Source organism: Ursus arctos, unplaced genomic scaffold (genome assembly GCF_023065955.2).
Source record: "Ursus arctos isolate Adak ecotype North America unplaced genomic scaffold, UrsArc2.0 scaffold_23, whole genome shotgun sequence".
Lineage (NCBI taxonomy): Eukaryota > Metazoa > Chordata > Mammalia > Carnivora > Ursidae > Ursus > Ursus arctos.
The window spans coordinates 34,923,437-35,067,615 of NW_026622908.1; the positions used below are offsets into that span (position 1 = coordinate 34,923,437).

The window sequence follows — 144,179 nt, forward strand, 5'->3', positions numbered from 1 at the left end:
GTCATACTTGAAAAACAGTTTCAGATTCTACCTTGGTGAATCTATACAAGAAGGGAAATGTGTTTTTTATTAATGGTAAAACACAAGTTCTCACCAAATTTCAAACTAGAAAACCCTTTTCGAGTCTAATATATCTCATATATTACTAGATATGTGTGTGTGTAAAACAAAACATAGCAGAAGCAAAAATTTCTGGAAAATGTATCTACTGCTTCCGGTTTCTCCCAACTTTTGTCCTTTCCAAACCAGCTTTTCCTCCACCACTGAAGCCAGTTCTTTATAGTTTGTCTGTTTATTATTCTACTGATACATACAATGAACGTTTTTCAATTCTTTGTCAGATTTCCTCTGAAACCTGGAAAAATGTATATTGTCTCACTCCTTGTCATCTGATAAACCACACTTTTTTTTTTTCAGTTTTCTCTCTTTTCTTAATCATGGTAAAAGCATTTCATGTGAGATCGAGCCCGTTGACAATTTTTTTAAGTGCACAATACAGCACTGTTAACTATAGACAAAACGTACAGCAGCGCTCTAGAACTTAGTCATCTTACGTTATGGACCTTTTCTATCCATTGACAAAGAACTCTCATTTCCTCCACCCCCCAGTCCCTGGCAACCACCCTTCTCTTTCTATGAGCCTTTGTTAGATATCTCATTATTCTAGTTAGAATAATGCATATTCATCCTGCTGTAGCTGGCTTGTTTCACTTAGTATAATGTCCTCATGTTATCACATATGGCAGAATTTCCTTTTTTTCAAGGTTGAGTGATATTTTATTGTAGGTGTATGCCACATTTCCTTTATTCATCACCTATCAATGGGCCTTTAAGTTGCTTCCACATTGTGGCTACTGGAAATAATGATGTAAGGAACATGAAGACGCAGATAGCTCTTCTAGATCCTGATTTCAATTCTTTTGGATATATATCCAGAAGTGAGATTTGTATGGTAGTTCTATTTTCATTTTCTGAGGAACCTCTATAATGTTTTCCACAGCAGCTATGCCATGTTATATTCCTACCAATTAAGTACAAGGCAATTTCTCAACAACCCTACCAACACTAACCCTTGCTTTGAATTTCTCAAGGCCTTACAACTTATTATTTGAATCATCCTCAATCTAAACATCTGAGGTCATCTAATTTAACATGATCATTTAAACAGATGAGGAAACTAAGTCTCTTGACCTTAAGTAATTCCCTCGGTTTCCCTCTATAAATAAATAAAAGAACATCACTGTCTTCACTAACAATAATACCCACAGACACTTAATTAGGGTCACTCATATTGTTCCCAGCACTTTGTGTAGGAGTGTGCATGTGCGTGTAATTTTTATGTATTTATGTATGATATATTTTATAAATGTTATATATTATACATATACTTATACATACATTTAATTTTCATAACAATCCTGTGACGTAAGTATTATTATTATTATTTTCAAAGGAGGAAACCAAAATATAGAGAGATTGGGCACCTTCCTCAAGGTCACCCACTGCGTAAGTGGAAGAACCATACTTTGATCCCAGGGACACAACCATGAATTGGCACTTCTTCCCTTCTCTGCTCTAAGCATAAATATACTGACTGCATCTCCCAGGAATGCATGAAACCTGGATCCAAATGGATCCAGCCAAAAGGAAGTTGTGACAAGAGGACCAAGAGAGGGAGATCTGAGCACTTAAGTGTCCCTGTCGTTGCTTTCTCCTCTCTTTGGTACCATGTCTCAAACAGCAGATGCAACCGTCTCTCTCTGGCTCCCTCCAGTCAGCCCCTCATCCACAGTCTTGCTCCCATTGGACTCCTACAACTCCCCATGTTCCTTCAGACTTAGAGGTGCTGATAAGATTGCACTCTTGTTAGTTTCTAGATGCCTCACTATTCTTTGCTTGTTTACATCTCTTCAATTGAATTATATAGGCTTATTCTCAGGAATCTGATCAGTAATTCTCAAATTCCATTGCAAGTCATCTCATTTTTTGTTTGTGTTTTTGAAAATCAAATGCTTTGGGAATTTGTTAGTAAGTAAGATCACTTCTATTTATTTAAGTGAGAGTGGGTGCATTCTAAGGCCTTTGGATAAATGAAGCACTCAAGACAGGATTTAAAGAATGGACAAGATTATTATTCCTAGAAATGAGGAAATGATCTGTAAGGTGCATGGATCTTTACTATCTGCTTAAAATATTAACCCTACACTTTATCCATGTGATCAAAATTATATATCTTAAGTGAGATATGTGTGGATATGAGGAAGAAAAAAAATCTCTTGACAACTGTCAGGTGAGATCTGGTCTAACGCTGAAAGCTAAGTTGTAGCATCATATCAATAATATTACTGATATATCAGTAATTTCACAGAGCACCAACATGAGAACAGTTTACTTGGTAATGTTAATGAAGCAAGACAAAAAGAGTCACTCAGTGATAATGTTGGAGATCTAGACAAAATCAAGAATGCTGTGTCTAAACCACAAAAATGGTCAAATATCCTTTTCATCTGGCTAATACAAGTGACTGTTGCTTCTTTACCAATTAAAGCTTTAGCCTGACTCCAATTTGCCCATGTTCTAAATAAGAGCCATTAGCATATCAAATCATAAAAACACAGCCGCTCGATGACAGCACTTAATTCAGAGTGCAATCATGCTGTATTGAACCCTACCCTAAATAACTTCACAGGATGAAATTCCATATCAAACTTGATACCTAAGCCCCCTTATTGAGATGGACCTGTTTCCCATGGTGTTCAACCTCCCTTGTTGAAATGAGCAACAGTAACACAACTTTGACTAGAGTTTCTTCCTGGTGGTCATTGCATGGAGAACCCTGATAGATGAAATGGTGTGAATTCTGGAATTTATTTCAAAATAACTTTTGGGGGCCAGTGGATGGGGTAAGAAGTACGGATAAAATCTATCTGACCATTAATGTAGACACCAAAGCTGGACAATTGTTGTTAGGGTAGGGATTATTCTATCAAAACTTCTCATTTTGTTTATATTTGAAAATGTCCCTACTAAAAATATTTACTAATAATAATTCATTTACTAAAAGGATAAAGATGTTTTAAAATTTGTAAGTAGTCATATTAGTTGGGGGGTTAAAATATCAATACATCTCTATTAAAAGTATTATCATAGAGGCCAGGAAACCTGTATGAAGGAAAAATAAAAGACATAGATTTTTTGAAGAAAGGAATAAAAATATATTTCACAAATAATGTGATCAGCAAAACCCAAGGAAATCAATGAATCAGAATAGTAAAATGTCACCAGAAATGTCACTCTTATTTACTAGAAATGTCAAAAACATAATGGGGTGGAGCACCTGGGTGGTGCATTGGTTGAGGGTCCAACTCTAGGTTTCAGCTCAGGTCATGATCATAGGGTTGTGAGATCGAACCCTCTTTGAGGCTCCATGTTCAATGCAGAATCTGCTTAAGACTCTCTCTCCCTCTTCCTCTGCCCCCCCAAAATAAATAAATCTTTAAAAAAACAAAATGGGAAAATCTATTAACAATATTGTGAGATCTATTATATATGCGTGTATTGAACTAAGACATACATTAAAAATATTCAAATAAAAAAGCACTAAAGAAATAATAGAAATAATAATAATCACCTATGTTGTTTTTTTCTTTTAGCTCATTTTATTCAAATTATTCCCTAATTACTAAAAATTATTTTTAAAACATTTATTTATTTTATTTATATTATTTTATTTATCAGGTAGCTCAGAGTCTAATAAGAGAGATAGACAAGGAAAACACATATTATAATATAGCATGAAAAATATAACAATGACATGGAAGACACAAAGTATCCTGAGTAATAATCAATCAGCATCCTTCCTTTTTTGAGGGATCAGGTGAAGAGAAAATTGTGTGTATTTTGTGAAAATTTTACCAAGATGTTAACTTTTGACCTTGTACTAAGAAGATGAGAGAGACAAGGCTGTGGGAAAGTATGTCAGTGACACAGAATATGCAAAGACAAGACGTACAGCCACACTCAATGAAGGAAAGGAATTTTGTGGTGGATAGGGAAGGAAAAAGCAGGAAAAATTAGAAAAGACAGTCAGGACCATGCACACAGAACATTGTAGATCATAGTAATGAGTTTTGCCTACACCCCATATGGAGAGAAATAATAGCAATGTCTCCTATAAAAGACTGATACATCAGATGTATTTCAAGAGCTCCCTCAAAGAAGATAGTGGCTTAACATTAGGGAATTGCATCCAATGAATTTGAAAGAGATTGGCATGTAGAAACATTTCAACTTGTGGAATTCAAAATGGAAAAAAGTTACATGTTGTAGCTGATGTGTATGCCTTGGAAAACGAGAGAATTTAGAGGTGTGATTAATAGTTTACTATTCCCTGGGTGTGGAATTCACTGCTAGAGTGGGATTCTTATTTTGGGGGAGAATAAGAATTGCTTTTTGATTGGTATGTATGTAGACCTTTTTAGTACCTTGCCTGGCACACAATAAATTTTAGTCCCAGTGATTATTATGATCATTAATATTCTACTCATAATCATTGCGTGATCAACTTGCAGTTTGCAAAGTGATTGGTAGCCATTATGAGTTCACTCTTCAAAATAGCCCTGTGTTATAAGTAGCATTTTCATTTCTCAGTTGAGGCTCAGCATTTATGGCCTTCCCAAGAGCACACGGGTAGATAGAAGAGTCTGCGTGCAAACCGAGATCTGGCTCCACATTCCCATCTCTTCCCACTACACTATCTTACCTCCCGAAGGATGGCAGTTGAAGGTAGAGGAAATAACCATCCCCAAGGAATCAGATGATGATCTCCGCAGCTCACACTAAAGTGTAGATTCATTAATTCTAAACTGAAACTTTATGTTTGCTGAGATTGGTCTCATCTAATACGTCCCCATGAAAATGCTGAAAAACTTGTCATTTTAATAAGGCCCCTTGAAACTGATTAGCAAGTAGCCTCCTTGAAGCAATTACAGTAGGGAATTCTGTTTGCAATGAAGAGTTTTATAATAAGACACAGAGAGACAGTTTCATCATCCACACTGGAGTAAACTCTGACTTCAGTTTTTTCTTAATGACCAGCAATTATTTAATTAAAATCACCGGATGAAGAAAGGCAGTGACAGAAGCCAACATTTTTCTTAATTTCTCAGATATTCTGAACATTTTGGAGCCAGACTAAAAATGGAAATGCTTATTGTATAGTATGGAGGGCAATAGGTACTCTGGCACTTTTAAGTTCTGTACCAAGATACCGAATATTCACCAGTACCAAATAATTTGGAAAACTAGTCAGTAATGAAAATCCTTCAAATTCAGTGTCACACTACTACGATTTTCACAATTACGATTTTGACATATGCTGATATTCTGATTTTGATCAGAAAGCCCTCCCAGAATGCAGGGCTTGTTTTGATGGCTGAGTTATATTCCGTTGAGTATACATACCACATATTTATCCATTCATCAGTCAACGAACATTTGGGCTCTTTCCATAGTTTGGCTATTGTTAATAATGCTGCTATAAACATTGGGGTGCCTGTGCCCCTTTGAATTTGTATTTTTGTAGCCCTTGGGTAAATATCTAGTAGGCAATTGCTGGATTGCAAGCTTGTTATTTTAAAATTGTGTTTCCTCTTTTATTATATTTATTTAATCATTGGTAAAATATACATTTCAAATATTTAAATGTTATTATTTAAAATATAAATGACATATTTACATTTTGCCAATGATTAAATAAATATTTGTAAAAGAGAAAACACTTTTTTAAATTTTATTTTTAAATTTTTAAATAAATTTTTTAAATAAAATATCCATAAAAAACACCTTTTTTTAAATTTTATTTTTTAAACTTTATTTAAATTCAATTAATTAGCATATAGTGTATTATTAGTTTCAGAGGTAGTTTAGTGATTCATCAGTTGCATGTAACACCCAGTGTCATTACAACACATGCCCTCCTTAATGCCCATCACCCAGTTACTCCATCCCTCCACCCACCTCCTTTCCAGCAACCCTCATTTTGTTTCCTATAGTTAAGAGTCTCTTATGATTTCTTTTCCTCTCTGATTTTGTCTTATTTTATTTTTTTCCCTCCCTTCCCCATGATCTTCTATTTTGTTTCTTAAATTTCTCATATGAGTGGAATCATATGATGATTGTCTTTCTCTGATTGGCTTATTTTGCTTGACATAATACCCGTTAGTTCCATCCAGATTGCTGCAAATGGTAAGATTTCTTTTTTTGATGGCTGAGTAATAATATTCTAATATATATATAATGGAATGAATACACACACACACACACACACACACACACACAGTTGGGAGTCAAATTTGTTGAGTCCTCAGTTAGTACCAAGAACTACAGTTAAAGAGACCCAAACCTCTGCCCACACAATAGATAACAAAGAGATGACAAACCAACCAAGTAAAAATATTGTATAGTGATAAATATTCAAAAAAAAAAGGAAATTGAGGAAATGCAGTAGTAGTGGTAGTAATCAGTGCTTATATAGCGCATATGCTAATCCAAACATGATTCTGGGTCTTTTCACACTTTTTTTTTTTTTAAGAGAAGGAGGAGGAGAGATGGCGGGGCAGGGGGAGAGAATGGGGAGGGGCAAGGGAGAGGGAGAGAGAGCATCTTTTTTTTTTTAATGATTTTTTATTATATTATGTTAGTCACCATACAGTACATCCCCGGTTTCCGATGTAAGGCTCGATGATTCATTAGTTGTGTATAACACCCAGTGCACCATGCAATACGTGCCCTCCTTACTACCCATCACCGGTCTATCCCATTCCCCCACCCCCCTCCCCTCTGAGGCCCTCAGTTTGTTTCTCATGGGAGAGAGAGAATCTTAAGCAGGCTCCACATCCAGGGCAGATCCCGATGCAGGGCTGGATCTCACAACCCTGAGATCATGACCTGAGCCAAAATCAAGAGTCAGGTGCTTAACCAACTAAGCCACCCACATGCCCCTAGATCTTTTCACACTTTAACTCATTTAATCCTCAAAGAAGCGCTTGGGGTAATCACTATTTTTGTTTTAAAGATGATGAAAACAAGACCCGGGTTGTTATGTGACCAAGTTCTGTAATGGCAGAGTCAGAGTTTAGACCCAGATAATCTGGTTCCAGTGCTCTCATACTTCACCATTGTGCAAGTATCCAGAGGTGATGGAGTAAGGTATCTACGTAAGAACAGAAACAAATACCTAAGGCAGGTATGCCCTGGAAGATTCGAAGTCAGTGTGGAAAGAGAGACGGGAGGGGATAAAGGGATAAGATAATTAAGGTCAAAAAGCCAACAACGGCCAGATCATTTGGAGTCTTTCGGGCCCTTGTAAGAATCCTGGATTTTACTCTGGGAGCAATTAGCAACCATTGCAGGATTACATGCCAGGGAGTGAAAGTACCAGGTTTACTGTTTGAAATAATTACTCTGTGTTAAAAATCAACTGTGGAGGGAAGGAATGATGGATGAGACCCCAGAGTAGCAGCATAGTTGGTAAAAGGTAGCTGGATGCTGATTACATTGAAAATAGCAGTAACCCGAATTCCTACCAGACTGGGGTAGAATATGAGCAAGAGGAGTCAGAGGTCACTCTAAGGATTTTCTTTTTTTTTTTTTTTTTTGCCTGGAGCAGTCATAGTTTCCATGTGCTGAGATAAGAAGAGCTAGAGAGGAACAGGTTTGAGATGGAAATCAGTTGTGGACAATAAATCTGAGATGCTGGGTACACATCCAAGTAAAGACGTTAATTAGGGTGTTGAATATGGGAAACTAGAATTCAGAGGAATGTACTGGGAGGAGGAGTCACATTCGGAGTCACTGACATACAGACACTATTAGATGGTGTAAGACCAAGTGAAACTAGCAAAGGAACACTTACAGATATAAATAGACAAACTGAGAAAGCACTGAGCTTGGGACTCGCCAACACTTAGAGGTGAAGGCAACAAGCAGGAACCCACAAAACTGAGAAAGAGTATCCGGAAGATGTAGGAATCCAAGTGAAGAAAGCTAATCTAGGAATCATTAATTTGGCAATATTGTTGAGGAATGTTGTTAATTAACATGATCTTATTAAAGTTATTTTCAAGAGAATGATGGCGGTGGAAGTCTACTGGAATGAATTAGAGAAGTAGGGGGATGTAAATTGCAGACAACATGTAAACACAAACAGCTTTTTAAGGAACAGTGCCAGAAAAAAAAAATATAGCAATAAGTAAAAAGTTTTAAAGTAGACACATCCTATTTTTCAACATTTCCATTTTTTAGCACTCTACCGTAAAATACTGGATCATTCAAAACAAATTTTGAATAAAAGAATTATTATTTTACTAATTTAAAAAAATCACAAAATGTCAAAATAGGAACTGTTATAGTAGAAAACATGCTTTGGAAAGACATTTAAATAGCATGTAAAATCCTGACATATTGCTGGTAAAAAAATGGTAATTATAGGTAGTAAATTTTCATATACTCTATGAACCCAATTTAATGAAATACATAAAAATATAAAGGAAAAAGAAAAACAAATCTCCCCAAACTTAAAGAACAGTTACCTCTGGTAGATGATATATATTTATATGTGACAATATTTATTTTTATATTTGCAGTTCTATCTTCCTACATATAGAGTTTTATAATCAGCATACATATGCATATATTTTGTTTATATTCTGTAAAAGATTTTTTTTACAAAAGAAAAGATATATAAAATGTTTTTGATAGGTTTCTAAAACTCCAAGGTATTTATTATAATCAGAAGCTAGTTGATTAAATAAAGAGGGTTTGTTATTATTTTCATGTCCACACTTAGCAAAGAAAAAATAAACAGAATTGCCTCAAAGAAAAAAATAAACAGAATTGCCTCCTTACGAATTTATAACTTCTAGGTATAAAACACACTCAGCTAGATGATAAGACAACTGATTAAATCAGAATCCCTCTAAGATGGTCACAGGGACAGGAAGGGACAATTATATAACAAATGATGACAACATTAGAATTGGTCATAACATCTCAATTGCTTGCCATTTGGTTTTGCTTTTCTTTGTTTTGTTTACACAAATTGGATTGGACATAGGTAACCAAAGACTAGTGATTTTATGGTGAGATCATTCTCATTTGAATAGGACCTAATGTTAATTTTGTTTTATGGACTACTCTTTTTCTAATTAGAACTTTTTAATCATAGTTGTGCCCTGGGAGCGTCACCGACCCTAAGGCAGTCATGTCTGAGGAACACTGGGAATTAACTCTGTAGGGAATAAGACTCCATGGCATAAAGCCTATATCACACATTCACATGCCCTCACTGTCTGAGAGTCAGCGGAAGAGGCTCCTGTGAAAACATTCAGGGGAAGATTTCTTCTACAACCAGGTAGGTTAAATGGGTACCGTTGGTCGTTTCCACAGACCTTCCCCAAGTCATCCAGTTTTCCCCATTAAAAAGAAAGTAGCTGACCCTGTCTAACTCTGCTCCCACTGGATGAAGCTGACATCTATCCACAAGAATGAAACAAGCCTCCTAACACTCCCAAAATAAGCTCCCCCCGCCTCCCCCACTTACACACAGCTCCCTGAGACTCAGGCTTCCTTCGGAAGAAATACGTTTCATCTGTTGATGCAACTTTAGAGTCGGTTTCTGTAGAACACAAGCATTTGTGTGGGAGTCACCTTTCTCTCAGAAGAAAAACTTTTTTTTTTTTTTAAGAATTTATTTATTTATTTGACAGAGAGAGAGACGGCCAGCGAGAGAGGGAGCACAAGCAGGGGGAGTGGGAGAAGAAGAAGCAGGCTCCCGCGGAGCAGGGGAGCCTGAGGCAGGGCTCGATCCCAGGACCCCGGGATCAGGCCCTGGGCCGAAGGCAGACGCTCAACGACTGAGCCACCCAGGCGCCCCTCAGAAGAAAATCTTGATGGGTTCCAGAGATGTGTATTAAAAAGATATTCATAAGTGAAAGTAATACATAAAAATGGGGGCTGGTCTTTTCAAAATCTGATTGATGAAAGTGTCGATTTTGCATTTTTTTCTTTTCTTTTAATGGATGTACAAGGAGAGGGAATGAGCCTGATTCCAGTGTGTGTGCAAAGAAAATTAATTGACTACCACAACTTCTCCCTCTCAAACATCCAAAGTGATCCCATCAGCACTTTCTTGTTTCCCCTTTTGTTCTACACCCAGAGTAGGGAGTTAGCAAGTACAGCTGTGGTAAGATGCCAGCTCAGGAAGACAAGCCAGTTCCAAAATTCTATCTAAGCACACCTCTCACGAGGTGAACTTTGGTTCTACCAAGGAGAAAGTAAATGAATGAGACAGAAAATTGTTTTCATGTCAGATTTTATGTGTGTGAATATGTATGTATGTGTTTATATGTATACACGTATGTATATGTATACATCCATATACATCACTTATATATGTCTGTATGAATACATGTCTGTGTTTGCGTGTATATACATGCGTGTATATGTTTTGTTTACTTTTGGAGAAGGCATTAGGTATCATTTACAGGATTAAGCTGAGTCAATAAAGGAAGAAGAGAAAATTTAAAAGACGATTTTTCGGACCATTTAGACAAAACTGTTTCCCTTTGGGTAATACCTTTGGGGAGGAAAGGAGATGATTCTTTCTATTTCGCACACGGTATGTATGTATGTGTGTATTTGATATGGTGAGAATGTCTTACCTTTCACTTTCCTCCCAAAATTAAAAGTTACCTTTCACAGTCTCAGAGGTGGAAAGAGGCCAACTTCCAATAACCACACCATATAGGTTATGATAACCGTAGGCGAGTTATATACAGAGGAATAAGATAAATTAATTCTGACTGTTGAGGTGGAGCTGAGAAGGCACTGAAGGTCAATGGTCTAAGAATACTGTGAATACGGTAGCAGTTGGAGAAAGACATGGCTTCACATGTCCTATGAATATAGAATCCAATAGGGGAAATGACTCTCACCAAACAAAGGAAGACTATTCATAATCTGGGCTATCCCATTTGTCTGCTTCCTCCTCCTACAGTTACTTAAGTTGCAGATTGACTGACATGTATCCCTAAGTTGGACCAAAAAGTACTGATATATTCACAACTGTGGACATGAGAGTCATTACTTTTTAAAAAATATTTTGTTTATTTATTTGAGAGAGAGAGAGAACATGAGAGAGAGAGCACAAGATGGGGGACGGGGAGAAGGGGAGAGAGAGGGAGAAAGGGAGAAGCAGACTCCCTGCTAAGCAGGGAGCCAGATGCGGGGCTCCATCCCAGGACCCTGGATCAGGACCTGAGCCTAAGGCAGATGCTTAACCAACTGAGCCACCCAGGTGCCCAAAGGTCATTGCTTTAACAATGAAAACTACAAACATCATATGATAGGAGTATTGCTTCCTGAAAATTATTCTTTCTTTTGACAAAGAGATTGCCACTTCTTAAAAGTAAGAATGTATGCTATTGTTTCACTGAGAATTTAGCAGAGATGGTGGAAAACATTTCTAACTATAAATGTTGGAAGTAATTAAAATAGAATGCCATAAACACTATAATCCAAATAACTATACCTTTTAAAAAATACATATTCTAACCCTACTCACAAGTGTAATGTTTTTTTACTTTTTAGAATGCAGTATTTGAAAATGAACTAACATGTACACTTCAGAATTTACCTGATCCACAAGTAGAAACATTTAATGACCCGTGTTTTCCCATTGACTATTCTGCTTACCTTTTCATTTAGTGCAATGCATATTTATTAAAATAGAAAAAAATGTTATCTATTCAAAAAGACAAATTGATACATTATGGTTTTGTTCCACCAAGAAGGAAGTAAAGGGACAGGAAATAAAAAATTGTTTTCTTCCTCTTATCCAATATAATTTAAAATAATCTAAACCTAAAATATTAAATATCTTTACAAACATATAAAGATTTTTTGTTTCTCTGTTATTTTTACTATATAGCCATCAATTGACTTCTTTTTTATTGTCCCTCAATTTTTGACCTCAGAAAATTATAAACAGCCAGCGAGAAGAGTTTGAAATGGGATGTATTTGTTTGTTCTGATATTCCACTCAATGAACTATAATTTCTGAAGCTAAAACACACAAGAGTTGGCATCTGGTGACAATTCCTTGACTAAATAATTTGTCTCTGGCTCTATCTTGTTTTTTTTCAGCAGCTAAGAGACTGGAATAAATGGCTGAAAGGAATAGCACCAAGGTGATGGAATTCATTCTTTTGGGTTTTTCAGTCCATAGAGAGTTTGAAATCATTCTCTTTCTGCTCATTTCAGTGGTATATACTCTAACTTTGGTAGGGAACCTTGGGATGATTTCATTAATCCAATTGGATTCTCGACTTCACACACCCATGTACTTTTTTCTCAGTAATCTGGCCTTTGTAGACCTCTGTTACTCCTCATCGGTAGCCCCCAAGTTCCTGGAGACCCTCCTGACCAAGCACAGGTCTATATCTTTCTATGCATGTGCAACACAGCTGGGCTTCTTCCTGAACTTCCTGATTTCGGAGATGTTCCTTCTTGCAGTAATGGCTTATGATCGTTATGTGGCCATCTGCAATCCTCTTCTCTACATGGTGATTATGTCCCGAAAGGTGTGTATGCAATTGGTAATAGGCCCCTACTTATATAGCTTCTCTGTTGCTTTGCTCCACACAGTTGTTACTTTCCAATTGATTTATTGTGGCCCCAATATCATCAATCACTTCTATTGTGACGATGTCCCTTTGATGGCCCTCGCCTGCTCAGACACCAGCCTCAAAGAAATCTTGATTTTCATCTTTGCTGGATTCAACATGATCAGCTCTTTGACCACTGTTCTTATTTCTTACTTACACATCGTGGCCGCCATCTTGAAAATCCAATCCACAGAAGGGAGGTGCAAAGCTTTCTCTACTTGTGCCTCTCACCTAACCGCTGTGACTATATTCTATGGGACTCTGATCTTCATGTATCTGCAGCCAAAATCAAACCATTCCCTTGACACAGACAAAATGGCCTCTGTGTTCTACACAATAGTAATTCCTATGCTAAACCCCATGATCTATAGCTTGAGGAACCAAGAGGTAAAAAATGCCTTAAGGAAAGCAATTGACAAAGGTTATGTCCTGCTTCTAACAAACTTTAAAAAATGATTTGGAAAAATGTCTGACTTGGAGTAATGCTATATGTAGATATACTGTTTTTATAACCTTTTATAATCATCTGATGGAGAAAATTCATTTTGACCACACTTTATATGAGTAAAATTATCTTGTACATGAATTATATTCTTCATATAGTGTATAATAAGATGAAATGTTTAAAGGAGTAGGATTTAGACTCTGAATAAATTGCTACTGTTTATGTATATGACTCTGATAGCCCTGACCTGGGTAGTTTCTATTCAACTGATAATAAGAATCAAAGGTTTCTTTCAAAAGTGTTTCTGTTTTGTAAATCAGTGGAAGACAGAGAAAGGGGCAGGAAATGTGGTGAAGTAAGTTTCTTGTCCATCCGCATGTCATTTCATAGCCTGCCCCCACCTGCACCTGGTCTGCTAGCCATCAGTCCTCACTCTGCCTCTGACCACCAGGAGATTCACTACTGGTCACTCCCTGGTGTTACACAGTTATCATGTCCTTTGAAAAGATGTCACTTTTCACTATGCAGATCTGAGAATCAGGATTACCTTTTAAAAAGCTATATCTTTTATTACCCTATCAAAGCAAAAATGTCAACCTATCCTTAAATTCCCTAAGCAAAGCTGTGTTTGCAAAGTTTCTTTGAATTTGGGGGGTTATGGGGACTTTACAAAGGGTTGGGGGATAGGCAGGGGGTAGTTTAAAAACAAGTGATAATTATGACTGCTGTCACATTCCAAGAATATAGCTATATGTTGCAAGATTATAAAACAAAATAATCCAAAATCCATTTAAACTTTCAACTGTAATGTAATCGATTTATTTTTTCACTATAAATTCAAATGCCCAATGTCCACTGTGTGCCTGATATTGTGAGCCAAAGCAAGCACATTCCTGCCCAATAGGGCTGAGCAGTCTGGTAGAGAAGGCAGATAGCAATGAAATAATTACAAAAAAAAACTTTCAATTTTGATGGGAGTTAGTAAGACTCAGAGAGAATTAAAAGGTCGGAAAAGGTTATTAAGGCAATTAATGTGCTACCAAGGCAAAAATTCCAGTAGCATGAGCTACTAGTCACAAGTGCCTCGAGAAGTCTTTCAAGTGTGGGAGCATTGCATCAGGCCCCAAGGAGAACAGGGGAACATGGGGGATAAGGCGGTACCAGTGTGGAAAACAAATATCATAAGCATATTAAAAACAAAAAAAGACAAATTCTGAGTCCTGATTCTTTTGGGTGAAGCCCACCAGCCTCCAGTGCAAATACAGTACAAATACCTATAGTACAAATACCCCTTCTGCTTTGCTCTTCTGCCAGTATGTTACGACATGCCTCGGTTTGGCTCAGACACACGGTTTAGGTTTTCAGTCTGGCAAGCTCATTCCCAGAATAGAGTTTGATGAATTTATCTTCTACAATGTGTCCCTCTCAGTGTCTAATACAACCCCTGTAACTATTCTGGATGGTGATAGAGGAGTGGAGTGAGTGGGTGAGGAAACAAAAGGCAAGAAACAACATTTGTTGGAGAGGATGTGGAGAAAGGGATCCCTCCTACATTGTTGCTGGGAATGCAACTTGGTACAGCCACTCTGGAAAACACTGTGGAAGTCCCTTAAAAAGTTAAAAATTGAGCTACCCTATGATCCAGCCATTGCACTACTGGGTGTTTACCCCAAAGATACAGACGTAGTGAAGAGAAGGGCCATATGCACCCCAATGTTCGTAGCAGCATTGTCCACAATAGCTAAATCATGGAAGGAGCCAAGATGCCCCTCAACAGATGACTGGATTAAGAAGTTGTGGTCCATATATACAATGGAATATTACTCAGCTATCAAAAAGAATGATTTCTCAACTTTTGCTGCAACATGGATGGCACTGGAGGAGACAATGCTAAGTGAAATAAGTCAAGCAGAGAAAGACAATTATCATATGATTTCTCTCATCTATGGAACATAAGAACTAGGAAGATCGGTAGGAGAAGAAAGGGATAAAGAAAGGGGGGGTAATCAGAAGGGGGAATGAAGCATGAGAGATTATGGACTATGAGAAACAAACTGAGGGCTTCAGAGGGGAGGGGGTGGGGGAATGGGATAGACTGGTGATGGGTAGTAAGGAGGGCACGTATTACATGGTACACTGGGTGTTATACGCAACTAATGAATCATCGAACTTTACATCACAAACCAGGGATGTGTTATGGTGATTAACATAATATAATAAAAAAATATTATAATAAAAAAAAGGAAACAAAAGGAACACAGTGTAGACTGCTTTCCTGTTTACAAGGACCCTGTCCCCTCTGAGAATCTCCTTCCTCACAGAGGTGGAATGTGACTTCTGTCATTGCACTAGGAGTCCTACCCCTAAAAGCACACTACATTGAGGTGATCACATAACTGAGAATAAGCCAATCAAACGTCTTTCAAGGGAATTTGCCATTGTAATCCTATAATTTCAGTGACTCTTAACTGATCACTTAATCTTAGGTTAAGTGCATACTGGAGCTGAGGTTTCCATTTAAGACTTCCCTGTACACTAAGAAACAGAAAGCTGGTCTGTAGAGAAAGAAAAATAAGAAATCCAAGCAAGAAAAATTTTTGGTCTTCAAATTCAAGGCCCAACTACTGGCTTCTTGTGAAGCCTGGTTCTGTTCTCTGCCCTTGAGTTTCATAAAATACCATTGTAATTTCATTTAAAAACAGAAACTAAAACAAAACACACTTGTCACTTATTTTTATGAAGACACTTGGAGTTGTTCCTGTGGCTTTAAAGTGAAACAACTATTTTTTTATGTGTTAATTTCTTTTTTTTTTTTTTTTTTGATGTAGTGTTCCATGATTCATTGTTAGCTTATAACACCCAGTGCTCCATGCAATACGTGTTAATTTCTAACCTTGGGAGTTTCCTTGGTAAAATCTGAAACTGGCTTCCTTACATAAGGGCATAGATAGACCAAAGGAAGAGACAGATTGATAGGTGCAGTTTCATAAGCGAGGGAACTTACATGTGAGTCCTGTCTTGGGTGGCCATAAGACAAGTAAATCTTCACAAATACCTGCCACAATCTTCGAAGTTTATATGGAGGCCTTCACAGGGTTCAGTCACATGTATGTCCAGATGGTCTTCAATGCCTTATTCTCCAAGGCTGCATCCTTAAAAATGACTCCTACTGTGGGAGAACATTCCAAAGACAGGGGAAGGAGTGAGGAGCCCCCAATTGCCCTGGTCCAGCTTGAGAGTCAACTGGCAGTCGTGTCCTCTCAGTGACCTCATGCAACAATAGGACGAGTAGAAGGTAAGTGGATTCTAAATAAATCGGTCTGCTCAACTGTAAGACTATGTTCTTATGACCTATGTACCATGGTAGGTGTTAGATGTTAATTATAAATAACAGTTAATTATAAATAATTATTTATATATTTATATAAAAATAACAGTTAATTATAAATAATTAACAGTTAACAGATGTTAATTATAAATAATAATAGTGTTAATTATAAATAATTAACAGTGAACACAATGAACAAAAAACAAACAAAACGAAGTTCATTATCAAATGAAGCCACACTAGTGATATGCGCCAGGGTTACGTATGAGGGCTTTCTTACTATCAGCTGATTCTTCTTTTTATTCTCCCTGTCATCATTGTTTTCATCTCAAGAGCCTTGTGATTCAAACCTAGGCATGACCAGAAGTCAAAATCTGTCTGCATTCAAGCCATGGCATCTTAGTTAAATGGAAGCTAGTTCTTGAATTCTTAAGGTCTTGAGTTCCAACCTAAGTTTTACCACTGTCAGCTAAGTGACATTGGCTAATATCTCTGGTTCCTCAAAACCACCTCTTAGTGGCGAGAAAAAGATGAAAAGTTAACTGCTTTAACATTTTTAAGTTCTGAGTGCATGGTGCAGAAACTCAAAGCTGGTTCCATCCTAGGGCTACCATTCATTGAACAGTGTGGAAAGCACATTGGATAACTGAGTTCTCTCCAATGCTGTTTGAATGTTACATGACTAAAATAAACCAATGGTATAACAACAGAGACTTTCACAACAGACTTACTGGATTTTGTCTCACTCTAACCATGTAATAGTCTTGGACATTGCAGATATTATTGGACTCTGAAAAAATTAAGACAGAGGGATATATATAAACCCAATGGGAAGTAGTACCTGATAGTACCTCCAAGAAGTAGCTGTATGCATTATAGTATATAATATACGCACAATAACTAAATATATGTGTGTGTGTGTGTGTGTGTGTGTGAGATTGTGGTCATTGGTTGTGTTTTCTGACTTTTAGATTATTATGCCTTATGACTTTTCCTCATTGGCATAACACATTTATTATTTATTTAACATTTTTTTTCTTAAACTAACTCATAATTTTATCTAAATAAATCTGAAAACTGAACTTTGGATGACAACCACTGCAAATGAAAAGGAGCCTCATAAATAAACAGAAAGTCACAAAAATACATAAATAAATTTCCTGACTTTAAAAGGGTGAATACTTACAACAAAGGAGTTTCCTGTCCTCATCACAATGAAAAAATGAAACTATGAATTTTCTGATACATAAAAATTTTCTGATATATAAAATCTGGCCTTTGGCTGCCAGACTTTGTCCTATTAAACCTTCGGTTGATATGGTTTGAAATTATTGTTGGATCCTAGTTTCTTCTCACTAACGTTATATTCTTTGGTTCTGTATTTAGCCCTTTATATCAAGAGTTATACCAGAATCAAGGGGCATCTGGGTGGCTCAGTCAGTTAAGCGTCTGCCTTCAGCTCAGGTCATGAAACCAGGGTCCCGGGATTGAGCCCCACATCAGGCTCCTTGCTCAGCAGGGAATCTGTTCCTCCCTCTCTCACTGCCTGCTGCTCCCCTGGCTTCTCTCTCTCTCTCTCTGTCAAATAAATAAATAAAATCTTTTTTTTTTTTTTAAAGAGTTATACCAGAATCCAAACTAAAGAATAGAGTTAGAGTAATTGAATAGCTCACTGAAGCAGGAACATTGTTCACTACTAAATAACACATACCGAGGATAGAAGTTTTAATTGTACTGAGACATAGGTTGAAGATTCTGAATACAATCCCATTTTCAGAAGTCCATGTGTATATAAACATTACAGAATACTTTTTTGGTTAAGCAGGGAGCATTGACATACTGAAGGTCATGAAAAATGCATGAATTCTTACTCTTTTTCTTATGAAATTAAAATTTTCATATGAAACCTAGGTGGAGGAGCATGCCTATGGAGAAAATACCCTAGAAAATCATGTTCAACTCTACCAAAGGTACCTTTAATTAACATTTATTTATATAGAGTTATTTATGAGTTCCTCCAATGACTACACTTACAATTTTATCTACACTGTGAATGACATTAATGTGTCTGTTTTGATGATATGGTTGTGTATCTAGAATAAAGCAGTTTTAACAATTGGAGTCCATTCCTGAGGTAAACCATCACTGTGTTAGATCGGACCTTTTATTGTACGTAAGAGTTGCCTTTAGAAAATCCTTGTTGTGTGAAGACTTTTATGCCTGGACATTTATAATAGGTAGCAACATACGCAAAAATATTTACTGCAGTTTCACTGCCCCAAGTTTGCCTTGGCAATTGCTTTGTTGACGGCCTCTTTCACATCCTTGTTCCTCAGGCTGTAGATCATGGGATTCAGCATGGGGATCACTGTGGTATAAAACACAGCCGCCATTTTCCCCTGCTCCACAGACTCTTCAGTGGGCCGCCTGAGATACATGAATATGAGAGTCCCATAAAACATGGTCACGGCTGTCAAGTGAGACCCACATGTGGAGAATGCCTTCCTCCTGCCATCAGCAGAGCGCATGCGTAGTACGGCGACTACAATGAGAGTGTAGGAGATGAGGACCACAGAGAGAGAATATGTGAAGTTAATCCCAGCAATGACAATCATCGTGTATTCTTTGATGTGGACCCCCCCACAGGCAATCTTGATGAGGGGAGGATCTGCACAATAGAAGTGGTTGATTTCGAAGTTTCCACAGAAGTATAAGCCGTATGTCCATAGTGTACATATTAGACTAACAGAGAACCCGTAGACATAAGGCACAGAGATAAGCCGAACACAGACAGCCCTGGACATTTTACTGCCATAAAGCAAAGGGTTGCAGATGGCCATGTAGCGATCAAAAGCCATCACTGCCAAGATATAGACCTCCACGTGCACGAGGGCAATGAAAAAGTAGCACTGCACCAAACACCCCACATAGGAAATGGTTTTCGTCTCTGATAATAAGTTTTCCAGCATTTTGGGGGTGACATTGGAAGAGAACCACACATCCACAAAAGACAAATGACTCAAGAAAAAGTACATGGGGCTCTGAAGCTGAGGACTGATGCGGATCAAAATGATCATACCAACGTTCCCGAACAGAGTGATCGTGTAAACTACCAGGAATACCACAAAAAAGAGGACCTGAAACTCCTGACGGCTGGTCAAGCCCAGAAGAATAAATTCCGTCACGTCCGTGAAATTTGGCATTGCCTTAACATAGAGCCAGTCTGTAGTACCTACAGAGAAATGAAAAAAAAAAAAAAAAAAAACCAGGAATGGGTCTGTTTTATTCTTGAAACTTTCAAGCTACATTTATCTTTATTCTAATTGAAATCTTTGAAAAATCAGTGCAATTTTGCACCATGTCCAAGATTAGAATATGTAGGCTCATTGTTTCCTTTAGTAGGGCTTATAGGTAGGTAGTTACCACCAATATTTATTAGTTCTTTATTGGTAAAATAGACAACTACATACACTGCTATGATGTAAAAGTGAACATTTACATTTTGCTAGATTATTACACTAAAGTTAAAAATCTCAAGGCACAAATATGATTCAAGCGAACTGAAAATTGTCAGGGAATGGCTAAATTCTCTCCAATTTGTGGACTTACACGTTGACGTTACAATCTAGTTATTGACATATTTGCCCTACCATATGCTATCATATGCCTTCAACATATGAAATTCCTAGTCATATTTTATTTAACTAAACATATTGTCTGATTGCTGCACCCACTATCAAAATTATGTCAACAAGTATATATCCTGAAGTAAAGTTTAGGTGATAGGTTATTTCCGATTCCACTGGTTTTCAGAACCAATCAATTCTACACCTTCTTATCATACTCACATTTAATATTCTCTCAAGGAACAGGTTCCCAAACAATATTTTCCCCATTTACTACACTCTTCTAGCTTACTCCTCTCAAGAAGTAAAAACTTGCCATAAGTTCTTAAGGACATATCTGTAGGATTAGCACCATCTTGGAAATTTGAACTCCCCATAATAATAGTGTTTGAAGGGACTATTACTCTCAAAAATGGGCCTTGGTTTATAATTGTTTACCTTAATTGATTTACAAACATCGAAGCCAATATTATGGCAGATATATTTGTTATATCTAGAAGTTCTTTTGTTTTGTTTTGTTTTTTAAGAGAGGGAGAGAGGGGTGGGAGAGAGAGACAGACAGAGAATCCCAAGCAGGCTCTAAGCCCAGCACAGAGCCCAACACGGAGCTCGATACCACAGCCCTGAAATCATGACCTGAGCTGAAATCAAGCATCAGACGCTTAACTGACTGAGCCACCCAGGTGCCCCTATATCTGGCAGTATTCTAAATTCTGGAAATCTGAGAGTGAACAAGATGTACAAGATTCTGGTTTGCATCATACTCTATTCTCATTGAAAAGAGTAAGCAATACACAAATGTACAAATGAGATACTTTAGGGAGTGGACCTACAGTGACAAAACTACAGCATTCTTAGAAGATAAGAAATAAGAGGAGGAAGGGTACAGACAGAATGATCAAATATTTCTCTGAGGAGGGGACTGCTGAGTTGGTGAGAAACAATAAGCTGTGTAGAAATATGAAGGATAAATGGCATGAAATGCAAAAGCTCAGAAGGAGAAATATTAGCTTGGCATGGTGAAAAAGAGTGTTGCTAGATACATCCCTTTATATAGTTAAAAAAAAAAAAAAAGTATGAGCTCTGTGATTATATCATGGCCCCCTGCACTTAGTAGCAGGATGAATTCAGGATGTGAATTAATCTTTATGAACTATTTTCTTACCCTGAAAATGTTTAATGGTAGAATTAAATATGCTATTAATTGGTCACCTAACATAATAGTCACCAAAGTTTTAATTCTGATCTAAGTGACCCATTGCTATAGATTTCTATGGTTGTAACTCATCTTTTGGCTCAAGTGTGAGCATACTGAATCAGATGATAGCTGCAGTCTGATTGGGGAAGAGAGCTAAGGTCAAGGATTTTCCTATGTAAGAACTCTTGACTCCAATGATGGATCCATGATTCTGCAGTTCACAGAGTTGACTTGGGTTAATGGCACTACTTTACTGTGTTAAGCATAAAACAATATAAACATATTTGTTAAATATAAAAAATAGAAAGCATCAAGGTATCTTAAAACATAAACTAATACTATTTCTCCAATTTTGTTTTAGTCCCTGCATGAGTGTGCGTTTCTTTTTCTCTATACATAATGCTTAGTTCTGTGGTAGCAGAGTTTGTCTCATTCATCTTGGGACCTCTTTAAGTTGCCTAGCTTAGATGTAGCGTGTAAAGTTATGATTTTTTTAAAAAAGTGTTGTGATTTCTAGTTCAGCTTTATGGAATACATTATAATATTCTAACATTAAAAAGAGACTAAGACAGATTTTTCTGGTGACAACAGTTTCAGCTTTATAACATCAATAAGAATAGCTAACCTTTACTGAGTGTTTTCTGAGCCTTTTGCTTGCAGTGTTCCTATGAAACAGATTCTATTAGCGTCATCACTTTGCAGTGAGGAAACCAAAGCACTGGGACGAAGTAGGTCTCCCTGGCCAGACAAGTGCTAATTGACCAGATTAGGATGCAAACCAATTAATTTAACTCCAGTATTGTACCCTTAATGACCTTATATTGCTGCCTCTTTGATGACCTATTCTACTATCCTATTTTTTTACATTTAAATTTTACTTTGATTATCCTCTAAGACAACATTCTCCTTTTAACAGTCCATCCCAGATGAACTAGAGAACTTGGCACAACCCTCGAGCAGGCTAAACTACAGAGGTAGTAGACCATTGCTTCTCCCTCCCCCTCAAAGTTTAGATCTGGGATCGGATGACCAAGTGAGTTCTGGGGTAGAGCTAATTTATTGCATAAGTGCAATTGAGAAGATAGAATGTATAATTTCAAAAATACATATATTTTTATTAACCTTTCAGGAATTTCCCATAAAGAAAAACAATATAGGTACAATTACTGGCCCGTTCATTACCACTGATACAATATCCTCAACTCCATTCACATCTATTTTAAAACAACAGTGTGAAAATCAATGCTATTTGCAGAGAAGAGTGTAAAGGGTAACAAACAAGGATAAAATTTTATAAATCTTCATTGTAATGAGCTCATTCTCAGGACGTTTTGAATGGATACAGAAAGAATATTTCCCAGTAATATCATATAATATAAATCACTGTGATAACAAGTAAGTCTACAAATAAAGTTTCAGTCTTATCTTCAAAATATGGGTAAAAATGAAAAGATTTGACTGCATTAATCTGTGTTGCAAAGAGTGTACAATTTGCAGACCTACCTTCAGCAGAGGAGAGCATCAGATGACAATTCTCACTATTTATAATAGAATTTGGAACACTGAGGTCATTAAGAACATCTCCCCCAAGAAACTACCCAGGTAATTATGAAAGGAATAATGATTGAAACACCAGAAATGTCTCAGGGGTAGGAGAAGTCAAGGACTGTTAATGAGGAGGGTAACCCTTATAGTAAAATTAAGAAATCAAAATTCTTGATAACATGATGTCATCTCTCCCCTCTTTACATGAGTCCTGCCTTCTTTCATTCACACTTAGCAGTTATGCATCTTGAGAAAATATTCTTGGTTTGCATCATGACAAGGAGAGAGAAATGCACTTTATGTTGGAGATGCTTAAATATAATGAATGTGACAGATGTAGAAATAAGTGTAACAGTAAGATTTATTTTTCAAAGTATTTCACAAAAATATCCCAAATTCTCAACAAATGGCAAAATTGCTTTAAGCTCTACTAAAGTTAGATTCATAGAAATTATGAGCTTGGACAGACCTTGGAGAGTAGTGACTACAAACTAGAAGTTAACTGGATGAATAATAAAAAATGATTTATCCAAGGCGACCCACAAATTAATTTGAAATTTGGAAACTCAAACCAGGAACATGATGTCCTCACTCTTCATGGAACACTGAACTAACTCTCAAAAAAGTAAATAGGGATAGCTTTTCATTTGGGGGGAGAAAGAGAGAGAGATATCAGAGACCCAAATCCACCTGCTAACAGACTGTGTAATATTTAAATGCTTTAAAACCATGCTTTGAAATGTATTAGTAATCAGCAACTAATTGGCATAGCAAGAGTTCTCCAACAAATGGGGAATAAACAGTTGTCCTGACGAAGTTACTTTAAACTAACCCCCAAAGTAACATTGAGGTAGACCTTAAAGTTTTTAGGGGGGTTTACGTTTTGAAACTATAGGCGTAGTGATACAGTATTATAATTTAATCTAAATTAGCAGTTTGTTTAAATGCAAATAGCTTTAAAATGTTGCCAGTGATATATGTGTATGTGTGTGGAAATGAGTTCATATGCATTTCTGGTTCCCCTTAAAGAAAATGAAAACTCAAAAATGGGCAAAGAATGTTTATCCTCATATCAATGTCATTTTATATTTACATCTTTGCAGACAAATTTGTAATTACTTAAATGTGTAATTTAAGTCTGTGTGTTACACTGCTGTACTTATGTATTTTCTACACCAGAACGGCGGGTTATTGATGTATGTATACATATATATTTATATAGAGACTTCAAGAAGTCCAAGTTTTAAAGTAGTTCCTTATGCTTGCATTTCATGAAATGAGGTATGAGAGTGGTGGACCATGTTATCATTAGCAACAAACAGAGCACCCTAAATATTTTGTCTTTCAAATAAAAAAAATTAAAATATGTAACTACCATATCGTAGTCACAGATGTGCAAACTATTCCACATGAATACCAATTTATCTATTAAGTGGATTCAAGAGAGCTGTGCTTTCAAAATTACATATCCATTTGCTGATTCTACACACTTTTCAGTCCAACTGAAGATACTTTGGCAAGGACAAGGGAGAAGTTCAGTGGTCAGTGGCCACCTTGGCATTTAAATATGGCAGTTACTGGAATCTGTAAGAGAGATACACATACCATGTCGAATCTCTCTTGAACAATAAAAACGTTGAAAAGGGATGACATACGAGAGGATAGCTATTTTCAATGTAGTAGTCTCTGAAAAGACCCATCCTTCATATTGAAGAAAAAGCATTTATTTCCACAAAATCTCACAACCATTAGAAAGACCACCATTTTTATATTGTCATACTAGAAAACTAAATGAAATAGTTTTTTTTCTGCTCCAGTTTACTCTCTAAATAGACAAATTGACAACTAGTTTCCATAGTCATCCATTGCATTTTTTAATAAGAAAAATAAAATCTTTCATTTCAGCTACATATTTGAACAATTTCAATTACTATACAGGCAAACTTTGGCTCAAATAAACTTTTCAATTAATTGATTTCTTAAATTTTAATTAATCCTCACTACTCACATCAATAGTGCCAATTTATATCCTTTTCCCCCTGGATTTGAGTCTTTCTCTTTTTTATTTTTAACGCACAAAGTCTTTAGGTTTTGTAAAAAGTCTTTAAGGGATACGCTGAACCACAATCTGTTGACAAACGCTTATGAAACACAGACGACAATATTCACTGAATTTTATTTTATTTTGTTACACACGTTCTGCTGATCACTTTTTTCATGGCTTCTTTCACATCCTTGTTCCTCAGACTGTAGATCATGGGATTCAGCATGGGGATCACTGTGGTATAAAACACAGCCACCATTTTCCCCTGCTCCACGGACTCCTCTGTAGGACGTCTGAGATACATGAATATGAGAGTCCCATAAAATATGACGACAGCTGTCAAGTGGGACCCACAGGTGGAAAAGGCCTTCCGCCTCCCTTCCGCTGAGTGCATCCGCAGAATGGCAATGAGAATGAACAGATAAGAAATGATGACCACAGTCAGAGAATATGTGAAATTAATGCCTGCAAGTATGATCATCGTATATTCTTTTACAAAGGTCCCAGCGCACGCCATTTTGATGAGAGGTGGGTCCGCACAATAGAAGTGGTTGATCTCAATATTCCCACAAAAGGACAAGCCATATGTCCACAGCGTTGCGGCCAGACTAGTCAGAAAACCATAGATGTAAGGGAAAGAAATCAGTCGCACACACACAGCCCGAGACATTTTGCTGCTGTACAGCAGAGGTTTCCCAATTGCCATGTACCTATCAAAGGCCATCACAGCCAGAATGAAAACTTCCACGTGGACGAGGGCGATGAAGAAGAAACACTGTACCAGACAGCCGGCATAAGAAATAGTTTTTGTCTCGGATAACAGATTTTCCAGCATTTTGGGGGTCACGTTGGAAGAAAACCACACATCCACAAATGACAAATGACTGAGAAAAAAGTACATGGGGCTGTTAAGCTGTGGACTGACCTTAATTAACACGATCATGCCAATATTGCCCACCACGGTGACAATATAGACCACGAGAAAAATGATGAAGAAGAGGACTTGCCATTCCTGATGACTGGTCAGTCCCAAAAGAATAAACTCTGTCACCTCAGTGAAATTGAGCATTTTCTCAATTCTAAGTCAACATGGGTTAGAAATGTCAGTGGTAACTAGGAGGAAATAAATTTTAAAAGGAGGTATTGTTTATTTATTCATTCATATATTTATCCATGCCTATTTAATCTTTCCTATTCCCTATCTATGACTGCATTTTGCTGTTCTTACAGCACATCTTTCCTGAGCACTTGCTGTCAGAGGCTCTCTGAGATGCCGTAGCACATAACAGTTATACCAGATACTGTGATTGAAACATGCTAGTACTAGGCTAAGTGTTGTACTTAGCCAAACTTCAAGACTGGTTATATTTTTAAGACTTTTTTACTTATTTCAGAGAGCCTGAGTGGAGGGAGGGGGAGAAGGAAAAAGAAAATCTCAAGCAGACTCACCACCAAGCATGGAGCCCAATGTGGGGCTTGATCCCAGGACCCTGAGTTCCAGACCTGAGGCACTTAACAGACTGAACTACCCACACGCCCCTCCAGGACTATTTCTTAAATGTCTCTTCTGTCCAATACTGGCATGTTTGGAGGTTTCGTATTTCAAGATATTTTGAAGGGTCATAGTTCTCTTTTCAAGCCAATGCAAAAATAATGTTTTACCTCATCATTTTTTCATTATAAGCATATTCTCCATGATTAGGGATGGAAGACACTTAATCAAATAATTTACCAGCCCTAAGTGTTAGAGAAAATATTATTATTATTATTTTTAAAGATTTTATTTATTTATTTGACAGAGACAGAGATAGCCAGCGAGAGAGGGAACACAGCAGGGGGAGTGGGAGAGGAAGAAGCAGGCTCACAGCAGAGGAGCCTGATGTGGGGCTTGATCCCATAACGCCGGGATCACGCCCTGAGCCGAAGGCAGATTCTTAACCGCTGTGCCACCCAGGCGCCCCGAGAAAATATTATTTTTAATCTACTCTCATGCTTGTACCCATTTAAATTGAAGAGGGACAAACTGATCACAATTGTCATCAAAGCCAGGTATAAAGGGGTGGACTACTTATATGCATTCATACATTTATACATATTCCCTGGATGCGGACTCTTTGGCATATAATTATAATCTAAATATTATTGACTAGTACGTTATGGAGATTCCCCTATCGTCACACTCCATATTTCAAATTATAGCAATAAATACAGACTTTCCCCCCACTAAGACCAGGCATGAGGAAATATTCAGTATTCCAGGTAAGAATCCCATCTCTGTCGTCAGACTTTGGTTGAATTCTGACTCCATGACATAAATTTGGGCTGTTTTTATATTTGCTTTGCTTTATCTTTCATTTCTCTATGCCTTAATATGATGTAACAGTAATAGTAATACTCATTTCATTGTTTAACTATGAGTATGAAAAGATTTATTACATATTCACAGATAATAAATACACAGGGCATAATTATTACTAAATGCACTCCTGGAAATTATAGCTTCCATTACTAGTTTATAATAATCAAATAATCAAATCTCTATAGAAAATATCTCTCTTTGTATCTCTCTGTCTCTTTCCTCCCTCCTTCCCATTTTTCTGTCTCCTCTACGCGCACAAATAGACTCCTTCATACACAGATATCGTGTATGGATAATTAATGGTAATTTTAAACAATAAGAGATGATAGGGGCACCTGAGTGTCTCAGCCGTTGGGCAGCTGCCTTCTGCTGGGGTCATGATCCCAGGATCCTGGGATCCAGCCCTGCTTTGGGCTCCCTGCTTCTCCTCTGCTGCTCTCCCTGCTTGTGCTAGCTAGCTCTCTCTCGATCGTGCTCTTTCTCTCTCAAATAAACAAATAAAATCTTTAAAAAAAAAAGAGAGAATATAAAATCCAAGATGCAAATTTAATCTCACAGATCCAGATAGATCTATTTTTATACCAACCTGAGAATGAAGAGAAATATTCCCAGTAAGAATGCAGAAGTGAAAACAAATGCTACATAAGAGATGTTAAGAATGTATACCAGGCAAAAGAGAGCCAGGAAATCCACAAGAGAAGTTTCCTTTAAATGTTTGCCTTCGGAAAACAAACAAAAACTAAAAAAAAAAAAAAAAAAAAAGGGAAGGAGAAGAACCAATTAAGAAGCTGTGCCTACAAAGGACCCTGGGGGCAATTACCTCTCTAGAGGAAGAGTCCACCGCTGAATTGTTTTTTGTTTTTTATAGCCGATTTGCACAATTTGCCTTTTCCCCAAACTCAAGTTATTTTGAATGTGTTCTGGGATCAGATAACACAGTTTGCTCTGGGTTTGCATCACGCTCAACTGGGTGATGGTGTCAATCTGCACGACGCAATCTCGTGTTCTGCATCCTCGCTCTGTGCTCCTGGGCTTTTCCAGTGAAAGATGAAACAAGTAGCATCATTCCCTACAACGAACACTGTGGCATATCAGAGCAGGAAAAATATATCTGCTTCAAATCTCCATTTTATAAAGAAGGAACATGACAAATTTAATAATAGCTACAATAAAACATATATTGCATTTGCACATGCTAATTTAACTTAATGCTCGTAACTACCTCCCGAGATCACTATTATTATATCTCTTTTACGGACAAGAAATTAGACCTCAGAGAGTTTCAGTGACTTGCTCAAGGTCACACTTCTAATGAATCAGGGACTATATTCCTGATTGCAGACTTTGATTCCAGAGTTTGTATGGCTTCTCATCTCATCCTATTGCCCGAAAGAGGCTATTAATCGTGCAGATCAAAATCTCAACAACTGACCCAGAACGACTCTCATTTCTACTCTATGACTGGTATATATGTTCTAAAGAGTATATTTTATCACAGTCTTTATGAACTTGAAGGAACAAAAGTATGTTCTTTGTATAGCCAGAAAATGTGGGTATTTCAGTGATACATGCATTTGATCACTTTACTTGAGTGCCTGGCAATGTATGCCCTCCAGGTTATTCCCTCTTCTGGCCGGACTGCTGCTTTATACCATATGGCCCCACTTCAGTTCCTGCAACAAGAGCCTATTTCTGCTTATTGAGATCAGTGGAGGAATTGCTGGTTTCCTCCAAATCCATTCTTCTTCTCCCATTGCAAGAAGATTGTCAGTAAAGCAGTTGCCTTGTTCATGGCCCTATGCAGGACATATAGCTATACTGGGCACATGATAGCTATGCAGGAAATATTTGTTGACCCAAGAAAATGGTGAAATGATCATATTTTCAATAGGTGAACTATACGGCTAAGAGAGGCACATATCTAACTATCACTTATATATTTCTCAGAATAGAGAAGCTCCAGGCAGACCGTGCAACCATACTGGCATTGAGGAGTGTTGAGTAACCATGTCTAAGTTACAGCTCTGTGTGGATCTTGAGAGTAACTGCTACTTGAGAGCCTAATTTTGCTACCTAGGACCAAAGGTTTTCTATCCACAGAAGTCTTGGGCCTACATCGTAAACAGTAACCTACCTCTGACCCAGAATTTCTCTCAATGGCAAGTTAATTACTTTTTTATCCCCCTAAATATTGTGTCAGGTTAAATTTTTAAGGGCAGCCTCTACAAGACACTAAAAAGCCTCATGTGATTACTCAGGGTATATGTTAAAAGGTGGGTCTCAGTATAAGAAGCCACGACAACCACTCATTTAGCACGGAGAAATCCAGATAACACAACTTGCACAGAGCAAGAGTGAGTTTTTATTATTCTCATTAGAGTCCTCTCCAGATCACAAAGATTACTTAATGCAATTATCTACTTATATGGGTCATGAAAAACTTACTTTCCTTTTAAACATTTCCTTGAGGGTCCTTATGTAAAATTAATAATCTCTTCCCCTGTATTTCATACAACTTAGTTCATATTGCTTATGCTAAGACCCTATTATGCCTCTCATCTCGTATTCTATTACTTTTCTCATTATCCTGGGCTCTAGCAGCAATGGCTTCCAACTTGTCCTTGAAATATTCCTTGAATATTTGCATTGTAAGCCCTTTTTACTAGTTGTTTCTTGTGCCTAGAGCACTACCCCCCCCACACACACACATGCCTGCATAGCTACTATCTAGACCAGCCTCATGAAGTGTTTGCTTTACTGTCACCTTCTCAATAAAATTTACACTCATTCTCACGCCTAAGTCAGGGACCCTCCCATTATCCTACAACAATTTTTTTCAGATTTTGCCATACAATCACTAATATATTATATGATTCACTTGTATTATATGATCATTGTTTATATGTTCACACCCTTGGAATATAAGCCTCATGAGACCAAGGATTTCTTTTTCTGTTTGGTTCATTGATCACAAATACCTAAAACAGTGCCTGGTATATAATAGACATTCAGCTAATACTTGTTAAAGGAATGAGTGAACTGACTGATTAAATAGCAGTTAGAATGCTAAGAAATAGAGCGAAAGAAAAAAAAGCAAATTTAGGTATAATATTACTGGTATTTATAATTAGGGGGATAGAGAGATTAGTAACTGCATAGTGGTAGTTAAAGTTTTGTGAAAATTAATGTTAGTTTCTAGATTCAGACCATCCACAGAAATAAATTCTGAGTGGTTTAAATTAAGTGTAAATATTTTAAATATGTATGCATTTTCGGCATAAATGGTGATGAAGTCTGTTCATATTGGTTAATATAATACTAGTAGTCATAACAATCTGGGACCTTGGTGGCTTAGCATACTAGAAGTTTATTTCTGATTCATGTAACAAACTAATGCAGATATTACTGGGAGATCTTCCTTTCAGTGATTGAATGAGCTGGAACTTTTTCCTATGACTCCACACCATCGCCTGGGCCTCATAGACTTTTGTTTGTATCTGATGAGTGAACAAGAACTAAAAAGTAATAGACAGTGTCTCATGGGAGACTGTTACGGAGAGGCTTGGACACATGATACACACTTCCACCCACGCACCCCGAGAGAGACCTCAGACCTCTGACCACAGAATATGCAAGGACACCTGAGAAACACATCTAGTCTTTGGGTTTTGTTTTATGTTTCAGTAAAAGAGAAGAGAAGATTGGATGTGGGGACAACATAATATACTCTACCACTCCACATTTGAAAAAGGATCTCTTTATCACAACACTGATGAAGAAACTCACAATACAGAGTTCAGTTGACTTGACTACACACTTATTGAAAATATAAGTATGTGACAACATACTTATTTAAAATGCAAGTATGTTTTAAAAACACTCTTCTAAACTAAATTAGAAGATGAACAACAAGTGTTAAACCAAAGATATGACATATAAAATAGCCAGTCCATTCATCTAATTAACAAATATTTAGTAAGTGCTTCTATGTACAGAGTTTATAATACTGCTATTACAGGGATGATCCAGACAGAAATGGTTTCTTCTCTCATGGAACTTAATGTACAGTGAGATCACATTCTTAAAACAGATAGTTATTAGAAAAATATTTGCTTCAGTGCAAAAAATATATGAATTAATTCCACAACAGAAAAATAGATAAAATGAAGCAAAAATGATTTGAAATAATTCAAATGCCTAAGCAATATGTTGTAATGTTTGGCTTCACTAGCACTGAAGTATATTTGAATTTTAGTAATGAGGAAATGTTCTAACTATTAGTAGACTAAGTTTTACAGTGTGTGCCCAGGTATAGCTATGTAGAGAATGGAGTTGTGCTGTTGGAGAGGTATGCAGTAAAAATTAAATGTAGTGAAAGTGGAAATAATGTCATAATATAAGACAGCCCATTATATTATGACATATAATATTATAAACCATATGACCATGGTGGTTATTTTATGTGACAACTAGTTGGATCCTAAAGAAAATTCCTATCTAAGAACTCCTGAAAAGTGCAATCAAGTTAACTACTCTGAAACACACATACACACAGAACACACAAATATACATAAACATGTATACTTGTGTAACACATATGCATAGATGTGCATGCATATAAAAGATAATAGATTTTGTACATTTTCAATCACGTTTAGCTCTTCATGCCTTGAAATCTTTATCTCTCAAATAAAAGCATTTTTGAAGCTGAGGCAATAGTATTCTAAAAAAAAATGATAGATCATGTGTTGTATATGAATGATGATGTGTTCACTTGGAAGTCTGATATGAAACGTATGACAAGATACATAGGCAAGTGCTAGAAACATAAAAGGTGGCAAAAATTGACAAGGCAAGAAACAACAATTGCTGGAGAGGATGTGGAGAAAGGGAAATCCCTCCTACATTGTTGGTGGGAATAAAGTTGGTACAGTCACTCTGGAAAACAGTGTGGAGGTCCCTTAAAAAGTTAAAAATTGAGCTACCCTATGACCCAGCCATTGCACTACTGGGTATTTACCCCAAAGATACAGACCTAATGAAAAGAAGGGCCATAAGCCCCCCAATGTTCATAGCAGCATTGTCCACAATAGCCAAATCGTGGAAGGAGCCGAGATGCCCTTCAACAGATGACTGGATTAAGAAGCTGTGGTCCATATATACAATGGAATATTACTCAGCCATCAGAAAGAACGAGTTCTCAACATTTGCTGCAACATGGACGGCACTGGAGGAGATAATGCTAACTGAAATAAGTCAAGCAGAGAAAGACAATTATCATATGATTTCTCTCATCTACGGAACATAAGAACTAGGAAGATCGGTAGGGGAAGAAAGGGATAAAGGTAGGGGGGTAATCAGAAGGGAGAATGAAGCATGAGAGACTATGGACTATGAGAAACAAAATGAGGGCTTCAGAGGGGACAGGGGTGGGGGAATGGGATAAACTGGTGATGGGTAGTAAGGAGGGCACGTATTGCATGGTGCACTGGGTGTTATACGCAACTAATGAATCATCGAACTTTACATCAGAAACCAGGGATGTACTGTATGGTGACTCACATAATATAATAAAAAAAAAAACATTAAAATAAAAAAAAAAGGTCCCACAAGTTTCTTACTGCAACCAAACCCAATTGTGCTATTTTAAAAAACATAAAGGAAAAAAGAAAAAACGACAGAGTAAATCTATCTCTACATCTTCCCCAAATTTTCTAAATGTAACTTGTTGCAATATATTTATGGAAACAAGTCCCAAATTCTAAAACATCACTGAGATTGTGTTAGCACCTTCTGATAGTCATTGTAACCAAAGGCATAAAATGGATCTTAAAGGGATACCATAGGATACCAAGTATGTTCACAGACAAATAAAGTTTATTGAAGTAATTATCAAATATTTAAAATGCAAACACTCATCCAGTATACAGTTACATCAATTACCATGGTTACATAGATTTTATAGCATAGTCTACTAAAACATCTGATTGTCAGGGATGTTGTCTCCAATTATAACAATGCCTCATGGTGAAATTATATTGAAATTGAAGCGTTTAAAAATAATAACCTATAATCTCAAACCAATACCCATTCTAGGTGCAAAAAGAGACCATTACAGTTCTTTTAAGACCGTACTCAAACAGTGATTTGTGAGATATTGAGAAGCCATGAACAAACATTCCCCATCACAAAAGAAACCACCAAATTGGACAGTGTGTGAAAGGGAAAGAATGGACCCTATGCCCACACATCTTCTCATCTCAGATCTCATAGACCCAGAGAGTCTGGTGGACAATATGCTTCCCTTACCCTTGCGCCCTCACTCCTGTCTCAATCATGTTTTCTTTGTCTATTTATTGAAAACATAAATGACAAATTATCTCAGAATTATTTGAAAGTCAATCTACACTGCTTCTGTTGAACTGTGGGTCTCATCCTACATTTGAAGTGTCTGTTCTACTTAATCAAAAATGTTCTACTGACTGCTTTGCTCATGGCCTCCTTTACATCTTTGTTCCTGAGACTGTAGATCATGGGATTCAACATGGGAATTACCGTGGTGTAAAACACGGCCACCATCTTGCCCTGTTCCACAGACTCTTCCGTTGGACTTCTGAGATACATGAAGAAGAGGGTTCCATAAAATATAGTGACAGCTGTCAAGTGGGAGCCACATGTGGAAAAGGCTTTCTTTCTTCCTTCTGCTGAGCGCATCCTCAGGATGGCAATGAGGATAAATACGTAGGAGACGATAATGACGAGCAAGGAATAGGAGAAGTTGAGACCTGCCAGTGTGCGCATGGTGTATTCTTTGACGAAGGTTCCTGCACAGGCCATTTTGATGAGGGCTGGGTCTGCACAGTAGAAGTGGTTGATCTCAATGTTCCCACAGAAGTACAAACCATGGGTCCACAGTGTTGAGATCAAACTAATGAAGAAGCCATACATGTAAGGAAAAGAGATCAGCCGAATACAGATGGTCCTTGACATTCGGCGGCTATAGAGCAGAGGGTTGCCGATCGCCATGTACCTGTCAAAGGCCATCACGGCAAGGATGAACACCTCCACGTGGACAAAGGCAATGAAGAAAAAGCACTGCACTATACAGCCAGGGTACGAAATGGTTTTGATCTCAGCTACCAAATTTTCTAACATCTTTGGCGTGACATTAGAGGAGAACCACACATCGGCAAAGGATAAGTGGCTCAGGAAAAAGTACATGGGGCTGTGGAGCTGGGGACTGATCCTGATTAATAGGATCATGCCAATGTTCCCAATCAGCGTGATAATGTAAACCAGTAAGAACACCACGAAGAAAAGGAGTTGTAATTCAGGACGGTTGGTTAATCCCAAGAGAATAAATTCTGTCACATCAGTAAAATTGAGCATTTTCTTAAATCTGATCCAGGTAAAGATGCATTTTATCTAACAAAATAAAGAGAAATCAGAAAACACACAGACCAAATATAGCCGTTCTTCATGGATAATGTCATTTCTTAACCCATTCTCTTTCAATTCCTCGGCTAGTTTTCCTTCGGTTTTTCCTTTTTTTCTTTCTCACACATCTTTTCTTAGCAGTATCTCTTTCTTTTATGCATGTAACTCTATGAGATATTTTTACAAAGAAAATAGGAAAGTGATATAAAATTATAGAAATATACCAACAGAACTTGTGATAGTTATTCTCGTACACAAAAATTTCAGGAGAGGTGCCTGTGTGGCTCAGTCAGTGAAGTGACTGACTCTCATTTTGGCTCAGGTCAAGAATTCAGGGTTGTGAGATCGAACCCAGCATCAGGCTGCAACTTCATAGGGGAGACTACTTTGGATTTTCTCTCCTTCTCCCACTACCCCTCCCCTCCATCTCTCTAAAATGAATAAATAAATCTTTTTTAAAAATAATACTAGGAGTCATAACAATCTCTGGAATCTTGGTGTTTTTGCACAGAAGTTGATTTCTTATTCATATAACAAGCTAATGCAGATGTTACTGGGAGGCCTTCCTTCCAGTGACTGAATGAGCCCCAGTCAGGATCCTCGCTGGGGATGAACCTCCTTAAGGTTCTCTCTCTTCCTCCCTGTCCCTTTCTCTCCCTCTCTTAAAAAAAAAAATCAGAAGGAGAATGTTTGTTCTTGCTATCTCTTGAAAAGAAAACATCTTTTAACACCAGCCCCACATTTTAAAATGTGCATACATTTTATCTCTTCACTAGATTTATAAAGTTTTGAAGGTCTATAATATAGTAGAAATTTACTCAAAGCCACAAAGAAATACTATTCATAATCAGAAAGTTCAGTGTCCATTATGAATCTTGCAAATTGAACTGTTTATCATAGAAATGACTTAATAAAACTGTAGAAAATGGTTTACTGTAAACCAATCATCCTTATCCCAAAAAAGCAAAATCTTTTAAAGCATCACATTAATTTAAGATTTTTTTTTAATTTTGAAAATTGACCTAATCGACAATTGAATCATTGCCAGACATTTGTCCACCTTGCAAACAAATCAAATAAGAATAAATTGAAGCTTCACCTCTCCTTTTAGAATGCCTTCTCCCTTGGGTCTGGAAGCATTAACAAATTCTATGGCAGCCTCTTTCTTCCTTTCTTTCTGTCTTAGAATTTGGAATAAAATAAGAGCAATGAGGGGCGCCTGGGTGGCACAGCGGTTAAGCGTCTGCCTTCGGCTCAGGGCGTGATCCCGGCGTTATGGGATCGAGCCCCACATCAGGCTCCTCCGCTATGAGCCTGCTTCTTCCTCTTCCACTCCCCCCGCTTGTGTTCCCTCTCTCGCTGGCTGTCTCTATCTCTGTCGAATAAATAAATAAAATCTTTAAAAAAAAAATAAAATAAGATAAGAGCAATGAGACACTGAGTGAGAGCCTACCATACTCTTCTATCAATATTTAAGCTTAAAATAATGACATTTCTAAAACATACCAAAAAGCTAAGGACATTTTTGAAGGGTTGGAGAGGAAATAGTTTTTAGTTTTTGACTGTATCAGATTAAAATGCCTAACTATCTGGATTCTGAATACCATTTAGGATATTCTAATTCAGTAGTTTAAATATTTTGAGCTCATTTGCCAGCAGTAATATTCTACGTATAGCTTGTTTATTTATGAAACAATAGATTGCACAATGATAATTGGTTCTTCATATAATCCTGTTGTATTTGCCAGCAAAACACAAGTTAGAAAAACATCATCCACAATACTTTTATATTTATTCATTCACTCTCTCACTCATTCATTTATGTAGTTAATACTTTCCAGAAAAATCACTGGTTCTTCTCTTACCCATAATAAGCTGTTATGTCCAACCTGTTTCTTGTGTGAAAAGACACAACTTTTCTTACCCATTATCATCTGAGATCTGTTCTGCCCTCTTTATTCTCTAGGATTTGTCTCTATGTTAGTTTTCCAGCTCTATCTGTGCCTCCCATTGCTCATTTCCGGGTTGAAATTTATGTGCTAGAAATCAGATGGTGATTAGAAAAACAGGAAATGGATTTTATCCTCCCTTAGGCTATTGGCAGTGACTGGGGCAAACGGAAAGGGATTGCATGATACATCCTCTTTGCCAAAATGGTATGTTCAGAGAGGTGTTACCTCATCTAACCGTGAATTTGAAAAAAAGAGAAATAGAAAACATTGTCAACTCTATTCCTGATCCTCTTCGCTCAGTAGGGAGATCTACATGATTCATTTACCTTCTTCCAAATAATTATCCAATTTCCACGTATTTAGGCAAGAAACCTGTTAATGTTCTCAGCCTATTCTATCCAAGCACTCTTAAGAAACATTTTTTTTACAAATGCATTGATTTCTTGATGATTAATAAACCATATGATTGCTATGTATGAGAACATCTTAATTGCTTCTTTTTCACTTATGGCAAATATGATCAAAACATAGAAGCAAAAGTTAAATGCTATTAGGAAGTGAGGAGCGTATCAGTGAGTAAGTCAAGCCATAGGAACTGAAGTCTCCACCTCAAAGAAGGTCTCAAATTTTAGTCGGCATTTAATGACAAATCTGGACAGGGGAGCAGAATGAGATTCAAGCTGTTGACACTAGGGCCATTCATCTATGTCTTCGACCAGCTCAGTCTGTGGTGGGATAGATGTAGCATGATCAAATGTCATCCAGTTTGCTCAGGAATTTCCTGGTCTAGAAATGCAAGTTTTGCATCCCAGGAAACACCTCAGTCTTAGGCAAACCAAGAAAATTGCTTCCCCTTGGAAATGTCTGGGCCCATAGAGGACCTGCCAACATCTTACAGTCATCTTCAGAGCGCTATTTTTCACAAGGCAGAGAACAATAGAAAAATCATATGCAGAGTGAGGTTGTTCTCCCAGATTGTCTCCATGTTCAAGCTCCAACAATCAAAGGATGTAGAAGAAAAGGGACAGAAAAGGACGAGTGGGTTCTAAACAGTACATGGTCATTTCTTAATGTCTTCAGGGTAAGAGGGCTTGTCAATCATTGTGCTTCAACTGATTGTTGGTTTGAGCACAGATGGTAGAACAGTGTAAAAGTTCCACTCAGTGACTCTGCACATGCATATGGGGGAGAAAGAGGAAAGAAGGAGAGGGAGAGAGAATCGGAGGGTAAAGTGAGAGAAATGGAAAATGATACTTGTACTAAAAGAGAAAATGTCTTTAATAGAGAAAACAGAAATACTATCATCTGACTATCATGTAACAACTCTTTACGTGAAGGAGTCCCATTGTTTGCTGGATGAGATGGGGCATAATTCTGCAGATCTTGGACTACGGCATCAGGCCAAAGGCCCCAACCACATGCATTGCTGCAACAAAGCTTCTCATCCCACTCCATGATAACCCTTCCCAAGAACATTCTCTCTCTACGCAGAATGACAAGGACGACCTAGAGGGCCACCACTTCAGACTGATTCCATAAAAACACATAGAATGTCCTTGTGCAGGAACCTACCTGTACATGAAGGAAAAGTGTCCTCAGAAACATCTCCTCTGTTATTGTCAGTGGATAATTCAGTAGGATTTATAAGGGTTGGATCTCCCACTAGGGGGCTTTCTCACTGGAGAGTATAGACAGAAACCGGAAGAGGTCATTACAAACCTATGCACTGCATCATCTATAACGGGAAATGCATCTCAACAGCAAAGTCACTCCCAGCAGAATTACAATTTTTAAAATAAACAAAGTAAAAGGGCTAGAAGAACCTGAGACTTTACCTCTTCCTCTTTTAAAATGTTTTGTCTGTTGCCCCGTGACTCTGTTACATTTGTTTGTGGTGGGGGGATCTTAGTGTCCCATGCGATAATAATCATGTCAGTATTACATCAGTCATGCGTTTCAAGCAATCTGTACTACATGAGTACAATTCTGTGTATTAATAAAGTCCCTTCCATGTTCAGTACGGAAGAGTTGTAAAAAGAATGAGAAAATAAAGGAAGATGCATGTCATATATCATATTCTTTTTTTTTTTAAGATTTTATTTATTTATTCGACAGAGATAGAGACAATCAGCGAGAGAGGGAACACAAGCAGGGGGAGTGGGAGAGGAAGAAGCAGGGTCATAGCAGAAGAGCCTGATGTGGGGCTCGATCCCATAACGCCAGGATCACGCCCTAAGCCGAAGGCAGACACTTAACCGCTGTGCCACCCAGGCGCCCCTATCATATTCACATGTCATTGATGAGCCTCAAACGGGCTTCTCTGCGTCTGAAAAGAATTAACACACTTCTCTAACACCTAACTGAATTCCCAGATTAGAGGTTGATAATATTTTATTGTTTAAAAGGAATTCCTTGGTAAATGCTTTTTATTACTAGAAGATGATTTCTAATAGCTACCCTCTCCCTGTACTGAATAGTTTCTACTCATTTAGAAGATAAATTAGCAGAATTTAATCTGGGAGATATAAGGTTCTAATTTTTATTGCTTTAATGCAGAGCATTGTATGCAGATGTGGTGGGTTAATTTTCAGTTCACCATCTCTTCATTGTAAGGCATGCAACTTTGTTCCTCTAAATGAGATTAATTAATATTTTGAGGCTCCATTTTTCAAAGTGAAAGCCAGTTAAGTCGATTCAGTCCTGTCCCTACTTTCCATGGGTCTGCACCTGACTTATACAAGATGAATGTACTACGAGGCATTGAAAAACACAATTCTTGACCTTGTGATCAGCATCTACAAGCATTGACATGCATTTACTTACTTACTATGGGCCTGAGGTAGAGTTAAAAAAAAAATTTAAAGCACCTGCTATCATGGAGATGATATTCTAAAGATACAATCTCATCCTTATCTGATGAGTTTTCCATATTTAGAACTCAACAACTGGGGCACCTGGGTGGTCAGTCATTTAAGCAGTCCAAGATCGGCAGAATTATGCCCCATCTCATCCAATAAACAATGGGACTCCTCTGCATAAAGAGTTGCTACATGAAAGCCAACAGTCTGGAGCTACCACACTGTACAGGTCCATAGAAATTCTTGGAAGACTGAAGCCGTACCTCCATAGACACATGTTGTAATCATTGTCAGTTGCGGAATTTGTTGCTTCCAATGGCTCAACTGGAACAAAGAATATAGGCTCTCCTACTACTTGAATTCTACAAATCTAATGAAATGGATGTTATATCCTACTCAATTCCCAAATCATATGCAGAGAAAATGGACGAAAGACATAGATTCTTCTATTTTTAGGAAACACAACCTGAAAGTTTTTATTTTATTTTTGTCTCTCTCCTTCCTCCAAATTACGATGTTTTTCTGGATGTTTTAATTAACTCCATTTTCACATTTACTATGTATTTCCGAATTCCTTCTTCCTCATCTAGTATGTACATATGTAATCGATAATTGTATAATATTAACTATCATAACCTGAATAGAATGCTTAACAGTGATAACCTAGAAAGAAAGACTGTTTGGAGCATGAATCAGTCAACAAGTTTTTAGCTAAGTCGTAAATTATATAGAGAAATGTGTGCAAGACAGTTGGAGCTGGATAGCATAAAGTCCGTTAAGTGTTCCGTAAACTGATCTTTGCTAACTCAACACAACAGTAATTAAAAAAAAAACAAAAAACAAAAAACAAAAGCTCAATGAACCAAACTATTACTTCCCGTTCTGCCTGACCTGAGGGACCACTGGCCACATATACCATGGCAGCAACCGAAGTGTGGACATGAACACAAACTGATGCAGTCTGTTTGCCTTGTCAACTGTGGCAATGCACAGTGCCTTCCAGTAAATAAGGAACCATTTTTCCGGTATCAACTCTTCCCATTGTTTCTCCCATTTATTACACTCCAGCCACATGGCTTTTCTTTCTGTGTCTTCAACATGCCAGGCTTCATCCTGAAACTTTGTACTTGCTAGTGATTCTCCAGGTTACAGTTCCCATAGGTCTGTTTGTGTTTGCCTTCTTCTGATCCAAGAGGCTTGGATTCAAAGTGTCACTTCTCTAAGAGTCCTTTCCCAGCCGCTGAAATTGACACATCAGCACAACCCTCACTTCTAATGTTGCCAAGTCACTGTCTTTCACACTGCCTTGCTTTACCTTCTGCACAGCACTGACCAACAGCTGAAACATTTTATTATCTGTTTGTGTACATGCCTTGCTATTGAAATACCCCATCTCTGAAACTTAATACAGGACGTTTCCTGCCTTGTGTATTGCTGAATCTCTAGTTTGTAGCCTCTTCCCAGTAATCGACATAGGTTGAATGAATGAAACATTTTAAACCAAGAGTAGCAATCACTATCTCCAGATAACAGCTCTGCAACAAACCTAGAGAGCAACCACGGCAAAATCCAAAATGAAGACAGAAAACTCCCAGGGAGAAAATGTGTAAATTATAGGTCACTTATTGGTTTGTCTCTGCAAGAGGTGCTTTTTAGTTCTGTGAAAGTTTGGCAAGAAATTAAAAAAAAAAAAAAAAAAAAGCAAAGTAAAACAACCAGTAACTCTGAAAAACAAATAATTGTGCAAGAAGAGAATTGCATTCATATTATTATGTAAAGTGTTGGTTATCAGTAAGTGTAATGTTCGTAGTGCTACTCATATTATTCTTTAGGTATTACTAATGATATATTTAAAGTTATTTTTTTAAAAGATTTTATTTATCTATTTGACAGAGATAGACAGCCAGCGAGAGAGGGAACACAAGCAGGGGGAGTGGGAGAGGAAGAAGCAGGCTCATAGTGGAGGAGCCTGATGTGGGGCTCGATCCCATAACGCCAGGATCACGCCCTGAGCCGAAGGCAGACGCTTAACTGCTGTGCCACCCAGGCGCCCCGTATTTAAAGTTATTTTAACCACACTTACCAATTAAAGAAAAACTTCAAATGTGACCACACTGGAAAGATGAGGAGAAAGAACTGGTGGTTCTTGGGTAGGGATGCAGGGATAGGTGGAAGCATTTTTATACTTTAACTTCAGTAAGAAGAAGCCAATCAATTGTGCACATGTTTGAAAATCAATACATAGACACATAGGCCTATAATTTAAAATGAGTTAGTGCCCAACGACAATAACAAGGTGTTAGCTACAGGGAGATGGCGGGGTGTGGGGGGAGGGGGAGAGACAGGAATGGTATAAGCCTGTAGTACTATTTGACATTTAAAACAGTATATATGCTTTACATTAGTAATTTTAAATAATTACAATAAGGTAGTTAAACTGAAAACATGCATATGTGTAGAAACAGAAAAAAACTAAAAACATAAAATCCCAAACACGATTTTTGGAGGGTCGTGGTGCTTCATTTCTCTGTTACATGCATTCACATGTTTGAATTCTGTATAGTTACTACAGTCTCAGTCAGAAGAGGCTACTCACTGCCGCGGAAATAAGCAACTCAACATACGGTAGCAGCCTGTAAGACGGAGGGCACCTCTCATCCATCCCACATTTCTAGTGTGAGTTGGTGGAGGGCGATTTCCCACATGTCCTCACTCAAGAACCCACGCTTACAACTTATATTTTTTAAATATCACTGGTCACCAGGAAAAGGGGGAAAAAAAGAAACACTGAAGGGTTTTCTCATGAGCAATGAAGTGCTCAGCTGAGAAGTGACACATATGAATTCTAATCTAACTCGTCCAGAAATAGCCACACCCTTCCACCTAAACCCCAAACAGGAGAAAGGTAAGGCTAGCATGGGCACAAAGGGCAAAGAAATTAAAATACCTAGTGAGCAAAATGAATGACGAGTACAGACATGTCCATTTTTGTAAGGAAATTTTACTTCTCATGTTTGATCTTTAAAAAAAAGTTATTAAAAGTTTTAGAAATAAAATGTTCCCCTTTGATGTACCATATTTCTCATTTCATCATCAATTCCATCCTGTAACTTAGGAAAAAGGTCTAGAAAAAATTGGGGGGCCAGACAGTTTCTTTTTGCTTAAGGTATCTAGAGTTGACTTCTATTGCTTGAAAGGAAAAAATTCAGACTTCTAATATTATCTAAAATGTCCATGTTTATTTTTCTATATTGAAGTCATCTATTTTCCTTAAGAATGTCCCGCAGGAAGCTACTCTTCGAATATGAATGCTGAGGAACGGAATGCCATAGGATTGCTTTGAGGGTGAGTTGAGTTAATATTTAGAAAGCACTTACATCACTGTGTCTTATAGGCCAAGCTCTGACTCAAGTGTTCATTTAACCATCACACAACCCTATTGCATTTGGTCCTTATCACAATGGATGATGGCAAACTTGTCAAGGTTAGTATACAGGATAATATTATACACAACCCCATGCTCTGATTACAACAACACAACAAGCACAAAACATGTGCTGTGTAGTCAACTGGTTGAGTTCCCGTTCCGGCTTTAGCACTTTCAATCCGACTCAACCGGGAATATTACTTAATATTTTGGGGTTTCAGTTTCTTCTACTGCAAACGGGGTTTCATAAATGGGCAGGACTATTTGGAAGATTACATGGAATAAAGTGTGCTCTCTGCATAGCGTTATAAACAAGCCATATCAAGCCCTCAAGAAATGTGAGCTCCCAGTCATGTGAAATGAAGAATTCTAGAGAATGCCATTCAATATGTGCTGATTCCCTTATCTTCTCGGCTCATTACTTGATCACTTTTATAAATCACAGCACCAGAAGTCCTAAATGTCTACACCTTCCAGGTAATTGGCATTCTCCCTTCCATGTAGGCATTTATAAATCATAAATCTAATTTGATAATACTTGTGATTGCCCAAATAAGTAACAGAGCGTTCATGGTTATACGCACTCCCAGAATAAAGACACCTACCAGCTACAGGGGAACAACCGTCTTTACAAGGAATATTAGTGGCTCTTCTGGTGAGTAATGCAGGCAGAATTTATAGTATTTGTTTGTTAATTCCATTTCCCTAAGAGACTGCACAAACAGGTGAAGGGGAGTCAATTACTTTGTTAGATCATTTTTCTCACTGCCGGAGTCCCCTGGAGAAATCACAGCTGGCACGGTGAAGATCGAACATGAGAGCTCACCACTGTGAAGCCTTTTCTCCTTTACGTTCAGGCTCAGCTTTTTCCTTCATACACCGGAAGTCTATCCAGTAACAGTGACGTCAGCCATGGATGCTCAGATGGCATTCTGTTTCCCATGGTGATTTTCAGCTTAACCAGGTTTTCTGAGACAGTGTCTTCCACAGCATTGTCCCAACTTTGAGTCATAATGCAATTACCATGTCACTTTGCATTATGGGCTGACTCCTGTTTCTCTGAAATCCGTAAGTCAAAGTCCTGACTCCCCCTACCTTAGAATATGACTGTATTTAGAGGTAACATCTTTGAATTGGAAATCAAAGTAAAATGAGGTCCTAGGAGTAGGTCTCAATCCAAGATGACTGGTGTCCTTATAAGAAGAAGAGAGTAGGACACAGACACACAGAGTAAAGACCATGACAAGACACAGGGAGATGACAGCTTTTGTAAACCAAAGGGAAAGTCCTCGGAAAAAAAACAGCATTTTTGGCAATTTGACCTTGGATGTCTAGCCTCCAGGACTGTGAAAAAATAAATTTCTGTTTTTGAAACCCCCCAGTCTGTAGTATTTTGCTATGGCAGCCCTAGCAAACTCCTATAGTCTGTGTACTGCAGATATACAGAATGCTTTAATAACGGAATGAAGCGAGACCACCATTTTTATGTCATCATACTAGAAAACTAAATGAAATGCATTATTTTTTATTTTTTGTTATTATGTTCAGTTAGCCACCATATATACACTACATCATTAGTTTTTGATGTGTTCAATGTTTCATTAATTGATAATAACACCCACTACTCATCACAACCCATGGCCTCCTCAAATTACTTTCCAAATAGGCAAATTGATAAGTTTTCCCAAACTCATCCATTCCATTTTTTCTAATAAGAAACGCAAAATCTTTTCATTCTAGCTAACTATTTGAACACTTTCCATTAGTGTACCTGTGAACACTCGTTCCAATAACCTTTTCAATTAATTAATTTTTTAAGTTCTAATTGATCCTCACGACTTACATCAAAAGAATTGGATCCATCTCCTTTTTTTTTTTTCCTTTCATTTTGAGTCTCTTTATTTTTATTTCTTTGGGGAGGTTGTTTTTTTTTTTAATGATATTTATTTTGTTATATTAGTCACCATACAGTACATCCCCAGTTCTTGATGCAATGTTCCATGATTCATTACTTGCATATAACACCCAGTGCACCATGCAGTATGTGCCCTCCTTAATACCCGTCACCGGCCTATCCCACTTTTTTTTTATTTTTAATGCACTAAATCTTTAGGTTCTGTAAAATGTCTTGAGCGATATGCTGAATCACAATCTATTGACATGACAGATGCTTATGAAACACAGACGACAATATTCACTGAATTTTATTTTATTTTGTTATACACGTTCTGCTGATCACTTTGCTCATGGCCTCTTTCACACCTTTATTCCTCAGGCTGTAGATCATGGGATTCAGCATGGGGATCACTGTGGTATAAAACACAGCCACCATTTTCCCCTGCTCCACGGACTCCTCTGTTGGACGTCTGAGATACATGAATATGAGAGTCCCATAAAATATGACGACAGCTGTCAAGTGGGACCCACAGGTGGAAAAGGCCTTCCGCCTCCCTTCCGCTGAGTGCATCCGCAGAATGGCAATGAGAATGAACAGATAAGAAATGGTCACCACAGTCAGAGAATATGTGAAATTAATGCCTGCAAGTATGATCATGGTATATTCTTTTACAAAGGTCCCAGCGCGCGCCATTTTGATGAGAGGTGGGTCCGCACAATAGAAGTGGTTGATCTCAATATTCCCACAGAAGGACAAGCCATATGTCCACAGCGTTGCGGCCAGACTAGTCAGAAAACCATAGATGTAAGGGAAAGAAATCAGTCGCACACACACAGCCCGAGACATTTTGCTGCTGTACAGCAGAGGTTTCCCAATTGCCATGTACCTATCAAAGGCCATCACAGCCAGAATGAAAACTTCCACGTGGACGAGGGCGATGAAGAAGAAACACTGTACCAGACAGCCGGCATAAGAAATAGTTTTTGTCTCGGATAACAGATTTTCCAGCATTTTGGGGGTCACGTTGGAAGAAAACCACACATCCACAAATGACAAATGACTGAGAAAAAAGTACATGGGGCTGTTAAGCTGTGGACTGACCTTAATTAACGCGATCATGCCAATATTGCCCACCACGGTGACAATATAGACCACGAGAAAAATGATGAAGAAGAGGACTTGCCATTCCTGACGACTGGTCAGTCCCAAAAGAATAAACTCTGTCACCTCAGTGAAATTGAGCATTTTCTCAATTCTAAGTCAACATGGGGTAGAAATCTCAGTGGTAACTAGGAGGAAATAAATTTTAAAAGGAGGTGCTGTTTATTTATTCATTTATATCTTTATCCATGCCTCTTTTTTCTTCCTTTTTTTTTTAATTTTATTTATTTATTTGTCAGGAGGAGAGAGAGAGAGCACACAAGCAGGGGGAACAGCAGGCAGAGGGAGAAGAAGGCTCCCCGCTGAGCAAGGAGCCCAAAGCAGGACTCCATCCCTGGAGCCTGGGATCATGACCTGAGCCGAAGGCAGGTGCTTAATGGACTGAGCCAGCCTGGCATCGCAATGCCTCTTTTTTCTATCTTTATTCGATCTCTGTTACTGCACTTTGCTGTTCCTTATAGCGAATCATTTCTGAAGACTTGCTATGTAGTGGGCTCTCTGAAAGTTACTGAGATGCCCTAATACATGACAGTTACACCAAATATTGTGATTGAAACATACTAGTACTAAATATTGTGCTTACCCAAACTTCCAAGACTACTTCTTTTTTTTTTTTTAAGATTTTATTTATTTATTTGACAGAGATAGAGATAGCCAGCGAGAGAGGGGACACAAGCAGGGGGAGTGGAAGAGGAAGAAGCAGGCTCCCAGCAGAGGAGCCTGATGTGGGGCTCGATCCCAGAACGCCGGGACCACCTCCTGAGCCGAAGGCAGACGCTTAACGACTGCGCCATCCAGGCGCCCTTCCAAGACTACTTCTTAAACATCTGTTTTTTCCAATAGTGACACGTGTGGTACTTTCATATTTTAAGGTATTCATGAAGGGTTATAATTCTCTTCCTAACCAAATGCAAAAATAACTTTTTACCCCATCATTTTTTCATTATAAACATATTCTTCATGATTAGGGATGGAAGCCACTTAACTAAATAATTCACCAGCCCTAAGTGTCAAAGAAAATATTATTTTTAATCTAACCTTATGCTTGTAGTCATTTAAATTGAAGAGAGACAAATTGATCACGTTGGTCATCAAAGCCAAGTATAAAGGGGTAAACTACTTACACACATTCATACATTTAGACATATTCCTTGGATGTGGAGTCTTTGGCATTTCTAACATATAATTATAATTTGCTATATATTATTGACTACTACATTCTGGAGATTCAAACATATGTAAAACAAATGCAAATAAACTTTGTACAACCACGATATATTTTTGCAGACTTCTAGGGGAGTCAGAAAATAAGGAATGATTCACTCTACTTTGGAGATCCAGTGGAGCTCTGGGAAACTTTCTTGGATATTTTTGCAAACTTATTTTCAATTTATTTAGTTTTGAATGTTTATTTTACAAATGTATGTGTTGTGTCATAGAAATCTTTTCCCAGAACAAAACCATTTATACATGTTCCCTGGATGTGGACTCCTCGGCATATGTAATGTGTAATTATAATCTACTAAATATTATTGACAGTTATGCTCTGGAGACTCAAAGATAGGTAAAACAAAGAGATCAATGTCACTACTTATAGTGGAATTTTGCAAACAAACTTTCTACAACTATGATATACTTTTACAGAGTTATAGAGGAGTCAGAAAGTAGCGAATGACTCGCTCTACTTTGCAGATCCAGTGGAGCTCTGGGAAAGCTTCTTGGATATTTTGCAAACTTATTTTCAATGTATTTAGTTTCAAATTTCTATCTAACAAATATATATGTTATATAAACATTTTCCCAGAACAATATCACACAAATTATTTTCCTGAAAACACACTACTGTCTTGTACAATGTTAATAGATATTATGGAGAAAAATCTATTGCTCATTTGTCAAATAATAATGAGAAATCTTTGTATCCTATCAGTCTCTTTGAGTTACATAATCTACCTAGTAAAGTTAAACTATGAGAAGTTCTGTTGGAAAGAATTCTGTTATACCAACCAGGCTGTCATTTACTTAGCTTGAAAATGAGAAAGATAAAGAAAGAGAGAAAATGAGAGAGAGATTCCATCAGCCAACCAGGCTGTCATTTACTTAGCTTGAAAATGAGAAAGATAGAGAGAAAATGAGAGAGAGATTCCATCAGCATCATGAACATTCATGTTCTGCAGAACTCAGAGTGTTTCTACTCAATAAGAATCCTGAGAAAGCTTTTCAACGGGATGATGAATTTGTTGGAGATGGTGTTATATTGTGTCCTCTAAAGGTTAAGTGTCATTTCTAGGGCTAGTGATTGTTTCCAAGACCCTTGTTTTAACCTCCAACATTACACTTTGTTCAAGATAGTTTGATGGACCATATCCGTTGTTATCACTGGGTAGTAACCAGAAAAGATAAGGGCAGGCAAGAAGATACATTCCTGGCCATAATGAAAACAGACTCTTATCCACAAAGGTAACTTCCACCCACCCCACTTGGAAAGAAAAATTTTCTCAGGAGAAAGAAGGAAGCTGCCAAACAGAATAGATTAGATTGAGACTATATGACTCCAGAGCCTCAGGAAAATTCATGAAAACTTGGGGAATTAACTAATCTCTTAAACATTTTAAAGAATAATAACAGTTCAAGTTTTCTCAAATTGGATAAACTGCTTTGGAATATATTTTTGGATAGGCTGAAAAATCTGTTACAGAGTTAATAAATTAATCTCTAAAATCCTTTGTTTTATGATATGCAGAATGTCTCACTTCCTGTGTAATGTCTGTATCTCCCCCTACCTACCCCTAGCCCTAGGGCCTCATGCTACCTTTATGGGACTCATTCTCTCCTAGAAGAGTATTCCAGTGGTCAATGTGACATAATATTTAGATTGAAGCATACGTAGATACACAGGGATAAATTAAAGCTTCGAGGAAGCATGTGATCACATTGAATTATAGTTGCACATCAATCCATTATGCACAAAGAAGTTTCCTTTAACTTATATTAACATCAGAAATAAAGTATATTAAAGCCTAAACCAGTAGCACTCACTGTGTGATGGTTCACTCACTATTCACAGCATGTGTATTAAGACATTGGCCAAAATTACTTACCTACCCACTTATCATTCTTATCACAAAAGTTTAATTATCATTTTAAAGGAATATATTTGTGAGTCTAAAAAATAAAAGATGATGTGAAATATCTGGGTAGAAAGTAGTAATAGGAAAATATATTTTGTTTTGGGTTTGTTATTCCAATTTTCTCAAATATGCACAATAACGGTATGTAGCACTTATACAATTTCCATAAAACTAAACAATGCAAACAAAATCATAAATCAGTCGCATTACAACTGGCAACTAAGTGACGATGATGGGCGGTGCTGATTCTCTCTGGACAGGGTGGGGTAAATGTGTTACAAACTGCTACTGTGCCTGTGTACCTATTACTCCTGCTGGCTGAGTCCCTCCTACCACTATTGTTCTCCATAGAACTTCTGTGCAGTTGTTCTGACATAAACCTAATGTTAAACTAATTTTAAGCATTGAAGTCCACTAAAATTATAAACTGCTTTTATAGCCTTGTCTTCCAGCCCTAAAAACAATTGTTTGCATTTTGGGGGAAAAATTAATATCAAGCAGGATGAGAACTTTACAAACTATTTCCCCCTTTTGTTGGACAGATGCTCTGTAGTGTGTTGCTATGTTCTCTGGTTTGGACATGCTCTTTGAGGGTCTGGGAGGGGGAGGCAATGAGTTTTGAGTATTTCTCTCAAATGTGCTGCAGTGTTACTGTGAGCTGCTTGTCCTCATCTACGGTCTGCGGGAACAGGAGCAAAAAAATAGATGGTAGAGACTAGATCACAGATACATATACTTGTTTATATATATAAAACCTTTGGAAGAGAGGAAATCCCTCAACAAGAAGAAGTTGAATCTTTAATGTTGGACAGATTCATATGTAAGGGAAATTAATACAAATATATTTCAGACACAGTTGTAGGTGACAGAGGAAACACAACGATGACGAGAGGTTCTAATCTGAGAAGTGATAACAAACACATCAACAGATCCGACTGATCTCTGCATCAACGGGATGTGCCTGTGACTACCTGTGCTTTTCATCCTTATGCATTTTACCAAAGGTTGGCAATAGAAGAATTCTTACTTGCAAAGTCAGATCTGCTCTCAGAGTAGCAGGGATGATACAGCACAATGAAAGGGTATAAAAGATGGTGGTGAATGGACTTCGCAAAAGCTACATAGGTGAACATCTGAGAGGGGGTTCCCCAGCTAATAGAGAGCAATGGTGACATCAGGAGGGGGTGGAGTGGTTGGGCCTGATCTTAAAAAGAATTAGGCCTGGGATGTGGAGAAAGGGGATCCCTCTTACACTGTTGGGGAATGCAAGTTGGTACAGCCACTTTGGAAAACAGTGTGGAGGTCCCTTTAAAAGTTAAAAATAGAGCTACCAGCCATTGCACTACTGGGTATCTACCCAAAAGATACAGACATAGTGAAGAGAAGGGCCATATGCTCCCCAGTGTTCATAGCAACATTGTCCACAATAGCTAAATTGTGGAAGGAGCTGACATTCCCTTCAACAGATGACTGGATTAAGAAGATGTGGTCCATATATACAATGGAATATTACTCAGCCATCAGAAAGAATGATTTCTCAACATTTGCAGCAACATGGATGGGACTGGAGGAGGTTATGCTAAGTGAAATAAGTCAGGCAGAGAAACACAATTATCGTATGGTTTTACTCATTTATGGAACATAAGAAATAGGAAGATCGGTAGGAGAAGGAAGGGAAGAATGAAGAGGGGGTAAACAGAAGGGGGAATGAACCATGAGAGACTATGGACTCTGGGAAACAAACTGAGGGCTTCAGAGGGGAGGGGGTGGGGGATTGGGGTAGGCCGGTGATGGGTAGTAAGGAGGGCACATATTGCAGGGAGCACTGGGTGTTATACACACGTAATGAATCATGGAACGCTACATCAAAAACTAAGGATGTACTGTATGGTGACTAACATAACATAATAAAAAAGTATTATTAAAAAAGGAAAAAATTAAAATTAAAATTAAAAAAAAAAGAATGAGATCTGGAAAATAGGGGGTTAGGGGACCTCATTAGCACTTCGAGGATTTTCCTCACCATCTAAAGGCAAAAATGCATACGCAGACTTTCCATGCTGTGTCACTCTGTCTTTCAAATTAAATTACCAATAAATACAGATTTTTCCCCCCAAGATCAGGCATGAGGAAATATTCAGTATTCCAGTTAAAGAATTCTGTTTCTGGGGCACCTGGGTGGCTCAGTCCTTAAGCGTCTGCCTTCAGCTCAGGGCGTGATCCCAGCATTCTGGGATCGAGCCCCACATCAGGCTCCTCCGTTGGGAGCCTGCTTCTTCCTCTCCCACTCCCCCTGCTTGTGTTCCCTCTCTCGCTGGCTGTCTCTGTCAAATAAATAAATAAAGTCTTTAAAAAATAATAAAAAAATAAAATAAAAAATAAAGCATTCTGTTTCAGTCGTCAGACTTCTGTTGAATTCTGGCTCCATGATGTAAGAACTTGAACTGGTTTTATACTTGTTTTCTTTGTCTTTAATTTCTCTATGCCTTAACATGATGTAACTGCAATAATAACAGTCATTTCATTGTTTAATCATAAGTATGAAAAGACCTACTACATATTCACACATAATAAATATACAGGGCACAACTATTACTAAATGCACTCCTGGAAATTATAGCTTCCACAAGTAGCTTATCATAATCAAATAATCATATCTCTCTAGAAAATCTCTCCAGGGCACCTGGGGGCTCAAACGGTTGAGCAACCGACTCTTATTTTGGCTCAGGTCATGGTCTCAGGATTGTGAGATCAAGCCTGGCGTTGGGTTCTGTGCTCAGCAGGGAGCTGTCTTGAGTTTTATCCCTCTGACCTTTCTCTCTCTCTCTCTCCCCTCAAATAAATAAATAAATCCTTTAAAAAAAAATAAAATCTGTCTCATTCTCTCTCTCTCTCTCTCTCTCTCTCTTACTTCCCTCCCTCCTATTTCTCTGTCTCTTCCACATGCACAAATACACACCTTCACACACAGATAACATGTATGGAATAATTAATGTTAATTATGAAGAATGAAAGAAGATAAAATCTAAGATGCAAATTTAATCTGACAGATCCAGATAGATCTATTTTTATACCAACCTGAGAATGAAGAGAAATATTCCCAGTAAGAATGCAGAAGTGAAAACAAATGCTACATAAGAGATGATAAACATTGTATACCAGGCAAAAGAGCACCTGGAAATCCACAAGAGAAGTTTCCTTTAAATGTTTGCCTTAGGAAAAAAAAAAAAAAAAAAAAAAGGAAGAATGAAGAAGAACCAGTTAAAAAGCTTTGCCTACAAAGGACCCTGGGGGCAATTACCTCTCTAGAGGAAGAGTCCACTGTTGAGTTTTGTTGTTGTTGTTTTAATAGCGGATTTGCACAATTTGCCTTTTCCCCAAACTCAAGTTATTTTGAATGTGTCCTGGGATCAGATAACACAGTTTGCTCTGGGTTTGCATCACTCTCAACTGGGTGATGGTGTCACTCATTCTGCGCGAGGCAATCTCGTGTTCTGCATCCTCGCTCTGTGCCCCTGGGCTTTTCCAGTGAAAGATGAAACAAGTAGCATCATTCCCTACAACGAACACTGTGGCATATCAGAGCAGGAAAAATATATCTGCTTCACATCCTTCATTTTATAAAGAAGGAACATGACAAATTTAATAATAGCTACAATAAAACATCTATTACATTTGCACGTGCTAGTTTAACTTAATGCTCATAACTACCTCCGAGATCACTATATGTGTATATATATATACATCCATATACATCCCTTACATATGTCTGTATGAATACATGTATGTGTTTGTGCGTATGTATATGCATGTATATGTTTTATCTACTTGTGGAGAATGCATTAGGTACCATTTACAGTAGTAAGCTGACTCAATAAAAGAAGAAGAGAAAATTTAAAAGACAATTTTTCTGACCCAGTGCTCATCATATCATCCAGCTACCCCATCCCCCCATCCACCTCCCTTTCTAGAACCATCAGTTCCTTTCCTGGAGTCAAGCCTCTTATGGTTTGTCTCCCTCAATGATTTCTTCCCATTTAGTTTTCCCTCCCTTCCCTTACTGTCCTCTGCACTATTCCCTATGTTCCACATGTGAGTGAAACCATATGATAATTGTGTTTCTCTGATTGACTTATTCACTTAATACCTTCCAGTTCCACCCATGTCGATGTAAATGGTGGGTATTCATCCTTTCTGATGATTGAGCAATATTTCATTGTATATATGAACCACATCTTCTTTATCTATTCATCTGACAATGGACATTTTGGCTCTTTCCACAGTTTGGCTATTGTGGACATTGGTGCTATAAGCATTGGGGTGCACATGCCCCTTTTTTTCACTACATCTGTATCTTTGGGGTAAATACCTAGTAGTGCAATTGCTGGGTCTATTTTTAACTTCTTGAGGAACTCCATACTGTTTTCCACGGTGGCTGCACCAGCTTGCATTCCCACCAACAGTGGAAGAATGTTCCCCTTTTTCCACATCCTCACCAACATTTGTTTTTCCCTGTCTGGTTAATTTTAGCCATTCTGACTGGTAGGAGGTTGTATCTCATTGTGTGAGTATGTTTTAAGAACACATTTCCAAACTAAGTTAGAAGACGAACAACAAGCTTTAAACAAAAGATGTAACCTATAAACTAACCAGTCCGTTCATATAATTAGCAAATCTTTAGTAACTGCTTCTTATATGCAGAGTTTATAATACTGGTATTACAGTCATGATGAAGACAGAAATGGTTTCTTCTCTCATGGAGTTTAATGTACAGGGAGATCACATTCTTAGACCGTTATTAGAAAAATAATTGCTTCAGTACAAAAAAAATATGAATTCTGTAAGAGAGAAATAGATAAAACAAAGCAAAAAAGAATTAAAATATTATTTCAATGCCCAAGGAATATGTTGTCACATTTGGCTTCACGAAAATTCAAGCATAATTAAATTTTAATAAAATGAGGAAATTTTCTGGCTATCAGGAGACTAGGTTTGACAGTGTGGGTCAGGATACAGCCGTGTAGAGAAAGGAGTTCTGCCGTTGGAAAGGTAGGCAGTTTGGATATATAAAATTAAATGCAGTAAAAGTGGAAATAATGTAGTACAGTAAGACAGCCCATATTATAACATATAATATTAAAAATGATTTAATCATGGCGGTTATTTTATGTGACAACAAGTTGGATTCTAAAGAAAATTCTTAACTAAGAACTCCTGGAAAGTGCAATCAAGTTGGCTACTCGGAAACACACACACACACAGAACACACAAATATACACACACATACATGTATATACGTGTGTAACACAGAGGTACACATGTGCATGCATATAAGATTATAGGTTTTGTACATCACAATCACATTTAGCAGTTCCTGCCTTGAAATCTTGATTTTTTTAAAAAAAAAAAATTTTGAAACTGAGGCAATAGTATTCTTAAAAAAAAAAAAAGGATAGATCATGTGTTATATATGGAATGATGATGTGTTCCCATGAAAGTCTGATAGGAAACATATGACAAGATACATAGGCAAGGGTTAGAAACACAAAGGGTCCCCCTAGTTTCTTACTGCCACCAAACCCGATTGTGCTATTTTAAAAAGCATAAAGGAAAAAAGAAAAAAAGACAGAGTAAATCTATCTCTACATCTTCCCCAAATTTTCTAAATGTAACTTGTTGCAATATATTTGTGGAAACAGGTCCCAAATTCTAAAACATCACTGAGATTGTGTTAGCACCTTCTGATAGTCATCGTAACCAAAGGCATAAATGGATCTTAAAGGGATACCATAGGATATCAAGTACGTTCACAGACAAATGAAGTTTATTGAAGTAATTATCAAATATTTAAAATGTAGGGGCGCCTGGGTGGCACAGCAATTAGGCGTCTGCCTTCGGCTTAGGGCGTGATCCTGGCATTGTGGGATCGAGCCCCACATCAAGCTCCTTCGCTATGAGCCTGCTTCTTCCTCTCCCACTCCCCCTGCTTGTGTTCCTTCTCTCGCTGGCTGTCTCTATCTCTGTCGAGTAAATAAATAAATTCTTTTAAAAAAATATTTAAAATGTAAACACTCATCCAGCATATAGTTACATCAATTACTATGGTTACATAGATTTATAGCATAGTCTACGTAAAATATCTGATTGTCAGGGATGTTGTCTCCAATTATAACAATGCCTCATGGTGAAATTATATTGAAATTGAAGCGTTTAAAAATAACAACTTAAATCTCAAACCAGTACCCATTCTAGGTGCAAAAAGAGACCATGTCAGTTCTTTTAAAACCATACTCAAACAGTAATTTGTGAGCTGTTGAGAAGCCATGAACAAACATTCCCAGTCACAAAAGAAACCACCAAATTGGACAGTGTGTGAAAGGGAAAGAATGGACCCTATGCCCACACATCTTCTCATCTCAGATCTCATAGACCCAGAGAGTCTGGTGGACAATATGCTTCCCTTACCCTTGCGCCCTCACTCCTGTCTCAATCGTGTTTTCTGTGTCTATTTATTGAAAACATAAATGACAAGTTATCTCAGAATTATTTGAAAGTCAATTTACACTGCTTCTATTGAACCATGGGTCTCATCCTACATTTGAAGTGTCTGTTCTACTTAATCAAAAATGTTCTACTGACTGCTTTGCTCATGGCCTCCTTTACATCTTTGTTCCTGAGACTGTAGATCATGGGATTCAACATGGGAATTACCGTGGTGTAAAACACGGCCACCATCTTGCCCTGTTCCACAGACTCTTCCGTTGGACTTCTGAGATACATGAAGAAGAGGGTTCCATAAAATATAGTGACAGCTGTCAAGTGGGAGCCACATGTGGAGAAGGCTTTCTTTCTTCCTTCTGCTGAGCGCATCCTCAGGATGGCAATGAGGATAAATACGTAGGAGACGATAATGACGAGCAAGGAATAGGAGAAGTTGAGACCTGCCAGTGTGCGCATGGTGTATTCTTTGACGAAGGTTCCTGCACAGGCCATTTTGATGAGGGCTGGGTCTGCACAGTAGAAGTGGTTGATCTCAATGTTCCCACAGAAGTACAAACCATGGGTCCACAGTGTTGAGATCAAACTAATGAAGAAGCCATACATGTAAGGAAAAGAGATCAGCCGAATACAGATGGTCCTTGACATTCGGCGGCTATAGAGCAGAGGGTTGCCGATCGCCATGTACCTGTCAAAGGCCATCACGGCAAGGATGAACACCTCCACGTGGACAAAGGCAATGAAGAAAAAGCACTGCACTCTACAGCCAGGGTACGAAATGGTTTTGATCCCAGCTACCAAATTTTCTAACATCTTTGGCGTGACATTAGAGGAGAACCACACATCGGCAAAGGATAAGTGGCTCAGGAAAAAGTACAAGGGGCTGTGGAGCTGGGGACTGATCCTGATTAATAGGATCATGCCAATGTAAACCAGTAAGAACACCACGAAGAAAAGGAGTTGTAATTCAGGACGGTTGGTTAACCCCAAGAGAATAAATTCTGTCACATCAGTAAAATTGAGCATTTTCTTAAATCTGATCCAGGTAAAGATGCATTTTATCTAATAAAATAAAGAGAAATCAGAAAACACACAGACCAAATACACCTGTTCTTCGTGTATAATGTCATTTCTTAACCCATTCTCTTTCAATTCCTCGGCTAGTTTCCTTCTACTTCTCTCTTCTTTCTCATGCATTTTCCTTAGCAGTGTCTGTTTCTCTTATACATGTATTGCTACAGGAGATTTTGTTTTAGGGAAAAGAGGAATATAATATAAAATTACAGAAATCTACGGACAGAACTTACAGTAGTTATTCTTGCCTATAAACAAAAATTTCAGAAGGATGGGCACCGGGGTGGCTCAGTCGGTTAAGTGTCCAACGCTTGATTTTGACTCAAGTCATGATCTCAGGGTCATGAGATTGAGCCCCACATTGGGCTCCACACTGGGTGTAAAGCCTGTTTAAGATTCTCTCTCTCCCTCTCCCTCTGTCCCTCCCCGACTCCCTCTCATTAAAAAAATAATAATAATGATAATAATAATCCAAATGGAGAAATTTTGTACTTGCTATCTCCTGAAAAGAAAATACCTTTTAACACCAGTCACACATTTTAAGATATGCATACATTTTATCTCTTCACTAGATTTATAGAGTTTTGAAGGTCTATAATATAGTAGAAATTTACTCAAAGCCACAAAGAAATGCTATTTCATAATCAGAAAGTTCAGTGTCCATTATGAATCTTATAAATTGAACTGTTTATCATAAAAATTATTTAATAAAATTGCATAAAATGGTTTACTATAAACCAATTATCCTTATCCAAAAAAGATAAAATCTTTTAAAATATCACATTGATTTAGAGATTTTTACAGTTTTGAAATTCAACCTATTTGAGAATTGAATCATTGCCAGCCATTTGTCCATACTACAAGCAAATCTAGTAAGAATAAATTCAAGCATCACCTCCTCTTTTTAGAATGTTCTTCTCCCTTGGGTCTGGAAGCATTAACAAATTCTATAGCAGCTTCTTTTTTCCTTTCTTTCTGTCTTAGATCTTTGAACAAAATAAGAACAATGAAATACATCAATTCCATCCCTGCAGATAGGAAAAGGTTTAGAAAAGTTTGGGGGCCAGAACACTTTCTTCTTGCTTAAGGTCTCTAGAGTTGACTTCCGTTGCTTTCAAGGAAAAAATTCAGACTCCTAATATTATCTAAAATGTCCATGTTTATTTTTCTATATTGAAGTCATCTATTTTCCTTAAGAATGTCCCGCAGGAAGCTACTCTTCGAATATGAATGCTGAGGAACGGAATGCCATAGGATGGCTTTGAGGGTGAGTTGAGTTAATATTTAAAAAGCACTTACATCACTGTGTCTTATAGGCCAAGCTCTGACTCAAGTGTTCATTTAACCATCACACAACCCTATTGCATTTGGTCCTTATCACAATGGATGATGGCAAACTTGTCAAGGTTAGTATACAGGATAATATTATACACAACCCCATGCTCTGATTACAACAACACAACAAGCACAAAACATGTGCTGTGTAGTCAACTGGTTGAGTTCCCGTTCCGGCTTTAGCACTTTCAATCCGACTCAACCGGGAATATTACTTAATATTTTGGGGTTTCAGTTTCTTCTACTGCAAACGGGGTTTCATAAATGGGCAGGACTATTTGGAAGATTACATGGAATAAAGTGTGCTCTCTGCATAGCGTTATAAACAAGCCATATCAAGCCCTCAAGAAATGTGAGCTCCCAGTCATGTGAAATGAAGAATTCTAGAGAATGCCATTCAGTATGTGCTGATTCCCTTATCTTCTCGGCTCATTACTTGATCACTTTTATAAATCACAGCACCAGAAGTCCTAAATGTCTACACCTTCCAGGTAATTGGCATTCTCCCTTCCATGTAGGCATTTATAAATCATAAATCTAATTTGATAATATTCGTGTTTGCCCAAATAAGTAACAGAGCGTTCATGGTTATACACACTCCCAGAATAAAGACACCTACCAGCTACAGGGGAACAACCGTCTTTACAAGGAATATTAGTGGCTCTTCTGGTGAGTAACGCAGGCAGAATTTGTAGTATTTGTTTGTTAACTCCATTTCCCTAAGAGACTGCACAAACAGGTGAAGGGGAGGCAATTACTTTGTTAGATCATTTTTCTCACTGCCGGAGTCCCCTGGAGAAATCACAGCTGGCACGGTGAAGATCGAACATGAGAGCTCACCACTGTGAAGCCTTTTCTCCTTTACGTTCAGGCTCAGCTTTTTCCTTCATACACCGGAAGTCTATCCAGTAACAGTGACGTCAGCCATGGATGCTCAGATGGCATTCTGTTTCCCATGGTGATTTTCAGCTTAACCAGGTTTTCTGAGACAGTGTCTTCCACAGCATTGTCCCAACTTTGAGTCATAATGCAATTACCATGTCACTTTGCATTATGGGCTGACTCCTGTTTCTCTGAAATCTGTATGTCAAAGTCCTGACTCCCCCTACTTCAGAATATGATGTGTTAGAAGGCAAGGTTTTTGAAGAGAAAATCAAGGCCAATGAGGTCCCAGGAGTAGGTCTCAATCCAGGATGACTTGTGTCCTTATAAGAAGAGGAGATTAGGACACAGACACACGCAGGGTGAGGTCCATGACAAGACACAGGAAGATGACAGCTTCTGTAAACCAAAGGAAAGTCCTTAGAAAAAAACCAGCATTGCTGGCACTTTGACCTTGGACTTCTAGCCTCCAGAACTATTAGGGTTAAATTTCTGTTGTTTATGCCTCACAGTCTGAGGTATTTTGCTATGGCAGCCCTAGTAAACGACCATAGTCTGTGTACTGCAGATAAGCAGAATGCTTTAATAATGGAATGAAGTGAGACCACCAATTTTATGTCATACTAGAAAATAAATATACTGTTATTTTTTTCTGCCCCCATTTACTCTCCAAATAGGCAAATCAATAAGTATTTCCCGAACCCACCCATTCCATTTTTTCTTTCCTTTTTTTAAAAAAAGATTTTATTTATTTACTTGAGAGAGAGAAAGAAAGAGTGAGAGCACAGAGAGAGGGAGAAACAGACTCCCTGCTGAGCAGAGAGCCTGATGGTGGACTCTATCCAAGGACCCAGGATCACTACCTGAGACGTAGGCAGACACTTAACATGACTGAGCCACCTAGGTGCCCCCATTCCATTTTTTCAAATAAGGAACACAAAATCTTTTCATTCTAGCTAAGTATTTGGACACTTTCCATTAGTGTACCTATGAACACTGGTTCCAGTAACCTTTTCAATTAATTACTTCTTTAAGTTTTAATTGATCCTTACAACCTACATCAAAAGAATTGGATTCATCTCCTTTTTTCCCCTCTCATTTTGAGTCTCTCTTTTTTTTTATTTTTAATGCACTAAATCTTTAGGTTCTGTAAAATGTCTTGAGCGATATGCTGAATCACAATCTATTGACATGACAGATGCTTATGAAACACAGACGACAATATTCACTGAATTTTATTTTATTTTGTTATACACGTTCTGCTGATCACTTTGCTCATGGCCTCTTTCACACCTTTATTCCTCAGGCTGTAGATCATGGGATTCAGCATGGGGATCACTGTGGTATAAAACACAGCCACCATTTTCCCCTGCTCCACGGACTCCTCTGTTGGACGTCTGAGATACATGAACATGAGAGTCCCATAAAATATGACGACAGCTGTCAAGTGGGACCCACAGGTGGAAAAGGCCTTCCGCCTCCCTTCCGCTGAGTGCATCCGCAGAATGGAAATGAGAATGAACAGATAAGAAATGATGACCACTGTCAAAGAATATGTCACATTAATGCCTCCAAGAATGGTCATGGTATATTCTTTTACAGAGGTCCCAGCGCACGCCATTTTGATGAGAGGTGGGTCCGCACAATAGAAGTGGTTGATCTCAATATTCCCACAGAAGGACAAGCCATATGTCCACAGCGTTGCGGCCAGACTAGTCAGAAAACCATAGATGTAAGGGAAAGAAATCAGTCGCACACACACAGCCCGAGACATTTTGCTGCTGTACAGCAGAGGTTTCCCAATTGCCATGTACCTATCAAAGGCCATCACAGCCAGAATGAAAACTTCCACGTGGACGAGGGCGATGAAGAAGAAACACTGTACCAGACAGCCGGCATAAGAAATAGTTTTTGTCTCGGATAACAGATTTTCCAGCATTTTGGGGGTCACGTTGGAAGAAAACCACACATCCACAAATGACAAATGACTGAGAAAAAAGTACATGGGGCTGTTAAGCTGTGGACTGACCTTAATTAACGCGATCATGCCAATATTGCCCACCACGGTGACAATATAGACCACGAGAAAAATGATGAAGAAGAGGACTTGCCATTCCTGACGACTGGTCAGTCCCAAAAGAATAAACTCTGTCACATCGGTGAAATTGAGCATTTTCTCAATTCCAAGTCAATATTTGTCATAAATCCTAGTGATAACTGGAAGGAAATAAGTTTACAAATCAGGTATTGTTTACTTATGAATTTATATATTTTCCATGCCTTTTTTATCTTTCTTTATTCAATGTCTATGCCTGCACTCTGCCATTCTTTACAACAAATCTTTTCTGAGCACTTGCTATGTCAGAGGCTCTCTGAAAGTTACTGAGATGCCCTAGCACATAACAGTTATACCAAATATTGTGATTGGAACATGCTAGTACAAAATATTGTGTTTAGCCAAATTTCCAAGACTACTTCTTTATTATTTTTTTAAAGATTATTTATTTGTTTATTTGTCAGAAAGAGAGAGAGCAAAAGCAAGGGGAATGGCAGGCAGAGGGAGAAACAGACCCCCCGCCTCCCTGCAGAGCAAGGAGCCCAATGTGGGACTCGATCCCAGGACCCAGGGATCAAGACCTGTGCTGAAGGCAGTCCTTTAGCAGACTGAATGACCCAGGTGTCCCTACCTTTTTCTTTTTGAGATTTATTTATTTATTTCAGAGGTGGGGAGGAAGAGAGCACAGATGAGTTGGGGATGGGCAGAGGGAGAAGGAGAGAGAGAATCCACAAGCTGATTCCCTGCTGAGCATGGAGTGAGATGCGGGCTCAATCCCAGGACCCTGAGATCATGACCTGAGCCAAAATCAAGAGTCAGAGGCTCAGTTGACTGAGCCACCCACGCACCCCTCCAAGACTATTTCTTAAACATCTGTTGTTTCCAGTATGGCATGTTTGGTACTTTCATATTTTAAGATATTTATGAAGGCTTATACTTCTCTTTTTAATCCAATGCAAACAACAAATTTTTTTAACTCATCACTTTTTCATCATAAGCATATTCTTCATGATTAGGAGAATGGAGCCCCTTAACCAAATAATTCACCAGCCCTAAGTGTCAGACAAAAAATTATTTTTAATTTAACCTCATGCTTGCACTCATTTAAACTGATGAAGGACAAACTGATCATGTTGGTCATCAAAGGCAAGTATAAAGGGGTAAACTACTTATATACATTCATACATTTAGACATATTTCCTGGATGTGGACCCTTTGGCCTATCTCACATGTAATTATAATCTACTAAATATTATGACAATTATGTTCTGGCGATTCAAAGATAGGTAAAACAAAGAGATTAATGTCACTACTTATATTGGAATTTTGCAAACAAACTTTCTACAACCATGATATATTTTTACAGAATTATAGAGGAGTCAGAAAGTAGGGGAATGATTCGCTCTACTTTGGAGATCCAGTGGAGCTCTGGGAAAGCTTCTTGGATATTTTGCAAACTTATTTTCAATGTATTTAGTTTCAAATTTCTATTTAACAAATGTGTTTGTTGTATTATATAAACATTTTCCCAGAACAATATCACACAAATTATTTTCCTGAAAACACTAGTGTCTTACATGATATTAATAAATATTAAGGAGAAAAATCTACAAGTGCTCATTTATTAAATAATGATGAGAAATCTTCATATCCTGTCCAGTCTCTTAGAGATACACAATCTGCCCAGTAAAGTTAAGCTATGAGAAGTCCTTTGGGAAAAAAATTATGTTATAATTAGCCTAGGTAGCATTTACTTAGCTTGACAATGAGAAAGATAAAGAAAGAGAGAAAATGAGAGATTCCATCAGCATCATGAACATTCATGTTCTGTAGAATACAGAGTGTACTTCTGTTCAATAGGAATTGTGAGATAGCTTTTCAACAGGACAATGAATTTGTTGGAGATGGTGTTGTATTGTGCCCTCCAAAGGTTAAATGTCATTTCTAGAGCCAGTGATTGTTTCCAAGACCCTTGTTTTAACCTCCAACATTACACTTTGTTCAAGACAGTTTGATGGACCATTGCTATCACTGGGTAGTGACCAGAAAAGATAAGAGCAGACAAGAAGATAGATTTCTGGCCGTAATGAAAACAAACAGACTCTTACCCACAAAGGTAACGTCCACCCACCCCACATGGAAAGAGTAATTTTCTCAGGAGAAAGGAGAAAGCTGCCAACCAAAGTAGATTAGAAAGTATGAGTCCAGAATCGCAGGTGAATTAATGAAAACTTGAGGCATTATGTAATAGCTTAAACAGTAATGGTATGTAGCACTTATACAATTTCCATAAAGCTAAACAATGCAAACAAAATCATAAATCAGTCGCATTACAACTGGCAACTAAGTGACTATGATGGGCGGTGCTGATTCTCTCTGGACAGGGTGGGGTAAATGTGTTACAAACTGCTACTGTGCCTGTGTACCTATTACCCCTGGTGGCTGAGTCCCTCCTACCACTATTTCTCCGTAGAACTTCTGTGCAATTGTTCTGACATAAACCTAATTTTAAACTAATCTTAAGCATTGAAGTCCACTAAAATTATAAACTACTTTTATAGCCTTGTCTTCCAGCCCTAAAAACAATTGTTTGCATTTTGGGGGGAAAATTAATATCAAGCAGGATGAGAACTTTACAAACTATTTCCCCCTTTTGTTGGACAGATGCTCTGTAATGTGTTGCTATGTTCTCTGGTTTGGACATGCTCTTTGAGGGTCTGGGAGGGGGAGGCAATGAGTTTTGAGTATTTATCTCAAATGTGCTGCAGTGTTACTGTGAGCTGCTTGTCCTCATCTACGGTCCGCGGGAACAGGAGCAGAAAAATAGATGGTAGAGACTAGATCACAGATACATATACTTGTTTATATATATAAAACCTTTGGAAGAGAGGAAATCCCTCAACAAGAAGAAGTTGAATCTTTAATGTTGGACAGATTCATATGTAAGAGAAATTAATACAAATATATTTCAGACACCCTTGTAGGTGACAGAGGAAACACAACGATGACGAGAGGTTCTAATCTGAGAAGTGATAACAAACACATCAACAGATCCGACTGATCTCTGCATCAACGGGATGTGCCTGTGACTACCTGTGCTTTTCATCCTTATGCATTTTACCAAAGGTTGGCAATAGAATTCTTACTTGCAAAGTCAGATCTGCTCTCAGAGTAGCAGGGATGATACAGCACAATGAAAGGGTATAAAAGATGGTGGTGAATGGACTTCGCAAAAGCTACATAGGTGAACATCTGAGAGGTGGTTCCCCAGCTAATAGAGAGCAATGGTGACATCAGGAGGGGGTGGAGTGGTTGGGCCTGATCTCAAAAAGAATGAGGTCTGGAAAACAGTAGGGGGTTAGGGGACCTCATTAGCACTTCGAGGATTTTCCTCACCATCTAAAGGCAAAAATGCATACACAGACTTCCCATGCTGTATCACTCGTTATTTCAAATTAAATTACCAATAAAAATGGAATTTTCCCCCCAAAACAGACATGAAAATATTAAGTGTTGCAATTAAACAATTCCATTTCTTGGGGTGCCTGGGTGGCTCAGCCGGTTAGGCATCCAACTCTTGATTTCAGCTCAGGTCATGACCTCAGGGTCCTAAGATGAAGCCCAGCATCTGGCTCCGGACATTCTTTCCCTCTCCTTCTCTCTCCCTCTGACCCCACTGGTTCTCTCTGTCTCTCTCTCTTTCTAAAATAAATTTAAAAATCTTTTTAAAAAAAATTAAAAAAGAATTCCGTTTCTGTTGTCAGACTTTGCTTGAATTTTGGCTCCATGACTCATAAACTCAGGCTGCTTTTGTACTGGTTTATTTTCTCCTTAATTTCTCTATGCCTTAATATGATGTACCAGTAATTATAATACTCATTTCATAGTTTAATTATGAGTATGAAAAAGAGATATTATATATTCACACAAAATATATACACAGGGGACAATTATTATTAAATGCACTCCTGGAAATTATAACTTCCATTAATAGTTTGTAATAATCAAATAATCAAATCTCCACAGAAAATCTGTCTTTCTCTCTCTCTTTTTTTGTCTCTTCCCTCCTATTTTTCTGTCTCTTCCACATGCACAAATACACACCTTCACACACAGATAACATGTATGGAATAATTAAGGGCAATAATAAAGAATAAGAGAAGATAAAATTTAAGATGTAAATATAATCCGACAGATCCAGATACATTTTTATACCAACCTGAGAATGAAGAGAAATATTCCCAGTAAGAATATAGAAGTGAAAAGCAAATGCTACGTAAGAGATAATAAACATTGTATACCAGGCAAAAGAGAACCTGGAAATCCACAAGAGAAGTTTCCTTTAAATGTTTGCCTTAGGGAAAAAAAAAAAAAAAAGGAAGAATGTAGAAGAACCAGTTAAAAAGCTTTGCCTACAAAGGACCCTGGGGGCAATTACCTCTCTAGAGGAAGAGTCCACTGTTGAGTTTTGTTGTTGTTGTTTTTTTTAATAGCCGATTTGCACAATTTGCCTTTTCCCCAAACTCAAGTTATTTTGAATGTGTCCTGGGATCAAATAACAGTTTGCTCTGGGTTTACATCACTCTCAACTGAGCGATGGTATCACTCATTCTGCACGACGCAATCTCGTGTTCTGCATCCTTGCTCTGTGCTCCTGGGCTTTTCCAGTGAAAGATGAAACAAGTACCAGCATTCCCTGCAATGAACACTGTGACATATCAGAGCATGAAAAATATATCTGCTTCACATCCTTCATAAAGAAGGAACATGACAAATTTAATAATAGCTACAATAAAACATATATTACATTTACTCATGCTAATTTAACTTAATGCTCATAACTACCTCCTGAGATCACTATTATTATATTTATTTTACAGACAAGAAATTAGACCTCAGAGAGTTTCAGTGACTTGCTCAAGGTCACACTTCTAATGAATCAGGGACGAGATTCCTGATTGCAGACTTTGATTCCAGAATTTACACTGTTACTCTTCTCACCCTATTGCCCAAAAGCAACTACTAATTGGGCAAATCAAAATCTCCATTTCTGATTCAAAATGACTCTCATTTCCACTATACGACTGGTATATATAATACATTCTATAGAGTATATTCTTTCATGGTCTTTATGAAATATGTGTTCATAAAGATGTTCTTTGCATAGCCAAAAAATGTGGGTATTTCAGTGATACATGCATTTGATCACTTTACTTGAGTGCCTGGCAGTGTAGGCCTTCCAGGTTATTCCCTCTTCCAGCCTGACTGCTGCACTATAGTCTTAGGGCCCCACTTCAGTTCCTGCAACAAGAGCCTACTTCTGCTGACCGAGATCAGTGGAGGGAATTGCTGCTTTCCCCCCATATCCATCTTCCTCCCCCACTGCAAGAAGATTGTCAGTAGAGCAGTTGCCTTATTCATGGCCCTACCCAGGACCTATGTATTGTGCTCTACAAGACACTAAATAACCTCATGTGATTCCTCTGGCCTTTATTTTAAGAAGTGGTTCTCAGTGTAAGAAGCCATGACAACCACTCCTTTACCACAGAGAAATCCAGATAGGACAACTGACACAGAGCAAGAAAGTGAGTTTTTATTATTCTAATTAGAATTCTCTCCAGACCACGAAGATTTTTTAATGCAATTATCTACCTATATGGGTCATGAAAAACTTACTTTCCTTTTAAACATTTCCTTGAGGGTCCCTATGTAAAACTAATAATCTCCTCCCCTGTATTTTCATACACCTTCGTACCTACTGCAGTAATTATCACATTGTGTCTCAGACAGCTTTAAGCGCTTGTTTCATAAGGCTGGGCAGTGAACAATTTGATACAAGACACACTGTCTTACTCATCATTTCATCCCTGATAATTACGTAACACTAAGTATTTTGTTAGGTGAATTTGCCACGTGCGGTAAAATATTCACAGATTTCTGGGGTTGGGAGCCATGGTTCTGCCAATGCCGAGCACTAGCGTTTTCTCCTCTTCTGCCTTCCAGACTCCTCACAAACTCCTCTTTGTGTCGATCTAATTTGGATTCAAATGAGGAAAAGACTCTGCAGCCCATCGTTCTCTGCTCTCATGGAGTAGCACGTGCAATCTAAAACAAATTCCTTTTTTCTTCATGCCGTGAAATGATTACAGAACAATAGCGCTTCGTTGGACTGTGTCATTGAGGCACTTGGAATGTTTCCTTTTAAAGTATGAGCGAAAGAACAAGCACAGAAGGGAAAGAGCACTGCCGTCTTCAACTTACCGGTGTTTGCTTCGCAAGCCCGAGCTACAAAATAGCAAAAATGACGGAGTTAACATACCGAAGATTCACTGAAATCTAAATCAACACATGATTTCTGTAGGCAAAATAAGTAGGTTGCAGCCTCATTTCAGTGCATGTTCAAGGGGCATCGTGAGACAAACTGAGGATAAGGGATCCTTAGCTGTGAGAAATTCATATGGGTGTTTCCTCAATATTCGACACCAAAATAAATGCAGATGCTTGAGGATAATAACCAAAGCGTAGCAAAACCTGGGATATGCTTGCTCTTCTTCCTGAAAGGTCCCTGCCCCAAATGAGACAACCGCAACGTAAATCAACTGATTAAAGTGTTTCCACTTTGTACAATGGGAGACAACAACAACAACAGCAACAACAACAGCAAAACCCTATTTTTGCCTACAGTTGATGCACATAAAACTGAGCAAGACTAAAAGGCACAGGACAAGTGAATTCAAAATTATGAGAAGTAGAGTCTGTAGTATTAATATGCAGCAAAGTAGAATTAAGGTATATTTAATTATAAATCATTAAATAAGAGGGAAAATGTCACTTAACTGATGAATGGTATCATCCATAGTGAAGATACAATAATAGATATGATGGATGAATGATATAGCACCAACTATTTAAAAAGATATTACTGCAAATTAAGATTGAATTTGAATCTTTAATATATTTTTTAGCTTTTTCAAAGGCAAACAGAAAAAAATAAGTATATAGAGATATGAAAAATTATATAGATTTTAAATGCAGAAATCTAAACTTTTCAGAAGGCATATAATATGCCAGGCTTCATCCTGAAACTTTGTACTTGCTAGTGATTCTCCAGGTTACAGTTTCCAAAGATCTGTTTGTATTTGCCCTCTTCTGATCCAAGAGGCTTGGATTCAAAGTGTCACTTCTCTAAGAGTCCTTTCCCAGCCGCTGATATTGACACATCAGCACAACCCTCACTTCTGACGCTGCCAAGTCACTGTCTTTCACACTGCCTTGCTTTACCTTCTGCACAGTACTGACCAACAGCTGAAACATTTTATTATGTTTGTGTGCATGCCTTGCTATTGAAATACCCCATCTCTGAAACTTAATACAGGACGTTTCCTGCCTTGTGTATTGCTGAATCTTTAGTTTGTAGCCTCTTCCCAGTAACTGACATAGGTTGAATGAATGAAACATTTTAAACCAGGAGTAGCAATCACTATCTCCAGATAACAGCTCTGCAACAAACCTAGAGAGCAATCACTGCAGAATCCAAAGCAAGGACAGAAAGCTCCCAGGAAGAAAATGTGTAAATTATAGATCACCCACGGTTTTTCTCTGTAACAGGTATTTTCTAGTTCAGCGTGAATTTGGAAAAGAATGGTAAATTAAAAAAAAAAAAAAAGTATAACAACTAGTAACGTTGAAAACCAAATAATTGTGCAAAAAGAGAATTACATTCATAATATTACTTGCAGTGTTGGTAACAGTATTAGTAATGTTCATAGTGTTATTTATATTATTCTTCAGGTAATACTAATGATATACTTAGAGTTATTTTAACCACACATATCAATCAAAGAAAAACTTCAAATGTGACCATACTGGAAAGATGAGGAGAAAGAACTGGTGGTTCGTGGGTAGGGATGCAGGGTTTGGTGGGAAAATTTTTATACTTTAACTTTAGTAAAAAGATGCAAATCAATCGTGCACATGTTTGCAAATCAATACATAGACATATAACCTATAATTTAAAATGAGTTAATGCCCAAAGACAGTAACAACAAGGTGTTATCTATGGGGAGATAGAGTGGAGAGAAGTGAGAAAGGAGTGTATATAAGCCTATACTACTATTTGGCATTTAAAACAATATATATGCTTTACATTAGCAAGTTTAAATAATTACAATAAGGGTATTTTAACTGAAAACATGCATATATGTAGAAATAGAAAAAACTAAAAACATAAAATCTCAAATATGATTTTTTGAGGGTCATGGTGCTTAATTTCTTTCATATGCATTCACATGTTTGAGTTTTGTATAATTAATATCATTTCATCTGGAAGAGGCTACTCACTGCCACGGAAATAAGCAACTCAACATACGGTAGCAGCCTGTAAGACGGAGGGCACTTCTCATCCATCCCACATTTCTAGTGTGAGTTGGTGGAGGGCACTTTTCCACATGTCCTCACTCAAGAACCCACGCGTACAACTTAAATTCTAAATATTGCTGGTCACCAGGGCAAGGAAAACAAAAACAAAAACAAAACAAAAAACAAAACCACCGAGGGTTTTTCTCACAAACAATGAAGTGCTCAGCTGAGAAGTGTCACATATGAATTCTAATCTAACTCATTGTCCAGAAATAGCCACACCCTTCCACCTAAACCCAAAACGGGAGAAAGGTAAGGCTAGCATGGGCACAAAAGGCAAAGAAATTAAAATAACTAGTGAGCAAAAAAAATGACAAGTACAGACATGTCCATTTTCATAATGGAATTTTACTTCTCATGTTTGGATCTTTAAAAAATTACTAAAAGTTTTAAAAATGCAATGTTCCCCTCAATGTACCATATTTCTCATTCCACTATCAATTCCATCCTATAATGTTGGGAAAAGCTTTAGAAAAATTGAGGGGCCAAAAGAATAGTGATCGCTTTTAAGAACATCTTTGTTTTCTTAACCACTCTTTGGGGAATGCTTCTTTCACATCTTTATTCCTAAGGCTGTAAATCATGGGGTTCAACATGGGGATGACTGTTGTATAAAATACAGCTACCATTTTTCCCTGTTCCACAGATTCCTTAGAGGGGTGTCTGAGATACATAAAGAAAAGGGTAGCATAGAATATGGTGACAGCTGTGAGATGGGAGCCACAGGTGGAGAAAGCTTTGTGCCTGCCTTCTGTGGAATGAATCCTCAGGATAGCAGGAAAAATATAAAGGTAGGAAACCAGGATGATGAGCAGAGAAACGGAAAGGTTACAACCAGCCACCACAAACATTGACAACTCCTTGTTGTAAGTGTCTGAACAGGCCAGCTTCATCAGGGGTGGGTCCGCACAGTAGAAGTGGTTAATTTCATTGGGGCCACAGAAGGCTAGGTTGTAGGTCCACATGGTCTCCATGAGGCCCGTGAGCGCTCCATACACGTAAGGCCCCGTGATGAGGGATGTGCACACGCTCCTGGACATCTTGCTGCCATAAAGCAGAGGGTTGCAGATGGCCATGTACCGATCAAAGGCCATCACAGCCAGGATGTAGATCTCCACGTGGACCAAGGCGATGAAGAAGTAGCACTGCACCAGACAAGCAGGATAGGAGATGGTTTTCTTCTCTGATAAGAAAATCTCCAGCATCTTGGGAGTCACGTTGGAAGAGAAGCACAGATCTACAAAGGACAGGTGGCTCAGGAAAAAGTACATGGGTTTGTGGAGCCGGGCATTGGCCTGGATGAGGACGATCATGCCAAGATTCCCTGCGACCGTGACCACGTAAATCACCAGAAACAGCAGGAAGAGGACAATCTGCAATTCCAGGCGACTGGCCAGTCCGAGGAGAATGAACTCAGTCACTGAGGTGGAGTTTTTTCTCATAATTTCCTTCAATGGGAAACGAGAATGTTGGATCAGGATAGAAACGTTTTAAAAGGTGAAAAAAAAAAGTCATATTTTCTTAGAATACCATTTTGGGTTTTTTTCTCTACAGTTTTCTTTCCTTTTCTATGATTTTTTGTACTGGGAGACGCTAGAAATAGTGGCTTAATTGAAACAGTATCCACTTAAACTTAGGGAATGCAAACCTCTGCATTCCAGTCACTAGTGGGCTTTAAGTCTTTTTCTTTGCTAATTATCCCCCTTATTTCTCTTTGTCTATTTACCTTTTTGGTTTCTGTCAGGACATTTCTTACCCATCTGCATTTCTACTTTGTCTATTTTCAATATTTTACTTAACCTCACATCGGTTTTTTTCATCCCAGATTTTGCCAATCAGTGCCAATAAATAAATACTCAGCACTGAAAATGAATTTACTGGATAACCTAATCAGAAGTTGAGAACCTTGTACCCAAGTTTCTTTTCCTGACAACAGTGATTTCTTCCAGCCCATGCCACATTAAGCCCTTAGGTTCTTTGTAAAGGGTACTAAGTGATACATTAAAAGATGCATCTTAATTCATTCTTTGTGGGATATAAGGAATCAGTACTTCCTACTTGAGAATGACTAGATGTTATTGGGGGGGGGGAAATGGAAGAAGAGAAATCTGTGAAAAGTTGAGTGATTGCAAATGTTTTACCATGTATGGTTACTGATGTAATGCACAGCAAAGTTCTCCAAAAGTCTTTTAACATTTTTCCAGCCAATTCAATACGTTTAGTGAAGCTAATTTTTCAGTCCATCAGACCTGAATCAGACAATAGAAATGACTTGGCCTAGTATGTTTGCCTACGTTTGAGAAAACAGATGGAAAAGCAAAGTGACAGCCCAGAGCCATAGATGGATTTGACAGAGCCTGGACTAGAAGCAATACCTACCCTCTATCCATGTCAGTGTTTGCTCCTCGGAGCCAGAGTGGGTCTTTATGGAACAGCACTTAGAAAAACAAAGCAAAACTAAAGAAAACAAAACAGCACAACCACAAAGCTTCCCTTCTCTTCGTTTATTCTCAAACTAGGTTTTCTGCAACCAAAGAATAGGTTCTAGGCAAGAGAATGTGGGGAAAGAGAAGGGTGCAATTTTTATGGCATAGGCTTGCCCTTCCCTTCCTCCTTTCTGCCTCCTACTGGCAGTTCACGTGCACGTAGCACAGAGCTATCCCAGAACACACGGATGAGATGGCAGCAAAATGAGTCACAACTACTAAAGTCATGGCAGAGCTGAACCGACATACCAGCCAGAGTCTGATAGGAATGAGAGGTGGACTTCTAACTTCACTATTATTTTGCTTTGTTGTTGCAGGAATTGAAATCATTTTCCAAGGAATGCAAACCTCTAGGATCAGTGCCCAAGATTGCTCTGCGTCTCTATAGAGCTCGCCCTGGTCTTCAGATTTGCATTCACCACTGCTTTTTTCTTATAGGTTTTAAGATCCAGTCAGTCTAGAATCTGTACTCTTGGTGGACCAAACTCAGTTAAAATCTGTGACAAACGTAAACCCCTTAGGGGTTAGAAACATCAGTCATTACTAGTTTAATCCAAATTCATTCAAAAAACTTCCCCCTCCACCAATTAAAAAAAAAAAAAGAAAAAAAAAAAAGAAAACCTAGTCTTAAGCTATAACCAGAAGAGAAATATAGGTCCCCAGGGAAAGGTCTAGGTAATCTTGAATTTTATTTCCCACTCAATCAACAAGATTCCTCTTGAAAAAAGAAAGTTTTAGCTATATAAGGTAACACTATATCAGGTGACAATTATTAGTTAGAATTTAATCAGTTCCTCAGAAGTTATGCCCAAAGACCATTTTATGACTTAAAAATTGTGATGACAGTGTTTAAATAATCACAAGCCTCTTGAGACCTTTTAAAATTGCCGTAAACCTCCTTCGCATCCATTCCACGTTCACACACGCACGCACACACACACACACATTGCAACTTTATCAAAGGCAGATGAAAGCTACTTAATACAAAATAATTTAAAAATAAAATTTAAGCATTAGTCACATTTATTCTTTAAAGTCTCCTGCACCCTAAGCACAGAGGATTTTTTCCAGGGACTATTTTACAACACTTAATCCCCAACTTCATAACATTTCTGGTTTCTCTAATATCTTCCCCACTGATATTTCTCAGCTCTACCTCTTCTCTCCTGGAATGACCTCAAGAACTCCATATTATCCTGACCAGTTCCCCTTTTGCTGGCTCCTGTCCTTTAGCTCAGCTCCAGACTGATGGTTGTTTAGTGAGCACATCAAGATGTTTTGCAAAATTAAAAGGCTTGTCGTATAATAGGAATCATCATCTTTAGAAAAATGGTTATTTGGGGGCACCTGGGTGGCGTGGTCAGTTGAGCGTCGGACTCTTGATTTCAGCTCAGGTTGCACTCTCAGGCTCGTGGGATCAAGTCCCCTGTTGGGCGCTGTGCTCAGCGTGGAGTCTGCTTGAGATCCTTTCTCCCTCTCCCTCTGCCCCGCACTTTCAAAAATGGTTATTTGTTGTACATATATGGGGTGTCTCACTATCTTTTTCTCCTCTTACCAGGGGACACTGAAACGTCATGCTGTACCTTTCTATGTGTCCATACCCTTTCCTTCCCTCCTGCCTTCCTTAAAAAATGATCTACTGAGGTATCTTCGTGCTTTCCGAAACTTTAAAAACTATTTTGTGCTAAAATGTTCCCAGTATCCTTAATACTGATGTTCATCTCACCGGTTTTGCAGCTGGGCAGATTCGATTTGAAAAAGTGCAACTATGCTCCCTATTAGTTCTATGAGGACAGATGTCTTAGTCTCTACGAGCCTGAGTCTTCTCATTTAAAACGTTGTTGCAGGATAGTTCTCTGAGGATTTTAAAACTTAGAATGCATGTAAATATCTGGCCATGTGTGAGGCATATAAGGCTATCACAAGAAAATTTTGGTGTCTATCTACCCTTTGTTTAATATTGAGAAAAATAAAAAAATTCCCAATTATGAACATTGGTATTTGTCATATGACCCGCTCTAGTTTCTGTCTAGGTAGCCATTTAGCTATTTCTAACCATGCACTTATCCCTACAGATAAGAAATTGGCTTCCAAGTATAACTAGTAACACTTTGGCTCATTCCTCACACACAAAATAAACAGCCCTACCTGTAAAGAAGTTGAAAAACCAATACACCTTCAAAAACAAGGGAGGGAAAGTGTTGCTTGTGTTTATAAGGGTGATTATTTTTCCCTATGGTATTTTCAAAATATCAAGATGAAGCAATCAGTTCTGCCAATTAAAAGTTTCCTGAAGACAATTCAAGGATTAGTAACGTGGGAGCTAGGAATGGTGTAAGAGTCTCTTCTGTGTCTTCTCCATCTCTCTCAGTAACAGCCTTACTGACTGCTTACCTGCATTGCCGGGCCCATTGTCAGGCCCATTCCCCCTCACCGACTCCAAGACTCAGCAGAATAAGCTGCAGTTAGTGACTCATTAATTGCCCCTTTCCACCAGTGAGGCAAAGCATATCCTACCATATGGTTTTATTGCAGCAATCATACATTCATTTGATTAAAAGAGGTACTTTAGACCCCTTTTTTGGTTGTTTTATTGTGTGTGTGTGTGTGTGTGTGTGTGTGTGTTTAGGAAAGTCCAAGAGGAAATGAAAGTAACTGGAGACACCTACGTTATGCACGTGATTGATAGTGCTTCCGATTCCTTACTTTTCTAGGCTGTGATGTGCTTTGTGTAGCTGCCGAATTTCATAGTGGTTACGTGTTTTTCATATATTTGATTAATAAAGTAACTAAATTTCATTAAAGTTGACATACTGAACTTTGTTCATGTAAGATTTTATCAAAAACTCATTTAAAAATATCAGGTTAATATTATTAAACCCATTTGACAGTTGAAGAAGCTGAGCCTTAGAAAAGACAATTACTTTTCTCAAAATCAAAGAGCTACTAAGTGACCTGGATGAGATGAGAAAGAAGATCTGAGTACAGCTCTCCTGTGTTTAGCCGCTAACATTCATGGCTTTCCTCACAGTCAGCTCATCTCATTTCATGAGGTGCATTAAACATCATCTCATTTCATGAAGGGATTATACATCTACAACAATGCATCAAAAATGCCCAGGCCTTCTAGGTTCGTGGAAGCAATTTCTAATAAATCTATTACAACATTCAGTTAGAGAGAGAACTAAGTAAACTGGGTGTAGTTCCACTGAAGAATTCTGTTTACACAGGTTAGTCCTTTAGTACTAGCCAAGTTATGACTTCTTCATCTTTATAATCCATGAAGGTCAGGGTCCTGGGATTGAGCCCTGCATCAGGCTCTGCACTCAATGGGGAGTCTGCTTGTCCCTCTCCCTCTGCCCCTCCCATGTTCATTCTCTCTCTCTCTCTCTCAAATAAATAAATAAAATCTTTTAATAAAATAAAATAAAATAAAATAAAATGCATGAGTGTATACTGCAGTATATCCTAGGTCACTTTCAATTCAAATGCTCCACACTTTAAAGATCTTAATATCAATAAAATTGAGAAAATCAAATACAAATGACTCCCCTTATTGGAAGTTTAGGATAAACAACTTTCTTTTTTTCCTGAGAGCTTAGTGGAACTTAGCTTTTGTTCAACAATTTGGGGGACGAGGAGAGATTTACCACCACCTATTTTGGGACCTTGGTAGCAGGGAATTGGGCAGTGCAACACTAAATGTGTAAGGACATGGGGTGCTAGAAAGATAGCAAGGACATAGGAATAAATAAATTCATGACCAACCCAAATATTTCTCCTAAAGTCAATCCCAAAATGGAAGAAAAGAACTATAAATTTTGGCTTGGAAAGAAAACTCTCATTTGCTGGATTAATAATGATTATGGCCAGTCATGCAGTCTCTGTCTACCTTGGTTAAAACAAGATTACTGCTTTTCACAGAATTCTTGACTCCCCGTCACATGACTAGAAGTCATTTTCCCTTTATATCATTACTCGGGTTAAGAAATGTTCATGGTTCCTCATCTATACCAGATTAAATCTGAGTATGTTAACAAAGCATTCCTTCTCTGCTCATCTAATCCAGTTTGCTCTTCAACCTCATCTTTTCTCTCTTTCTCATCCATGGTTTGTATCCCAGGTGCAACCAAGTTATTCTCCGTGGACCAGTTGGTTCCTTCTTCAGGAAACGCCTTTCCCCTACCCTCTGCCCTTTGAAGTTCTACTCAGCTTCCAAAGCTCAGCTCAATGGTTACCTCCTCTGGGAGAAAACCTTGAAAGCCTTAAGAAAAATGAATACTTTTCTTCCTCTGTGCTCAGAAAACAATTTAAACAAATACTTCAACTATTTCCTTTATCCAAGCAAGTCTTATGGTAAAATATTTGTGGAAGTTTCTCCGTAAATAAGTGTTACTCTTCATAAGCAGTGGGTTTATATTTTAAAATCTGCCATGCCTTGCCTTTGATAGCCCTCAATAACTTTATGTTGAGCTGAGTTAAATTAACATGTGACCACAAAGATACAAAGATATTTCTATCAGTTGAAGTGTAAAGCACGAGGTAACTTGTCCTCAACATTTTCTTGCTTGTGTGAAAAGGCTACCAATAAGGTCATTAAATGGAGCAAGTCTTCTAGGAAAAAAATCCATTTCATTAAAACAAATCTTCCAACCCAAGATCATCAGAATAAGTAATGATTTCAAATGTATTATAACCCCAGGGCACCTCGGTGGCTCAGTCAGTTGAGCATCCAACTCTTGATTTCATCTCTGGTCATAAGCTCAGGGTCCTGGGACAAAATACCGAGTTACCAGGAAAGTGATCATGTTATACCGTTCGAATAAATTGATCAAGGAAATGGCCTTTTTAAATAAAAAGTTAACCAGAATATGTGGGATTGACAGATCGGTGAAGAGATAGTATGAGGATGTGATCCACAGAGTTAGGCTCAAGATTTCCACAAGAAAGAGAATACAAATAACTAGAGACAGGACAAAAAAGAAAAGCTGCCACAGTGGACAACTGGTCAACTCCAGGAAGCTAAATTCTGGTCTGATTTATCCTGAGCATTGCCAGATGAAGTCTTTTGTTGAAGAAAATAAAAATAGATCCACTAATTGTGCATGAGTAAATCTCACACAATTAAGATTCCATCAGTGTGTCTCATGTTTTCTGATTGCCATCAACTTTCACAACTAATATAATTTCCAATTTGTAAGGATTATCTAGTTTCTATCATCTATCTATCTATCTATCTATCTATCTATCACCCCTCTGGTTTTTGAGGGAGCACAGACTATGTACCAAGCTAAGCAATAGGGAAATAATTGCTTTCAAATTTTACATCTGACCTTGTGGCATTTACAAGATGGGGAACACAGGCATTCATTAATTAACCAAAACTATAACTTTATATCTAAAGAATGATAAATGTAATAACAGAAAAATACAGAAAGCTATGAGAGGAAACCAAGTCTCAAATAGGTGAAGTAACATTCTAGTTAACAATAAAAATCAGTTCACTTTTATTAAGTGAACACTATGTATCAGGCATTGGGCTAAGTACTTTATAGATATTTCTTAAATGTTTTTATTTGCGTATAGTTGACGCACAATGTTACCTTGGTTTCAGGTGTACAACATATGTATTAAGCCATTTTTCTACCCAGCTTCCTTATGAGAAAGTACTATATATATTTATCTTACAAAGGAAAAAACTGAGGCAGAGAGAGGTTAAGTAACTTGACCAATAAATCTGTTCCCAGAGTTTATGTTCATAACTATTAATTTAGCTGTTAAATGATGGAGTCAGGATCTGACTACAAAGCTCACTTTACTGAACAAATTGAATTTGTCTCTACATTATAAAATAGGATCTTTTCTCATAGTAGCTTATATTAGTCAGTGTGCATTTGGCTGTCAAATACCTGATCAACAGTATTTTTGGAATGCAGAAAATGATAGTTATACTCATTCCATGGCTTTTCCCTTCATAAAAGTATAGTGAAAAAAAGTATGTCAAAGTAGGTAAAAATAAAATCTTTAAAAGGGGGGTTTTTGGCTCCTGGCTGGCTTAGTCAGTAGAGAATGTGACTCTTGATCTCAGGGTTGTAAGTTTGAGCCCCATGTTGGGTGTAGGGATTACTTAAAAATATTTTTTTTAACGTATATCATAGTAGAAAAAAGAAACAATAAATGTTGAAGACAGAGACATTTGGACTTCTCTTCACAGCTATGTGATTTTAAGTAAGCAGTTAATCAGTGAGTCTCTGCTCATCTTTAAAATGAGATGACATTCTGTAATCATAATATTGCTGGGCAAATTAAGTGAAACAATATATATTAAAATAGTGCCCGAACGTTGGTGAGCATTGTCATTCCCTTCTTTCCCCTTCATGTGTGCATGTGTGAGTGTGAGAATCTAAACATTCTTCAGATATCCAGTGCTTCAAGGAAATACATGATACATGAAGAAAAATGTTAGATTTACAACATTATCATTCCCTAGAACATTTGTTTATTTTTTTTAAGTACGCATGGATCAGATTTCCTTAGGAAATGACCAATTGGATTCATGATCTTTTAAATAGGTGGGAAGAAAAGTATAAAATATCTTCTAATTACTGTTCTTTAAGGAAGTGTGGAAAATATTCTCTATTTTCTTATAGATTCTTCCAACATCACATTGCTTAATTTGTTCAATAAACCTAGAATCCAGCAAAATTAACTTTAAAAGAAGAGCAAGAATTTAGGAGTTTGTTCTTAAAATTCCTCATGGAAGTTTTTTTTTCATTAATAAGGGAATTCTGTGATTTTTAGAGAAAAATCCAGGGTTTACCGAGATAAATCATTAATGCAAAAAGCCTTGCATGAGCACATGTCCAGCACAGTGCAAAATGAACTAAAAAATAGACTGTCTGATGGTGTAATTTCAGCCAGCCAACCAATTCATGAAAGCACTTGGTGAAATCCCTCTTTATCTTAAACTTTCATGCATGTGGGCATAACTACGGCTTCATATTGCTAATACCAGTCATAAATGTCAATGCCATTATGGGTCACAGGTATTTCTGAGCAATACTGTTAGCTTGTAACTTATATGTACCCATGGAGCCATTTGTTGTTTCATTCAAAGACATTCTCTTACACTTGCAAAACTGGAAGCACTTTGTTCACATTCAAAATGGAGGTTCACTTAATTTTGTTTTTCTATCCTGCGATCATTAATGAAGCTTCATTTAATGCCAAGCTAGTCTGTAAAGATAGAGACATGGACCCTGAAATCAGAAAATTGGAAAAATAAGGGAGCTGGTTTTGTGTAACTGCATATGCGTATGTGCTTAAACAGTAATAGATCCTTGGGTATTTGTTTAAGTAGAACCCAACACGGTATTAATTGAAAGTTAAAATTTACAAAAATAGTGATTTGTTTAGAAGTGTGTTTTACCAGCATTCACCGACAACTTGACTTCTAAAATAAAGATATTTAAGGAATAACATCTAATAATAGAAAGGTTGAAGTAATTATATGGGATAATAGAGAATTAATAAATGTGAAAATGTTACCTGTAGAATACATTGCACAGAAACAAGCTTTCAGGGAGAAAAGAAGCTTTGAAATACAACTGAGAAAATTGTGTCCATTGGAGGAGTGACTAATAATAGTTCTATGACTTTTCCTTTTTCATTGAAAGTAACATGTACATATGAATCAGTTCTAACACGGATTTCGTTAAGACCCTGCCTTCTCTGACATCACATCGTACTAGTAGCTATGAGCATGCTGGGGCAGGTACACAGAGGATGAAGAAGTTCTCGTCTGGTACGATCATATAAGACCAGCATCAGCTTAGAATACATTCTTTCTTTGCTGTATTAGCAATTCTGTTTTCTTATGTTATAGCAAATTGTATTGATTATATTAACAAATATATCATATTTTATATATTAACAAATTGTACTGATTCTCCTCTTTACAGTTCCATGAATTCTACAAAACCGTACAACCCTAGAGCTCCTTGAACGCTCCTTGGTACTGGAGTGGTACTTGGCTTATTATAGATCCCCAGTAAACATCCGTCAACTCTGGTTATACTTTATAGCTTGCAAAGCCACCTGAAATGTTAACATCTTAAAAATCAACTTGTCTTTTGCATTCTTTAGCCTCACAATATTTATAAACAAGTCTGCATGTCTAATTCTAAAATCAGATATATAATGCCTAATTGTGGCAAAGGACAGTTTTTGCGGATAAAATGTGAATTATGGTACAAATAGAAAATATCTGCCCCATCCTGAAAAATAGATTAACAGGCAAAGATGAAGGAGACACGAAAACCGCAGAACCCAGGAGGCTGGGATGTCATGGATAAATTCTACAGAGTCACAATTTCTTTTGAGGCAAGCCATATGTTTTTGTAAGAGACATTCATTGCCTCCTTCGAATCTGAAGTTCTTGTGTACTTTATGGCAGTAGGAGAAAAGTTCTTATTGAAAGTGATTCTCACAAGTAGAGAGGAAGAAATGGACGTTAGGCATGGATGTGGAGCTGTTATCATGACTTCTTTCTCCCAGAGCAGACAGCAAGTCTCAATCAGCACTTCCGATCACATTCTTCAAGACGATGGCATGGAAACCCCTGCATAGCAAATGCTACAGAATTACAAACTTCTAAAAGTGAGCTCATGACAGTCAACATGTGTATGGACAAATCTGTGTGTGTGTGTACATAAATAGCCATGCATTGGTTTGTAGATATAGAGAAATTTTCCAAAAACATAAGAAACTGTTAATAATGGTAACTCTGAAGGGAGACAGTGGAAGATCAGGGTGAGGAAAAGAAAAAGAGAAAAATATCTTTTACTTTGTACTCTTCTATAGAGATTGAATGGTTTACTATAACAATGTATAATTTTTACAGTGTGAAAGTAACACATGATGTTATAAATATAAAAGTCTGTAAGAGAAATCATTCATTATACCTACATATCTGACCTCCATCCATTTACACACTCAATGCACACCACCTGTAAAACCACAAATCTCCTATACCTATGTCTTCAATGTTTAGTTTTAGCTTTTCGTTATAGATTTAAAATTGACATTTACTGTGAATGCAAAGTTGGATCCAGTTCTTATGAAGATAGCTTTTATTTAATTTATAAAGAAAGATACATTGCAATTTTACTTCAAAAGTACACTTCTTCTGATCAGTTTCCAAAAAGCTTGTTTCACATTCTTGTTCCTCAGACTATAAATGATGGGGTTCAACATAGGGCTTACAAAAGTATAGAAAACAGCAATAATTTTAGACTGCTCCACTGGCTTGTTCGTGGGAGGTCTAACATACATGCAGAACAGCGTCCCATAAAATACAGTCACTGCCACCAGGTGGGACCCACAGGTGGAAAAAGCTTTGTACCTGCCTTCGGCAGAATGCATCCTCAGGATGGCAATGAGTATGAAGATGTAGGAGATGAGGATTATGAGGAGGGAGTTGGAGAGGTTAAATCCTGCTACCACAAACATGGATGTCTCTTTAATGAAAGTGTCAGAGCAGGAGAGCTGGATGAGGGGAGGGTCAGCACAATAGAAGTGATTAATAATATTGGAGTCACAGAAGGTCAAGTGGTAGGTCCACATGGTTTCCATCAGACCACTAAGGAACCCATAAACATATGGACCAACAATCAGGCGAATACAGAGCCCTCTGGACATCTTGCTGCTGTAAAGCAAAGGGTTACAGATGGCCATGTACCTATCATAAGCCATTACAGCCAGCATGTAATATTCAGTAATCACCATGGCAATGAAAAAATAACACTGGACTAAACAAGCAGCATAGGAGATGGTTTTCTTCTCTGATAAGAAGTTCACCAACATCTTGGGAGTCACATTAGTGGAATAGCACAAATCCAAGCAGGACAAACTGGCAAGAAAGTAGTACATGGGGGTGTGGAGGCGTGAATCTATCGTGATCAGTACCAACATCCCGAGGTTCCCCCCCACAGTGAGCAGATAGATCAGGAGGAACAGTACAAAGAGGATGGGCTGAAGCTCTGGACGATCTGTTAACCCCATGAGAACAAATTCGGTCACCAGGGTGGAATTTCCTCTGGCCATTTTCTTAGCTGCCAGCATTGTTCACTTAGATGAATTAAAATAAAGTAGGAAGTGAGTGAGAAGTCCATCATAGATTTCTTCTTTCTCTCATTCTCCATTCTCACGCTCTCCGTCATTCTCACACGTAACTATTATCAGTGTCTGCAATTGGAGGAGCCGAGACTTTTAAGAAGGTCGGAGCCCCTGTTGGCTCGGTGTATCATGTGCAGATGATTCCCAAGACAATGGCTCCTGTGACACCAGCTGGTTTTGGAATGGGGGGACTATGACCCAAAGTTTGTCTAGAAATGGATCGAACCTCCAACTGGCGCTTACAGTTCACTATAAAACCATGGGCTTCATCATTGAGCCCAGGAATGGAGTCAGACCAAATGGGGACATGTTAATATTAGATTTGCCCCAAAAGTTTCTCTCCCAAATAATTTTTAAAAAGAGATTTATAAAGTTCTATAAGAGTTTTATTTTTTTCTAGAATGAATGAATGAATAATAATAATAATAATTCCTGCTTCTGTCTCTTTTCAATTATTTGATAAAGTTTGGGGGGGAGCTATTCTTTCAACAGGTATTATTCTTAAAAATTATGAGATTATCAGGTGCTTCCTCTGATATGGTTATTCAATGTGTATTAAATTATGAGTGACTGGAGAGAATGCTATTTGTAAAGTAAAATAATTAGTGTAAACACATAATTCCAATGAGACTTTTATGTTTTTTAGTGACCAATTTCAATAAACATGCATACCAACTTGTTTTAACTGTCCAAGAAATTAAGCTAACATTCAAAGTTGCTTTTGTCGTCACCTCTTACTGGTGAAGATCCAAAACTGAAACAGGAAGAGAAAGTACAAGTATAGAAGTAGAATTGTCATTCCTACCTGACCCAGGAAAGATTCAGAGACACTAGTGGTCCAAGTGATGAGTTCCTGGGACTCATTTATACCCAAATTGTAATTTGAAGCTCTTATTCCTAAAATATTTTTACCTACCCTGAAGAAATAATTACAATATTACTAAAAGAGAAAACTCCAGGGAAATAGCAATTTATGTAGACTTATACTAATTAGAGTCTTGGGATTTCCATAATGTGACTGCACAAGTTTGTAATCATTTTTTAAGGTTTATTTATTTATTCTGAGAGAGAGAGAGAGAGAGCTCCTGTCATGGGGGAGGGGCAATAGAAGAGGGGGAGAGAGAGAATCTGGAGCATGTGCTTATAATCCTTAGTCTAATTGTGAAGGCTTCAGTTGTGGCACATTCTGCAAATGATGTATTGAAATCAAAGTTCCTAATATCGTCTACCTCTGTATTCTCTGTCATTCTGTCCCTCATCCACTGGTCTAGACATACTGGTCTTGTGACCCCCTTCTTTCAAATTCAGAAATTTCTTATAAGCCTTGTAACTGCTTTGAATACTACTTCTCCCAAACTTCCTTGGGTTATTGCCTGCCCATCCTTTCGGTATTAGCTTTGATGTCAATTCCTGAGAAAGGTATTCCTCTACCTAAATTAAACCTGCTCAACACAGTAACTGTTCTTGCTTATGTGACCTTTTTCAGTGCCTTTATGACATTCATTACAATACTAATTGTAAATGTAATGTTTGTTTGCTTAAGATTTGTCTTGCCTTCCAGACCATGAATTCCAAGAAGATAAGAAACCAAAATTTTATATCCTCTATATACACAACACTCAGTACAGTGACTAGAACATACTAAGTGCTCTATAAATATATATTGAAAGAATTTACTGAAAAAAATGGAGCAGGATTTCACCTACCAATGTCTTCAGGTTGGCGTGGTGTTTTTAAATTGACAAATTTTGCACTAATTGCAATATCATGAAATTCTTCTAAAAATCAATATAATCTGACTTCTCAGGGTTTGCATTCTAGCATGGAAGCAAATGATGAGAGCTGAGTAGCAGCTTCCTCTATTAAAGGGCAAGTGCTCTACGGTTTGCTTAAGACCCCTAAACTTCTTATGTATCTTCTAATCCCCCATCCCAACTTCACAACTTTATTTAATATTTTGGCCCTATTATCGAATATACTGTGAAATGTACACAAAAAATCACAAAGTGGACTAGGAACATAGTACAGAAAATGATCACTTCTGCCTATTAAGGTCTAGCAAGGTAACTCATAGGTGATGACTTTATATCCATGGTGCCTTGATCAGGTGAGGAAGAAAGAAAAAGGCATCTTTCACATAGGAAGGTATGAAGTCATAATTTTTATTGTAACCACATCTGTTCCATGTGAGTGTATATCAGGTTGGTGGGAGAATATTCTTGTGCACTTGAAATCACTCCTTCATTAAGACTGATACTTAAGACAGTCTGATACTTAATGAAACAACCCCGATTCTAATAACAGATGGGTGGATAAACACGTAGTGGTAAATTTTTAAAATGTAATCCTATTCAATAATAGAAAATATATCAAATTATGAATTCATAGAACAACTAGATGATTCTCAAAAATATTTTGCTAAGTCAAAGAATATACACACAAAACACCGTATATGCTTTAATTCCATTTATATGAAATATAGTTAGGAAAGCACATTATGATTACCAAAGACTGGGAATACAGGAAAGTAACCATTAGCAAAGGGATAAAAAGGAAATTTTGGAAGTGATGAAATGTTCTATATCTCAGTTGTGGTGGCAGGTATATGGATGTACACATTTGTCAAAACACATTGAATTATACTTAAAGTGGACATTTTTTGCATGTGAATTACACAGTAATAAAGTAACACTTTTAAAAACCTATAATATTTTATTACTATTATTACCAAATAAGAGTAAGTTAATAAAAGAAGTTAAAGGGCTTGCTCAAAGGACACATATCAAACTTTAAAAGCAAAACTCAAATTCATTTATACCCATTATCTATTATATAGTACAGGGTATCCACAGGGATTTGTTATTTGTGAAGAAAAAGATATATTCATTAATAGAATAAAAGATTAAAATTATAAGATCATCTCAACAGATGCATAAAAAGCATTTTGACAATACTCAACATCCTATCATAAAAACTCTCAACAAATTGAGTCTAGAAAGAGCATACATGAATATAATAAAGACTATATATGACAAGCCCACAGCTAATATCATATTCAATGGTGAAAATTTGAAAGTTTTCTCCTATGGTCAGAAACAAGACAAAGGTGACCACTATCACCACTCTTATTCAGCATAATACTGGAAGTCCAAGCTAGAACAACTAGGCAAGGAAAAAAGCATCCAATATCAGAAAGAAAGAAGGAAAATTGTCGCAGCAGATGAAATGATCTTATACATAGAAAACCCTAAAGACACTATCAAACAACTGTTAGAATAAATGAACTCAGTAAGCTTATGCAGAATACAAAATCAACATGCAAAAATAAGTTGCGATTTTATATACTAACAATGAAATATTTGAGGAAGAAATAAAGAAAAAAATCCTGTTTAAAATAGCACCAAGAAAAATAAAATACCTAGGAATAAATTTAACCTAAATATTAAAGATCTGTACACTAAAACAACAAGTCTTTGATGAAAGAAATTGAAGAAGACATAAATTAAAAAGATATCAAATGTTTATGGATTCAGAGAGTTAAAATTGTTAAAATGTCCATACTCTCCAAAGCCATCTGTGGATTCAATGTCATTCCAGTTAAAAGAAAAAAAAAAATCCAATGACATTTTCACAGAAACAAAGTAAATAATTCTAAAATTCATATGAAATCACAAAAGACCTCAAATAACCAAAGCAAACATGAGAAAGGACAAAGCCAGAGGCATCACACTTCCTGATTTCAAATTATTTTACAAAGCTATAGTAATGAAAACAGTATGGTACTGGTATTAAAAGAAACAAAACAAAATGAAAATTAAAAACCAGACACATAGACTGACGAAACAGAATTGTGAGCCTAGCCATGCATATAAGGTCAACTAATATTTGACAAGGGAATCGAAAATACACACCGTGGAAAGGATAGTCTCTTCAGAGTGGTGATGGGAAAACTGGATAACCATAAGCAGAACAATTAAATTGGACCTCTATCTTATACCACACACACACAAATTAATTTAAAATGAATTAAGGGCTTAAGTATGAGAGCTTCCATAAGAAAAAAGTTCTTTGACATTGGTCTTGGCCATGATTCTTTGTATATGACACCAAAAGCACAAGTAACAAAAGGAAAATTAGACTACTTCAAACTTAAAAGCTTCTGCACAGCAAAAGAAACAATCAACAACGTGAAAAGACAACCTATGGATTGGGAGAAAATATTTGCAAACCACACATCCAGGAAGAGGTTAACATCCAAAATACATAAAGAACTTATACAACTCAATACAAAAAGCAAAGAACCAATTAAGAAGTGGGCAAAGGACGTGAATAATTTTTTCCTAAGAAAACATGCAAATAGCCAACAGGTAATTAAAAGGTGCTCCACATCACCAAACATCAGAGAAATGCAAATGAAAGCCACAGTAAGATATAAATTCACAGCTATTAGAATGGCTATTATCAAAAACCAAGAGATAACAAGCGCTGGAGAGGATGTGGAGAAAAAGGAACCCATGTGCATTTGTTCATGCAAATTTAAATCAGTACAGTCAATATGGAAACAGTGGGGAATTTCCTCAAAAAATCAAAAATAGAACTATCATGTGATCCAGCAAGCCCCCTTTCTGGGGATATATCCAGAGGAAATGAAATCATGATCTCGAAGAGATATCCGCACCCCCACATGAATTGCAGCATTAATCACCATAATCAAGACATGAAAACAAGTGTCCATTTGCAGATGAAGGAATAACGATGATGTACAATGGAAGATTATCCCAGCATTAAAAAAATGGAATTTGCCATTTGTGTCACCATGGATGAGCCTTGAGGGTATTAGGCTAAGTGAAATAAGTCAGAGAGACTAAGACTGATCTAACTTTTATGTGGAATCTGGAAAAGTCGGACTCACAGAAACAGAGTACAGTCTTGGTTGGCAGGGCTGGAGATGTGAGAAATGGGGAGATGCTGATCAAGGGAACAAGCCTTCAGTTGTAAGATGAGTAAGTTCTGGGGAATCTAATGTACAGCATGGTGACTACAGTTAACAATACTGACCTGTATCCTGGAAAGGGCTAAGAGAGTAGATCGTCAACGTTTTCACAACTACCACCACTACACACACAAAAAAGATCATGCTTATGTGACACAATAGATGTGTTAACTAATCATCTTTTGATAATCATTTCACAACATAGACATGTGTCAAGTCATTAAACTGTACACCTTAAGCAGACACAATGTTATATGGCAATTTTATCTCAATAAAGCTGGAAAAAACACTAGGCTTAGCAAATTTCCAAGATTAAAATCATAAGGCATATGTTCTCTGACAACAGAACTAAATTACAAATGAATAACAATGAAATATGTTTTAAAGTTCCAAATATATGGTAATTAAGCATGGTATTCTACATAGCCCATTGGTTAAAGAAGGAGGCACAGGGGAAATAATTTTGCAAACTGAATGTAAAAAGTACCAAATTTAGTGATTTTCAGCTAAAGTAGTGTTTAGGTAAACTATATAAACATTTATATAAGAAAAGAAGTAAAACTCAAATCAATAATCCAAACTTGCACTTAAAAAGGTAGAAGAGAAGATAAAAGATAATGCCAAGAAGATCAGTAGGGGAAGAAAGGGATAAAGAAAGGGGGGGGGGTAATCAGAAGGGGGAATGAAACATGAGAGACTATGGACTCTGAGAAACAAACTGAGGGCGTCAGAGGGGAGGGGGGTGGGGGAATGGGATAGGTTGGTGATGGGTAGTAAGGAGGGCACGTATTGCATGGTGCACTGGGTGTTATATGCAACTAATGAATCATCGAACTTTACATCGGAAACTGGGGATGTACTGTATGGTGACTAACATAATATAATAAAAAAACATTAAAAAAATAAAAATAATAAAAATAAAAATGTAGAAAAGAAGATAAAAGATAATGCCAAGTAATTCTTGAATTTTAAAATCCAAGTGACACCGAAAGTATTTTTTCTTTTCCTAGACCTGAGTGTGTAGATTCAGGCTTGCAGGTCAGAAGGAAGAAGTCGGTCCCTATAGTTCAGAGGCCTCAGACAGGATCCACGAGCTCAGAGCTAGGAGGAAAAAGAGATCACTCTATGCCTCTCTTCCCACTCCCATACTGACCACTATAAAAGCACATTCACAAGAAACAGGAACCATTCTCATGACCCATGGGTTTTGGTTTTATTTAGTAGCTCAGAGAAGTACAGAAGGATGTGTTTTCATAAAGACTCCTAGTCCCAAAAGATAGATGGTAATAAGAATAGAATAAATCCAAGGAACTGAGCTGAGAGCATCTTTATCCCATTAATCGTTGTAAACAATAAGCACACAGGAATGTTCCATGCCATATCAAGTGGGGATTTTCACTTAGAACAGACAGTGCTCCTCAAAATGTGCTTGCGAGTCACCTGTGATGTAATTAAAACCCAGATTTGGATATAGTGGATCTAAGTGAAAAATATGGTGCTAAATTTCTAACAAACCCCAAGATGATCCCGTTGCTGCTGGCCTGTGGACCACATGTTAAGGGACAAGAGCCTAGATGAAGAAGTGAAACTCATTTTTTCCCCAGACCTGAGATTTTTAGCTGAGATATTTGAGACATATTCATAGAGAATATCAAAATACGTCATCAGAATACAAGGATATTTTAGCCAAAAGTTTAGTTATGATTTATTGGAAACTGGAGGCAGTCCCATCTTAGTGACCACATTTCTTCTGAGGCCATTCTTCAAGGCTTGCTTTACATCTTTGTTCCGCAGACTATATATCAATGGATTAAGCACCGGACTTACAAAGGTGTAGAAGATAGCTATGATTTTGGATTCCTCAACAGTCTTATCCGTGGGTGGTCTTACATACATGCAGAAGAGTGTCCCATAAAACAGGGTCACAGCCATCATGTGGGAACCACAGGTGGAAAATGCCTTGCGCCTTCCCTCCGCTGATCTGATCCGGAGGATGGCAGCAATAATGAAGGCATAGGACACCAGAATGATGCTGAGGGAGTTGGAGAGGTTGAAGCCAGCTGATATGAGCATGGCGTGCTCTTTGACATAAGTATCAGAGCAAGAAAGCTTAATCAGCGGCGGGTCAGCACAGTAGAAGTGGTTGATGACGTTGGATCTACAGAAGCTCAAGCGGAAGGTCAGGACGGCCTGCAAGAGCCCATCTGAGAAGCCGTAGACATAAGGAAACGTGGCCAAGCAGATGCAGACTCTCCTGGACATTTTCATACTATAGCGCAGGGGGTTACATATGGCCACATAACGGTCATAGGCCATTGCTGCCAGCATGTAAAACTCAGTGAGGAGAAGCGCGATGAAAACATAACACTGTGTAAAGCAGCCAGCAAAGGTGATGGTCTTCTTCTCTGATAAGAAATTAGTCAACATCTGCGGGGTGGCATTTGAGGCATAGCACAAGTCTACAAAGGCCAAATTAGTGAGGAAGAAGTACATGGGTGTGTGAAGGCGAGAGTCCAGCCTGATCAATAGTATCATGCCCAGGTTGCCCAAGAGGGTGGCGAGGTACACACCCAGAAACAGCACAAAGAGGAGAGGCTGGAGCTCGGGGCGATCTGTAAACCCCAGGAGAATGAATTCCCTTATTGCACTGTCATTCGTGATGGACATTTTCTGAGCGTCCAGACCTGCGCTGGAAACAATAGAAATAAAGCAGACAGGAAGGTACAAATCATATTACTGACTATTGAAGTGATTTTTTTCTCAGTACCTCCATGTGTCATTCAAAATGAATACTACCCTAAACAGATTCTGTACTTCTACTAACCCGTTATTTCATTTGTCTTTGTATTGAATTACTACTGTATTTCTCTAGACACCGATGGTTATACCTACAGCTATACTTAGAGATAACTATACTTATATCTGTTCCTATATCCATATATACAACTGAGCTACATATCCTCTTTCTCTCTGCAATATTTTTTGCCTCTCAAACTCTACTTATCCTATAAGGCCCCGTATGTTTGATGCTTCCAGCCCACCCTACATACTTCTCATTCATTCTGTAGCACATTATATCACCATAATATGTCTATTTTCCATTCTTCATATTGTTCTTCCTCAGGGGCAGGGACAAAGTCTAGCTCATTATTGCACTGTGACTTCTTTTTCTTTTTTTTTAAGATTTTATTTATTTATTTAGAAAGAGAGAGCATGGGGGGGTGGCGGGGGAGGGGCACAGGAGGATAAAGAATCTCAAGCAGACTCAGCCGGTTGGGAGGCTTAATCCCACAACACTGAGACCATGACATGAGCTGAAATCAAGAGTCGGACGCTCCAGGAACTGAGCCACCCAGATGCCCTGCACACTCTGACTTTCTATGTACTGAATTTTAAAAAGAAAAGAGAAAGAAACAGTGTAAGCATGAAAAATGGATTACTTACAAGTGTTTTTACTCCTCTCTCTATCCCCACGGAGCTTGACATGACCTCACGTCCTTACGAGAATGAAGAGCTTTGTGAATGTTAGCGTACAGAAAAATTTCTTAGAAAGCTTTTTAATCAAGAAAAGTCACAGAAAGTTTGTTTAAGAACCCCTTATATGGAATATGGGGATCTTCACATGTAGCAATTATCCAGGAAATTATGAAGCAGATGTTCCCAGATTCACAATTTTAAAAGGCGCAATCACAGCAGTCTCGTAAACTTACAGCAAATAAATGAACAAAGAATCATCAAATCCTATTAATTCTCACTCCGTATTTTGCAAACAGTCTACAGTGATGACATAATGTGTTGATAAGTTTTGCAGTTGGTATTTAAGTTGTTAATCACAACTTTTTTTTTTTTTTTTTTACAGTTTTACTTATTTTTTGAGATAGAGTAAGAGGCAGAGGGAGAGAGAAGCAGACTTTCCACTGAGCAGGAAGCCAATGCAGAGCTTGATCCCAGGGCTCTGGGATCGTGACCTGAGCTGAAGGCAGACTATTAACTGGTGTCCCAATCACAAATTCTATCTCTCTAGGGGTATGACAATCCCCATGGTTTTTAGCTGTCCTTTACATCATTACTAGTGTTGAATTTCCTCTTCCTTGCTCTCAAATGCCTTTTTTTGCCCTTTTTCTCATATTCAATTTTTTAAAACTTGCCCAATTCTTATCTCATTTCAAAATGAGTCACTGAAAGTTTTAGAGAGCCAATGACAATGCCTTTTGCACTTTATCTCCTTTATCCAGAAGGGTAAGTACTTAACATTTGCTGAATACATAACAGTTACTGATAATGAGCAATGATCCTTAGTCGTGAGTTTTCATTTCCTCATTTGTACGTGGGAATGATAACATCTGTTCTGCCTGCCTCTAAAGTCATTGTGGACATCAAACTAGATGTTCATAAAATAAGTGTTTATTGATACTCAACATATCATGTAATCACATGGCCCTGCGGATGCCAAAGCGAACAGAACCTTCAAAAATTCCTGCCCTTCCAGCTTTCGCATCTAGTGGACAGAGGCGCAGAGTACCGCACGTGAGTGAACGGTGATTCAGACGGCAGTGTTACAGAGAGAAATGAACAAAACGGAGTTTTGTGGAGCGGGTGTTCAACTTTTAAATAGTAACATCGCTGAAGTTCTCATGAAAAGGTGACTTTTTTTAGCAGCAAACTGAGGGAGGATGAGCACAAGCAGTAGGCTTATTTTAAGAAGGGTGTTCTAGGAAGAATAAAGAACAGAGGCAAAGGTACCATATGTGATCTTTCTTTGGAACTGCTAAGGATGTGTGTATGTATGTGTGTATGGAACTGCTAAGGATTTGCAGAGGAGTGCAAAAGTCCCAGCTTAGACGTTCCCTAAAATGTAAATGATTCACTTCTTTGAAAGCCTGATTCATCTCCACTTACGAGTTTCCTACCAAGAATAGCAATGACCTTCACTGCAGAACAGGAGTCAGTGGAGACTTGTAGCTACTCTTCCAGAAGTGTCTAGCAGGAAATTACCCTTTAAACAGCATATTTCTTTAAATGACATCAACAAGGTGACTTAGGGGATAATTTCATATTCGTCTGCACCCAGGAAACCCTAGGAAGAGTGTAGATGGTGATCCCAGGACAGAGAAAAGTGGAAAAAAAAAAAAGATCAGGATGTGGACATCTCAGATTTATAAAAGGCACAGAAGGAAATTGGACTTCAGAGGCTCATTTGCAGAAAAACTCATTTGTTGCATGTCACTTAATGACTGCCTATGGGATCTGAAATGGTCTTGACCCATGAGCTGGGTGAGATCCAGAAATAATCCACTGGAAAGTAGAGCAGAAGTTCTGATAAGTTGAGACAGACACAAAAAAGATAATAAATAACATGTGTTTTCAGAGAAAGAACATCACAGGTGATCCAGCTGCTTGTGTCAGGCCAGAGTGAAAGGTGAGCATCTTCTTAACAATGAGTTATGGGTTTAGTAGCGTACAACCAGGAAAAGTCCCTAACTAATGAGGAAAGAACCAGCAAAGGAGTTGCAGAAGGACAGTACAAAACTGCAAGTGGTAAAACCTGGAACTAAGATTAGCTACATAATAAACAGGGTCCACTACAAAATAAGAAAGTCAGTTATTCATGTTCAAAACTTATCAAGCATTTCAAGATGGTGACAGGGCATGAAACCTAGCTTAACACGCTTCTGAAATCAGGGTAAGGTCAACCGCACAAGTTGCTTGCCCATGAAGCCAGGTGTTCTTAGAACACAGAGACTACCAGAGCTGGGGATATACAAGGAGGAGAGCACTCCAGTGAAAAGAAGAACTAAAAAGAAGAAAAATTATTTAAAAAAAAAAAAAAAAACAACCTCAGGCAAGGATTCAGCCCTGTGAGAATGTGCTAGAGAGCAACACAGCTCAACAGGCTAACTGTCTAGACAAATTCTGTAGCCCGTTCAATTACAAGAGAATGAGAAAAGACTTTGTTCCTTAAAAAAGGGAAGTAAAGTTAAGGAAGAACCCTTAGCAAGAATGCAGTGAAAGAATGGTCCTGAGGCTTCTTCCTTTTCTTTAAAATAGGATGCTTATAAAAAATGTAATGAAACCATTGAAACTATGGATCCACAAACAGGATAAATGCACAAACTCAAAATCTTGCCAAAAAGTAAATAAATAGATAGATGATAGATAGATAGATGATGATGATGATAGATAGATAGATAGATAGATAATAGATATAGATGATAGATATAGATGATAGATAGATGATAGATAGATAGATAATGATAGATAGATAGATAGATAGATAGATATAGATATAGATAGATGATAGATAGATAGATAGACAGATGATAGATAGATGATGATAGATAGATAGATAGATATAGATATAGATAGATGATAGATAGATGATAGATAGATAGATAGATGATAGATAGATAGATAGATAGATAGATAGATAGATAGATAGATAGATGATAGATGATAGATAGATGATAGATGATAGATAGATGATAGATAGATAGATAGATAGATAGATAGATGATAGATATAGATGATAGATAGATAGATAGATAGATAGATAGATAGATAGATGATAGATAGATAGATAGATAGATAGATAGATAGATAGATAGATAGATAAAAAGAAAGGGACTCATAAATCACCTGGCTCCAACTCTAACAACCTTCTGTTAGAGTAAGCTCTAACCCATGCCGGAAAGGGTCCTTGTTTTTTTCTAAAACAAGCAGAACTTCTGCTTTTTTTGATTCTTCTGTACCACTGACAGATCTGTAAAATATTATCCAGGAAGATCAATGGAAATTTCAAAAGCCAGTTTTCAGGGAAATTAGTTGTGTTTCAACTCAGGAACTGAGAACATAAGACATTACCTGGACATATTTCACACAAACGAGGTGCAAATTGCTGTGGCTCAGTTTGAGAAGTTTTGCAATCTCCTCTTGACTAAAAATAAAGAACATAAAAACACAAACACTTACTTCCAGTTGTGATATGCACCTCTTTTCTCACCTCTGATTAGGAAGTTCACTGAGGCCTTTCTAAGCTATGAAATGTAGTTGCATTTATACCAGGATGTGGGACGTACAGATAGGTCATCAAGCAAGTCTCAGAAGAGCTGGAGAATAGCTTCAATGAGCCTTATGTGGGGAATCAGGCCTCTGGGGATTAATTAGGACACTCTGGGATCAGAAAGCTAAATCATATGCCTCAGTCTTATTTTCCATAATTTCAAATTGCATATTTGTCCTAAGATCTCTGGGGAAGGCACTCCAAAAAATGTTCATATTCAAATGTTGACGATCATCTGATTTTTCCATTTCTTTCTTTCACACTAAAACTGTTTCTTCACCTAAAATGCAGAGCGTTCAGAATGTCTCCTCTGGTAAATATCAAAGTCCTGAAGAGGGTCAGGCACAGGTAGAATTGTGAAACACACAGGGCATCGGCAAATGCCTTGGTGAGCACTTCCTACGTGTGGACAGCTTTCACGTAGGTAATCGAATGTCCTCAAAGTAACCCTAAGAGGCAGGGTCTCCATCCTGAATGTTCAGCTGAAGAGACACAGTCTCCACTAAACCAGCAGTGATGGACTAAGTCCCCCAGTGCCACAGAACTACTAAGTAGCAGGGTAGAATTCGATGCCTGTCTTCACAGGCCCACTGGACTTCATTGTCAATTGTAGGTAGCTGCCATGCCTCAACCTGCAGTCACACGTTGTCCTGCTGCCCATCTCTGGATTTAAATATTCCCTGAGCTTCCCGTCCATCTAGCACTTTCCTCATTCCCACCAGATTCAAGCTGCTTCTAGCAGTAGGAAAGGCTCAAACAGATGGCTTTCAAAGATGCTTTCTCTGCCTCCACAGATCCGACATCAGAGCACTGTGCCATGTGCTCTTAGCTCTGCCACCATCCCTGTCTAACACATTCTGTTTAATTACCTGCCAGTATCTCTCTTGCCACCACGACATTGCAAACCCTTCCAGGCAAGGACTATGCTCTCAGCATCTAGCCCAGGCCCTGGGAGATAATAGTTCAACAGACACTTGCTGAATAATATAAGGAATGTGTAATGTGTACTTAATTCTGTGAACACACAACAAATCTTGGTTCTTCCTTCCCCAAGTGACTTTGTGTTTTATGGAGCGTACTTCTTTCTCCCTCACACATGAAATCTCTAGAGAGATGAAATGCAATCAGTGACTAATTTGTTTAAGAAACCACAGGAAAGAAATCAAAATAGGGGTAATTAATTATAGGGGACAGACACTGAACCCTCAATATGTTTCGGGTATCAGGCTTAGCACCTTGCAAGCATTAGTTCAGCTATGTCTCACACCACTCCACAGGGCATGAGTACTCTTATCTTAATTTACAGATGGGAAACTGAGGCTAAGAGAGATTAAGTAACTTTCTCTGGTAGAGGCAAATTGTAAATTGTGATCCTGGGATTCAAACAGGCCAATTGATAGTCCTTGATATCACATTGTTGATAGTTGAGCAAAGAAATGTGACAAGCTCACACCATGCTAAACATCCTCCAGGTTTACTGGCATTCATTCATTCATTCATTCACCCACAGGGTTAAGAACATTCAGGGAAAGCCTTGTGTTTACCACTGTACTGCCAATGTAGAGAGGATCAGAAAAAGTGAAAACATTTGTGTCCTTAAACAGTTTCTGCTTCATGGTGGGAGGGATGAGGTACGCATATTAAAGTTTCACAGCAGGGTTTTCAATTGGTAGGAATTCATGAAGATCATGGTGGAAAGTAGTGCAGAGTAGAGTTTGCCATCAAATAATTATAATGCAAAGGGCATAAAGATAATTTATTCGTCAATACAGATTTATTGAACCACCTATATTCTATGTTTGGGGAATATGCTGGCTTTAAAATAATGAGCAAGGGGTGCCTGGATGGCTCAGTCAGGTAAGCATCCAATTCTGGGTTTCAGCTCAGGTCATGATCTCAAGGTCTTGGGATTGAGCCCCACATAAGTCTCCACGCTCAGTGGGGAGTCTGCTTGAGGATTCTTTCCATCTCCCTCTACGCCTCCCTCTGCTCATGTACTCTCTTTCTCTCTAAAATAAATAACCTTGAAAAAATAAAAATAAAATAAAATAATAAAATAATGAACAAAAACTTGCCTTCTGGAGCTCACAATCTGGAGATGATAAAATTATGAATCAAAGTTGTTTAGAAAACAACTTTAATTCAGGTTAGCAAAAGGGAAAAAAGACGAAAAATTTTTTAAAAAAATACAAAATAAGTTGTTAGAAAATGTATCTAAGTATGTATATTCACAGTAAATTATGAAACTCAGTAATTAAAGGACTCAGGACCTGAAAGCAAAAAGGTACAAATATATATAATAGGAATCAACTAACAAAAACAACGAAAACTGCTGGTGACCTATGACTATCGGCAAAAACACTTCAAATTCTAATCACCCAAAATGGGATAGAAAATACAAAATGATAAAAGGAGTAATACAAGTTTGTTATTGGACGTGAGATAATAAAATGGAAAAAAATTACAAAGAGAAATAAACAAGTTCATAAGCATCTCTCTCAGTTTTTTTATATGAAGCAATAAAACATTTGTAAGGATACTGAGATATTAAAGAACATTAGCTACATTGACCTGGACTTCATAGAACTCTGCTCTGCTCAGCCAATCTCTTCTGAGAGTGTTTTTTGTTTTTTTTTCAACATTATTGACTTACAGAACTTGTAGTCTCACGAGAAAAAGCCAAAGATGAGAAGTAGGGTGCTACGACATGGATGGGTGTGCAAACTGTCCATTGGGAAACGGACGACCTGTAACACCTGAAGAGGGAAAAACCTAACACCCCACTTTTGTTGCTGTTTTCTCTGTGAGATGTGGCAGTTTCAAGTTTGGGGGTTGGACCAGTTTGCAAAAGAAAGAGAAGAAAGAGAAAGAGGGAGAGAGAGGGAAAGAGAGAGAGAAAGAGAAAGAGGGAGGGAGGGAGGAAGGCAGGGCAAGAGGGAGAGAGGGAAGGAGGAAGGAAGGAAAGAAGGAAGGAAGAAAAAAAAGGGAAAGATGAGCGAGGCATGAAGAACTGATGACGAACTGTAATATACGCGAACCCCCATGTCAGGAAGACTTGTGATGGCAAATGCCAAACAGAAGGGCGGACACAGACCTCACTGTAGACTAGGAATAGCTTTTTCTCTTCTTGTCATTCTCACTGCCACCACCATTGGTTCATTGAAGTGGGTATCGCGTGCCTTCAGAGAAAATAACAGACATGAACTCTGGAGAATAAAGTATTTCTATACATCTTAATTGTATTTTCTGCCACTGATCCTTCAAGAAAATTCTCCAATGTTCAAAATTCCAGAAAAGGGGTGGTAAAGCTATTTTTATAAAAATGATTCACATCCATGAAGTAATTGACAGATTGGTCCCACAAGAGAGAACCAGACTGATAAACAACCCCCCCCCAAAAAAAACTTGATACATGACTGAATTTTCGCTAAAATCTTAATGAGAAACATATGGAATATTTAAGAAACAGAAAATGTGTTACTTTCTTTAAAAACCAGGATTAAAGACTGTTTTGCAACATTTATAATATCAGCAAAAATAAAGACTTAAATATGCAAAACTTTAAAGCATTGAAAGAAAATATAAGAGAATATCTCTATATTAAGAAAGAATTGTTTAGACAAGACATACAAAGCACAACCATAAAGAGAAGATTAAAATTTGAACTGTTAGAATGAAAAATGTCCATCCCACCAAGTGTATGAGGCACAAAACTGAAGTACAAGCTAAAAACAGGTTCAAGTGTTGACATCGTATATACCATTAAAAGGTGAGCACCTCGTACAGAATACACAAGGAGCTATCACAAATGTACAAAAGAAAGATAAAATAACCCATCTGAACAATAAACAAAGAATCTAGACATACAACTGAAAGAAAAGAAAACCCTGCAATTAGCATCAAAGGGCTTAAAAACACTTCACCACACTTCTAATGACAACACAAAAGCTTCAACAAGAAAGGAGAATCCATTTTACACCCATCAGATTGGAAAGCATTTTGCAAGTCTGGTAATATATAGTATTGACAAGGGTATGGAGTAAAGACCAATCTCACTGTTTGCATGAGAGCAATTTGGTAGAGCAATTTGTCAATATCCTCTAAATTTAAAGATGTTCTTTACTTATGACCCAGAAATTACCCTCCAAGGAATACATGAGAGGATCTCTTAAACTGGTACACACCCAGAATTTCAGAGGAAAATGCATTGTTAGATTTTCATATTACCCAGGAACAGGAAAAATGTATTCATCTATCAATAACAGAATGGATAGACAGTCTGTGGTATCTTCATATACTGACATAGACTATCTCAGTGATAATTGACGCTACGTGAACCAGCAGGGAAGAATCTAACAATATTTAGTGAAAATAGAATAACTTGCAGAAGGGAGCATAATTCATTTATAACAAATTCTGAATCTAGCAAAGTAACATTATTTAATCCTGTGAATACATAAACACCAGCAAATATTAGAACTCTATATAGGGATAAGAAATATTAAATTCAATGAGAACTGAGTGCAGGCAGAGGAGAGAGGAACAGAGTCAGGCAGGGAGGGCTCAATTTGAGAATATTTTAGTATGTGAAATGTCTGAAGCAAATTGGCAAGGGTGAAGACTTAATAATGATCAGTTATGCTTGTACAGTCTTTACGCTATTTTCTATTTTTCCACGTATGTTGGAAATAGTTCTTAGCTAAAAATTAACAAGTGAAACCACAAAGCCAGTTTTATGATGAAGGTGAATATTGATTAAAAAGAAAAAAAACTTCTAAGTAAAATATACCATTCCATCAAAACCCTTATGAATGAGGATTCCATCCAATTAATATTATGACTGTAAAGATATTTCTTAGAGTAATCTGAGATACCTAAAGATCTTCATTACTACATCATCTGTATAAAGGCCAAAAAAAAAAAAAAAAAAACCCGAAGAAAAACATGCTTATGGTTGAGAAGTTTCTGGATATTAGTTTGAAAATTATTAAGCACTATAAAAATCGAACCAATGATCATTGACGTAGCATCATTCGGGAACTCTGTCTTTTGTAGATTTGTACCAGTACAAATGTATTGATAGAACACGTTGTAGTTTGTTGATAAGTAGAGCAATAGCAATGACCTCAGTCGTCTTTCAATTTCTATGCAACGTTCATTATTATTAATTATTATTATTATTATTATTCACTGAGATGGCACTTTAAATGCTAGCAAATATTTTGATATCTTCTAAGTCTCATAGACAAATTATGAAAGACAAAAAACACGTGATGACAGAAAGTGACTTGCTAATTTTAAATGCTCATTAATTGCTCAGATAATAAGATATGCTACATACCCATGACCGAAGTGTCTACTTAATTTAACAACTTCTTTTGGAGAACTTTCCTGATTGCTCTTTTAACATCTTTGTTCCGCAGGCTATAGATCACAGGGTTTAACATAGGACTCACAAAGATATAAAACACTGCTACAATTTTCCCCTGTTCTACAGATGTCGCAGAAGGGGGTCTTAGGTACATGCAGAACAATGTCCCATAGAAGATGGTGACAGCCATCAAATGGGACCCGCAGGTGGAGAAGGCTTTCCGCCTGCCCTCAGCAGAGCGGATGCGCAGAATGGCCGAGAAAATGAAAATGTAGGAGATGAGAATGATGGCCAGAGAACAGGTGAGATTGAAACCAGCCACCACAAACATGGCAGTTTCTTTGACGTAAGTATCTGAGCAGGCAAGGACTATGAGAGGTGGGTCCGCACAGTAAAAGTGGTTGATTTCATTGGGTCCACAGAAGGAGAGGCGAAGCATCAGGATGGTCTGTGCCAGACTGTTTGCAAAGCCATAAATATAAGGGGTGGCAACGAGAGAGAGGCAGACACATCGGGACATCTTGCTGCTATACAGCAAGGGTTTGCAGATGGCCATGTAGCGGTCATAGGCCATCACTGTGAGCATATAATAATCAGTGATCACCAGGGCAATGAAGAAGTGGAATTGTATAAGGCAACCCAGGAAGGAAATGGATTTTCTCTTGGATAAGAAATGAACCAGCATCTGTGGAGCGACATTGGTGGCATAACAGAGATCCACAAAGGAGAGGTGACTGAGGAAGAAGTACATTGGAGTGTGAAGTTTTGAGTCACTTCTGATTAACAAAATCATGCCCACGTTGCCGACCACTGTGATAAGATAGATCCCTAGGAAGACCACAAAAAGGACAGGCTGCACCTCAGCTCGATCCGTCAGTCCCAGGAGAATGAACTCACTCACCGCTGTGTAGTTTTTCTTTAACATTGTGTGTCCTTGGCTTCAAATGAGGGCTAAAAGAAAGGAAAGCAACACATGTGTCTTTTGTCACGTGTCCCCCACCCCCATCATGTCATCTGATCAGTCTTCTCTAAAACTTTTAAACACTTGTGACATAAAGAAATAGCTTAGTAAGCATGCAATGGATATTTTAAACCTCTAAATTAGTAGAGAGCTCCTTGTATAAAGGCAGTCATATTTTAAATGCTTTTCTGCAAGTCTCTTCGTGTTGAAAAGACTTTATCTTCTCTGCAAGATTTATTGCATTAGTTCACTTACAATTTCCTTAAACACTATAGTTTTTTGAACATTGCAATCCTTTGTTTCTCAGTATATATATATATATTTTTTTTTTTAAGATTTTATTTATTCATTTGACAGAGATAGAGACAGCCAGCGAGAGAGGGAACACAAGCAGGGGGAGTGGGAGAGGAAGAAGCAGGCTCACAGCAGAGGAGCCTGATGTGGGGCTCGATCCCGTAACGCCGGGATCACGCCCTGAGCCGAAGGCAGACGCTTAACCGCTGTGCCACCCGGGCGCCCCTCTCAGTATATTTTTGATGTTGTATATAAATCTCATCTGTTTTGTGCAGCTGAATGGATTGATGCCTATCCCTGTAGAACTTGTCCTCCTGCCCCTCTGAACTCAAGATAATTTCAAGCCATTTGTTTCCTAACTCTGCCATGCATGTCCTTCCCCTTAGTGTCTCCTCTACTCAGGTGGCCCTCATATCACCCAATCTTACTTAACTTTTAAGACTCGGCCTAGGATCTCCTTTGTTTTGTGTATTAATGCCTTATACCAGGGCCAAAAATTTGTTCAGGACACCTAAAAATCAATTATGTATTTGGTATAAGAAAAGATACATGTACCGTATATAAACTATCTATATGTATAAGATATACACTTACATATATATTGTTGACACCAAGTATTCATTGGAGGAGAGATTAGGGAAAACATGTATTAAAATGTTCCCTAGTGTAGGGGAGGAGACAATAGTGAAGAAAAGATTAACAAACATATCCATGCATTGTAATAACTTTATTGTAACTCTGCCTCCTTTTAACTCTACAAAAATTAAGAAAAATTCTATAACATAAATTCTACTTACGTTTCCAATACATGGAAATGTTCTTACTGGAATAATAATCATATTAATTATACAACTGAAATAAGACATAAGATACCCTCAAGCGCATCTCCTCACATTTCTGCAGGGTAAAAGTACCATAAAGACCATCATGGAAAGCCTGTACCATCCTTCAGTAGCATACACCTGGGTATGGCAATGTTAAACTGCCTCTTCCTAATAGCTACAAGGCCAAGAATAGACAGGGATCACTTTGTAAGGCACTTTGTAAATGCCTCCGACATTCTTGTCCATTGCATTATCTCACTGCACATGTGGACTTTGGACTTATTGATCAGGATAATAAAATGCAAGACAAATCACCTAAATCAATGTAATCACAATTATTTTGTGTGTTTCTAAGTTCTTAAGATTGGAGTAATTGCCATAATAGCCAAGTGCTCTTTGATGCTGGGATGGTATTTTTAATAAATATCTACTTATTGACTCACAAATCAAATGTCAAAATAATTAATGTCTCTATTTGTTACTGTGGGTAATGCCAGCTTGAACCCTTCAGATAATTTAGCTGAGTACTTTATGAAAATAACTTTTCTTTAAAGAAACAAAACACAACATCCTACATGATTTGAACAAAGAGAACTCAGAGAGAAGCATTTGTAGGGAGACGGAAGTGGCCCTGGAGACACGTGAGGCTCGACACTCTTGACATTCACCCCCACCCTGAGACTTTCTCAAGTAGATGCTTGCTGGCACTTACACAAGCACCCACAGAGTCTAGAAGGTTGGTCTTTATTTTAAGAAGGCTGATGGCTCCTGATAGGTGGTCATCACGCAATTTGGAGTGAAAAAGGTTTAGTGAAGGCATCTGCATGAAATGCATTTTAATTAACTTTATTTTTTCTTTAAATTCAATTGAAATAATTAATGTAGATCATTAACCTAAGAGTGGCTGATTCTCTGTGAAGGGGTACAGAACGTTATACAATAGGATGCTTATAATCATTAAGAGTAACATTATTAACTTGGAAGGAACTAGAAAGGTATTCAACACCACTCCCTAATTTTCTTCATGATGAGAGACGGTATACATGGCTAGGTTTTGAGGCATCAACGTGAACAGATATTGGAAGTCTTCACCAAGGCGTCCTTTCCAGAAAGCCCCCGTGTCCGATTCCTAGCTATGGGACTTAACCAAGTTGTTCATCTCTCTGTATCTAATTTTCCTCATGCATAAAATTTGGTTCTTATAACAGCTCCCTCATATGAGAGATTTAATTCAGGTAAAACTTCAAGTGTGTCTGACATGTAGGAAGCACTTATTAAGTTGTAGCTCCTATGATATTGGGTGAAAAATCCAGGTCTAGTCTAAAAGAACACTCAACATCGAAGTGTGAGTCTCAGGGACTAGAGTTTATCTAATCATTAGTTGTAGCCTCAGTGGCACTTAGAACAGTGCTTCCCAAATGGAGCCAATCATTATATACGGAATGAATGTTCTTTCTAGCCTAGTTCTGTTTCCAGTTGAACTACTTCTCTATTGAACACTTATAAATAATTCTATTTTTAGCAGATCATTAGGATTTAAATCAAGACATCTGCGAATTCATCAGTCCATAATTTTATTTTTGTTGATTAAAATATTTATTTCTACATTCCAAAATATGTTTTTACAATACCAAATCCTACCTTTGAAAATAGCATGATTTCCCAATAACAGTATGGATAGAAAAACCTGAAGTGTTTATAACAGAATTGTCATATAGAGACCAAATCCCTACGGTTTAATTATTTCTAGCAACAAATCGTTCAGACTATGCATAGCCACTAGCTTATTCTCTTGCGAATCCTACCTAAGCTCCTCGAGGACGTGGTTTTGGCCCATTCCCCAATACCAACAGGGACTCAAATCTCCCGAGAATCATGAAGTTTCATCATCATGGGATTCATCATTTATTTTAACTTATGCTTGAATGTCTTAATATTTTTTGATTGGGGGAATGATAGATTCTCTTGGTTACAACATGTGGAGTAGGATGGTGCCTGGTACACAGAGAAAGTTTTGGAGTTCGGCATGCATGCCACTGGAAGATCAATTAACTTCTCTTGAACTTGGGCTAGTTATTTACTAATTCTGAGCTTTGTGCTTTGTCTTTTTAATAGGACTAATTTTGCATAGCTATGTATGTACTGTGGGAACATTACAGATATACAGGTAATATAGATGTGCCGGTGATTCTCCCTTTGTTCCCTCACTGCCCGCCCCCCCCCCAAACCTTTTGCCTGTTCTTTCTTCTCTACCTTTCTTTGTCTCCCTGGAGTTTATCCCGTGTGGATCACATCAATAAAGCTCCTTTGGTGTCCAGTTTCAGCTGAGCTTGGCCAATGGGAGAAACCAGCAGGATAGCAGAGGTGGGAGAAAGAGAAAAGTAGCTCCATTTGGTTCTCATTCTCGCCCAGATTCACAATGAAGGTGCTAGAGTGGCTGCAGCCTTCCAAGCAAAACTCCTGCTGAGCTGTGTGCTGGGGAAGAAGGTGGCCAGGGACTTGCTTCCTGCTTCTAACTCTCCTTGGGTCCGGGGACTATATTCACTGCCTGGTCATTTCAGAACATGGGGTGGACACTACTTTCTACAGCTAACCTCCAGATGCTTCAACTTCTTTGACCATTTTCTGTAGCTTTGCCTGTATTCTGTATATCCTCTCACTAAGTTCTCTTCATGCGAACAGTCTGAGTGAAATGTTTTATGCCGTGTCCCTAACACAGGCCAGAGCAGCACACTGTAGTTATTCAATAATGTTGCAGTGGGAGTAGGAACAGCAAGAACAGTATGGTAAGAACGATTAGTCATTTTGTTAAAGTTTTGGGATATATCTGGGTTTTGAATGTTCTAGGCCTGGAGCTCAAAAGGACCATTGAGTTACCCTGCTTCTGGATCCTGGATCAACTGAGGACCATACATATGAGTCAGATATTGTCATTACCAGCATTATTGCAGGTAGACTTGGATATGACAGTGTTTTCCGTTCCTTTCTGCTAAATTGAAGGCACCCAGACTCAGCTGACCACTGGCATAACTCTTGGTCTCTTTCCCTTTCCAGAGCCACGGCCAGTCAGCACACCTGATGGGGACGAGACATGTTCATTAATCACATAGAGAATTGGATGACTTGTGTTGTTGGACAGACAGCAAGCAGCAAGGATCCTTTCCATAATCTCACCAATCTCCACTCACCCTACTTAGATAAGCATGTGAAGAATGTTATGAATGGAATCCAAAGTATCTTTCAAAGATTTTCCCTCAAAGTCACTTAGAAACCCCTGCCTCAATCCTCATTCTCACAGTTGGCACCCCCTTTCATCTATTTACGCTTTCCAGAAACCTCTGGTTATGTTTGACTTCCTGCTTTCATTCCCATTCCCTCCAAATAGTATCTCCTTGGCTTTTAAATACCTTGAGTCAAATTTCCCTAAATTGAGAAGAAGGAGCAGGAGGAAGAGGAAAAAAAGAAGAGAAAAGGAACTGTAGAAATTCAAAGAAACTTCAGAGAGGCTTTCAATGTTGCTTTAAAAGTATTGGGAGATCGTTTTAAAAAAGTATTACCCAATTTTTATAAAATTCATTTCTTTAATAAAAAGTTCAACTTTGGCGAAATGCTATGAAGAAAATTCATGACACAAGAACAGTAACTCATGGCTCTGAGCACTTTTTATTCTCAACTACTATCAGTCTAGTACCAGACCCAACCCTTGTGCCTGGAATCTATAATAGTTTTCAGCACTCCTCACGCCTTTAGTCTTCATAAGAAATGTGTGTGTGTGCGTGTGTGTGTGTGTGTGTGTGTGTGTGTGTGTGTGTGCTTATAATTTTTCAAGGATGTCTGAAACCTAATTATCCATAAAATCCATTATTAGCCTTTAAACATCTTAACAAACCCATATGGTTTGAAATGTTTTCAAAGCCAGCCTCAGAATATCTCAAAGAACATGCAGTTTGAATCACCTCTCTATGTTCTTAGAGAAAAGACACTCAATTTCTCCAAGTGTCAGGCTTTTCATCTGTAAGAAATAAATTATAGCTATATTACAGGGATATTGTAAGTGTTAAATGCACCTGACTTTTGTCTTGTAATGAAGATGGATGTTCATTTTTAAATGCTTAGCATACTAGTGGCTGGTATCTCAGAAATACGCGGGGATGGGAGTAGCTGCCATACTGAGTTGCAAAGGTGTGTGCTCTGCCAGCAGATAGGGTAAAGTAAATGTGAAAAACGCAACTTTGAAAATTGTCTGTAATTGTTTATCCCCTCCTGTGGAGACAGTTCTGCTGTGCAGAGATGTGGCAAAACAAGTTTCAAAGTATGTTTTTTATAGTGAATCTGCTATAAAACCAATTAACCACATTTGTCTGGACTGAATTTATGAAAATCCAGAGAAAATTTCAACTATCAAAGCATGTATACAGAAGTGTATAATGTTGAAGTTTATTGTAAAAACATTTGCAAGGTCATCAACCATAGGTCAATTATCATAAAATTGGTGAGCAATTCAAATTTCTATAATGAATACGACATATCATCTTAAATGAAGAAACAATTTTTAAACTAAACATTAAAATGTAATTTCTTTTGGGGCACTTGGGTGGCTCAGTCGGTTGTGTCTGCCTTCAGCTCAGGTCATGATCTCAGGGTCCTGGGATGGAGCCCCATGTTGGGCTCCCTGCTTAGCAAGGAGTCTGCTTCTCCCTCTCCCTCTGCCCCTCCTCACTCCCCACTTGTGCTTTCTCTCTCTCTCTCAAATAAATAAATAAAATCTTTAAAAAAACAAAAAAAGATTTTTTTTACCAGCATATTTCATGAAAGATTTGATGGTAGCATGGATTTAGGACTAAGTGTTATAAAATATAAGGGATAATTATAATATTTTCCCAGAGTTTCTACCCATCTCAACAAACCAAGTAAACAGAAAAGCATTTTCAGAATGACAAAGAGTCTATATACAGTTTTCTTTTGTTTGCTTGCTTGTTTGTTTAACTAGGGCAATTTTAGTCTACCTGAAAAGTAAAGATTTTTTTATTTACTTTTTACATGTTCATGGCAACTGATATATAAATATTTTGCACATTTCTCTCTTATATTTTCAGAAGAAAATTTAATGACAAAATATCTTTCATGGTCACATTACCTGAGTCCTTACATTGAGACATAATTACATATCACATAGACTCGTGAAGTATGACTTTACTTAAAGAACACCTTTGGACTTAGAGCCATCAATTTTAAATAAACTCTTTGCTTGATCTTTCTCTTTAGGTAAATGCCCCGTCCTTCACCTTTCAATCATTTTTTTGCTTTTATGGCTTCTGAGGCCCCCTATCACTGGGGGAAGAGAGGCTTAGATCTGGGTCCCTTATGCTTGTGCTTCTCTTTGACATTTTTTGGCCTCGGATCTGCATGGTTGCTCTGCTGCCCCCCACCAGGACAAGTGCATCTTGCAGTCATTCATCTCTCTTGGCCTAACACTGCCCGCTAAGGCTTCCCGGCTGACCCAGCTGCACCTAGGCTCTTGAGGAAACTCTAGGCCCCCACCTTAGATCTGCTCCTTAGATTCTTTCAGACATGTCCTGGGAATGCTGCTGTGCAGTGCTCAGCCTCACAGATGCAACACATCTCAGGTTCACATCGTAGGTATTTTCATACTCCCCTACTAGGGGAGGCAGAAAATTTTGAAATTTGGGTGCTGCCCATGTCCCATGGAAACCAAAGAAACTGTGAGAGCATTAAGTCAAGTGCAAGGAGCAAGTGTTTCAGTAAGCTGAGCCCCAAGTCTGCTTTGCCTTGGCTACCTGACATGTTAATTCAGGGCCAAAGCCCACAGCAAGGAGATTGGGAGAGCCAGTCTCAGAGTGATCTCTTAAGGCCTTAAATCTTCTTTTCTATGTCAAGCATTAATGGTAGACTTCAGAGGAGGAAGACCAGTTCAATCATAGGAAAGATATAATACTTTTTTTTTTTTTTTTTTTTTTTGCTATTCGTAATGGTATTATTATGAACCTGGTCCAGAAGTACTAAGACTTCACTCCGATTTCCAATTCTAATATAGATAAGATCCAAAGAGGAAATACTTTATGAGTTAATGTGTATCAGGAATCATAAACTAAACATATTGTATAAGTGGTCCATGCTAACAAGTTTACTTGAACTAGTTTCATTCAAACTAACCTTTCAATGAGATCTGAGAGTCTAAAAACCTATTCCCTGCAACTTGCAATTTAATTCACAGGAAGAAACGATCGTAGGTTATTAATGAAAATGAGAGAAGCTTCTGTTTACATGGAAGACCACTAAGTCACAACCCTCTGCCTAACATTACTGTTTGGGTATTCATCAGTAACTCTTCACGAAACATCAGCTGTGCACCCAAAATGTTGTACAGATCTCTTCAGGAGAAGTCAAGTGAAATTGACATTAATTCTGTCCTCAGAGCACTGACTGTCTTGTAAAAGAAATATAAGAAAGGAGGCAAGTACCACAGTAGAGACAGAGAAAACCACCAGTGCTATTCACAAGGGGAAAACTATTCCAGCTGAGGATTTGATGAGCAGTCATGGCAAAGACCTCTTCGTTATAAGGAATGCAGTACCTTTTTTGTACCCTAGACTGAATCTCAGTATCAAAATCGGTACTCCATGTTTTTGCATTTAATGAAAGATACTGCATGCATCTAAAGATTAACCCATAAATTAGGATCCCATCCATTAAGAACTGACTTTTGTCTTTTGTAAGCATCCCTGGAGGGAGTTCCAAGGATGTCCCTGTAGGTGATGTCCTGATGAATGTTTCAGGGATGAATCACCCAGAGTTAATCATTCAGGTATAAATCCTTCTACTTTGGGGACCTTCCAGAAGCCTAGGAAATCACTATCCCTCCACAGGTAAGTCTGGCAGTTCTGAAAATCAAGAACTTCTAATAAAAATTGATTTCTTACTATCTTCTCTTTTGAACATAAAATGGAATTAGTAGTGATTATAAGAATTGCCACATTAAGACAAAACCATAGGCAGACAGACAAAGACAGCAGGTGACTGGTAGTGTGTTAGAAGGTCAGACCTTGCAACCATCCCGAACTTAGTTACAGATCCATTTCACAACACCGCTAAGATTTAGAATAAGCTTATGTGTTGAGCTTTAGCCAGTCCTCGGATTTCAAAAAGTCCGTGCATCTAACTTCCCTTTTAACTTTTCCACCTCTAAGCCTAGAGCCTTAGAATTTGGCACAAGAAAATATACTCCCATTCCATATGCTTTTATTGATTTCAAACACTTTTTATTAAGAGAAACATTTAAAGGGATTTGGGTAAATGAGTGTAAGGTTAAAGGTGAGAAAGAAAAAAATAAACGTGAACACCTCCCCTTCCTCATTTGAAGGAGCTTCTCGTAGACTTTCCCAATTCAAGTTTGCCTTAAATATGATGACATTGCTAGAACCAGGACGATCAAAACAGGTTTACATTGTTTTATTCAAGGGGAATACACTTTTCTTTACTGATTCTTTTTTTTTAATATACATATATTTTTATTAAGTAAACTCTATTCCCAGTGTGGGACTAGAACTCACAACCCTGAGACCAAGAGTGACATGCTCTACCCACTGAGCCAGCCAAGTGCTCCTTCTATACTGTGTCCCTTCCCAACATTGCAATAGATTTTATTGACTTTTCAACTGAAGCATCCCATTTAGATAAAGTTCTCAGAAAAGATTCCTTAAGGCTTGATTTCTTTTGTTTTTGGTTTTGTTTTTGGTTTTCTTCCCCCTGCATTGCTCAAGGACCTTTGATTCTTACCTACACTAAGCATAGTTGTGATTCTTTTCAGTAATTCTGTCTTTTGAACTGTAATGATTTATACATTTAACCATTATCTTCTTTTGGATTATCCTCATTCCTCTCATTTTCTCACTAATCTTTCTCTTGGAATAAAAGAAACACTGAATGACTAGGAGGGAGGGTCTCTTAACTGCTTGGATGCACCCAGCTGGTGGAGGCCCATGGCATGGTGGGCTATGCTGTGCAATGTATGATTGAAACAAATTTTGATGCCATTCAACGTGACCTGTGCTGGCATTTCCAAAATACTGAACACTTTAGTGAAAGTAAGAACACATGAGTTCTTCTCTCCCACTCCTTCACTTCAGCTCATAATCTGAAATATAAAACTATAGCAAATTTACTTCTGCAAGAAGTGTTTCTCCATGTGTCACCCAGAAAGAAAACCCTGGCCTGTGTGTAGGAAATAATAAAATGGTGTGATCATTAATAAGAAAGTTTCTTTCTTTTTCCTTCTATTTCTGAATGCAAGAAAACGTCAGTTAGGGTCACGGAGACTCTCAGAAAGATTCTCTTTTTTCAAACTTCCAAAACCCAACAGAATGCTATCAAGGTTAAAGTCAGAGGATGGGGTCTTTCCTTCTTCACACTGATGGGGAAATATTTTGTGTGTGAATTGATGACGGCAAGTTCTATGCTTAAGCAAACTCTGTGGTAATACCTCAGGATCCTCTGTAAGGGGAAGGTGGAAGCTCAGAGGGTAAAACCCTGTGATAAACCTCTTTTATTTACTTTAGACAGATCGTATCAACTGTCTCTTTCAGGACTTCAACCCTGACTGTGCGTTAAAGTCATGTGGAAAACTTGTTCAAAAATACACCACCTGAGCTGAGCTGTGACCCAAGTATTGGTGTTCTCAAAACCTCCACATTGGAAGCCAGTGTCAAGCCAGAGTTGAGAACCACTGATCCAAGTGTTATATTTGTGACTATTATTTTAACAAGCAATAGTTATTCTTTAAAAGGTCTGAACTTTTAATATCCTCCTGGCCTTACAAAATTAAAGGTAACTCACTTTTTCGGTCCTGAGTCAACTTCCATCTGTTTCCAGTAGTCCAACCTGCAAATTTTCATTGCCAATTTTCAAGGTTTTAGGTCAGTACCATTATCACTAGCTCATGTTATCAAGACAAACCTGTACTTGTGCTTGGTCCTGTACATTGTTTCCATGGCAGCTCTAATTTTTGTAGTAACTCAGTCTCCACTGGTACATCAGGGAAGTAAGACATCTAGACATCATGAAAAATCACCTGATATGAGTTGGCAAAGTTACCTCTTTGATTCAGCCATTTGTTCAACTAATGGTTATACTGTCTCCACTGGTTCAGGCACTGGCCCAGGTTCTAGGGATAGGGCACACATAAAGTTCTTTTCCTCCTGGGGTTAACACTTTAATGGAGTATAGACAAGAATATATGTAAACAAAAACGATTTATCTAAATAAACAATAATTTCAAAAGTGATAAATGAGCAAAAATAGATCATGGGCCATGATTAAAGAGCTATTTGGAATGGAGCTTAACTTGAGACATCTAAATGAAGTGATGAATTGTGTCACTCAAAGGCCTGGTAGAAGAACTTTCAAGGCAGAGGGATCAATATATGCAAAGGCCCTGAGGTAGGATTGTGTTCAACATGTTCAAAAAAAATGCTAGAAGGACAATGTGGAATGAGAAAAAGGACTGGAGGGAGACTTTTGTCTTAGACCTAAGTGGTAGCAGAGGAACTGCTGACAAGCTGTTCTAAGATTCAATGTGTAATCTTTTGAAGGTAGAGCAGACAAGACTTCCTGATTAGATATCCGGTGTGAAGTCAAGGCTATGAGATAAAACGAAATATGAATATGACATATATAATATGAAATAAATTGGATACTGTGAGAGAAAAAGAGACCATGAGATTGAAGGGGATATTACATGAAAAACAACCGAGACCATCAGCAACTGGTTTGGAACATAGGAGATAAGATGGACAGATCACCAAAGAGCGAGGAGAGGTACATTGCTATTGGAGGACTAGGAAGGAATTAGGAAGAAACTGAACACCAACAAAGACAACAGGCTCTCAAGAGTATATGTTACTCCAATTGTTGGCCCTTGCAGACAACAACACAACCAGTCTGTAGAGAGTCACTCCTTCTCCCCATTCCCTGATGAAGCATATAGGTCATGACCAGACTACGGCAGTAGTCATGTTTGCGTGCCAAAGGTTCTGATCCTAAAGCCTAATTAGGGACACCGATGAGCTAAGTCAAATTCCATATGTGCTAGGTGAGAGAAGGGAGAGCGGCAAACAGCCAGCATAGCAGGTGCACGGGCCAAATATATTGTCCCCTTCAGCAGCACCAACCACCTGTCGGCAACTACTGACACTCTTCATCTGGGGGAAGTAACAACCTATTTAAACCTCTCTTTTCAAAGCCGGTTTGTGTTAGTGCCCATTTACTTTGTTCTTGAAATGCCTGCAATTTATTTCTGTTTTCATATCTGAAAAATTGTTCCCTTATTAGAGAATATGAAGATGGCCGTACTTCCCCCACACAATGACACTGAGGCAACTGAGTTCGTCCTGCTGGGACTGACCAGCCAACGAGAGCTGCAGCCCCTCCTTTTTGTGCTGTTTCTCCTGATTTACCTCCTCACCCTGACAGGGAACTTTGGATCGATTGCATTAATCAGACTCACTCCCCGGCTGCAAACACCCATGTACTTTTTCCTCACCCACTTAGCATGCGTGGATATTTTTTATTCTACTAACGTCTCTCCGCAGATGCTTGTTAATCTCCTCTCTGAGAAGAAAACCATTTCCTACACGGGGTGTCTGGCCCAGTGTTTTGTTTTCGTAACTCTGCTCCTTACTGAGTATTACATGCTCGGTGCCATGGCCTATGACAGGTACGTGGCTATCTGCCATCCCCTGCATTATAACAGCAGAATGTCCAGGCCACTTTGCACCTGCCTTGTCACTTTTCCCTACTTCTGGGGTTCTGTGGTGGGCACAATGCAGGTAATATTGACCTCTCGCTTGTCCTTTTGCGGACCCAACGTCATCAACCATTTCTACTGTGCTGACCCACCCCTCCTCATGCTGACATGTTCTGACACTTACATAAAGCAGACTGCCCTGTTTGTGTCTGCAGGGATTAACCTCACTGGTTCCCTACTCATCATCCTCATCTCCTATGTTTTCATTTTTATCACCATTATGAGGATCCGTTCCAGTGAAGGACAGTGCAAAGCCTTCTCCACCTGTGGCTCTCACCTGACCGCTGTCACCATGTTCTATGGGTCCCTATTCTGCATGTATCTGAGACCAGCAAATGAGCAGTCTGTTGAACAAGGGAAAATCGTTGCCGTGGTTTGTATCTTTGTGAATCCCATGTTGAATCCATTTATCTACAGTCTCAGGAACAAAGATGTGAAACAGGCTTTGAGAACAGTGTTTATGAGAAACCTTGGTACAATGGAGAAAAGATCTATTTTGACAGTCTCTCAATGAAAAAAATCTCAAAAGCAATTTAAAAGAAACCCGTGTTGGTTGTATCTGAAGGCAATTTTCCGGAGTAACAGTAATATTTTTGTATGTATGCATAGCCTGGGACCAAGTGATAATCTGAATGGAAATAATAAATGGACCATTGTATGGAAGTAATGACTGTTGGGAAACACATCACCAGAAGTCAGCTGTTTACAATTAAGCAGGGCCTGTGTTCAGTCTCACTCAAGAACTCACTTCCACTTGGTTAGTAGGCAGAGAAGTTCTTCCTTTCAGTTCATCGGTCAACAATATTGACCATCACTGAGTTATTCTTACCAGCAAAGTGAGGTGCTTTGCATTGTGCCTCCTGAATATGAAAATGATTTACATCCAAATGACATATTGCATAATTTCCTGTAATGAAAGCTGATTATCTTCTCAAAAAACCTCGAAGTTCTAATTTCAGATGTTTGTTCTCAATACACTTTTGGTGCATTGTTATGTTGACTAAGCCTGAATTGAAAACTATCTGTGTTTTATTATTTTCACAAATAACCAATTTTTTTACATTTTAATTACCCAAATGATTTGTTTCCCCTAATCAGAACAGATACCTATATGAGTGGGAGATACCCATTCTTACATAAGAGGTTTTTATGATTTTGTTCCTACAATATTGACAGTTACTTGCTCTATAACTCTACTTTTTACCCTTCAGTTCTTGTCTACCCACAAACTATTTTAAAGAACAGCTGCTCTAGGGATACCTGGGTGACTCAGTCAGTTAAGTGTCTGACCCTTCATTTCAGCTTATGTCATGATCTCAGGGACGTGAGATCAAGTCCTGCATTGGGTTCTGTGTTCAGCATGGAGTCTGCTTAAAATTCTCTCTCTCCCTCTGCTCCCCCCCACCGCTCAGACTCTCTCTCTCGAATAAATAAATCAAAAAATAAAATAAAATATATTTCTTTCCTAAGAGTCTCAGCTGATACAACAAATAAGCAAACAATCTTAAATGATATGTCCTAATATTAATAAAGGTGCAGTGAAATGGAACGGTTACTCTCAAACACAACCAGCCCTAAGTGTAAATGGTTGATACTTCCTGCAGAAAATTTACCCGGAGAAAAATTTAACCAAAGCTTTAAAATTGTTCAGAGCATTTAATTCAACAATTCCCCATCCTAAAGAAATAATTAGGTATGTTCACAGAAGTATGAGTCAATCATAACAATAATAGGATACAGCAATATGATGGAAGAATGGTTTGTAATACAAAGTATGTAAAAATACAGTGCACCAAATGCATTTTTAATAAGAGATTACAAGTAACTTTTGCTTTTATTCCAAAACTGAAACATCTTTTAGCATATTGCAATTTGCTTTTCTATAATTGATATGCAATATTTTTGTAACTAAGTACAAGTATGATTTAATTTTGTGTATAATACTACTTTAAAAGTGATGTTCACTAAAAATAGTCTGCGTGAAAATACAAACACTATACTATCAAGAGAAAACCAATGTTTATTTTTTTTTAAGATTTTATTTATTTATTTGACAGAGAGAGAGACAGCCAGCGAGAGAGGGAACACAAGCAGGGGGAGTGGGAGAGGAAGAAGCAGGCTCCTAGCGGAGAAGCCTGATGTGGGGCTCGATCCCATAACGCCAGGATCACGCCCTGAGCCGAAGGCAGACGCTTAATGACTGTGCCACCCAGGCACCCCGAAAACCAATGTTTAAACTTGTAAATGGCAAATGATTCCAATTTTGTTTCATGAATTATAAGAATATGCATACATATCAATTCATTGAGAAACATATAACAAAATATAGACAGAAGTTTCCCATTGGTTTAGGACATATCACCAAAAATGTCACTCCCTCACATCTGTTTGTATTTTTATGTATGTATAGTAAACATGTTTGACAGAATCAGCCTTATTCAATCGAGTAAGACATAAGAATGGAGCCTAATTGCAGGTCCTTTAGGGGATGTTCTAGAAAATCATATGAATACATTACAGTACATATAGGAATTGATTTCATATAAGTGTTTAGTGCTGTGGTCTTAGTTAAAATACGAGCATACAGTATTAGGGGTGGCTGGGTGGCTCAGCTGGTTAAGCATCTGCCTTCCTCTCAGGTCATGATCCCAGGGTCCTGGGATTGACCCCCGCACTGGGCACCCTGCTCAGTGGGAAGCCTGCTTCTCCATCTCCTCCCTGCTCCTGTTCTCTCTTGCTCTCTCTCTCTCTCTCTCCAATAAATAAATTTAAAAAATTTAAAAAAAAAGAGCACACAGTATTAGAATACCAAACCTTTAAGTCAATTTAAACAAAGTTTAATATATATTTCAATATGCAGCTATCCCCTTGACTGATAATGCATAGCTTAATGTGTTAATGTGGATGAATTATGCATCTCTTCATATGATCTTGTTTACTATAATTTGCACAATAGAAATTTGAGAACTACCGTAAAAACCTTATCTACAAAATAATGAGTCATAGACACTTTCATGAACCAAAGTAAACATTGGATGTTCTCCTCCAGAAAGATACGGATGCACCTCTCATTTGCATACTGTTTCAGGGCATTCAGTCTACAGAGCCAACTGATAGACTCTATTGACTCTGAATAAATTAGATCTGAGTCAGAACTACTACCTGAAAAATATACCCAGATTGCTATTATACTAAACTGATAAGCAGGTGTTAACAGTTTATTTTCAAAATTGAGGAGCATAAATAGTATTTATAATAAGACAAAAACTTTCTGAGGATGTCTATAATATTGGTAGGGAAAAATTTATAGAATGCTTAAACCTAGGCAGGATTCATATATTTAAATTTCCCTAAGGTGATTCCAATGATTACTCAGGGCCCAGAACCATTATTATTTATCATTCATTGAAGAATAGATTACATAATTTTTTTAATTTTTAAATTTTTTAAAGTATAAAATTAATCACTCCATTTTGAAACTATAGACCACATAATTCAGAAAGATGGAATTCCAATGTTCTTATCAGACTGAATTAATTCTAATACTTACTCCAAAGTAAGTAAAGACACTGAATATTTTATGGAGTTATTGGATACCACCCAATTCATATTCTGAGATTTTTTGCTACGGCAAATATTGTTTAACTTCAATGATACAGTTTTTATTAAAACAATTTGTCTTGAAGCTATTAATTTTGAGAGGAATTTGCTAATGTCATTATGAGTCTATGAAGAGACTATAGACTGACTATAGACTGGTAGGTTTGTGAAGGGATTCACAAACACATAGTAATTGCAGCGAACAGATGCCTACAATGCAGTTTTATAAAAAGAGATTTCCCTGAATGATTTGCTTCATAGCATGGATCACATCCTTGTTCCTTAGACTATAAATCAATGGGTTCAACATGGGGCTCAAAAAAGTATAAAAGACTGCAAATACTTTGGACTCCTCTACAGACTTCTCAGATGGACTTCTTAAGTACATGCAGAAGAGGGTCCCGTAGAATAGGGTGACTGTTGTCAAGTGCGAACCACAAGTAGAAAAGGCTTTGCTCCTGCCTTCAGCGGAACGGATCCTCAAGATGGCTGCAATAATGAAAAGGTAGGATAGCACAATGATGAAGAGAGAGCTTGACAGAGTCAAACCAGCAACTACCAGCATCGCCATCTTCTTGACGGAGGTGTCGGAGCAGGCCAACAGTAGAAGAGGTGGGTCTGCACAGTAGAAATGGTTGATTTCAAGGGAGCCACAGAAGGACAAGTGGAAAGTCAGCAGTGTCTGGGAGAGTCCATTAAGGTAACCACAGGTATAAGACACCGTGACTAGAGAGAGGCAAATGTTCTTGGACATCCTGGTACTGTAATGTAAAGGGCTACAGATGGCTACGTAGCGATCCAATGCCATTGAAGCAAGGATATAAAACTCAGTGATCACCAGGGCAATGAAGACAAGACACTGTGTGAAGCATCCAGCATAGGAGATGGTCTTCTGGCCTGAGAGGAAATTGTGCAGCATATTGGGAGTGGTATTGGAGGAATAGCAGATGTCTACAAGGGAGAGGTGGCTCAGGAAGAAGTACATGGGCGTTTGGAGGTGGGAGTTGGTCCTGATCAGCACAATCATGCACACATTCCCTGCCAACGTGACCAGGTAGATCACCAGAAACACCCCACACAGGATCTTCTCTAGTACTGGGTCATCGGTGAGTCCCAAGAGAATGAATTCTGTCACTGTGGTGTGGTTTGGGGAAGTCATTTTCTTATACCTTGAAAACTGAGAGTGGCGGAGAAAGTGAGGAATCCTGTCTGATCCAGATTCTGCATTTCTTCCACCCATTTTATCATTTACTCATTGATATACTCAGCTAATGGGACATTTCCCTATTCAGAAAACATATCAGAATATCTACATAAATATTTGTATTCTGTGTCTCTGCATTGTTTCTTTCTTTATATCTCAAACACACGCATACACAAACATACTCTCTCACACTTGTGTGTGTGTATATATATTCATATATATGCATATGGTATATTAAGTATAATAATGTAATAATATTACATATTTTATGTATATACATATTCATACATTTCTACCTTTCTTCTTGAGGAAATCCATATTTAATATTTTAGTCACACTTTAAGGGAAAAAAAAAGCCAAAGGAACAGAATCCAGATATAAAAGCCACTAGTAATTGGCATCATTCAAGTGGACAAAAAAGGAAATTGGTTATCTAGGGTCCCACCAACTATGATATGCTGTTGTTTCAGATGTTTTATAATAGATAAATCTTCACTATAGCCATTTTACTCGAAAGCCATAGCTATCTGGCTTAATTTCAGAAACATTTACTTAGTGAAATTTATCTCTTGATATTTAACTAAGAGGTTAGTTAGAATAAAGAATTCTTTCTGTTTTGTAGATTCACACATTCATTTATTCATTTACACTGTAAAGACTGATTTTTTTCTACTCTAGGTTCTGTGGTTACAGCAGTGAAAAAACTACCAATCTCGTGGAACATGTCTAGTAGGAGAAGGAACAGATTTAAACACGTAGACAAAGAAATATATCATTATGTAAGTTACACTTGCAAGTGCTGTGAAGAGGGGATGCATGTAGATGCATTTTTTTCCACATTGTTGGGATACTAATGTCCACACAAAAGTACAGAACATAAAAAGAGAGAGAGAGAGAGAGAGAACATAACATATTTTTGGTGAACAAATGTAGAAAGTGACCTACCTGTAAAAAGCTGATTTACCATGTTTTGTAAAGACAAAGTGGGCAGATTTATAATGTATTTCTTAAGCATATTCCATAGAGTATTTTAAAAATAATTGTAAAAAAAAAAACCAATTAAAATGTCTTTGTTCCTTGCAGGCATAACCTTAATTTGATGCTCTGGGAACTGGATTCTCCTGTGAGTCCAATATCCCTACCTATCCTATACTTACAGTACTTAATTCTGTCTGTGAAATCTTTAGCATGATTAAAAAATTGAGCCATCAGCTTTAGTACTATGGAAGGAGGAAAATAAGGGTACATAAGTTTTGCTTTTTTAATATAGTAAGGTGGGAACTCCGATTAGAAAGCCTGTTTTTTCCCTGTGAACACCGAGGCGGCATGATGTAATGAGAGCGCAGAAGAGAAAGGTACAGCAGGTGACAAACTTGAGGAGCACAAAGACCAGGCAAACCACAGACTAGGAAAAATATTCACATCAAGTAATTCTGACAAAGGAACTCCATTCAGAATACGTGCACATCCTCCACAACTCAGGGATGAAAATATAACAAGCCCAATTAAAGGAACAAATCCAAAGCGATCAGACACTTCATAAAAGACGTATGAGCAGTCAATAATGACAGGAAAAGAATGTCAACATCTGTAATTGTCAAGGAAATGCAAATTACGACTACAGCTGGATTCCACTTCACACCACCTCAGTGGTAGGAATTAAAAAGACCAGCAGTGAGGGGGCGCCTGGGTGGCACAGCGGTTAAGCATCTGCCTTCGGCTCAGGGCATGATCCCGGCGTTATGGGATCGAGCCCCACATCGGGCTCCTCTGCTATGAGCCTGCTTCTTCCTCTCCCACTCCCCCTGCTTGTGTTCCTTCTCTCGCTGGCTGTCTCTATCTCTGTCAAATAAATAAATAAAATCTTTAAAAAAAAAAAAAAAAAACAGCAGTGGGGCGCCTGGGTGGCACAGCGGTTAAGCGTCTGCCTTCGGCTCAGGGCGTGATCCCGGTGTTATGGGATCAAGTCCCACATCGGGCTCCTCCACTGTGAGCCTGCTTCTTCCTCTCCCACTCCCCCTGCTTGTGTTCCCTCTCCCACTCCACCTGCTTGTGTTCCCTCTCACTCTGGCTGTCTCTCTGTCAAATAAATAAATAAATAAAATCTTTAAAAAAAAAAAAAAAACAGCAGTGACTTCCTGGGAAAACGGTGCATAGGAGGACCCTAGGCTCTCCTCAACCCGGGGATACACCTAGACTACAGCCTCATCAGTGTCAGTAACTCAGAAAATGACCTGAAGACTGGCAGAATAGACTCTCCACACCTAAATTTAGAGAAGAGGCCACAATGAGGTGAAAAATGCAGTCGAGAGCCAAACGGGCCTGTTGAACTGGCCACAGGACAGGCATCATTTGCCCTGTCCTTCACTGGTAACGTCTTCATTTTAAAATATGCAGAACATGCTAATTTAAGAATCAGTCATATGATATTCAAACTTTCCTTTTTGACCTCAGCCAACACCCCCTTATAGGCTCTGTTAAGGTCAGCTCCTGCTCAGGGAGGAGCACCTGCTCATTCCTAACTGTTAACAAAACACAGGCAGCGGTGATAACTGAGATCCAAGCAAAGCCGGACACATTTGAATTCAGCGCAACTTTCGGTGAACACAGTACCGTGCAAAGTGAGGGCAGCCCATATTTCATAGACCACTCATTTCTTTTTTCTCAATTATAAAACAAACACTGCAATGAAAATCTTCACCCAAGTGTTTTATTATGCCTTTGGCACATTCTTAAAATTGGACTAGCTGACTAAAATTATACAAACATTTTTTAAGGCTCCTGAAAACATAATGTTAAGTTGATTTCCAGAAAAACTATATATTATTGTCTTCTTGACGTCCATGATGTAGAATGTGCCAGTCTTTTTGAACTATTACTAATAGTCTTACTCATCAATTTTAACATTTTTGTACTTTCATCAATTTTCTACACATAGCCTTCAACATTTATGTGCATGATGGTGTTTAGTACTTTGAATCATATCTTCATGAGTTTACCACTTTATCTTATCTGGGGCAAATACTTCTCAAAATACAATATGCCTCTTAATTTTAGATAGTTTTATGGTCACATTCAAGTAACTCTACCGTTGTTAATTTCTCTACTCCACTCGACCACAGAAATATTTCTTCTGATTATTTAAAAGCTTAATATTTATTTTAATTCAAATAGACATAGGCTTGGGTTTTTTTTTTCTTTCAGTGTTTGAAAGGATGCACAATTGAGGAGTATCTGTGGGCACATCAGTCTTTTGGGGGACAGTTTCTGGCAAAGGACAGCTCAGTTGGAAATAAGATTCTGTACTTTGATATCACTGCTGAAAAATAATGCTGCATTATGGACACTGGTATGGTGCAAAAATAAATGTTTGTGTAAAAATATTAACCAATATACAACATTAATATGAGTTCAATGTTTCACTCTTGATTTATAAGCTGCAGCATCTCTGTGCTTTTCTGACAAAAAAACCTTGACTCACGCATAGCCTTTCATCCGGGAAACAGGCCTCTCTATGGCCAAGATTCCATACACCTCCCCATCAGATGTGGGGACCGAGCTATAACAATACTAAAACTAAAGTATTTTTCCATATTTTTCAAATAATTTCCAAGGAGTATGTATTATAAATACAGCCACATGACAGAATTTATCTACCAGAAATTAGCACTTTTGAAAGTCTATATTTATTATGTGACTTTGGTTTATATTGGTCAAAGGAATAGAATCGGCCAGAAATAGATTTACTTAGTGTACAATAAAGATGATGTCATAAACCAATAGATAAACAAAGAGTTGCTTATTAACTAGTAGGAAAAAATGGTTTAAAAATGTGAGGAAAAGAGTTACATACAATATTACAAAATATGACAGACTTGTATCTAAAATAATTCAAGATACTCCTATAAAATATGGTAATGAAAAACATAATATAGATACCTCCTTATTTAAATTTAAGGTGGAGAACAGCTACAAAACCAAAAAAATAAATAAAATTTTTCCAAATAAAAATATAAATATTCTTCATGAGAGGAATCATCAGAAATGAAAGACAATCAGCAAATTGTTATATTCTCTTTACTTGTTAAGTATATATTTCAAATATTCCTCTGTCAAAATAAAACAGACTCCTTTCCAAAGAATTTCCATTGAGAGACAAAGAAGCACATACCCTTAAAGGATATTTCCTACTCTTAATAACAATATAGTGACATATTTACTCTCAAACATGACTAGTCATAAATGTAAACAGCTGATGCTTTCTGGAGAAAAATTATCCATAGAAAAATTTAGCGAGAGCTTTAAAAGTGTTCAAAACATGTAATTCAACAATTACACTTCTAAGACTGATGCTAAAGAAACAGAGAAATATGTACATAGAGATATGAATCAATCTTAAAAATAATAGGATGAATAGATATGATGAAATAATGGTTTGCAACATAAACCAAATGAAAGAAAATACACCAAAATGTTGAAAGCAGCTGTCTTTAGATAAAAGATCATAGGGAAATTTTGCTTTTTTTCCATAGGTATTTCAGCATTTCTCTTTTACTTATTAATTTATTTTAGAGAAAGGGGGGGGAGAAAGAGGAGCACAAGCAGGAGGAGCAGAAGGAGAGGGAGAGAGGGAGAATCTCAAGCAGACTCCCCACTGAGCGCAGAGCCTAACACAGGGCTCAAGGTCAGGACCCTGAGATCGTGACCTGAGCCTAAACCATGAGTTGTACGCTTAAGTGACTGTGCCACCCAGGCGCCCCAGATATTTCAGTATTTTTCAATTTGCTTTTCTATACTCAACATGTTACTTTTATAATTAAGTTCAAGGATAATTTAATTATAAAGTATTAAACTACATAAAAACAGTGTTCACTAAAAGTATTTAGTCTGTATTAAACATAAACATTACATTATCAAGTGAAAATCAACATTCAGATTTGTATTTGGATATGATCCCAATTTTGTTTAATGAATTATCATAATATACATGCATGTAAAATCACTGAGAAGAAATATGGAAAAACATAAACATAAATTGTCCATTGGTTAAGACATCCCTGATTCAAGCTATTTCTTCACATCTGTCTGCATTTTCTAGTTATTCATAATGAATATGTGTGCTTTTTACAATAAGGAGAATGGATTCATAAAACACGGTCTAAATAGATCTACCATATATCAAAATCGTCTGCTTTACATGAAACAGTGAGAAATTCTACTTTGATCGCATACAAACTATCATGTTTACCTGAAATGTCAGAGGAATTCCACAGTAGCTATTACACCTTCATCACAATCACCAAGATTTCATGTGGAGCAGTAACCTCATCCCTTCATTATCCCCCACACTACCTCCCAGCACAGCAGCATGCTGAGTTTCACCACTGTGAGATGGAAAAGGAGAATTTGGAATCAAGAGATTTGCCTTCTTGCTACTTAGTAGCTGAATGACTGTAAAGTCATTTGATCTCTCTGTGCCTAAGACTCCAAATGTGATAAATGAAGATAATAATTTTCACACAAATTCATTTATGAGGATTAAAGTAAATAGTGATAGGGTACCTGCGTGGCTCAGTCGGTTAAGTGCCCGACTCTTGATTTTGGTTCAAGTCATGATGATCTCAGGGTCGTGGGACAGAGCCCCACATCAGGCTCCATGGTGAGCGTGGAGCCTAATTCTCTCTCTCCTTCTCTGTCTGCTCCTCCCCCCACTAATGCTCTCTCTCTCTAAAAAAAAAAAAATTAAATAAATAAACAAATAATGATATAAAAGTGAGCATTCACTATAATTGAGTGACACTTATGGTTATTTTTGCGCATGTCAATTTTTGTTGTATCCCATACCTAAAGAATTTCTGAGGTGGCCTTCACCTGAAGAGTTATACAATGGAAAAAATTAAATCACAAATAGAAGCAAATAAAAAGAATATAAAGAAAGACTACAAAGAGGTGAGCCCTTTGGTTTAAGAGACTTGCCAAATTAAGTTTAAAGACTGGTTCCTGAAAACCACAGTGGTTCTCAGAGCTAGAAAGTAAAAGGATGCATACAATTATTTAGACAAAATATACAGTACTTTTCTAATGATTCGCAAATACATTTTTCAATTAGGATTCTAAATCTTGATATGAGCACATTTTGATTGCTAGAAATGGGAACACAACTCCTCGCTTCACAAAAATGAAAGTTTATTATAAGTTAAGGGAATGACCCCCAGACTAGATGATGACGATCCTCAAAAAGAAATTGGAACAGGGACTCGACCACTGGTAGCACCTCTCTGTTATTTATTTCTAATCACCATGTTACCATTGACAATTGGTCACTTCAAATGAACAGAAATCCAAATTTCAATTTTATGAAAGAGATTTCCCTTAATCATTTGCTTCAAAGCATGGATCACATCCTTGTTCCTTAGACTATAAATCAATGGGTTCAACATGGGGCTCAAAAACGTATAAAAGACTGCAAATACTTTGGACTCCTCTACAGACTTCTCAGATGGACTCCTTAGGTACATACAGAAGAGGGTTCCATAAAATAGGGTGACTATTGTCAAGTGGGAACCACAAGTAGAAAAGGCTTTGCTCCTGCCTTCAGCGGAACGGATCCTCAAGATGGCTGCAATAATGAAAAGGTAGGATAGCACAATGATGAAGAGAGAGCTTGACAGAGTCAAACCAGCAACTACCAGCATCGCCATCTTCTTGACGGAGGTGTCGGAGCAGGCCAACAGTAGAAGAGGTGGGTCTGCACAGTAGAAATGGTTGATTTCAAGGGAGCCACAGAAGGACAAGTGGAAAGTCAGCAGTGTCTGGGAGAGTCCATTAAGGTAACCACAGGTATAAGACACCGTGACTAGAGAGAAGCAAATGTTCTTGGACATCCTGGTACTGTAATGTAAAGGGCTACAGATGGCTACATAGCGATCCAATGCCATTGAAGCAAGGATATAAAACTCAGTGATCACCAGGGCAATGAAGACAAGACACTGTGTGAAGCATCCAGCATAGGAGATGGTCTTCTGGCCTGAGAGGAAATTGTGCAGCATATTGGGAGTGGTATTGGAGGAATAGCAGATGTCTACAAGGGAGAGGTGGCTCAGGAAGAAGTACATGGGCGTTTGGAGGTGGGAGTTGGTCCTGATCAGCACAATCATGCACACATTCCCTGCCAACGTGACCAGGTAGATCACCAGAAACACCCCACACAGGATCTTCTCTAGTACTGGGTCATCGGTGAGTCCCAAGAGAATGAATTCTGTCACTGTGGTGTGGTTTGGGGAAGTCATTTTCTTATACCTTGAAAACTGAGAGTGGCGGAGAAAGTGAGGAATCCTGTCTGATCCAGATTCTGCATTTCTTCCACCCATTTTATCATTTACTCATTGATATATTATTAGGAAATTTCTCTTCTCTCTTAACAAATACTTCAGAACATCTACATATTTTTGTCCTGCATCTCTCCGTAACCTCTTTCTCTTTATCTCTCTCTCCTTCTTGCTCTTGCTTTCACGTGTGTGTGTGTGTGTGTGTGTGTGTGTGTGTGTGTGTGTGTGTGGTGTATAAAATCACATTGATACTTGACTTCTTGGAGAACTCCCTATTCAGTACTTTTTTTTCAAATTTTGTAAAAAGGAAAGTATAGGAATTAAAAGCAGGGGGTCATTGGTATCATTCAAATGGAAAAATAAAGGACGTTGTATTTCTAGAGTCCCTCCAGATCTGATACCCTATACTGCAGATACAAAATAGAAGAAATAATTATTACAGAATTTTCACCTGAAACCCACAGTAGTATGTCTTAGTGTTAGTCAGAAGACATTGAATTAGTGAATTTATCTCTTGATATATGACTAAGAAGGTACTGAATGGAGCGTCAATCTCTCTGCTTTGTGAATTTATCACTCATTTATACACACATGTACATGGACACTGAAAATATTTTTTTTCTGTTGTAAGTTCTGGGTTTATAGCATCAAACAAATTCCCCATCCTCAGGAATCATATGTTGTAGGAGAAGTAACAGATATTACCACACAGACAAAGCTATAGAATGTGGTGTCAGAAGCAAGTAATATGAAGAAAAGTGAAGGTAGGATGCTTTTAGATAAACATTCAGAGAAGGCTCTTCTAAGAAAGAATAATTTAAACAGTAAATAAATAAAGAATCCAACTCTCTGGAGAAGAATGTGGAGATTTTTGTTTCCATTTTTTGAACAACTAACACATATATGAACATATTTGTTTTGAAAAGCACAGATGATGTTTAAATGTGGTCTTAGCTTTCAGCTGGAGCCACTCTCTCAATGCTTTATGAAAATAAAGCATGACTGGAAAACAATGTGCCTCAAAAGCTGTGCCTAAAGCTATTTTTACTTAGTTTTCACATATACATCAGAAGGGCTTGCATATAATAATTGGTTTTTCAGAGATGCTATAAAATATTAACATATGAATAGAAAAATCAAGTACAATTGATGAAATTAATTTTGTCCATATTGGAGGGATATTCACCTTCATACAGAAGAACAAACATAGTCTTAGTGAAGAAATGTAGAAAATGACCTACCTGTAAAAGTTGACTTACTGTATTTTATAAAAACATGGTGGAAACATTTATAATGTATTTCTCAGGTGCATTCTCTAGAGTATTTTAGAAATCATTCTGAAAAACTAATCAAAACAGTCTTTGTTCCTCAAGGACACAACCTTAATTTGGTGCCTTGAGATCCTAGATTCTCCTTTGAGCCCCAAATTTCAACCTATTATCTATGTACCCTGCTTGGTACTGAGTGCATGAGATCTTTAGCACACGTAGTGAAACTAGCCAACACCTTTAATCACCATGGAAGAAGGAAAATATGAATATATAAGTTTTGTATTTTTTGTGTAGTAAAGATGAGAGAATTCTCATCAGGAGATGTCAGTGTTTCTCTTTAGGTACTGAGTTTAGGTCATCTAATGAGAGTGAGGGGAAGAGAGGTGGAGTCAGTGAGAGATTTGAGGAGCAGAAGGAATGTATGAAGGAGAAAAGTAACATCACCAAAACTCCAGTATTAATGTGTGTGGATCACAGGACTAAATGTAACACTAAATCTACAAGTCCTCTAGGGACAAAAATAAAAGAATGTCTTCATAATTTTAAGGTAACCAAAGTAGGAAGGACAGAAAAATCATTCATCGTGAAACAAATACATAAATTTTATGACACCAAATTTCAAAACACGCCCTCTTCAAAAATAATGTGATGAAAATAGAAAGGTGAGCCACAGACTTGAGAAAATAATCATATGGAGTAATTCTGACAAAGACTTTATCCAGAATACATAAAGATCCTCCATAACTCACTGATGAAAATGAAACAACAACAAAATGTAACAGACAATTCATAAAAGAAGACACGTGAATGGTCAAAAACTACATGAAAATAATTTCAATATCTATAATTGTCAAAGACATGTAAATTATAGCTACAACGAGATAACACTTCACACCCAACCTCCACGGCAAGAATTGAATCGACTGTAACAAAAGGAAGCAACTCGAACTCTCATAAAGTTGCAGGATTGCAGAATTCTTCTCTCACAGTTTTGAAGAATGAATCTCAGGGACACAAAAGGGTGAAGTAAAGTGAAAGTTTATTAAGTGAAGATGAGAGCAGAAAGGAAAGAAAAAGCACTGTGTAGAATGAGAGGGGTCCCAATGGGTTACCATTGAGGGTTTCTAGGGCTGGTCTTGTATTGAGAGCTTGACCAGGGAGCTCATGGCCTTGAGATTCTTGTGCCATCTTGGTTTGAGCAAGGACTATTGACAGCACCCTTAAGGACTTACTTCTCCGAGGGCTGGTCATTTTCTGTGATTACACCGTAGTGTAACCCCTAACAGCTGGGGCCAGGTGGTCTGGTCCGTTTCCTTATCTCTTGTTCACTCTTAGGGCTTTTGTCTTCCAGGAATAGTTTCAGAACCTAGTCAGGGGGCCCCCTACCTCTCCCTGCCTTACCTTAATCTTTTCCTTACTCAGTAATATACCACTTGATGGAATGTAAAATAATTTTTAACTACTTTAGAAAACTGGTTATTTCTTATAAAATTTCTTAGAAAGTTACACCTTCTTACAAAACTATGACCCAGCAATTCTACTCTTAAGTATGTATCCAAGACAAAAGAAGATACATGCCCTCAAAGAAACTCAAATGTATACTGGCAGATGCATGGATAAACAGACTGTGGTATGTCCATATAACGGAACACTGCGCAGAAATAAAAATGAACATACTACTCATGCACCTGAACGAATCTCAGAAACATTAGTGAGAGGGGGTCAACTTCCTAAATGGTAAAGTAATAACCTCCCCAAACCTGCTCTGGCATAAAAGAAACAAGAACACTGGCAAAAAGTATCTGAGGCAACTTTTTCGGAACTCTGGGAATTAATCAAAGCCTTGCAGCGATCCTAGGAGTGTTTATTCCAGAAACATGGCAGGGAATCCTGCTAAGAAGGGTGAGCTTTGCGGCAGTTCCTCTTTGCTCTATTCCCACACCCTCTCCCCAGTTACATAGGAGCCTTGAAAACAGGAATTAGGATTACCTGGCTGTACACACTGGTCAGACTGCATTGAGCTTTACATTTAAAACTTCTACATTTTATGGGGAGTAAATTTACCTTCATAAATATGACTTAATGATAAATTTTGCTTTCTTCAGAGTCCAGCAGATCTAATTATTTACTGTTAATTCTGGGGTACAATGTTATAAGGGCTCTTTTATACTATGGATTATATGCTATAGATTAACACACAGAGCAAAAAGTTTAAGCACTGAGAGAGGTTTTCCTCAAACCCATTCTTTACTAGAAAATTCTTAAACAGTTACATCAAGGGTGGAACCCAGAATGCTATCTGGCTTATCCATTAGTTCTTCTCTTGTCTTTATTTCTATTGTCACTGAAGCCTGGAAGGAAAAGGGGTGTGGGGGATGAAAAGGAGAGAAGGGGGAGGAGTAGTTAAATGAAGAATTCTCAGTAGTGAATAGGGGTTGTCAAGGCAACTACTTCTGGGCTTTCTTTGTGTGATAGGGGCCCAAAGAGTTTTTGCCCAGCCTGCAGGACCATTTACATTTCGAAATCCTATCATCACAAATTGCATATTCTTAGAGAATCAAGTACACTGAATGATCAGTATAATAAAACATGATATTTACATGTTAAACAATCTGACAAACGGAGAAAAGGGAAAACACATGAAACCCTGAAATCTAGGAACTATAGAAAAACCAAAGGAGCAAGAGCTGCATATGACAAGTTTTAGCCTAAAGGTCATGCTTCTGTGCTGCCTTGTGGCCTGATTTTTTTCCTGATCCTGTCCCCATGAGGAGAGCCTGACTGCTAGTCTAATCCCAACATTTGTGTGTAACTATCACTAACATACTAAGAAGTTTCTGACTTCCGGGGTTTGTTTTTAAATATATTAGAATAAGTAGGCAGTCAGTAGGCTAAATAAGCCAAAATATAGTGACTTTAATACTGTTAGTTGAGGGGACCCTGATCACTTCCTCATGTGAAAAGTAAGCTCAAATCAATCACTTTCAATATAATAATATTGTTCATTATTGCAACCCAGCGCTTTTAAAAACACTGCACATACATGTATTTTTCTATAGGCAGAATTCCATGCGCTGTGATAGGCAGGGTTGAAAATATGTAAGAATCCACAAATTGCATCACGTGGGAAAACATCTAAACCCTCTCCTAATAAAGTTAACACTGGTTTTAACATTCCTGTTGAGGTGAAAACAGCATAAAGTGCAAATCCTAAACTAGGAGTCTGTAAATGAGCAGTGAATAGGCAAAGAATTTAATTTTGTGGCGTAAATGTACAGTGGACTGCAGTAGCTATTATAAAGCAAGATTTCTTCTGATATTTCATGACTCCACCCTTACCGCCAACATACACACACGTATGCAAATACATACATACCCTGCCTGCATACACATGATGAATATCTGAGCCATTTCAGGCAACGCTGTCCTTTCTGCAGAGATGCAGTCTTGCTCGTAATGCAATTGTCCTAAAAGTATGGAAAATTGAGGCCACGATGTGAGAAGTCTACGAAAGACAATAAGTGAATTCAGAGTATGAGAGAGGAAACAAGAGACAGACAGAGGGAGAAAAAGAAAAAGAGAGAGAGACCTCATGGCACTAAGAACTCCAGGCTGTGTTAGTTCAAAGTAGCTTTGTGTTCCTTCATTGAAAAAAGTCCTGAATACTCAATTGCTGTATTGAAATCACATCTACTTTATGTAATATGAAATATGTAGGATACTGAAATATCATGTTTATTAAAATGTTTAATTTCAAAGAAGACAAGACAAGTTGTTTCAAAAAGAAATAAGACATTATCCAGCAGACCATCCAACCAGCTACCAGAGGACTTTTCTTTTCTTTTTTTAAAGATTTTATTTATTTATTTATTTGACAGAGATAGAGACAGCCAGCGAGAGAGGGAACACAAGCAGGGGGAGTGGGAGAGGAAGAAGCAGGCTCATAGTGGAGGAGCCTGATGTGGGGCTCGATCCCATAACGCCGGGATCACTCCCTGAGCCGAAGGCAGACGTTTAACCACTGTGCCACCCAGGCGCCCCAGAACTTTTCTTTTCTAACACTGACTTTCTGAAATAGTGCTTCTTGATGACTTTTAGTTCCAGATGCCAGAAGCAACATTTTGTCTTCCATCGCCCAGTGTCTTCAGTCGGACTGATTTCTTTCTTAATTTTAAAGCTTTTACTGATAGCCTGTTTATAAAGGCAGGGAGATGTTGATATAAGGAGGTTTCGCTTCTTAAGGACCTCTTAGTCTATGTATTTTTTTTTTTTTAAGATTTATTTGTTTATTGGAGAGTGAGAGCAAGCGGAAGGAGGGGCAAAGGGAGAGAGAGAGAGAGAGAATCCTAAGGCAGATTCCCCACTGAGCACGCAGCCTGATGCGGGGCTCCACCCCAGACCCCGAGATCATGACCTGAGCCCAAACCAAGAGTCAGCCACTTAACCTACTGAGCCACCCAGGTGCCCCTAGTCTATATGTATATTACACTGTATTTTTACAATTTGTTTCTCTAACCAAGAGCTTGATTAGAGCTGCAAAATCTACAAAATCACAGGAATGGGCTTGTGTAAGTGTCTACCTTAGGAAGGATGATGGAGGGTCAAGGCAATTATAAAGGAGGTAATATTTGAGCTGTGTCTTGAAAGAAGAAGAGCTCTCCAGGAAAAGAATGATGAGATAGGAAGAGACCATTGAATAAGCAAGAAAAATGTGTTTTTGATATGCAATGCCTGAAATGAAGAATAAAGGAAGATAAAATGATAATATTTGGATTCAATGTCTTATCAAAAACTCTAAGCTATAATGAAAGCAAAATTATTTCTTAGTCTCCTTTAAGTGGCTACTTTTTTATTACGATGATAGTCTTTCCATGGCAAAATAATATACTAGAGTCACACTTAGTATATTTTACCCAGTTCCAACCAGTTTAAAACACTTTTTGCTTACATGTCAGTGGTCATTATAAAGAAAATCCAGTTCTACTGGGGAGATGTCCCAATTAAGAAAATACCAGTCAAACCAACTCAAAGTTTTAAACTTGTCCCAATGAGGGGCGCCTGGGTGGCTCAGTCGTTAAGCGTCTGCCTTCGGCTCAAGCCGTGATCCCAGAGTCCTGGGATCGAGCCCCACCTCGGGCTCCTCCGCTGGGAGCCTGCTTCTTCCTCTCCCACTCCCCCTGCTTGTGTTCCCTCTCTCACTGGCTGTCTCTCTCTCTGTTAATAAATAAATAAAATCTTTAATAAATAAATAAATAAATAAATAAATAAATAAATAAATAAACTTGTCCCAATGTAATTGCAGTCAGTGGTAAAATAGATATCTACAGTTATTTGCTAAGGCATTAGGCAAAGCCTATGTATCCTGCCCTAGCTCTTTAAGCTTGAACTGCTTACCCATTCAGAGATCAAACGACATGACACTTTCCCTACAGGAATTATAAAGAATACTTCTTTCCTAAGTTCAGAAACCTCTGCTCTACAGATCCTTGGTGTTCTTGTTCTGTGATTCCCGCTTATATTTACCTTATGATTTGTTCCCATCATTCCCTCAGTGATCCAGTTTACTTTTCCAGGTCAGAAATGCTTGACTTTTGGGGGCTCCTGGGTGGCTCAGTCGGTTAAGTGTCCAACTCTTGGTTTCAACTCAGGTCATGATCTCAGTGTCATGAGATCCACCCCCATGTCGGCTCCATGCTCAATGTGGAGTCTGCCTGAGGTTCTCTCTCCCTCTCCCCCTGGCCCTCTAGCTCATGCTGTCTCTCTCTCTCACTTTCTAAAAATAAATAAATAAATCTTTAAAAAGAAGAAATGCTTAACTTCAGCACCTCTGTCAGGATTAAGTTCTAATATTTTTTTCTGGTTCACTGGGGATAAGAAGCAGTCTCTACGCCCTATTTGGGTCCTCTAGACAAGTCTGGATCAGCCTAGTCCTTATTACCTGTCCTTTGCATTTTACATACACCACCTTTCAATCATGGAGCCATCAACTGGGGAAAAAGATGGTGTTATCCCTCCTGCTATTTCAGTCTTTCTCTATCTCACCAATTTTTCTACTGTGTTTTATGCCTCTGAACAGGGAGTCGTAATGTGATATTTGATTATTTTCAAGCACATAGGTTTCTGTGGAATTAGTGGGATTTATACAGAGTCGCCATATTCCCCAGGATGCCAGGACATTTGGTCCATCTCCACTATCAAAAATGACAACAGTAAAACTCATGACACAATAAAATGGAGCAAGGGTGAATAGAAGTGGATTTTGTCATTTCTATGCTCCTAAAATCCCATACTTTGCTGATTCTAAATACAGAAGTAAAAAGAGGTTGTTTTAAAAATTTTACCTAAGGAAGTTTTGACCTCCTTGTTTCTCAGACTGTAGATGAGAGGATTTAACATGGGGATAACCACTGTATAAAACACAGATACCACTTTGTCTTGGTCCATTGAGTAGCTGGAGCTGGGGCGCAGATACATGAACAGAATTGTGCCAAAGAAGATAGTGACCACCATCCAGTGGGAAGCGCAGGTGGAGAAGGCTTTGTGCCTCCCTTGGGCAGAATGGATCCTCAAGATGGCAACAAGGATGTACAGATATGAAATGAGAATAATCAGGAGGCAGCTCAGTTCATTGAAACTGGCAAAAGCAAAAATGACAACTTCATTGACACGTGTATCAGAACAAGAGAGTTTCAGGAGGGGCGGAGTGTCACAGAAAAAGTGGTTGATGACATTTGAGTGGCAGAAAGACAGCTGAAAGGTGAAGCCAGTGTGAATGGCAGCATTCAGAAAACCTGCAAGATACGTGGCCAACACCAGAAGGACATTAAGATGCGGGGACATAGTAACTGTGTAAAGAAGAGGCTTGCAGATGGCCACATAACGGTCATAGGCCATCACGGCCAACAAGAAACCCTCAATGCCAGCAAAGCAACCAAAAAAGAAAAATTGAGTGGCACATCCATGAAATGAAATGACTGGGTTCTGCACCCAGAAATTCACTAGCATATTAGGGGCAATGACAGAAGAATAACAGAAGTCAACAAGGGACAAGTTACTGAGGAAAAAGTACATTGGAGTGTGGAGACGTGGGTCAGTCTTGATTAACAGGATCATGCCGAGATTTCCAAACACAGTGATCGTATAGATGACTAGAAACACCATAAAAAGAAGGCACTGTAGTTCTGGATGATTCCTGAATCCCATGAGAATAAATTCAGTCACTGTCGTATGGTTGCTCATATCTTTGTCTCAGAATGATGTTTCATTTGCTGTACAACCAGAAAGAAGCCAAGGGAATAAATTGTACAAAGAAAAAAAATACCAAGAAAATAAAATAGTTCATTCTCTGCTGTATGTATGATTAACTCTAAGAATGCCCTGAGAACTTGTGTATTAAAGCTCTTTATTTTCTTATAGCAGTGAAAAGAAATTCCTTAAGTAAATTCAGTAACCCATCTTATTTAAAATTAATATGTGTGTGTGTGTGTGTGTGTGTGTGTATATGTATATGGGTGTGAAGTCTTTGACAATCGACCCTGTTTGTCCATATCCTACCTTATCTCCCAACTTTTCTCTCCTCCTCCTTTGGTCCTACTGCCTTCACTTCCTATGATCCAATTCCTTGCATTTATCTTGGCAATTAAACATACAATATAGTTGAATATCCTTGCTGTATGCAATTCTGCTCTTCCTCTTTCCTCTCAAGCCTACTCTTACCAGGCTTGTGCCCTATTATTCCATGAAATATCTCTTGTCTAAGGCATCAGGAGTCTTTATGTTGCCAAATCCCGTGGTCAATTCTCATTCCTCATCTTTTTGATCTATCAATAACATTTGACAGAGTTGATTTCTTACTACTCCTTGAAAGACTTTCTTCTCTTATGTTCCAGAATACCAGACCCTGAATTTTCCTCCTACCATGTGGGTTGCTCCTTTTCAGTCTCTGCTTACTCCTCCTCTTCTCTCTGACCCCTAAGGTTGAGGTAGCTCAGTCCTTAACCTTTCTCCCTTTCCTATTTAGACTCGACCTTGGTGATGATTTGATTTTGTAAATTTAATTACCACCTATATACCTTAAACTCCTGCATTTATATCTCCAGCCCTGACTTTTTTCCAAATTTCAGACTTATAATTCAACTGCTTACTCACATCTCCACATTAATATCAAATAACAACTCAGCTTGACCCAAAGCTGAAGTCCTCATGCCCAACCCTAATTTGCACCAAACATAGCATTCTTTATCTCAAGTCAATAACAACTTTGTACTTTCATTTGCCCAGATGAAATTAAATAAATAGATAAGTATTGAAGAAATTGATCTCTTCTCTTTCTCACACACTATAATACCAGTCTATCAGATAATTATGTTGGCTCTACCTTCAAAACATCTGTATCAACTACCTCCTACCACCTCCATTCCTACCAAGTCCGGAGCCAACATTATCTTTCACCTAGATTACTGCAACAGTCTTTTAACTGATCTATCTTCAAAGTCAGCAAAAACCTTACCCTGTAAAATAACCAATTTAAAATTCTGTAGAGCTCTACTTTATGCATATACAAACATACTTGCATTATATATGGCATTCTTGCTACAAAAAGTTAACTAAATTTCTGTTTTGTACACAGACACATATGTATATATACACATGGATATACATATATATATATATATATATATATATATATTCATGTATGTATGTGTCTGTATATGCTGAATATTCTATAAAATTCTCATTTGTTTTTAGTGATCTTAAATCTCTGTCGTCTAAAGACAAAATCCGAATTCTTTTAGTTGGGAACACTAAATTTAGTGTTTCAGACATATCTTAATTGAGATCTTTAATTACTTGATGCTTTTTGAGTTCTCTTGGAAACTTTCTATAGCTGAACACTTTGAGAGCAATCATATTATCTTACCTTTGTCCTTAATATTCACCAGTAGTGGTTATTAGTTTAGCTGTGTTTTATTGCTTTTGGGAGGAATACACGTTTTCTGTCTTACAATGCGAAATTTATAGCTTTGATGAAAATGGAAGTGGTATAAGAGATCTAGCTATGACAGAATTAAGACATGGTTAATTAATTCAACAAAGAGTAGAAAATGCTGCTTCTGGATCAAAGCAGACAGTCAGCCTTATTAAGTCTGTGATGATCCTCTTGAGATTTAGTCTCTGAAAAACACTAAAAATCGAACTGTGCTAATCCAAAATTAAAACATGCATTTGTTTTCCACTGAGATAATGGGACTACTTTCTCCCCAGTGAACCACTTTATACCCCAGAGAGTAAGTTAGGCATTGAGAGAGGTACAAAAATTATTTCATCTTGAGACTCCATTGAGCATAACATTGAATTAAATGGTATGAGATTGATGAGATCCTGCCTCCAAACTTCAGAATTTCACTTAAAATATGGTTGCTATTCATTTCTACTAGAATACGGCTCTTGGTGCATTAATTAATTGATTAGTTCAACAAATATTTAGTAGACTTGTGTTATGGAGCATACAAGATTCCTTGGTACTGGTAGAGAAGCCAAAAAATCCATCTTGTTCATTCCTTCATGGAGCTTGCATTCTGGAATTGGGGTTGGATGGCTACTGCAGGATGATGGGAAAAAGTGAAGTCCAAAGCCTATTCATGAACTACCAGACTTATTTGATCAGTCACTCCTTCCCAAACACCTTCCTGATTGAAATTATTTTCCTTCTTTCATTTGTTCACATCGGTCAACGTATATGTTGTCTCCTTACTATTCCTTTAACAAACCAGGGAGGATCTTGCCTCAGGGCCTTTATATTTACTGTAAGTATACCTGGAATGTTCTTCCACAGACATTCAGATGACATTATTTTTATTCAATCCTTCTCAAATGTTATTTCCACAGAAAGCTCCTCTCTGATGCCACCATTCCCTATTTTATTGCCTGCTTCACTATTCTTCAAAACACCACTCATACCCATGTCAAACACACACACACACACACACACACACATCCCTAACACCTCTATGCACACACACATGCAAATTTGGTATAGACAATAAAGTCTTCCTCACTCAAATATAAGGAGATCAGAAGAAGTATCAGGAGATCAGAAATTTAATTTTTTTACCTATTAAAGCTCCAGTACAGGTTACATGCTAGTTTTTCCATTAATAGTTTACCAGTTTTATTGAAGTGTGTGTATGCCCAAATACAACAAATTATATACATTAAATGTATGCAGAGTTTTGTATATCTATGAATAATCTTTGGATGGATTATGGGTAAAGTTTTAAAGGGTGTCTATTTTCTTATTCCAAGCACAAACTGAGGTATATAGCAGAAGATACAACTTATAAGATACCATGGAGAAGGATATTTTAAACTCAATGACACATAGGTGTGATGTTAAGGTACAGACCCTCCTCATAGTACAAAAGATGTGATCAGTCTACAGGTGTTTGAGTATGATAACTAAGTGCAGAAAGCTTATTTTGTAATCCTTTCATGTGTCCAGAGTCCCCAGATGCCAGGTTGTCAATTCAATATATGAATCTGGAACTCAAGTGAGAAATCATGGCTAGACATGTGGATTCTGGAATCACTGCAGACTTCTGAGATCACCTAAAAAGTGGGAACGGGATGGAGAACTAATGTACCATGAACTAATGTAAAGGATTAAGTCTTTGGCTCCAATTTGGAAGTTAACATGAGGAGGAGGAGGAAAAGCTATCACAGTTACCTAGGAAAAAGTGGCAGTGGAAGGAGAAGGAAAATCAGAAGACTGAAGTGGCATAGAAATCTAAAAATGTGTGTTTTTTTGGGTAGTTGAAAAAATTAATGATGGCAAATTCTCTTGAGATACCAAGTACAAGTATGATAGAAGAGCAATATTTAGAGGCAATAATGTTAAGCTCTCATGTGTCCATGACAAGGTTGGATTTAATGGAGAAGTGGTACAGAAATACAATTGGAACATGTAATGGAATTTGAGGAAATAAGGACAAGGACCAGAGGTAGTTCTTTTGAAAGATTCATTGTAAAGAGAGAGAGAGAAATAAGTTGATGACTGGACAGGACTTTCAGCCAAAGAAATTATTTAGAAGGGTGATACTAGATGATGTTTATAAAGAAATGAGAACACTCCAGTAGAGTTTGAGAAACCAGTGGTTGGGGAGAGTAGAAATACAATTTCTGAAGTTAAGTTCATGGAAAGCTCCAAAAATGTGAAAGAAGCAAGGGACACATTATCCATATGATAAGTGGGAATAAAAGTATGTGTAGAAAGATTAGTGATGGTAAGATGGGTATGACCTTATCTAATTGTTTTTATTTTGGAGGAAGAAGCATGACACAAGATCAGCAACAGACAATGGGGTACTGAAAGTTTATCTCTAATTGCAATAAGCAGCTTCAGTGGAGGACAGAACAAAGAAACAAGTTTCACTAAGTTCAAATTTAATCAGATGAGCAGAATGGAGAGACAGTAGAATCATGGAAATGAGGGTGATTGAGAATGAGTCATTACCTAATGGACCACGGAATTTCAGTTGGGCAATGAGTAGTGATGAATATTGATCAAGTGCCACTTTTCTTACGTTGGTGAATAAGAAGCAGCTGAAGGATAGATATTATACTTTATGAGTTAGAGCAAAAGGGGACATGAAGGAGGATATCAAGCATGATACAGTTTTGAATGTCGTTGAGAGAAATTTTGATTAACACTTGAAAATGGAAGTTATAGGAGGATGGAACTACTCAGAGTGGACAGGATGAGTTAATACATCCTTTGTGGTCTCTAACCAATTTGCGGGGCAGGGGGTGGTTGTGGTAAAGTGGTCTTACTTGGATCATGAGGAGCCCTGGTGTTCTCCCTCAAGGTCTGCAGAGGATAGCGGGATGGAAAGAAATAGCGAGCAGACATTTACCCTATTCCAAATCATCAGGCCTCCTTTGACACGTCATCTCATTGGAGAAGGCAGTTTCCCCATTGCTCCTACATTGACAGCCCCCTCCCCCACTACAGTGAACAATAGATAAATAATTTACTTTCAGTAAATGTTTATTGAAAATTATGCAAAACTCTGGGAGGGTTGACGATTAAGAGTGAAATTACATCGTTCACTACCCTCATGATATTCCAGTTACTTTACAAAATCAGTAAAACGCTACCCCATTATTGCTGTGGTACCCATATTATAACCTCTGATAAGACTCCTCCTCATATCTTGTTTGGTATTCTTGACATCCCTGTGAGTAGAGTAGTGTTATTATTTATGACGGATGCTGTGGCATACCACCCAGATTTGCCTTTCAGGATTGAAGCACTTATTTTCTCAGCTTCCAAGTGCAATGGCAACTGACACTTCACAGCCGAGTTCCACTCTGGGAATCGCCCCTGCTGAAAGGAATGCCCATGCCCAAGTGGATGAGCCATTTCCAAAACTGGTCATTTTGAAGGTACAAACACCTGGTCTTTTTTTTTCCCCCCCACAATTTGGGCTATCTCTGAAGAATCATCTTGGCCACAGAGCTGCAAGTGGAATTGGATGACTACTCTATGCAGCTCCATCACTGTTCAACTCCTATGGACTCAGCCCTGCTTCCCTCATTCCCTTCTAGCCTTCTAGGTATTGCTCCTGGGAATGTTCTCCACTGCACCTCCTGCATGCATACAAATATCTGTCTCAGAATCTGTTTGCCCAGATCCCAAAGACATACATAGATCAGGAAAAGCTAAATATTGGAATTGGAACTTAAACCCAGGTCAGTGAAAACCGAGTATTTTGGTACTTTACCAAGCACCAACCTCCCCCACTATGTTTATTCATCATATAGGCCCATGAATACACATTTAAGACACCGGAAGATTTAGAAGTATACCTCATTTTAAGCAATCTACTTTAACACACACACACACACACAAAGAGCTTAAGCAACCAGACAATAAAATTAATATGAAAACATATTTTCTTCTGCATAACAGGATGATATGTAACATGGCTTTACAGTCTGTGTTTCTGTAAGATCTTCTTTAAGGCCCCTTTCACATCCTTATTTTTCAAACTGTAAATGAGGGGGTTTAGCATAGGGATTACTACTGTATAAAATACAGAGACAATCTTGTCCTGTTCCATCGAATAGCTAGATGTAGGGCGCAAATACATGAAGAGAATTGTCCCAAAGAATATGGTGACAGCCATGAGGTGGGAGGCACAGGTGGAGAAGGCTTTGTGCCTGCCTTCTAAAGAGGGCATCCTCAAGATGGCAATGAGGATACAGAGGTAGGAAATGAGAACAATCATAACACAACTGATGACATTAAAACTGGAGAAAGCCATGATCACAATGCCATTGATGCGAGTGTCAGAGCAAGAGAGTTTGAGCAGGGGTGGGGTGTCACAGTAGAAATGGTTGATCCTATTAGAGCCGCAAAAGGACAATCTGAAAGTCATTCCTGTGTGTATGGCTGCATTCCCAAAACCTGCAAGGAAAGACGTAGCTACTAGCAAGAAGCAGATTTTCCCAGACATGAGAACTGAGTATAGCAGAGGGTTCCAAATGGCTGCATAGCGGTCATATGCCATCATGGCCAACAGAAAGCATTCAGTCCCCAAGAAGGAGCCAAAGAAGTAGAACTGGGCAGCACATCCATTAAAAGAAATGGCTTTATTCTCAGCCACAAGGTTCACCAGCATCTTAGGAGTGACGGAAGAAGAGTAAGAGGCATCAACAAAAGAGAGGCTGCTGAGAAAGAAGTACATGGGGGTGTGGAGACAGGGATCAATCTTAATTAACACAATCATCCCCAAATTACCCACCATGGTTGCCATATAGATTAATAGAAACAATCCAAAGAGGACAATTTGTAGATCTGAATTGTCCGAGAGGCCTAAGAGGATAAATTCTGTCACTTCTGTTTGATTTCTGCCTTGGACCTTGTTCATGTATCTGGTCATTTCAGCTGCAATAAGAGAGAAGATGGAACATGGCATTTGGTCAGATGAAAACATGGCAGAGACATAAGCATCTTTTTATTAACATATATACATAGAAATTCTAGAAGTGTTTTGTCAAAGTGTCAAGTCAAAAGACATCAAAAGACTGTGTTAAGTTCTAGGTGTATGGCCTATTAACTAATGACCATGCGATGAGTAACTTAATAGATCCATTAACTAAAAGCACTTTTAGCATTAACTATTTATTAGATAATTATAGGAACTTATCCTTAAGATGTATCTCTCTTCATTATTTATGGTAAATAAATTAATTGATATATTAATATATTCCCTCTAGGCACAACTTCTAGAGAAAGACGGCAAATGAGTTCAGGCCACTGCCTATTCCTCTACAGTTTTAATGGAATGAGTAAAAAATAATGAAAGTAATTAAATTCATCAGAAGTACCAAACAAGAAGGAAAGAGTTGAATATTCTGGGGATGGGGGAACTTTAAAAATTGATATTCCAAGGAAAGAAACAGAGAAACTTCGCATGTGACTAGCATGGTTGCTACCCTGCTGGAATTTCCCAGTATTACCATCTACAGGGCGAGTGGGGGAAACTGTCTATTAAGTATTGAGAACTTTGAATAATTCCCTCCAATATTTAGAGAATTTGATTGCAAGAATGAGGTGAAAGGAATAGAATAAGCCACAGCAGCGAGAACCTCTACTTAACACTCAGATCCCCAGGATCATACCAGAACCAGAAAACAGCAGCAGGAGCATGTGGAATGTTCCAGTCCCAATGCTGACTTGGGAGAATAATACACTGCCAGGTCATCTAAATGCAAATAAGATTCACCCCCTGTAAAGAACAAAAAAGCCAAATACAGGATGGAAGGAAGGAAGGAAGGAAGGAAGGAAGGAAGGAAGGAAGGAAGGAAGGAAGGAAGGAAGGAAGGAAGGAAGGAAAGGGGGAGAAAGCAGGATGAAAGGAAAAAAGAAAATCCAGCCTAGAGCTTCCAAGTAAAAGTTCGGGCAAGAACTCCAGGGGAACTCTTCCCCACTTCAAATCCAATCCCCTACCCCTTCCGTGACCTCAGATTATTGAACAGTAGATGACTGTCCTGGGCTAACTGTCCAGTCATAGCTCCAAGTGTTAAATCCTTTATCATTCACAGCAGGAAGTTATTTGATACTGTCTAAAATTAAAATATGGGACCAAAGTAACCCAATATCTGTGCTAACACTGGAGATAATGGATCTCTTGAGCCCGGTTGGGGGGAAGAGTGGGCAGGAACTTGTCCCATTCTCACAGACCCTGCCATATGCAGAAGTGCCCATCGGTGTTCTGTTCCAGCCGGTTTCCATCAGATAGGGGCTCAATACCTTCACCCATGATAAACCCGGCATTGTTATACAGTGTTGTAAGGCTGTCAAACTGTCAGTGCACCCATTATCGTATCCTAGCTGCCCCACAAATCAGTGAGGGTGATAAGCGGGTATTATCCTAAAAGTGTTAATAAGATTATCTTTTGTTAGATGAGATCAGTGAAGTGTAGGGCTTTCTTGGCTAATTGGTGGTGAATGTGGGGCCAGAACAATCCTGGGTTTGATGCCAAATTATTTGTTGTTCCTCAACACTGCATTGCCCATCTCTCTGTTTCACAGGACAGATATACAGCCTGGTCCTCTCCCTTGGAATAATCTTGCTGTTTGAATTTCAAAGAACAGCATCTCCAGAAGGAAATAAAAAGAAGGAATGGATCTTTTTCTCTCATCTTCAATCAGAAACTTTCCCTGAGAGGATTATTCTATCAGCAATAGTGAAAAATAAATAAATAAAATGCAACACGTGTATGTGTGTGTGTGTGTGTGCGCACGCGCTAGAGACACAAAGGTAACAACAAATAAAGTACTAAGATACTTTAATATGTTGAGCATTCCCTATGCTCTACAGGCACTGTGTTAAGTATTTTTCCTGCAATATTTTATTTAAGTCCTATGAGATCGGCAGTATTATAATCCTCATTTTGCACATGAGAAATGGGAGGCACAAAAGATCTGTGACTCTCCCAGAGTTACAGAATTAACCTAATGGAATCTAATTTATACCCAGCTAATGCAACTCTCATTCTCTTAGCATTTGAGATCATTGAGAATGACCCCCTCAATAACAAATGTGAGCGCTAATATACAGAATAAATTGCTATTGTAATTATCAGGGCTTCATTAATATGCCAGAATAATTTAGCAACAGAAAGAAAAAAATCTATATATCTCCTAGAGAGAAAATATAGTTGCAGTTGCTAAAAATGTCTATCTTAGAATTTGCATGCATTAATTTGCATTATTAGCAAAATCCCGCTTGTTTTACATCTGCTGCTATGAATTGCATGCTACCATCTCCCCTCAACCCTGGAAAATATACCCCTCAACCCTGAAAAATATACCCATAACCCCCTTGCTGAGATTTTGCAGTCATCAGTCCAGAGATTCCTAACAAACGTTTTCAATTCCTAGGAGTTTCTGAAAACAATAGTGAGATTCCCTGAGAATTTCTGGCAATTAAAAAGGCCTTCAAATCCTATTATTTACTGCTGCTTATATGCCTCTTAATGACTTAAAAATCTCATAACAAGAAAAATAGACAGAGAATTTATTTAACATACCTTCTCAGCCTCTCAGTGCTCTTGGAGCTTTGGGTGTATGGGTAGTTGGAGAAAGGTACAGCGTTGTGGATTTTTCTTCAGGTCAGTAAGTTACTTGGGCAGAATCCTTTATATCTCTTCCTGACCTTTCTGGACTGCTTGACTTCTTTTTGGTCCTTTTGCTTCTTTCTGTCCAATGCAAAAAAGACAAAACACAACACACACATCAAACCTTCTCAGAGAAGGCATTCATCAATTCTCCCAGGTGAAGGCTAGACACAGAACAGATTGAAGGCCTCACCCATTATAGAGATAAGACAACTGAAATCCTTTACACCTTCCCTGTCAAAAGAGAGTTACTTTGCCTTCTTTCTTACTTTTTCTTGAAAATAAGAATCCCAGTTTGTTATATCAGGATAAAATATATTTTAAAATATGGAATAGGGGCGCCTGGGTGGTACAGCGGTTAAGCATCTGCCTTCGGCTCAGGGCGTGATCCCGGCGTTATGGGATCAAGCCCCACATCGGGCTCCTCTGCTATGAGCCTGCTTCTTCCTCTCCCACTCCCCCTGCTTGTGTTCCCTCTCTTGCTAGCTGTCTCTCTGTCAAATAAATAAATAAAATCTTTAAAAATAATAATAATAATAAAATAAAATAAAATATGGAATAGATCACTGCAGTGCAGCTATCATATTGTTTGCAGTTATTCCCAATTGTGGAGTCTCTGGACCAGACTCTGCAGTAAGCATTCTGAATTATTTTAAATAGGATGTATTTCTTGTTCTTTAGTGTCTGGGGACCACATCCCTCATGTCATCTCATTTTAATCTACTTGTTTTCCCCCCCGAAGCTAAGGAAATCGTATGTCCTCTTCACATTTCTCTCCTTTGCCCTAGGGACAAAAATGAATTTCCAGTTCCATATTTCTAGTCCTCACTAAACATCCCTCTTCTGTCTCCCCCCCCCCCCCCCCCCGATAGCTGGTGGTCTGAGTCCCTTAAGAGCACTGAAAGAATCCACAAAACAGCGGGTTAGCTCTACCTCCACCTTCTGGAAGTACTTTGTGTACATACGGGAAATTATGCTGCCTGGATCATGGTGAGGGGCTGATTGCAGGAAATGCACAGAGGTAGCTATGGAGCAGGAAATCTCAAAGAGCTTCAGAATAAGAAGAGAACTCATTTTTAATCCTAGCTTGAGTGTCATTCAAGGAGGTACCAGATGATGTTCTATCTCCCTGCCACCAAGATGGGGACCATCAGAAATTAGTCTGCAATGTGATCTCCATGGAGCACTGAGAATTCACACCGGATACAGGAATGTGACCTTGGAGCCATAAAAGATAACCTTCTGACAGCTTGCAGTGAACTTTCAGTGAAGAACCATGGGACTCTAAAGCCCAGGAAGCAGGCAACAAGCATTAATGATCCACCAATAGAGACCATACTAACTTGTAAAGATGTGACTTCCCCTTTAGAGGAGCTTATATATTAGTATGAATTATGACCCAGCTGGTCATCTCCCAGGTCATAATTAGAAGAGAATAGGGTCAAGCAATAATAGCAACTAATATTAACTGAGCCTGTACTATTTGCTGAGTGTTCTCGGCTAACCACGTGCATTTTTGGATTGCTATTAAGCACCTCCATCACAGATAAGTAAACTGGGGCCTTGAGAAGTTACTCGTCCAAATAGTTAATGCACAGCAGACCTGGGACTCGAACATGGTTTTGTCATACTCCAACTGAGCATTGCTGACCAATTTGTGTTAACAAAGCCCAAAAGTAGCAGAGTTTGTGAAAAATATCCTTCTGT

The 144,179-nt window shown here is 38.0% G+C and overlaps 15 protein-coding genes across 16 annotated transcripts; 2 read left to right on the plus strand and 13 right to left on the minus strand.

Moving 5' to 3' along the window:
* The first annotated feature begins 12,224 nt into the window (after positions 1 to 12,224).
* Positions 12,225 to 13,181, plus strand: LOC113246500 (olfactory receptor 1038-like). The gene has a single exon (XM_026487096.1). It carries the CDS (start codon positions 12,225 to 12,227, stop codon positions 13,179 to 13,181), a length of 957 nt encoding a protein of 318 aa, XP_026342881.1.
* A 5,587-nt stretch (positions 13,182 to 18,768) lies between these two features.
* On the minus strand, positions 18,769 to 19,701 carry LOC113246375 (olfactory receptor 5M9). Its single transcript, XM_026486975.3, has one exon. It carries the CDS (start codon positions 19,699 to 19,701, stop codon positions 18,769 to 18,771), a length of 933 nt encoding a protein of 310 aa, XP_026342760.2.
* Positions 19,702 to 25,047: 5,346 nt separating this feature from the next.
* Positions 25,048 to 28,084, minus strand: LOC125282546 (olfactory receptor 5M3). Its single transcript, XM_048217570.2, has 2 exons — positions 28,076 to 28,084; positions 25,048 to 25,983 (listed from the first exon to the last, which is right to left on the minus strand). The coding sequence occupies exon 2, from the start codon at positions 25,978 to 25,980 to the stop codon at positions 25,048 to 25,050; it is 933 nt and encodes a 310-aa protein (XP_048073527.2). The 5' UTR covers positions 25,981 to 25,983; positions 28,076 to 28,084.
* Positions 28,085 to 33,726: 5,642 nt separating this feature from the next.
* LOC113249620 (olfactory receptor 5M3-like) lies at positions 33,727 to 34,659 on the minus strand. Its single transcript, XM_026491081.3, has one exon. The coding sequence runs from the start codon at positions 34,657 to 34,659 to the stop codon at positions 33,727 to 33,729; it is 933 nt and encodes a 310-aa protein (XP_026346866.1).
* Positions 34,660 to 45,153: 10,494 nt separating this feature from the next.
* Positions 45,154 to 46,086, minus strand: LOC125282512 (olfactory receptor 5M3-like). Its single transcript, XM_048217469.1, has one exon. The coding sequence runs from the start codon at positions 46,084 to 46,086 to the stop codon at positions 45,154 to 45,156; it is 933 nt and encodes a 310-aa protein (XP_048073426.1).
* A 9,659-nt stretch (positions 46,087 to 55,745) lies between these two features.
* On the minus strand, positions 55,746 to 65,410 carry LOC113249621 (olfactory receptor 5M3-like). 2 transcript variants are annotated; one of them, XM_048214468.1, is made up of 2 exons: positions 60,504 to 61,095; positions 55,746 to 56,665 (listed from the first exon to the last, which is right to left on the minus strand). In XM_048214468.1, exons 1-2 carry the CDS (start codon positions 61,093 to 61,095, stop codon positions 55,746 to 55,748), a joined length of 1,512 nt encoding a protein of 503 aa, XP_048070425.1. The 2 variants fall into 2 exon arrangements, with proteins under 2 accessions (XP_048070425.1, XP_048070429.1); XM_048214472.1 differs by lacking the exon at positions 55,746 to 56,665 and adding an exon at positions 65,402 to 65,410 and having other exon boundaries at positions 60,163 to 61,098.
* A 4,492-nt stretch (positions 65,411 to 69,902) lies between these two features.
* On the minus strand, positions 69,903 to 70,841 carry LOC113246501 (olfactory receptor 5M8). The gene has a single exon (XM_026487097.1). The coding sequence runs from the start codon at positions 70,836 to 70,838 to the stop codon at positions 69,903 to 69,905; it is 936 nt and encodes a 311-aa protein (XP_026342882.1). The 5' UTR covers positions 70,839 to 70,841.
* A 10,206-nt stretch (positions 70,842 to 81,047) lies between these two features.
* Positions 81,048 to 82,004, minus strand: LOC113246363 (olfactory receptor 1030). The gene has a single exon (XM_026486966.3). The coding sequence runs from the start codon at positions 82,002 to 82,004 to the stop codon at positions 81,048 to 81,050; it is 957 nt and encodes a 318-aa protein (XP_026342751.3).
* A 6,745-nt stretch (positions 82,005 to 88,749) lies between these two features.
* Positions 88,750 to 89,718, minus strand: LOC123000389 (olfactory receptor 5M11). Its single transcript, XM_044379781.2, has one exon. The coding sequence runs from the start codon at positions 89,716 to 89,718 to the stop codon at positions 88,750 to 88,752; it is 969 nt and encodes a 322-aa protein (XP_044235716.2).
* A 9,753-nt stretch (positions 89,719 to 99,471) lies between these two features.
* On the minus strand, positions 99,472 to 100,407 carry LOC113246502 (olfactory receptor 1030-like). Its single transcript, XM_026487098.3, has one exon. The coding sequence runs from the start codon at positions 100,405 to 100,407 to the stop codon at positions 99,472 to 99,474; it is 936 nt and encodes a 311-aa protein (XP_026342883.2).
* Positions 100,408 to 111,913: 11,506 nt separating this feature from the next.
* On the plus strand, positions 111,914 to 112,897 carry LOC113246503 (olfactory receptor 5M11-like). The gene has a single exon (XM_026487099.3). The coding sequence runs from the start codon at positions 111,914 to 111,916 to the stop codon at positions 112,895 to 112,897; it is 984 nt and encodes a 327-aa protein (XP_026342884.3).
* Positions 112,898 to 116,206: 3,309 nt separating this feature from the next.
* Positions 116,207 to 117,142, minus strand: LOC125281338 (olfactory receptor 5M10). Its single transcript, XM_048214458.1, has one exon. The coding sequence runs from the start codon at positions 117,140 to 117,142 to the stop codon at positions 116,207 to 116,209; it is 936 nt and encodes a 311-aa protein (XP_048070415.1).
* Positions 117,143 to 123,507: 6,365 nt separating this feature from the next.
* On the minus strand, positions 123,508 to 124,476 carry LOC125282579 (olfactory receptor 5M10-like). The gene has a single exon (XM_048217663.1). The coding sequence runs from the start codon at positions 124,474 to 124,476 to the stop codon at positions 123,508 to 123,510; it is 969 nt and encodes a 322-aa protein (XP_048073620.1).
* A 7,610-nt stretch (positions 124,477 to 132,086) lies between these two features.
* On the minus strand, positions 132,087 to 133,028 carry LOC113246504 (olfactory receptor 1020-like). Its single transcript, XM_026487100.3, has one exon. It carries the CDS (start codon positions 133,023 to 133,025, stop codon positions 132,087 to 132,089), a length of 939 nt encoding a protein of 312 aa, XP_026342885.2. The 5' UTR covers positions 133,026 to 133,028.
* A 5,747-nt stretch (positions 133,029 to 138,775) lies between these two features.
* Positions 138,776 to 139,729, minus strand: LOC113246547 (olfactory receptor 5AP2). Its single transcript, XM_026487152.2, has one exon. The coding sequence runs from the start codon at positions 139,727 to 139,729 to the stop codon at positions 138,776 to 138,778; it is 954 nt and encodes a 317-aa protein (XP_026342937.2).
* Between the last annotated feature and the right edge of the window lie 4,450 nt (positions 139,730 to 144,179).

Coding starts and splice junctions, on each gene's coding strand:
- LOC113246500 (XM_026487096.1), top strand. CDS start 12,225: ATGGCTGAAAGGAATAGCACCAAGGTGATGGAATTCATTCTTTTGGGT.
- LOC113246375 (XM_026486975.3), bottom strand. CDS start 19,701: ATGCCAAATTTCACGGACGTGACGGAATTTATTCTTCTGGGCTTGACC.
- LOC125282546 (XM_048217570.2), bottom strand. CDS start 25,980: ATGCTCAATTTCACTGAGGTGACAGAGTTTATTCTTTTGGGACTGACC.
- LOC113249620 (XM_026491081.3), bottom strand. CDS start 34,659: ATGCTCAATTTTACTGATGTGACAGAATTTATTCTCTTGGGATTAACC.
- LOC125282512 (XM_048217469.1), bottom strand. CDS start 46,086: ATGCTCAATTTCACTGAGGTGACAGAGTTTATTCTTTTGGGACTGACC.
- LOC113249621 (XM_048214468.1), bottom strand. CDS start 61,095: ATGCTCAATTTCACCGATGTGACAGAGTTTATTCTTTTGGGACTGACC. Junction 56,666..60,503: donor TGTAAAAGAATATACCATGA/CCATTCTTGGAG, acceptor CCTGGATCAGAT/TTAAGAAAATGCTCAATTTT.
- LOC113246501 (XM_026487097.1), bottom strand. CDS start 70,838: ATGAGAAAAAACTCCACCTCAGTGACTGAGTTCATTCTCCTCGGACTG.
- LOC113246363 (XM_026486966.3), bottom strand. CDS start 82,004: ATGCTGGCAGCTAAGAAAATGGCCAGAGGAAATTCCACCCTGGTGACC.
- LOC123000389 (XM_044379781.2), bottom strand. CDS start 89,718: ATGTCCATCACGAATGACAGTGCAATAAGGGAATTCATTCTCCTGGGG.
- LOC113246502 (XM_026487098.3), bottom strand. CDS start 100,407: ATGTTAAAGAAAAACTACACAGCGGTGAGTGAGTTCATTCTCCTGGGA.
- LOC113246503 (XM_026487099.3), top strand. CDS start 111,914: ATGAAGATGGCCGTACTTCCCCCACACAATGACACTGAGGCAACTGAG.
- LOC125281338 (XM_048214458.1), bottom strand. CDS start 117,142: ATGACTTCCCCAAACCACACCACAGTGACAGAATTCATTCTCTTGGGA.
- LOC125282579 (XM_048217663.1), bottom strand. CDS start 124,476: ATGACTTCCCCAAACCACACCACAGTGACAGAATTCATTCTCTTGGGA.
- LOC113246504 (XM_026487100.3), bottom strand. CDS start 133,025: ATGAGCAACCATACGACAGTGACTGAATTTATTCTCATGGGATTCAGG.
- LOC113246547 (XM_026487152.2), bottom strand. CDS start 139,729: ATGACCAGATACATGAACAAGGTCCAAGGCAGAAATCAAACAGAAGTG.